We start from the raw sequence: 129,258 nt of genomic DNA, 5'->3' as shown, positions 1-129,258 counted from the left end.
GTAACGCGATCGTCTTCTACGTATACGGACGTGATATATACCAAAATATACCATGGTTTGGGTCCCGTTATGTGGATCATGGTGGCCCCATTCGTTTTCGGCGGCCGTCCCAAAAATTTCTCGAGCGGGGGTCATCTGGTCCGCTGTATTCCTAGAGGTTATGTGTTGTAGTTTGGTAACTGTATTTTTCGAACGCGGCGAAAATGGATTCCTTTTCGTTGGGCCTGAAAGAGAAGGTTTCGAAGAGAGGAAAGTAATTTTCGGATGACGAGCTTTCGTTTGAATTAATTTTGATTTATCTATGTTCAATACTAGTGCCAAATTCACAGATTGTCGCATCAGTTGCTACTGTCATAATATTATCGAAATATATAATTTCTATGGTTTTAACGTAACATGTAAGTGAAAGTGGAGATGTGACTAAGATGTCTAAAACTCTGGTGTATTCACTGATTCGATTTTGTTTTTAATTTCGTGGGGATATCGGATCAGTTTCGTTTTTCCCACTGTAGGTAGCGCTGTTTAGAATTTGACAGAGCATTGTCAATTGATATTTGAAAATAATTTGAATACTTTCCTACGACTTACGAATATGTTGTATTCATAAGCGATTATTGGTGTGTGAAAATGTATCAGTTTCGAGAAAGGGGTTTAGAACATTCATTTATTCAACATGTCGTTCAGTAAGTTCAGTTTTCTGTATGGACAATCAAGAACTACAGCTAATAATTCGGTGTTGTTGGAATTTGAGGCAGAAAAAATCAGATGAACGAACATTCGGGAAGGATATAGCTGAGTTTTATGGCAACTTCATCAATAATTCAAAGAAACTGTATTGGAAATACGTAATGTGAATTGTGAGCATGTATTGAGAATCAGAAATTGATAAATCTCTTCGAGTTTGTTCTTCAAATATTCTTCCTGAATAGATGTAGTGAAAATTACCTTTCTATCAACTGAATATATTGGATATTTGACCAATCAATTGTGTTTTATTAAAATCATATTGAATTACCCCCCTCACGAATTCAAGTTGCCAAACGGAAATTATCTTGAAGAAGAACAGTAAATACTCCTTTGAACCCTTATTCTGTAGTGTTGAAATGTTGACAAATTTGTTTTCACAACGAAAATCACAAATATTCCTTAAAAGCTGACAAAATGGGCCAGTTCATATTTTGCACTCGTTGATCGATATTCGGTATCAATGCAAAACAAAATAAAACGAGAGAGTAACTTGGACTTCCTTTGATAGAACAAGGATAAAACGAAGCAAATGACATGGTGGCGCCGCCACGAAACTTATCCCATATCCCCGATTTTCTGAAATGTTGATGCTTGCAAAAAGTGACAAGTGCAGACACCAGTGTTTTAGACATCTTAGATGTGACCGATAAAGTCATAGAAATTATAGGTTTATTTTGATAATACTGTGAGAATTGCAAATGCGACAATTTTGTTAATTTATAGCTTCAATATTGGAGGCCTTTAATCGAAATTAATTCATATGGTCTACTATATATCCCCAGAAGTAATTTGTTTGCTTGTTTTCGTTTGACCTGAGGAGGTTTCACAAAGAGAAAAGTATCTATTTTTCTGATGATGAACCGAACGGTTGTGCCAAGATGGGTGAACTTCTCAGATTTGTTACTAGAAGAGTTGATCTTTCAGAATAAGTATCACATTTAGATTTACGATGATTATCCTGGAAGAAAAACTACTCGCATGTTGACCTTCAAAAAATTCCCAAAAAGTTGGGTTCAGCTAAAACTTCCTCAAGATCGAACGGTTGCGCCGAGGTGGATGAAATGTAGAGATTTATCACTAGAAAGGTTGCTTTTTCAGAGTATCTGATTCAAATCTACCATAATTTTTTTGCTAGATACAACCTAATTCGAAAGTTGAATAATGGAAAAATTAAAAATTTGATTTTCTGGTAAACAGTGTTAGATATACGAAAGTTTGGTAAGCAAATGTAGGTTTTCGAATATGCTAAATCTATTGCGAGCAAATTGGAAAGCCTATCTCCCTCCGTTTAGATTTTCATCTTGGAAATGGCATTTTTCAAAAATTGAAATTTTCAATCTGCGATATCTCCTGTTATATTCGTCTGATCGAATTGGGATTTCCGGTTATAAAATCAGCGTTGCCCAGGCTTCCACCCTAGCACAAAAACTCGATTTCGAAAATATAGATTTTTTGGGTCCAGAATGAGCAAGGGGTTAGACCTCCCTATTAGACCTATTTGCTACTCTGTCGATGTTCTATAACTGTCCTAGGATATGGAGTGCATTGAAGATGTTTTGAAGATTCTAGAAAACCAAACAGTTGATGATTCAATAGAGAATTGCACTCCAGAGAGCTCTTCCTAGTCAACTCGAAAATGAAAAGTGGAAAAACAAAAAAAAAATTATTTCTCCTAAACAGGGCCAGATATTTGAACTTTCAGTTAGAAAAAATCAGTTGAATCTAAGGTGGTACCAACGCTACCTCTATTTTTGTTCAAATTGATCGCGATGTCCAACAAATCCTCATTCCTTGGTAAATTAAGTTGCACTTTGCACTTCGAATACAATGAACCATAAGGAAATTGGATAATAAACATATACAGAAACGAATGGAGCGGTTTATACAGTTATCATAGTTTTAAAAAAGTGCACGATTGAGATAACTTCGAGGAGGTAAAAATCAGATGTCAACTACCTCTCCCAAGATCCAATATGGGCATTAGGCTCGAAATTAAGTAACGTTATTCCAGTTCCGATGTGGAATGTACAACATCAGACCATGATAGAGAGCCCAAAAGGTTAACTCAGGGCTGTAGTAGCGTAAGGAGGCAATGACAAAACATCCTGCAGAATTAAATTTTCGTCTTTCATTTATGATTCATCTCGATCTACACGTTAGTCGTTTGAATGTTATTATTTTTTAATATTCTTTTTGTTTTATCCTAGTTTTACAGTTTTTTTATTTCGGTTTTAAAATCCATGTATCTGAAGACGTGAACTTTGAATTTCCAAGGTGGCTTCAAATTCTTTTTTGTTAATTTTTTATGGTATCTGAAATAAGGAACCAAAAGAAAGTGAAAGTATTGATTCAATTCGTACTCGTAACTGCTGAGTGTGAAAATTTGGTGTCTCTAGTGGATGGAGCTAGAACTAGAGCTCTAGCAGTTTTGGATGATCGCTTTTTAATTTTATGAAAAGATCTAGAAGTGTTTTGAAACGTTGGCATCAGTTATTCCCTGTATCTTTCGATCGACCTATATCGGTTTCTTCATATTGGGGTCAAGCTCTCCTCTCACTTTCTCCTACCTCTTTCTGCTAACTCCTCTAACTGACAATAAAAATGGGCATAGCCCGAGTAGCTTCTGCAAGACGCCAGTGCAGTAAATCATAACTAGACATTCTTCATCGGCTCCTGGGTTGGCATTACTGTAAACCAAGAAAAGTCATAGAGTTGAACAGTCTCCAATTCAGTTAACCGTCTACGAACCGTTAGATGAAGAAAGTAAACTTGAATAGCGGCATGACGTAGACGAATCCGTAGGCACGTGAACATCCATGGATTTACATAAAATAATTGTATCATTCGACGCTTTGAATAACTGTTAACGACAGGGATATGGAGCAGTTTCGTGAACTGCCTTGAACCCTGAGGAAACTGTCGGCGAAAACTGATGTAATAGGACGTTTACCCTAAACTCTCTGAAGGCGTCGTTAACCGTTAGCATTAGTGAATAGTCGAAGGTTCTGTTCTTAAATACTCTGTTGATTTGCTGGGATTCATTGTTTTATTACCTACTCAATTAGGAAAAAAGATTCGGTCAAGACCTAGCATGATCCTTGTCCATGCAATTCATTTCCTTCCAAACATTCCAAAAATTTAGCTATTATTGTGCAGGGAATCCCAGATAAAATTCAATGGTAGGTATATCCATCGTCAAAAAAGAAAATGAAACTGGTAGAAATGCATCTAGGCAAAAGAGCCTTGTCTTGGTTGTTGTCATTTTATAATAACATTCTAAACTCTGGCTAGTCATAGGGATTTCAAAACGTAGGAAGGATTCTTCTGATCTTAGTAGTTATGGACCTTTCGAAATTTCAGTGAGGCTATTTTTTTTTTACTGAATAGACTTTAGAAGACGCTTTCTAAAATTGTCAAGGTTTCAGGAAAAATGGAAATTGTGATCAGGTTCTGAGCTTCATTACTTTCATTGAAGCAGGTTATAATGATAAACTAAACACAAGAACAGCATTTGTGGATTTATCTGCAGCATATGACTTAGTATGGAAGGATGGTTTGATTTTCAAACTTTATATACATCTGAAGTGTGGAAAGATGGTTTGCTTACTCCAAAACATGCTGTCATATAGAAGGTTTCGTGTTTTCGTTGATGGTAATAGTAGATTCTCGAAACTTTGAATAACAGTCTTTCACAACAATTAGTTTTAGCACTTTTTCTTTTCAATTTATCTCTCTTTGATATCCCTACTACTTCTTCTGAGAAATTTATATACCTTAACCCAAATAAAACCGAGGTTTCGTGTTTCCATTTGAATAAACATAAAAAATTTAGCGTAGTTTTCGGGAATCCTTTTTTGGGACATAACTTCAATCCAAAATATCTAGGAGTTAAGCTGGATTCTTCGCTGAATTTCGAAGCCCATTACCCAATACCTGTGAACATTCGTAAGGCTCGCTGTTTCTCGAAAAATTAATTTTGGGAAAATGTAGGCAAACAACTCCATTTACGAGTTTTCACTATTTACACACGCACTTCTTGGTAATTCGGCTAGTGGAACGAAAGAGGCGACGATGAATTAGAACATTCGAAAAATATTACATAAATAAACTACGAACCACGAGTATAACCTCCTTTTTGAGAGGTCGGTTATTAACGGTATCTTACGCATTTCGATGGTTTCCCTTTCATACGACTCGCACGCGTTTATGTCATTATTCAGTGAATTAATTCACTCAACTAACACTCGCTACGACCTAAAGGATTTACAAGCGCAAACATGATAGCCTTCTTCCGAAATCAAGGCTGTTAAAATATAATTTTCATAATATATGGTTTATAAAATCACTGAATCATCCATACTTTCATTTCTTGGAACATAGATATCTATGTTCTAAGTCTCATTTATATGACAACGTCGCAATTTTTCCTCAAAAAGATTCGGTAATTCAATGCAGCGAGTGGGGAAAAAATGACTCAAAATTAGGGATGTGGTGAGTATTCTTTTGGGAAAATGTTTCTAATTTATTTTTCCGTGTTCGAAATATACAGGATGTAAATGAGTAGTTGGGAAAATAGTGTGGGTCTTTCATATTATGATTTTTTTTCAGATGCCTCTTCTTAGATGCAGCTCCTTGGCACCAGAAAGTTGACAGAAATTAAAATGAGCAGACATTTTGTCATAGCGAGAAGGCAATGAAAGAAATTTTGGTGCTGTCTTCCAAGGGGAGGAACAGGCACAAATTGGTAAGCCAATTAATTACTACTGATGAACATGGGAGAATCATAGATTCATAGAAAATTTTATTTAATTTTTTTCACTATAAAGAGATTCATAACTCTTACTCTCATCATAACCTTGTGGATGAAACTGAAGATGTTTCAAGTTATCTATTTGGGAGAGTAAGTTGGGGCAAATCTTTTGACTCAATAATTTCAGTTTAATGTTGAACCAAGATAGATATAAACTTGCCAGATATCAGTAGACAAATCTTTTTGAGGCCCTGTTGAGACCTGAGAAGGAAATACTATAATAGAATAAAAATTATTTAGTACTTTTTGAACAATAAACGTCCAACAATAATTGAAAATACCAAACCGTTAATGGAAAACGACCCATGAAAGTAGGTTTAGATACTCGGAAATTGATTGTTTTCCTTTGTGTTATACCTCATGATATGAAGAGTGATTGGTTTTACTAACCACTAGGCCATCGCGGTCAATGACCAACCTTCTTGATGATGACTGTCCAGCTCAGACAAACTCCACTTCTTCCTCCTCTTCTTTGACCCCGATGTTGCTTAGACGTACGTCGTCTTCTTAACGATCGTGTCCACTGGACGCTGATTGGTCAACATTTGAACGCTTGGAAATATCGGATAAAGTGGTATGGTCAGTAAGAGATGGTCCTTAGGTTCGGAGATTAACGGTAAAATTTGGTATGCGTCTTTTATCTCTTGATTATGAGCCTGGTCGTGGTGGCACTATCTCGAAACAGTCTGAAGGTCGCTGACGAACTTTTTGTTTCATTTGTCGTCTATTTAGAGCGGCCAAGGGCATTTGATGCCCTTTCTTGTGGGGCTAACTGGTTTTGTGTTATTTCTTTCTCTGGGTCTGATACGCGACTACCGTTCGGGTAGAAAAAGAGAGACACTGAGAGAGGGTCAAGATGATGTACGTAAAGCAATTAGAACTGACCTTTTCGTATCAGGTGTTCTCGAGCTCGTTATTGTAGTAATCTTCGAAATATGTTGAGCGAAGGAATTTTAATATACCGAATGAGAAACGATATTTTCGGGAATTGTACCTGTAATCTATATTTGTTTTACTAGGTATTGAAATAGAATTATCTGATGGGTGAAGGTGAGAGTATTCTACAAGATTTCGTTGTGTTTCAATTCTTCTTTATGGTCTTAATCATCGACTTTTGAGGTTGGATGTCATGTGAGAAGGCACTCTGCAAATGTGCCACGGGATTTTCCTATAGATAGCCTCATTGGCCTGTTCAGATTCGATACCAACTGTAAGGATAGCTTGGTGGATTTTCCAAGAGTTTGCGAGTTTTTTCTCTATTCGATAATAGTAGCATAGATAGCCCTGCGACCTTAAGATCTATGAAAACACTCTATAGAAAGCATAGACATAGAGACATGTCTCAATTTTCAATAAACTGTATCAGAGTGCTACGAAAGCGCTGGCGGGCCACACAAAAAAATCCAAATGTATAATTCCGACTTGCTGAGTCAGAATTCTGAGTAACAAGTCGGAATTCTGAGATACAAGTCGGAATTCTGAGATGCAAGTCGGAATTCTGAGATACAAGTCGGAATTTCGACTTGCTAAGTCAGAATTCTGAGTAACAAGTCGGAATTCTGAGATACAAGTCGGAATTCTGAGATACAAGTCGGAATTCTGAGATACAAGTCGGAATTTCGACTTGCTAAGTCAGAATTCTGAGTTACAAGTCGAAATTCTGAGGTACAAGTCGGAATTCCGACTTGCTAAGTCAGAATTCTGAGTAACAAGTCAGAATTCTGTGATACAAGTCAGAATTCTGAGATACAAGTCAGAATTCTGAGATACAAGTCGGAATTCTGAGATACAAGTCGGAATTCCGACTTGCTAAGTCAGAATTCTGAGTTACAAGTCGAAATTCTGAGATACAAGTCAGAATTCTGAGATGCAAGACAGTACTGGGGCTAGAATTGGTCGAATGACATTTGCTTTGTTGCATTCGATTGTTGCCGAATCATATGTGCAAAATGCCCTCTGTAGAGCAGATTGGTCTCATTTAAGGCACATTTGGACCCTTAACCTACGCCTACCCTATCTCTTTTCTTTCAAAAGTTTTAACGGACGTTATTGATTCTGACAAGCTCACAGACCTTCTGAGGGGTTCGTCGTTACCTACGGGCATAGACATAGATACATGAACTGAGCAATGTCAGCATGAAATTGGCTTTTTTTATAGAAAGAGAGAAATGATCGTCGGGAATTTACCTGTCTCTTTTTTGTTCACATAGAGGTGAGTGTAGACCAATCAAAGTTCTAGAAAGAGACAACTGCATTCCCGACGTGCGTTTTTCTCTGTAACTTTTTTTGACCGTATTTCATGCATAGATAGAAAGGGAAGGCACAGTCCATGTCTATATGTCTATGCCTACGGGGAATCAGGATTATATGATAATATATAATATATCTGTGGTATCCATATATGCTCGTAGGGTGACAATAAGTCGATCGCTTTTTCTTCTCGAAGGCCTCTCGCGAGCACTTTATAGGAATTACTATAAAGACTAACGGCCAAATTCATAGAGAGACATGTCTCTATGTCTATGATAGAAGGTCGTCGTTATTGTTGACATTTTTTATTATAAGAACAGTGTTGCTAGAAGGCATAGACATATAGTCTCTATGTCTATGATAGAAGGTGAAACTGCGCGTGTAGACACAGAGTATCTTCCAAATCCCTACTTTCATATTCCATAATGATATCTCAAAAATATTTCTATGGTTCGTCCAAACTCCTCGTGATTTTATGAACCGACCCCCATATCGACCACCTACAGTGGAACAACACAAATTTTCTTATCTTTCTGTCGGATAGGGGTAGTATCGTATCGCAAAGAACGTGGCTCGATCCGCGATTGAATGAAAGTTTGTAACGGAACATAGCCTTCACTTATGCAATGCATTACAGTTATCTCTGCCAAGTTCATAGACCTTCGCGTCGGTCGCGTTTCTCTGTTTCGGCCACAGAACACAGATGTGTGGGTCTCGCTTTTGAGCCGATTCGCGTAAGTCGCGAATGTGGACCAACGTTCTTGGTTGACCCGAGGAAAGGATACCAAGGTAGATGGGGCGTACGCGTGCGCTGCGATATGTAGGTGCCATCGCAGAAGCTCCTCGAGCCATAGGAATCGACTATTTGGCCCGATTAATTGGGTTGCCCGAAAACTTTCGGTTTTACCAAGTGTTTGTTATTCGTGTACTGCGTACTGTCGGATTGTGGGTTATAGAGTGCGTTACGCGTATAGTAACACGATAAAAAAGAGCGTTAAAAGAATGGTCCTCCATTTTCCAGTAGGCTATGAAAATTTGACGTTTTGCGAAATGTCAATGTCAGAATTTTAACTTTGGTGGGCTCTATGAACGCCCTGGAACGAACTATAGCCCCTTTATTCGTTGCCAGTAGTAGGTATGGTGAAGTAATGCACCCTAGCGCCATCTGATAGGAAACGACGACCGTCTCAATTCGCTTTTCTGACACTCAGAGCGAATATGGCAGCGTTTGCTCAAACTCTCAGATTTCAGGAATCGTATACTTATTATAATAATCAATTAGGTAGATAGGAGAGTTAAATACTACAAATTTAAACTTTATTCGATGTACTCTGTGTACTACGAAAGCGCTGAAGTGCCACACAAAAAAATTTCCAAATGTACAATTATTCCGACTTGCAAGTCGGAATTCTGAGATACATATGTCAGAATTCTGACTTGCAAGTCGGAATTCTGAGATAAAAGTCGGAATTCTGAGATACAAGTCGGAATTCTGAGATACAAGTCGGAATTCTGAGATACAAGTCGGAATTCTGAGATACAAGTCGGAATTCTGAGATACAAGTCGGAATTCTGAGGTACAAGTCGGAATTCTGAGATGCAAGTCGGAATTCTGAGATATAAGTCGGAATGCTGAGGTACAAGTCGGAATTCCGACTTGTAAGTCGGAATTTTGAGATGCAAGGCAGGAAATAGTTCTAATGACTTTTGTTTTTTTGCATTCGATCCGTGAATGTGTTTTTGGCTTCTTGGAGGAATTTTGGAAGAATGAAATGATATTCATCTATTTTTCTCTTCGGTTGCACCATAGCTGAGCTGTCCCAAAGCTTCGTGCTCAGTGCTTGTGAGTACTTTTGTACTCCCGAGAATTATGCTCCTGGGAACTTTTCAAAACCTTTCTTAGTTCTTAGTGATTCGAGCACTTTATCGAAATTGCTACATGAAGTTTCATAATCAAGTTCAAAGTCACTTTAAGTTTCGTTTAGTGTCAGTTTCGGTTGGGTTAAAGAAAATCTTTAAAATTGAAGGGGCTTTAAGTTTGATTATGAATTTGGCCGTTAGTCCTTATAGTAATCCCTATTAACTGCTCGCGAGAGGCCTTCGGAAATCATGTTAAAACACGAAGAAGCGATCGACCTATTGTCACCCTACGAGCATATATGGATACTACAGATATATTATATATTATCATATAATCCTGATACCCCGTAGGTAACGACGAACCCCTCAGAAGCTCTGTGAGCTTGTCAGAATCAATAACGTCCGTTAAAACTTTTGAAAGAAAAGAGATAGGGTAGGCGTAGGTTAAGGGTCCAAATGTGCCTATGTATGCCTTAAATCAGACAAATCTGCTCTACAGAGGGCATTTTGCTCATATGATTCGGCAACAATCGAAGGCTACAAAGCAAATGTCATTCGACCAATTCTAGCCCCAGTACTGTCTTGCATCTCAGAATTCTGACTTGTATCTCAGAATTCTGACTTGTATCTCAGAATTTCGACTTGTAACTCAGAATTCTGACTTAGCAAGTCGGAATTCCGACTTGTAACTCAGAATTCCGACTTGTATCTCAGAATTCCGACTTGTATCTCAGAATTCCGACTTGTATCTCAGAATTCCGACTTGTATCTCAGAATTCCGACTTGTATCTCAGAATTCCGACTTGTATCTCAGAATTCCGACTTGTTACTCAGAATTTTGACTCAGCAAGTCGGAATTATACATTTGGATTTTTTTTGTGGCCCGCCAGCGCTTTCGTAGTGCTCTGATACAGTTTATTGAAAATGCCGACAAACACTCCTCTTATATTATTACAAAAATTGACAGTATAAAGAAACCCAACCGGTGGCATCTGAGAAAAATATCTCGAGATTATATCTCAAGGTGTACCGTGTTGTCCGAGTATAAGAAAACAGGGAAAAGACATTAATTTCGCTTCTTCAATCCCCTGCTAAATATTCATTAAGTGTCATCTTCTGTGTATGGGCAGAGTATCGTCGTCGATGCTCCTTCATCATCGGCATACGATGTTTATCGCGTCCATGCAATTTTGGAATTTTGAATATTTCGTGTTTTTTTCAGCTGCCACTCAGCAGCTAGGCCGTATTTTGCCCGTGCTACCCCGACCTTATTAATTACATATTTTTTAAGACCAACAGCTGCCTGTGGAGCGCGTGTCCCTAAGCCGATTGAACTTTCCACGGAAATTCTTGAGATTATTGCTACTTGTTGCATCTTAGTATCTTAATCTGAGTCATATCTGATCAGGGGAGCGAAGAGAATATCAATTTTGGATGACTATGCTGGCTGACTAGCGAAAGTGCGTATAAATTATGTTTCTTTCAGTAAATATCTTTCTTTTGTACTTTTGCAATTGAATGGGAAAACATTGTACCCCATTTCCTCGAAGTTCACGTTCAAGGTTCCCTTTTGACACGCGTATCTCCCAGAAAAATCATCCTAGATCAAAATGTGATACATATTCTGAAAGAGCTCTTGAAGGTTAATACATTTTCGAACGAATATTTCTCAAAATGCTATTATTTTCGCTTTGATTTATTCACCAAAGTGGACCTTCTCACATCTTTGAGATAAAAAATTACGACCAAATTTTTTACCATGTGGAATACCCGCTCATTTGCGATTTGAGTTCAATCCGAAAATTCCCAGTTGAAGCAGCAATCTTTTGAATGATTTTTGTGGTACAAGCTAAGCAAATAGAACCACATTGCTGTTCCATAGCCCTCCTAAAGACATTTTTTTGAATGCGCGTAATCTGACACTTCCTGTAGAAACGTTAAATATATTCAGAATAGCTTAAGCTGTTTTTGGTTGGTATCTCGTTTAAGATAAACGAACAAAATATTCCTCAGTGTCTCAGTTTTTAGCCACTTCTTTCTTTTTTGAAAGCAACTGTCAAAATTGTTCATAGAGCTATATCATTTCAAGTAACAGAAATCTTTCAAGAAATAATTTGACAAGCAGGTGTATGAATTTCGAAAGTCTGTGAACATAGCATTTTGTGGTTTTTTAGTGACTTTTCACCTTAGAACATAGATAGGTTCTAAGCTTTTCACTCTTTTGAGAGCAGAGGCATTCAAAGATGATCTTAACTAAAGTAAGGCGACAAGTAAGCTTGACTTGTCATCAAGCTCTCTAATTTTCGAATTTCTATCTGAAAATGGTTCGAAGGTGCGTAAAAGCTTGCAGAATTAATCGAAATAGATATGGCTGACAATGACAGTTCCTCAAATTCATACGGTATCCCGGTCAGAACATGTGGTGATTCCTTAGTTGGGATCTTTTTTTGCCATTTTCTGTCCGGCTCGTGATACCTGCAGAACTTCTTTCAGCCTAACAATCTTGTGCGTTTAAAACGATTAGCGAATTGTGTGTCGTGTGGGTTAGTATGTTATTGTCCTCTGTTGACCCTTTCACATTGCGAACTCTACACGGATTACGTCTGCAATTGGCATCACTGTAGTAATCTTTCCGCGGAGATAGTCTTGAACCTTGGTAATGGCCTTCACAGGCGTTCATTTCTAGTTTCCGCGATCTCTAACTTCCTATTGGAAGATGAAGGACAATATTTTGAGTTAACAAATTCACATGGCCTGTCACCTGTCAGTCGCTGATAAATGAAACCTTGAAAATCACCATTTTGATGAGAATTTCAAAATTTCAAACAAGGAAACTCTTGAGTTAAGCCCAATAGATATTTTAGACATAGATAGCGATAGGTGCTACGTTTTAATTAGTGATAAACTTTCCTTGAGGAACTATGTAATTCCTCTTAATATTTGCGATAATTTCTAACATAGTAGAATAAGTCACTACGAAAACTTAAGGAAAAAATGATCAATAAATGATTAGGTATTTCGAAATAATTTCTTTCCTTCAGTTCCCTTCTAAGAGTAAAAAAATCATTCGCCATGATGGGTTCTCAACAAACCATACCCATTTCCGTCATTACATAGTTTTGACTTTGGCAAACCTTGCAAAAAAAGGTATATCCACCCTCACTAAACGAATAAAGAAATAAAACCATCATGGAACGAATGAGTGAGGTGAATTGTACCCATAAACAACCCATCAATAACGCTGAAGTGAATTATTGTGGACAGCAAAAAAAATCCTCACAAAAAACCCTCATCGACGAAAGTAACTGTAAAATATATCGATTTTACCTGCGCATCCTCGCTTTCAAGGTCCGCTCGCCAAATTTGAAAAGCGAATTTTGAATGTTGCAAATTCTTTGTTGTCTTCGGAGCTGTCAGTTCTGTGCGAGATCGATTTTCTTAGAAAGTACGCCATTGTACGATGTTAAACCACAACCTACCTGGAGTGTAAAAGAATTTTAGGTTGAACTTCAAAGGCTTGAATATTTTCTAATAGAAATGGAAATTTACCACGTGTTATATTCATAAAAATGGCACATGAAAAGCAATTTAAAATTTCTTAATTCAACTTCGAGGATAGCTCAAGCCTTTACGTACCACGTATAAAATGAATAAGAGGAAACAAGATTCTTGCGAAACAAATTTTAAAGGAGGCTTTTGCTACTCCTTGAAATCGTAGAAGAACACTACCAACAATTTTTTTATTGCTCTCTCAGTCCCTTAGAAGATACGATATAATTTCTTCATTTTTCGAGAATAAAACAGTATTAGATAGCGTGTCCAATTCAATTTCAAGAGTTGAATTCTTGGTATTTTTATGGTACGTAATGGTCATAATGAGTACCTACACTGGAAGACGTGGGTGATATCTTGTGTTCGAAAAAATTAATCAAATGAATTGAAAAATTGTATTTCGGAATTCATTTCATTCGATAAAACATTTTTTATGGTTTTTCAACAGCCTGTATCTTTCAGACCGAGCCGATTTGGTGAAAATGGTAAAGGAAAAAAGTGTTTCTTGTACGTCAAGAATGTACTGTTGAAATATTTGTGCGAGTGAAAGACTCACCTTGTATATAACAAGGACTTTAGGGGTAACCCCAAATGATGAAAAATCATTTCAATTTTTACTCGTAAATTTTCATTGCCAGGATATAATAATGACAAGGTCAACAACCAAGAATAATACTGCATTTTAACAATGCCAATGACCGCTTCACCTTGGTTTGGACCATTACATTTGGCAACTATTTGCGAATTACACGACTCGTCCTGTGTAATAATGCCGAAAGCGTTTTAGCAATGGTTCTTTATTCTCTAAAGCTTTCTAACCTTCTTTATGAGCTTGTCCATAAATCACACGATTCCGCAATATAACCCATCTATCTTACGAGCTCATCTAAATGGTTTGCGTATTTTGTTGTGTTTGCAGGATCATCTCGACTTAGGGGCGTGAAGGAGTTGGGTAGAATTGATTGTATGAAAAATTTGCGAAAAGGTTATTCTGACAACTGGAAGAGTTAAAAAATATGACGTTGTAAAGTTTTACTGTCATTCTTCCGGCTATTAAGGAATATTATGTATTTAAAGTGGAGGAGCCTTAACACTAGTCGATTTTGTGAGACATAGTTTGAAATCATGATTTTTAGCCATCAAATCAACCTATATTGACACCTATGTTTGACTTTGGAAGCCTTCAAGCACCTTTAGAATGTTTGCTTAGTTTAATGTCTATCAGTTTTTGGTTTCCAAGAAAAAAAATGTTGTTTCTAGCGAGGTCTGTCCAAAGGATTTTTTTAAAGGATTAAGGAACACCCCTTAAATGTTTTGGAAACTATTTATCCGCACCCTCTGTATATCCACGCCTGTTATGGAGGGATGAATTTCGTCAAGGTTTTATTTTCGATCGAGAGATGTCTTTGTAAGGGAAAATGAGAAAGGTATATGTAATCCGGAAGAATTAGGAGCCTTACTTAAGTTTTGGATTTTTTTCGCAAATGTAAAGGCCCACTCTGAATATTCAGAAACCTCCACATTGTTCGGACTGAAAGATGTTATTAAAGTACCATTTCCTGTTTTTCCACATACCTCTATATACGAATGACATTGACATTGGACGAACATCAAGTTACATATAAAAAACTTTTTGATTTCAATAGAATTCCATTTCGAATGAGATCCTACCTAATTCGAACACAAAAAATTAAAATCAGATAAGAATTTACGAAATCTAGAATTCGATATGCACATAACAGCATCTGAACCTGCTTTATGATCTTCGTTTGGCAGGTATCAGGTAATCCTAGATCTTTTATCCACTTCTGTATCTGCATAAAACGTAAAATCCTCCAATTTCGAATCAGATAAGAAACAGCGATAGTAAAAAAACTGAACCTATAAACGGTGCAAGGATCAGAGACCGAAGATCAAGCTTCCGCTTCATCTGCCTCCATTCTGTAGCACCCTCGTCCAGAAACCACTCGAATCAGAGAGGCAAGGTGTTTTCACCTTTGTTCTTCTGTCCGCCTAGCCAGATGTTAGATTATGATACGATTCCTGAATGACCCAGATTTGACGTAACGGGGATTTTGGGTTAAAGGACCAACCCTTCCATCCTTATAAAAATCCAGATATATACACGCGGTACTCATTAGTGGCGATGGTAAAAAAAGGGAGACAGGTGCACAACGTCATCTCTGAAATATGAAGGTGCCTCTTGAAAATGAGGTTAAATGGAACGGACCGAAAAGGTTTAACATTCGGGATACACCCTCCGCAGGGTGTTCAAAAGGCATGCAAGGGTTGTACCGTTATCTTTAACGAGAGTTGCGGTCAGATTCGTTCAAATATCGACGGATTTTTAGGTAGTCCTGAAGCACAAAGGGGGCAAGCTTCGAAACCACAAGCTATTGTATTAATTTTTCCTGTTTAGCCTTCTGGGACTGGTATGAATGGTGTCAACGTTTCAAGAAATGATCAATCAATAAGTTCAGGAAGTATACCACAGATTTTTCTCTTTCATCTAGGTCCTAATTTTCTGTTTATTCCCAATTCACAATATTCCTTGTAACTCTGTTTCAACAACTGAAAGGGCTGAAAAATAAATCAGCAAATAAGCAGTAAGTCGTAGATATTAATGTATCCCTTGTGAAGCTCAAATTAAATAGACAACTGTGAATTATTATATGTATTTTTGTATTCTGGTTGTCGCTTTCCTCCTTCCCTTTTCAAGGTTGTTTCACATTGTTTTTATAACTTACACGACATATGTATTATGTAATATATGCCATAAGATGAATAACTAAATACCCAAATAGCGATACCTTTATATCAATACAGTGTGATTTGTATTCAAATATCTCACAGAAATGGTGCAATGAAATTGCAGTGTTAGTTTCATAGGTGCCTTCATTTTAATATACTGCGCAAAAAAATTAACGCACATTCTGAGAATCTCAATTTTAATGAAAGTTAACTCTACATTGACTTTATAACTTATTTTTTATGTTCTCTCGGGACGGTTTTGAACGAAACAAGACACATTAAATGGAAGAAAAATTCAGGATTTCACCGAATCTTATGTGAAAGAAGAGAAATGAACAATTTTCAAAATACTGAAATGCTGATAAGTGATTAAATACTTGGTATTTCCACCCCTTGCGTTAATTAAAGCTCGGCAATGAAGGTTCATACTCAAAATGAGTGATCTTAAAATGTTCTGTTCTAATCCTTCCCAGATTTTTCCGAGTTGGATTCCTAAGTCATTAAGAGTAGCTGGATGATTTTCTGAACTTCTCAGCCTTCTATTGAGGTTGTCCCAAACCTGCTCAATCGGATTGAGATCTGGACTTTTTGCTGGCCATTCCATTCGAGAGACCTCTTCAAGGTACTCCTGAACGATGCGCGCACGATGGGTTCTGGCATTATCGTCCATAAAAATGAAATTTTCACCAATGTATGGGGCAAATGGCACTACATGCTCTTCACGAATGTTCCTTATATACTTATCAGCATTCATAGCTCCATTATCAACGACCACTAGGTCTGTGCGAGCAGTCAAAGATATTCCACTCCATACCATAATCGATCCTCCCCCGAAACCAGTAGTATTCAGGAAATTTCACTGAGCATATCTTTCATGAGGACGTCTGTATACAATTGAACGTCGATCACAATGGTAGAGGCAGAATCTAGTCTCATCTGTGAAGAGAACTCTTTCCCAATCGGCCTCTTCCCAATGGATATGCTCTCTCGCAAAATCCAAACGCGCCCTTCGATTGGCTGGGTTAAGAGCTGGGCCTCTTGCCGCGACACGAGGCCTTAAATCATATTCTCTGGGGCGATTTCTTATTGTCTGAGTGCTAATTTGCACCTCATGAGTTTGCTCAAGCTGAATTTGAAGGAGTCGAGCGGTTGCAAACCGTTGTCTCGACGAAGAAACTCTCAAAATAACGTTCTTGAATGGCAGTTGTTACCCGTGGTCTACCCTGTCCTCATCTTTTTTATTCCTACTGGGAAAAAACATCTGTATTGAAGAAAACCGTTGAAAGTGGATAACATATGCATGCATAATTCTGATAAAAATAATTATCATTGAGAACACCTTTATTTGTAGAATAAATTTGAGATTTCCATAATGTGCGTTAATTTTTTTGCGCAGTGTATATCTCCTACTTCATTCTGTCAACATGACTTTTCCTTCAAATTAATGAAATTGTTATTACTAATTATTAGAAGTTATTGATATCTGATATAGATCAGATAGTAATATTTCAACAACAATAAACAGTCTAAAATCACAAATTTTCAACATAATATACAGAGTCTTAGCGAACTATATGTAATTCCAAATGTTCATTGAACGGAGAAGAATTATTTCATATTTTTAACCACTTTTATGAACTATTTTCCTATCTCCGGTGTAGCTTTTGTGAAATGTTCGTTTGCCATCTTACTTTGATCATAGCCATTTATTCTTCCAATCTTCCAATCAGAGACCACAGGATTTACCACCACCATGTTATTGAAAATGAGAGTATGCAGTTTGTTAGTTCTCAAAATACCGATTTGCAATTAAATCAGATCAGAATCACAAAATCTGTCCTCCATCTTGGAGTCACCATTTTGAGCTAATGAATTTTCATGAAAATCGCCTTCAATTTTCACCCTATAACACCCAAACTGAAGTACATATGGCTTCAGTGAAAGGGCGCTGTAGCCACATAGCCAAAGCCACAATGGGCATTCTGCATGAACCATTTGAGAGTCAGATTGTCTTTCGTATAGGTAACGTGCAATGGCCTCAAAAATCTTATGACTTAAGGTAGACAGACTTCTCTTGCAGGGTTGTCAGCAGTCAGGTCCAAGCCTGTAAGCTGCAATCGAACGATGACCTCAAAGTTTACACAACTCAGACCATTACTCAAATTTAGCCAGAAGATCTCACATCTAGCCTACTTCATTCTATTCACTTTATTCGAAAACACTAGCTGAGGGGTTTGCGTTTAAGCCAGGAAAGTACCAAAAAATTCACTCTAGTCGATGTATCCAAGCGAATTTCCTGGCAAAACAAAAATGGCGGGCTCTTGGGGGTCTCGTTTTCAAGAAAGGAGAAACGTCCAAGTTCATCGACCGAAGGAGTCAAATGTAGGTAACATCTCTGTGACGTCACCGTCGTCACCTCTATGTTCTAGTGGTCTAGTTACACTACGGTGAGTCTACGCTTCCCCATCTATGATTATCGCAGACTTGACTCTCGTTGTGCGTAAGTTTGCAACCGGAGTTCGTTCACCCACCGCGTGTCCTCGATGGACAGAGGAAGAAATGAGTCCATCATCATCGTTACCTAGACAAGTGCGAATTTCTTTTTTCGCGATTCTTCTACCTTGCGGAGTCAGTGGCCTTCCACAAAAGAAACTGCCGATCTAGTTCGGTAAACTGTTTCACTCGCATTCTTTGCCTGTTTGGTTCTCGGAAAGAACTCGGCGTTTTTTCTGCGATGCGCTCGTGGTGCACCAAGATCCTGGAGACATATTGCGATATTGTCTCTCGGTACTGATTCTGCAGACAAGCGTCCTGGAAAAGAATCGAGATTTTCAGACCATATAGCTACGTTTGAGTGAAACTTGGGACTTGGGAATAGAAGAAATAAAGGTTCATCTTCACCACGAGACCAATTGGACAACAATTTAGTTCTTCAACACGTGTTTCTTTCAAATATGAGACACTGAAGATGTTTTGGCAAATTTTGGCCAATACTTTACCAAGTGGCTGTCCTCAGGATGAAATTTACTTGGGATCTTTAGAATGCGTAGTTTATCATGATCTACAAAAGAATAAGGTTCAGAATCTCCTCAGCAAGTGGTATCAATAGAGGAAGAGGAGAGGAGCTGATAATCTTGTATTGAAATGAACAAAATGACGTTTCAACATTGATACAACTCTTTGTCTTGAGAGCATTTTGTTGAACTTGGTTCAAGAGTCGCATACTCTAGTATAGGTTCAAAGTCTTCAATTATAAAATTTTCTGATGTCCTCTTCATTTCATTTTACTCAACTTAACTTTATCCCAGTGCACTTTAAAGTTTACTCCACCATTATCTGCTGTACTTTACTACTTTGTCTGTAATCTAAAGCGTCCTCTTTCAAACAGTCACAGTTTTTTGGCTTCCCTAGTTGAGGATGAAGGAATGATTTTGTACCATAGGCCCATTTCTTCTTCTCATTGTTGTGCAAATGATCTTTCTCTGAAGATTTTATATTTCTCCTCGAGATTCTTCTAACACAGGCATATATCTATTGCTTAGAATATTGTTAAACTGCATCCCTATGGAATTTTAAAAAGCCTCACAATATATAGCTCCTGAAACGCTGACTGTTTAAGACCCATCCTTCTGCTTATCTGCATGGCAAAGTTTTTTTTTTTGATCGTTCACTTATGTCTAGGTGCATTACGAACAGAGTGAATCAAAAAGTTGCATTCATTCTGCACGCCCTGTGTTTCAACTTGGTATACGTGAGGGTGAGGGACTGGGAGTAGCAATTCCAGGAGCAAGAATGCTTTCGTCTCCAAGCTCCATCGAGCGAGATCTACTCTCAGTGCTGTTCCTCGCCGGGTTATCGTTTCAGGGAAAAGCATCAGAAGAATCGAAAGCTTAATCAGCGAATAGAAAGATCATTGATCTATCGCCATCCGAGGTGCTAATAGGAAGCGTGGCGTAGAGGAGTTTAATGAACTTCTCACTATCTGGAACGGTCTAAACTCCTCAATTTGATTTTTGTTTCGTTCGCATCCGAGTAGCGTAACTGTTTATTGGACAATAAGATTCATATATACGGGAAGGGGACCATCACTTTTAATTTTAATCCGTGGGTGTATCAGAAATGAGGAAAACTAAAAGGGAAAATGGAGGCTCCTTTGGAGCAATGCAGCTATAATTTCTTCTCCTCATACATTTTGATGAAACGTCAATCTATATGGAAAATTTATGTGTGATCCTGTGGCTTGCCCATCGGAGACTCCAAGCTATGGAGAGTAGAAAGAAGGAGAACGATCGCTGTTTTGAGACCACAGATTACTTGTCCCCTAAAATATGTACAAATAGGTAGTTCATGTTTTTGCCAATAGCAGCGCTGGCGATAGCGGGATGGCGAAATTTTGATTTAAACTACTTGAAGTAGGCTGAGTGAACTGTCTTCCTGGTGACAGATGGTTAGAATATTATTATTTTCGATTTTTGATAAGAGAACAACTTATGACCATTTTGAAATGTTGTAGCGTGCGTTATAGTGTAAGAGTATTTTGGCATCGGGAAGAAATAGAGAATAGACATTTCAGAGTGCATTTTGAGAGAAAATTGAAAAAAAACCTCATCTCAAGAATCGACTTGGAATCAATTTGTGTGTCAAGAGCACTTTTACGATGAAGATATCAAAAAAGATGATGGATTCATCATAAACGAAATCGAAATTGTCATCCCTCGTGAGAAGTGGACTCTTCTGAACAAGAATATCTAACCAATAAAACTACATGGTTCAGAAGTGAATATTTTTGAAGAATTTCGTTGGCCTAACATAATATATGTGGTTTATAATGGTTCTTAGCTGAGTATTGGTAACAGAATCTACTCTAATAAGTGATAAATCTGAGATTGCTATCTTTTGTTGTCTTGATATGTTCTAATCCTCACTGCGAATGTACAGGGTGGGCAAAATTCGTTGTCTACCTAGAGGATCTCTAGAACTATAGCAGCTCGATGAAAACGGATGACACATTTCCGAGCTCTTTTTCGTAGAAACAAAGAATGGTGAAAACCGCAGCCTCCTACGATACTTCGTTTTTGAGTTTGACAATTTCGTAAAGTTCCCATAACTTATTTGTCTTTGAAGTTACAAATCTGAAACTTGAACCTTCTACAGACACTTTTTTACGTAGAATCCACTGATGAGCCAAAATATTTTTTCATTTCGAATCATTAGGTGAACTTTCATTTTTTTAAATGGCAAACTTTTATTGAATTTGTTATTTTTGAATTGGAAGAAATCTTTTGCCAGTAGATTCTACTTATAAAAGTGCCTAAGAAGGTTCAAGTGTCAGATCTGTAACTTCAAAGACAAAAAGTTATGAGAACTTTTCGGAATCGTCAAAATCTCGATTTTTGTTTATAACTCGAAACCTAAAAATGATAGGCCGGTTCTGTTTTCAGATTTGGATTAGTCATGAAAAATGAACTCGAGAATATGCCTACCGTTTTCTTCTAGCTGCTATAGTTCTCGAGATCCTCTCAGTAGACAACGAATTTTGCCCACCCTGTATATAATTTTGAAGATTACATTAAACCAACTAACAAATCCTGTTTTCAATGAACAATGATAAACATATGTAGGTTTCATTGATCAGTGATTTCTTTTGAATTTCATTGATGTAGTCATTCATTATGATTGAATAAAGCTGATTACTTAGTCCCCTTTATAATGTGACTTGTATTTTATTTCATATAATTCAGAGAACTCATATTTGATATAGATTTGAAGAAATGTATTTGAAAAATCATCAGAAAAACTACGAAGACACATGACACAACCTGAAATAAAATGAAGTTGAAATCACAATTTTAAAATGGAGGCATCGTGACACAGTACAGGGTGTCCCAAATTCGATATTCACTGAAAGCATCTCGAGAACTCTAATAATTAGAGAAAAAATCTCCAGGAAACGCACAGGATAATGAAAATTTCTGGAAATTAAGGATCTTTTTGTGAAATCTACAATTTTTTCGAAGATTTGAAGTTAGGTTACCTACAAACGGAAAGGTTTAGGTATATCAGTATCGTTTTTTTCGTCCAGCATGGTTTCCGTCCATGAAAAAGTCCGCGAGTCGTTCAAATGTACCCTGCAATTATCCGCCATTAATCATTGTCTTCATCTCGATCTACAACCTTGTGCGAATTCATCATCCAGCGTTTCAAGCTCAAGAACATCGCCCGTGAAAAGTTCGCGAAGAACGGTCAACAACCTCTGCCTCGTAATGTGTTACGCGCGCTCATCGCTCAGCGAGCTCTGCGACGTACGTCCCCGTCTCGACGCCCGAGCAGGACAGCGACGACCGACGCTGGTGGGTCTTAGACCGACGCGAACTTCAGTAGGTGTAAAAATGTTGTAAAACGAGGGCGAAAGGTAAACCGTAAGGTGTGTTTGTGTGTGTACGAAGCCGGCAAAATAAGAACGGTACGAGGGAATTACAAAATGCTGGGGAATTTTGACTCACGATTTCGGAATCGATGTATACAGGTTGTCCGGCCTTACTTTTGAGCATGCTGGTTCAATACAGGATGTTCACAAAGGAAAATATAAGTATTTTCAGACAGGGAATCTTCTTCTGCGTTTTTTCGTATCTTCAGCGAAGCGTCTGTGTACGACTCACTATAGATAGTGTCCAAACTAAAACCTCAGTCATCTACTGAACCGTTTTCTCGTCTGCTGTGCAAAATTCATCTAACCATCAACTTTTTCCTTCGGATTACGACAAAATAATCTCACAGAATGTGTCCAATAGTAGGAATGTAGAATTTATCTGGTCTTTGGTCTAGAGAAAAACCAGATTTTCAAAAACCTCTTTTTTGTTAATATACTGAGCTTCAGGCGAACAATTTTGCCTTCTTCAGGGTCCTAAAATGATACAAAGATAACAAAACTAAACTAATCAACATAACATTATGAACTTGCTACAACTATGTGGTTGTATAATTATGATTCTTAGTTTCAAGATTACAAGGAATAGAATGGAAGTGAATCACAATTCTTACCATGCATAAGGTTCGAAAAACTTGATTATAACACCTGCCAATCCTACCATTAGCTCTCAATTTGTCAAAAAAACTATGGATGGCCAAAAATGTGACAATTGATTTTGAGACTTTTAGACTTCTTTTTCTTGTTTTTCTGGTCTTTAAACAATTTGACTAAAATTATTGATGCATTGTTATGACTATGAACTTCAAGGGCCTCCAGGAAGAGGTGTTTGAACATCTGATTGATCTCTAGACCGAAAACTCGATAAGTTCCACATTCAAAAATAGTTTAACCTCATCTCTCCAAAATGAATTGAAGAAAAGTTAGCCCATTGCCGTCCGATTTCAGTGAAAGTGAATACACTCAAATTCTAGTGGGTATCTACAGTGATAACGGAATATTATCTTCTAATAGCTAAGAAATATACAGTTTCGTATATCTTTAGAACGCGTAAGTGAGAATGAAATGAATTGAGAGAACAGTTCCCGAATTTTCGAAGCCTATCACTTTCCATTAACAGTTTCACTGTAATCAATTCAGAGGTGGAGCAACATTTGTTAATTTTTTTCACTTTTTTTCAAACCAAAGAAATATTTGACATTTAATTTTGGTCCAATTTTTATGGAAGATATTTCGATCTATTATTGAACCTTAAACTGATGTCCATCATATAACAACGAATGGACAATAATATAGAGAGTGTCTCAAAATCAATGCAAAAAATGTCTCGTTTCTAAAGTACGCGTAAAAAATAAAACCATATTTCTCCTTCCCTTCTCATCAAGAAATTGAACCATAAAATATTCTGCGAACCGTCCTTGCCTTAAATGGAAAGAAGTCAGTCAGTCAATCGCAAACAATTCGAACAGTTGACCAAAAAAACACATTTTCTGTTCCACTATATAAGGGAGAAAGCAGTAAAGTCCAACCTCAACTAATGAAATTGGGAAATGGTTTATCGAAAAACAGCCATTTCTTCTTATACGGTAGTTGTAGGGCAACGGTAAATCTGTCACACAAAAGTTTGTAGCGGTCTGAAACAGTATAGATAGCTGTAAGTCGTAAACCACAACAAATGGAGGGCCCAGAAGGGATTTTTCATGGTTATAAAGAGCAGAGTTGACCTCAGGGGGTGGACAGTGGTCGATCAATCTTGCGGTTCCAACTTTCTTCACAGACGGCGCGCACATTTCGAAAGTTATTCAAAAAGCAGCACATTTTCGACAAATTTCATTATCTACTGTTCAAAACGTTCCCACGGAAAAGATGATTGAATAATGAGGTTACTGGGGGAATATGACAAGGGATTCTTTGAATTTTTGAGCATCTTTACGGACTTTCTCTCCTCAATTGACATTATCAGGTTGAGATGTTGTGATTTCATTCTACTAATTTATTCGGAAACACCTCACTAGGTTCATTATTCAAAAGGGTCTGAAATTTGAAAAAGAAAGTGATACATGTTGGTGTAACTCAGACTCTGACTCTTCCTTTTCTCATGACTCAACCAAATAATTAACTCCCATTGTCATATATATTGACCATAATGTCCTATGATGCAGTCATCAGATTAGAATCCCCTCAGGGTCTACATCATTTAAACCTATTATATTTACCAGCAAAATTGAAAAACGCTACAAATTTCGCCTCATTTTGAAGTTTTCAGAATATTTCATTATTCCAAACCAAAATTGGTAATGATAATAACAAAGGGTTCTTGAAGATCTCGCGTTTTGAGATAGATGTTGTACTTCTGGATTACTGGCATTAGATAACGTGCATATAAACCAAAAAAAGGCAGATATATACGAGAACTACAGGGACAATCTAATTTTGTTCATTTCTAGGTATAGATAATATATTTTGATATAAATAATCCACATTTTGAGCATTTTCATCCATAATCCACCCTTCTCATGTCGAATTCAATCCTATTTCTCATAATCACCAGATTCCAATTCATACTGAAGATTAATGATATTTTTTTTTTGAAATATTTGTCAATGAATTTCCAGAAACTGTTTTTGAACTAAAAAAATCCACTTTTCGATAATTAAAAAATGAAACTCAGCTGTCAGAGGTATGCTACGATAAGATCTTAATGCATTCCACGAAAAATTCCCAACAAAATAGCTCAATTCTTCGAGAAAAACGCCTAAAACGCCGCCGCTATCGGAGACTTCGATGAGCGATCAAGCGAGTAACTTGATCCCTCGCGCAAGTGACACTTCTGCCCGTATTCGCGGAGTGTGACTCAATGAAATCTCCGGATTACGCCGAAAAGTGAGATTATACGATGTATTTTTCGTCAGCCGTAATGATTCATAATGCGTTCATTACACTTCGCCGAAACAGCGGCTGGAAACAAAAACGCGGGTACGGAATTGGCAATCCCGAGCTGATGCAGAGTGGTTCGGAGAGGCAAAAGAGAAAGGCATTTCACTGGGTTTACTCGCCTTCTTTTCGTACGGTATTTCGATCTTTTAAAACAAACGAATGTTGGCGTTACCTTGGTCCTTGGATGTCAAAGACCTCTATGGGAGCTTTGTACAAAGTCAACGACTTCTTTTTTGGCAATGCGATAGAAAATAACAGTTTTTCCTCACACGCACATATATTGCATGCATCAAATGTAGACTGTAGATATTTTCGGAAAAAAATCAGCTTTTCGCTCACTGTTTTTTTTTTAATTGAGGTATTTGCCTATTTTATCATGTGGAGAAGAGAAAATTGAAATATTTACCTGCATTTTGGGAATAATGATATATGATATAAAAAATAGCAATTTAGGAGAATGTAGTTAGTTCAATTTGGACACTCATTTCTGGCTAGAGTTCAACTTTATCAGTTAATGTTAGATAATGATATAATTATTCAAATGTTTCAATCGAAACATTCGCGAAGATTTCATCAAAAAAGTGGTTTTCAGTTAAAATATGCATCACTGCAAAATTGTCGGAACTCAATGAGAATTCAGGAGGTTTAAAAATGAAATGTTGAGAGTTATTTGTTCAGATATCATTGTTTTTCACACAAAAGTTGAAGGAAAATAGAGTAACATCTTGTTAAGCGAAAATTAGCAAGGCCATTTATTATAGTTTCTCGTTTTGTCAGAAACAACGTTTATTTACCATTGCAAAAATGCCTTATCTACCTGAATCTTTTGTTTGACAAGAATTGATAAACAAATCTCTGGAGAAATTCCATTTTTGAACCACCTAAATTGTTCTATTATTATTTCCAATCAGATTTCTTCATTTTCGAATTAGTTGATGTTTGTTGAATATCTTTTTAACGACGAGGAATAAGAATCAGATATTTGGCAGGCGTGTTTTATTGGTAAAATAGTCATAAGAAAATTAATTGCCCTCGAAAAAAAGGGGTGATGTCATATCTCAAATTTTGGACACGCTGTTTGACATTTTCTCACATCAAAATATTTGTCTTTGATTTGCCCTCTTTCTCTTCATTGAGGTGCAGTTTATCTTCTCCAATTTCATCAATCTCAAATATCCTTCCTTTATATTAACAATTTCTCTTTATGACTTTTTCTGCACCCTATACATATAAAAAATTGCAATTTTTGGATTTTTCTCTGTCAATTTTCCAGTTATAAGTAAGGAAAACATGATGGTTCTATAGATATAGAGTATCAGAGGCGATTAATAAAATTTTAATCTCTCAAAAAATTAAATTGGATGAAGTGGGATGATAATATTCTGGAATTAATTAAATTCTTGAATTCACTTTTTCGAGATATTCGAAAAAATCATACCCTTTGCCACTCTTTTTCGTGGCAAGACTCTAAATCAAAGAATTATTGCTTTATACTGCTTGTACGTCTCTTTTCAGTTGCTAAAAATTTCAAAAACAAGGTTAACATCAAACCTGGTCTCGACTCATTCTAGAAGGAATTCCTTTTCTATAAAATGCTGGAAATACAATTAGTTGTATCATTTTGGAATCTCAATGAAAGAGGCATGAATATTTTTTTACTATTTTTTTACAGGTAACCATAGTTTTTCACACCAAGTTAGGTTAGAGCCAGGAAAAAATTATCAAAACAGGAAATTTGAGTTATATTTTTATTGAAAAAAAAACTATAGGTACATGCGCCTCAAAAAACATAAAAATATATTCGATACCGCGACTATCTAGGAATACTTTTCAAAAAACAGATTGGAAAACTGCCCTCATGAGGAGTTTTACCACGAAAAAGAATGGTAAAGGGTTTAATTTTTTTGAATTTTTGAAAATCTCGAATATCTTACAAAACGAGAGACTTTGACTACACATAAAGAATATTTTTCACATAAAACTTAAAACCTATCTATCCCAATTCGGCTTCCTCAACCTCTGAAGTGCATATCGCATATCGATTCGGATGAAAATGAAGGTCTTCCACCTAACTCGCGAGCAGTTGCATAAACAGATTCAGGAGGACAGGTAGGAACCATACCTCCTCGGTAATAATCTGCCGAGATGGAACAGAGAATTCGATAATTCGGAGGTTGTTGACCGGCTATACCTAACGGTACCGAAGAAGTACCTCGTACTACCGCTCCTGCGCCGCGTTACCATCGTCATGGTCAAGTTTACCATCCCATCATCGTCAGTATCGTCAAGACATTCAAGGAGGTTGAACTACAGTCGATATGTCTGACATCTCCGAAGACACGCGCTAACTAAACACCCCGTGTCGCACCCCCACCCCAGTTCGACAAGTGAACCCCGAACTTTTTGAGCGAAATTGTGATACTCTGGCTAACCCGTTTTGTGACAGTTGGATTAACGTCGTGTTGTGATTTTATTTAGGTGTAGTACCAAAAACTGTCAAAATTTTTTGGATACCTTGGATTTTATATTCCCCTCCGAAGGACTGTCACGAAGGTAAGATAACAAGAAGACGCAGTGTGCAGGAAGGAGCAAAACAGGAGATTCCTTCTTGAAAATTATTCATCGAATCCAAAAAGATACAGATAATAACAAACAATGTTTTGAATCTTGTTATCAAGTTAGCACTCAACTCATATGTGGAATATTCAATACAAAACAATATTTCTAACGATTTATTCTTTGACATCAATTCGTTTGACAATAATTAACAGAAACACTTTATTCTTCAATATATTACATATCTAGAAAACGAAGTAGATTGCTTGAATCTCACTCAAAATTGACTCTCCATGACCTATCCTTCTTAACACTGTGTTGACAATAATAGACATGACCTCCTTTTATAGCAGTTAAGTTCCCTAATTGAAAGAACTGTCATAAAAAACCCACCAGTTGAATTTGATTTACAAAATTGCATTATTCACATAAAACTCCGAAAACGAAATCCAAAATGGTCCTCTGGCGGGTCCTTGATCCTTCATTTATCCCAATAAGTTTGATTATCGAAGCAACGACCAAAAAAATTAACGAATCCAACAGGGTAACAATATGATTCGTACGTTATTGAAACCTCCAAGGTCCCCGACTATCATTATCCTTTTTCGATCGTCTATTTGGATGTTCCGCATGATGTAATCAACTGCGAGTTCAACACCTCCTCAATAGTATTGAGAAGGTTGGACTCGACAGACTCGATTGTGATCTCATAAATCAATTTTTGCCGATCGTACATACAACGGCTATGAGGTAATCGAGATTGTCATGTTCGATGATTCTACAAGAGTTTTGACCTTCGGGATATGAATCCTGTAAATTTTTTCCGTAGATGATTTCACTGGGTATCGCTCTCATGAGACAATAAAGAGTTGAATGGAAGCAAAGAAAATATACCTGAGGCTATTGAATACATTTTATTTTTATCAAATACATAACTGATTTTTTGAGAAATCAAAAACTAAAATAACATTATAATCACAGTTTCACAAAATTCTCAGTAGATGATATATAGAGTTGACAATAATTGGAAATGCTAGATTACCCTATTGAAGTTTTGATCTTGGTCATGTGCATGCGGCTATGTTGTTAACGCGCAGAATCACTGATGTTCTGCTGTATTCAAACCTGCGCACTGAAGCATCTTTGCTAGTCTTGTTATCTCCCACCAATAACCCTCAAAAACAGATCGATTGGTTAATAGTTTCAGGAGATTTCAGGTTCGCCAACATTTTCTCAGTTTCCTCTTCCAATGGATGACATTTCTTCCTGAAATGAATAATATATAAGGGCAACTTTTTTGTTATGATAAGTAGGACTGGTTACAAGACAGAGACGACTATATTATAATTATGTCTTTTATAGAAATACTCGTATACATTTGAGCTTTTAAAACATACACAAAGTGTGTATCTTCCATAATTTTCGTGGAACTGTCGTTTGAACTGTGTTTGTCTTGCTTTTGAAAATGCAGATTTGAATTGACAAAAAAATAGCGGTAAGTACTCCAGATCCCTGAAAACCAAGGGTTTGACGAAGGGTAAATAATACATCCACTCTTGTCTGCTACTCCACCAGTCACGCATAGATTTACCGTTAGCTAACCTGTCCATTGAAGTAGGTACTAAGATTGCCACATCATCATTTTCAGTCGCCTATAACAGATTTTTTTCTAGTTCCATAATAACAGATTCGTGTAAAGAATCTGCAAAGATGTACCATCTGTGAAACGTAAGATTTAAAAAATCCCAATTTATAAAAAAATTGGACAGGAAATCTTGTTGAAATTTATAACTCAAATCGAATACGTGGCATGAAAGTATATGCAAATATTACCTTATGAACTCTAGAGGTTTTTAACAAATAGAATAATTGAAAAACAACCATTTCCATAGGTTCTTTGAATCATTGATATTGGCAGATTTATTGGGAACTGATTTGTGTCCTATCGTTTACCTTCCTCCACAAATTTGAAGCCTTAGATTACAGTTATGTGTTGTTTTGCTCATAATATTCTTTCTGAATATCTGTCATCATTTCTAATGGCTTCAATTTCACGAAGAACCGTTGATAAGGGTGAAGACTGAGTCTTTCTTATTTTAGTTGAGAAATATGACCCCCACTTGCACAAATATCGCAAAAATCGGCATCTTGCAACCTCAAAGTTCATTTGCTGGACTTGATGTGTTTGCGGAAAGGATATATATCAGCGAGTGCTCATTCTTGCGACTTCCTCAGCTGCCAATTGTTTGTTTGGGGCACTGGTAAACCACCTGAGTATTGTCAGGAGTATTTCAAATCCTAAGGGATAAGACAGGGTTTAACTTCGGGGATGTTTGAGAAGCATTCGAGCATATGTTGAGATGTCAATGTTGGTGGCATTTCATTGCCGATTATTGGAGTGCAAACAGTGGAAGACGGACGGTGCAAATTCCAACCCTTCAGCAGGCTAGATTTGATGTCACTAAGTAGTCCATCATCGAATCTTTAACAGTGGACTCTCCATCAAGGAAAAGCTTTCAGAGTATGAATATTTAAAGCTTTTTTATTGGTTCATACGGTTAGGTACTATATGATTGTTTGAAATTAAGCGACTGGATTTTGACGAGCTGAATTCAATAAAACTTTAGCCACATTGAAATTCCAAAGTTAAGTCTGGAGGCTAGATTTTGTGTTCAGGGTGGGTTCTATCTCAAATAATTTGACGAGCTGCGAGTTCATTTGAAGTGGTTTGAATTTCTGAAATCCATTGGTTTGGAAATGACGCCACTTTGATGTTTCAATTTTCAAGTTTATCTGGATAATGTTAATTGTTTATTATGCCCTAATTTTATTATGATTAGGTTAGGTTATGGTTCTGTTGAGTTAGGTTTATAGCAAAACATACGAGGGTGTTGATGAATAGAATAGATAATTACTTGTCGAAAAATAGTGTGAGTCTTTCATATATACTTTTTGGAGAAACTTCTGATTACATACAGCACCCTAGGAATGGGATTGTTGATTTTTTAGGAACAACTTAAAAAGTTTCAAATTACTTTTCAGATGCCATCTTTGTGGAGCTGTATCTAAGCAGGGAGTGCTCAAAAGAATTATTTGAAAGACCTACATTATACTTTGACAAGTACCAAAGCTAAGTCAGGTGCTGTTTTTACTTTATGTGAGAGTCTGGAAAACCTATCAAGGATGAAGGGCTGATATTCGTATCGAACTGAAAAGGTGTAAGGCTCTGATGCCATTAAACGTGTAGTCTTTCGAGCCCCCAATTTTCCGGCATCCAAAATTTCTCCGGAATGTTGGCTGTAGGTCAGTTCAGCGACGTCACAAAGACGAAAATTTCCAATTCGTAAGGTGTAACTGTATGGAATTCGCGAATCCACCAAGTCGATGACTGATGGCTCGGCCGAATACGTAATGCGTTTGCAGTTTTTCTATGTGTTACTTCTCGCCAATTTGTAGGGCACTGGGGCAGGTCAGTGAACTTCCAGCGTCGGTCGGCGGAGATAGCTTTGTTCTTGTGGCTCAGAATGATCAACCTGTCGGTATGGATTCAGCCGATTCGCGAAATCCGTAATTTTTCTCAAAAACCGCGAATTTGAGCGGAAATTTCAGGAGACCTTGTTTGTTACGAACGAATCAAGCTATACAAACTTAATTGTTTTTTGTGAAATATGAATATGAAGAAAACTTTCTTGCGAATGAATATTTAGGGGTGGCTTTTAATTTTTATATGAATATATTCTCCCAACTCCAATTAGATCTTCTCCTAATGAGCTTTTATCAATTCGAGGTCGTAGATTAAGAATATGCAATTATTTTTTTTCCAAGATCAGTATTTTGCGGAATAAATCACTTTTTGTGGAAAATTTTCAAAAATTTGGTCAACTTTGAGGTGCTGTAGCAGCCAGAAAAATATAACTGAACATATGATGATTTTTTCTGTGATAGATTGGTTCTTTACAAATAGAAAAACCAACTCTCTTTCATCTATCGCGAACAGTTCAGATTTTATGATTTTTTCCGCGAAGATCCAAAATCGCGAATTTTCCATCGACTATAAATTGAAAAATAATCGTTGTAGCAAAAATCTGTTTGCATATTCTTAATCTACGCCCTCGAATGAGTGCATAGAATAAATTTGGTTTTGATCAGAGCACAAAAATTTTTTTCGAAAAAATCGCAATTTTTCCATGCATATGTATGGAAAATTTGGCAAAAAATCTCATCTCTCCGATTTCCACCAAAAATGAACCACCGACCAAATCGAGGGCGTAGATTACGAATATGCAAACAGAATTCTGCTGAAAGGATTAGTTTTCAAGTTATGGTCGATGGAAAATCGGAAATTTGGGACCTTCGCGGAAAAAAACATAAAATCTAAACTGTTCGCGGTTTCCTTTGCAAATGGAAAGAGGCACTTTATATATGATGATTTTTTGGTCATAGATTGATCCTTCGCGAATAGAAAAAACCATTTTTCATTCATCTATCACGAACTGTTTAGATTTTATGATTTTTTTCGCGTAGGTCCAAAATTTCCAATTTTTCATCGACCATAACTTGAAAAATAGATTCTTTTAAAAATATCTGTTTGCATATTCGTTATCTACGACCTCGAAATAGCCGACAGTAAAAATTTGGTTTCGATCGGAGACCAAAATTTTTTTTCTGAAAATTGCAATTTTTCCATACATATGTATGGAAAATTAAAAAAAAAAAAATTTTTCTCCGATTTCCACCAAAATTGAAGTATTCACTGAATCGAAGGCGTAGATTACGAATATGCAAACAGAATTTTGATGAAAGGATTAGTTTTCATGTTATGGTCTATGGAAAATTCGAAATTTTGGACCTTCGCCGAAAAATCATAAAATCTGAACTGTTAGTGGTAGGTGAATGAATGTTGAATATTTCTATTAGCGAAGGATTAACCTATCAGCAAAAAAATCAGCATATGTCCAGTGCTATTTTTCTGGGAGCTACAACTCTTCAAAGTCGACCAAATTTCTTGAAATTTTCAACGAAAAATGATTTATTTCCCAAAATCCTGATCTTGGAGAAAAACTGATTACATATTCGGAATCTACGACCTCAAATCCATATGAAAAAAGACCCGAGTCGATAGAACTTGAAAAAAAACTTCCATCACATGAATAATTTCATGAGGCATGTGGTGGTTATCGAAAAAAAAATTAACATCGACCTATTTTCACCTTGGTCATTTTTCTGATTATTTCGAGGTCGTAGATCACGAATGCACAGGGGAAGGAAGTGCCCGGATTATTAATTTTCGAGAAAAATACCGACTTGCAGATAGACGTATCATACGTAAATCTGTATGATCCAAAACTTCGTTCATTTAATAAGATCGATCAGGAAAAACTGCGTAACTCGATAGACAGCAGGAGTCATGAACTCTATTATTGCGTATCACCATCCCAGCTTGTACAAACAAATTTACCTTGATCTTCGTCATTCACCGAGGCCGTTGATGGAGCCATCGAACTCAAAAGCCATATGTTCCGGTTGCAGAATTCAGCGAGCTGTGGCAGCTTTCGTAACTCCAGACAGGTCTGGGGAACGGTGGGAGAAGGCGGAGAGTATGTCGGTTATTGAACTTTTGGTCTCAATGTTGACATCCGAGCTAGGCCGGCACATTCACTAAGCATTTCCTCATTCTTGATAGTGCGGAGTTAGTCCCTAAGTAAGGCCTGAATTGAATTGATTTTTTTTTGAGTTTTGGAGTCGCAAATAAGCCAATTTATCGATTCGAAGCCCAACTATAACTCCTCATATCACAGAAATGGGTGGAGATTTCGAGATTTATGGTGGTATTTTGCTTTAATCTGTGAGCCAATCTGTAACTTTTCATAAGCTCACAGGAAAATTGCAATTCTGGACGGTTTTTAGTGGTCTGTAGCTTACAGGAATCCGTAACTATTTACGATAAGTAGTTCAAAGTGACGCTGTCAATGAGATAGTTACAGAAACAGATTCATAACTCAGAACGATCACCCATCCAGCTGCTGAACTCTCCCAACGATGCTCGAATAGCAGACAAAATATTTTCCAATTCCCCATATCTAAAATATACATTCGATCCAGGAGAAAATTGGTGGTCTGTTTTAATATATAGGCTTGAAGGTTCTTGGGTTCTTGGATAATTTTAGCGTCATATGCCAAAGAGTTTCTGAGATATTTAATTTCATTTTCATTTGAAAGTTTAGACAAGATTTCGTGTTGGTATTTTACAACTTTTCACTGAGGTTTTATTAATTGTATCAGTTTTATCTCAAATATTAAATTTTTTTTGTTGGGGTCTATAACTCCGAGACCATTGAGCGGATTAGGCCAATTGAAGAACTGAACTGGCACATTTCTACCCTTATATCATCCTAAAAATTTCAAGTACCAAGCTCTTTCATTCATCATTTGAATAGCAAATGCTTCTTACTTTTTCCAAATGGAAATCCTTCCCATTGTCGTCGTTGCCACCCCAAAATAAGTGATCGATAATAATCGATGATTCAAATCAAACACAAAACGAACCCCTCGCAACAATTCTGACTAGATAATAACATCGTACATCCAACATAACGGTCCACATACACTGGACACGTCTAGGCGTCCATATATCGCGTTCTAACCTTCAACGTTTCGGTCCACAAATAGCGTATCCAGGTCAAGCTTCCAACTTCCAACGCCTTCGTCGACTCGACGGTTGGCGGCGCCACCTTCGCCACTACTCAACGTAGCTCCCACCCTTCCGCTAAGCCGCTTCCTGAATGGAGAGAGTGATTAGACAGTGCGCATCTCTGGCTTTGGCCTCGAAAGATAGCCGGTGACCTACACACCTTGACTAGGCTCTCGAAATTGGATCAGTGTCAATGCTGACTGTCCGGGGATGTGGACGGTTCGGATTTTGGATAATTTGGAAACAGGAAGGCCAATTTGTATATGTCTTAGTCCACTTATTTCCCTTTCTTGAGTTCTGTGAGATGCTGCCACATACTTACCCTGGAATTGAAGTCGACAATTAAGAATTTGCTTGAGATGAAAGCCAATAATGGAGTTTCCGTAAATCTTATTGTTATCTTCCGATAGAGCCGTTCTCGTGAACTGTTAATCGATATCGGATCCAAGAGCTCGTCGACTTGCGTGCCGGTTACCATGGAAAGTGTTAGGCCAGGTCACTGGGGGTCAAACCCGGACCTTTCCCATTCATCCGGATAGTCGGCGAGGTTAGTCACCCCCAAATTCTGTTTTGTTTGTCAACAATATCACATGGAGACGGCAGGAGAGCTTCTGCACGCGCCACTAAAACTCTGGGAATTACGACAGAAGTAAACTTTTTCATTTGAGATAAGCACACAAAGATTTGAAGAAGAGTTGAGTCATTTATCTGTCTGAAAGGACGCTTAAAAATTTCTTGCACCTTGTTGATGCGTTGAATAGCTTCGAAAAGCTTTCAAAAATATCATTTGTAGGTTCAGAGTAGCCTAAGGGTTTCAATACATTTCCCAAGAATCTCTACATACTTCAAAACGAAAACTCTGATGATCTAAAGAAGGTTATAAATTTTTTCCTGCCTGGTTTCAGAGATTCTCCATAAAAAATAAACCGTCTCCTCAAATTTCCAAAAATATGAAATAAAAAGGGTTTTTTTCGATAACTTACAGAGTAAATTTGGAATTGAAGTAAACATGTCCGAGTACGTATTTTTTTCTCAATTTTCCTCCTGCTGAGCAATCTTATCAGTCCCCCCACCTCAAAAAATGTATCTTTACCCTGAAAATAGATCTTGTTCACGAGGGATCCACCCAAAATCCGAATGAAACAAAATAAAAGTGAAACTGCATGGCAAAATCGATAGCAGTTCAACGGCCTCTTGCAACGTTTATCCAGGAACAGGAACATCGCAGTTCTAGATCTAGAACGGGAGGGCTAGAGCTGTTCCTTGTTCCACTTTTGGCTTTACGACCCACCATCGGTTCAGGTTAACGGCCTCAGGCTAATCATAACATATCGTAACAATCAGGAGAAACCTAATTTTCGTTTTCAAGGGTTTTTAAGCTCGAGAAAACACTCTGTTTACTCGATATGGACTCGAATTGTTCTAAATATTAGCTCATATTTCAATATCTTCGAATTTCAATCAATTACCAAGATTGAAATTGATATTATCCGATAAATCCAGCAGGGTTGCAGAATGGTGCATGCGCAATTCTCGATAATGACATAATTCATCGATTTGATCGATCTAATCGATCATTTTCATGATTCTGTCTCAAATTTGAACCAATATCATCTCGGAGGAAGTTCGACAGAATTCAATTGTTCAATAATTAAATTGCTCCAAATAAAAATTTATCGAGGTTGCAAATTGCCGAATGCGACGGTGTCAAATTTTCAAATTGTCATCGATTTTCGAATACTACGACTTAATCGATACATTTTAATCGTCACTGAAGAACGGGCCCTTAATTTTAACAATTTCAGTTGAATTTGTTGTGGGACACGACCTGGGTTCAGCTGAAATAAATTTGGCGTTTCCAGTTTCCCGGAGTTGAGCTAGGGAGGGCGTTGAACCCTCATCGATCTGACATGAAGAGTTTCACTTTTGTTTTGTTTGAAGCTGACGATGCCCTGACATCGACAGATAAATTGGAATTTCGATAATTGATATCTGAAAGAGGATACATGGAGGAATAGTTCGTGCATGACCAGTTTTGATTAAAACACATTGGACACAATTTTATTGAACAATTATTATTATTAAACTCAATATTCACGATATGAAAGAAGCCTCTTTTAGTGAGTAAAAAATCGAAAAATCAGACAATTTGTCACTTTCCTCAGTATACGTCATAAAATATTCTGAAAAAATTAACTGATAAATTACTCTCCCTCAAATTAATTCGAGATTTTAACCGAAATTTTAAAGAAATATGGAAAGTATTTCAGAGGCATATTGACAACAACATCGTAGACACACAGGGTTAAACAAAAACGAATATTTATCCATGAATAATCAAAGATGATCCTTACCTGCAGAAATCATTCAAAAATTGGTTCCTTCAATAGATTTTACGATGATTTCTGATTTTTTCCACTAAACTACATGACCAATTATAATCTCACTGCTCTCCACTACACACATCATGATCTGAACCAGATATCACTATCATAACTCTATTTATATCGAATTTTTCTACGTAGTAGCAACTATTATTGGGATAATTGTGTGAAAAATTGAGTGTCGGAAATATTTTACGTAACAATTGGAATAAATGGTGGATGCGCAATTTTCTCATTTATTTGGGTACATCTCAGAACCAGGATGAAATTATGAACATTCAGGTACAATCTATAATCTAATCTAGGTATAAAAATAATAGGAAAATATTGACAGATAGGAAAAAAATTATGTTAAACAACTCTGATGTGATTGCATTCAGATAAATTTCCTATTTTTCTGTTACCTTCAGATGAGAAAGTTGAAATTGAAAAACCATTATGGTCCTTTGAAATATTTCTCAAACCTGAACCACAAAAATATTTCCAACCAATATAAGATTGGATAAGTTTTGATTGAGTTCTTCACTTGTATCCAGAGCTTTTTTTAAAGATGTTGTATCATATTTATAAAAATCCTTGAATAAATTATGTACATTCGATTATATACAATTACGGTACACAATTACTGCTGCAATATTGAAAACGACAACAAATCCTTACCTGGTTGCAGTTCAAACAAACAATAATACTGTTTTGAATTTTTGCTCATAACAGGAAATAAGGACTTACTTCATTGGAATAGTTACTGCGTATTTCAATTGACGTTCTGTTTATCTAGTAGATTCGTGCTATTTTTAGCTGAAAAAAATGCGGATTTCAAGGCCAAAATAGAACACTTCTTGCAGATATTCATGGTGACTTAAAAAAGTAGGACCAAAAGAAGTCAGATTGTCGAAAGGTGAATATTTTTACTTTTTCTTCTGGAAAGGGTTGAAATTGTATTGAATTTATTCAATAAATCAAAACTTCAGTTCTTAATAAATTGAAAAAAAAAATTAGTATTTCAATATGATGATTTTTAATTCATTACATTGAACACACGTTAGGGGTGTTGGTAGAATTTTTTTTTTCATTTTTTTTACCCAAAAATAATGAAAATTCGAATGTACGTTCATCGAAAGCTCTGCAACTATCGAAAGAGTAAGCATTTTGAGCGATCTGCTTCAAGGTGGCCCTGATATCCAAGTGGCTACTTCAAATTAAATGGAGATTAAAATTTTATTATTGCGTCTAATCGTGATGTTTTGACAAAATGCAACTACGAAAATGGATAGGTCAGCGCACATGGCAACATTACTTGGAAACGTCGTACAACGTGCAACGTTGCATTTCCCACAACAGAATGTGTTGTGCTAGGTCGGAGTCCAGACGTTCCAAACTGTGTCTGTGTTCGGTGCATTTCCACGGATTTTCCGACTTTCTCCGGCTAGTGAAGGTGCGTAGAGCGTGACTTGATTTCAGACACACGCACGTGTGGGAATCCCCTCAGAATTCCTGGAAATGCGGAAAGGAGAATTAATCTTTTCACGCCGAGAAGTCCGAATTTTTTTGGCAAAAAAATTTCTGGAATTGCGCATAAATTTGAACAGTTTTTTTTTCGATGAAAAGCCAAAACAAAACAACAATTTCAAAACCGATTTCAACATGTTTCGTTTGAGAGTAACAGAAAAAAATGATGAACAAAATTTTTTCGTCCAATACTGAATTTTTCTTCTGATTCAATTCAAATCATTCACTGATTTCAAGAAATATGAGATTATATTAATGTATATTCAAGAATTACCCTCAAAAATTTAGTATTTAAATGATATATGGGGTTAGTCAAATTCAAATTAAATGATATAGAATAGATAAAATTTCGATTTAAATTGTTAAAGGCTCAGTGTAACTATCAAAACATCAACACGAGTAGGTACTTGAAAGAGTCTTTCAAACAGCTCTGAAATTCGAAATGAACATAATTTCAGCAAAATTCATACATATATCATAGATGTATCTTTACTTGAAGCGAAAATTATTATATTAATAATCAATGAAAACCACAAATTTTCAACCTTTTTTCAAATGAGATTGGCATGCATAAATCTCAACAATATTTGTTGTCCTTTCAATCTTCAATCCATACCGAATATGATGTTCAATACCTGAATTTTCAATTTACAGTTGAAACATTTGTTGATTCCTCCCCTAAGAAGATTCGAATCAGGTCAAAGAATTACATAACCTTATTTGAAATTTGATGAAAGCTTACACCCTATATTGTGAAATGGAAATACCTGTGCTTTGCCAACATCCATTTCAGTGAGATCTTTATCATATTTTCCAATTGTTTTTCTTCTCATTCTTGATGAAGTACTTGTGATTTTCCGATACTTCCACACAAGCTCTTCTTGCCTCCATGCTTTCAGCAGTCTAGACAAACACAAAAATGAAAATGAAAGGTGGTAGTGAAAATTTTATTGATTGATCTATTTTTAGAATTGAAATTGCACCATTACAGTTTGTCGCATTATTTCGATTCCTGTGAGTTTCAAAATTCATTGTGAGGCAGAGAAAAAACAGTTTTTCACTTTTAGCTAGAAAATTTTCGCAATATGTCACTTGGAAATGGTTCGATATCATCAAAAGTGAAATCCAAGATGGCGCCTACTGCGTTTCCGTTTCAGACCCCGCTGAACAGCACGCCCAACAAAGAGTCTATTTTGAAATCGCTTTGACTTTCCCAAGGTAATTTGAGATGTTTGTTGATTCTAGTTTTGGACTCATTGTAGATTACATAGTTTTTATTTATTCTTAATCTGTCTGCTGATTCACTCTCCTACTTGAGGCCTCAACTTTGACCTTTGCAATATTTTCGGATCATTTCTGATCATCAATTGGCTAATATGACTTTGTTTACCGCCTAGAGAATCATGTACTATTTTTCCTAGCGATGCATGTTAAAATTTTCCATGGTGCATGTTGGAGCGCATATTTATAGAAAAGTGAATTTCAAGTTCGTCTCAAGGTTATGGAATTTTTATTTCCACAACATTATCATTGTTTTTCACCAATAATTTCTGAATACTTTATTATTGTGATACTGTAAACAATCGATTTTATTATCCATGTTATGGCTATTTACTGCTTGACCTTGACTTTTCGATATCGAAATCAGGGTGGCTTTTCGTGGGGATATTTTTGAAAATATCTATCCAATGATCAGACCATGACTTTTTCGCATAATATAAAGTTAAGATTGAAATAACCGTAATCTTCTTTTATTTTAGGAAAAAGATCGGTTTCTTTCTCAAAGTCAGATACTTAGAAGATTCAAAATCATTCTCGATTGGATCAAAATATTATATAATGATATTCATTCGGTTCAGAGGTTATCATATAATTTTTTTCTATGAGTAGGAGTCGCTTACTTCCTCGTTTATTTCGATTTTTCATGATCAGGATAATGCTGGTTGTGTAAGCAAATTTAGAAAAATAATATCTGATAACCCAATAAAAACATAGCAAGAGATCTTTCCAGGAAAAATCAACTGAAACTTTGATCGAGTCCTTTATGTAATCCTGTGTTATTCTGATCTAGGATTCGAATTCTCATAATTTTTTTCCACTTCTAGAGCCTAGAAAAATTCGTCATGTCAAAGGTTTTATTAATACAATTTTCGAAATATTAGCCTTGTGGAATATGGCACAAGAAATCCAGCCTGGAATGCTTCAACTAATAAATATTGCATAATAGAGATTGAAATTGTTGTCACTGATTGAACTAAATTCATGCACTAGGGGAGTAACTCCGAGAAACAGAAAAAGTAAGGTTGGTTGCAAGGACTTTAGTCAGATTGCATTGGATTCTTGTACCAAATCTCATCGATTTATCTGTAGTTGCTTGCATTCGATTGGTTTTTATTTTTGGAAATGATGGACCAAGATAGAAGGGATTAGTAAAGAGGGAAATTTGGAAGTGGTATATTTTTGAAAAGGAGTAGGATGAAATATCACATGTACTTTACCTTTGGAAGTGGAAAACGTTTGATAAATGAAATTTCAGATGGAGAACACTGGGTATCTTTATGTTATGAAAGGATCCTAGTCTCTAAGCTGAGTTGAGCAAGATTAGACGCAACAAATATCAGTCTGTCGATGAATCTGATGCATCGCTCGTGCTAACGCATCAGTTGCACTTCTCGGAATAATCGCAGTACAACTATCGCATTATGAACTTGCATTTTCTAATAGTTTTAACATTGAAAGATCAGTCGTGGCAGCAAACGTTGCCAAGGTCTAAAGGCGACGAAGATAGGATATGCACCGCAAAAACATAACGCACTTGCGAGTGAGAACGAACACTGCGTCATACTAATGTAATGCAATGCAACCTTGCACTAATATTAGTGCTGAATTAAATAACTTCAAACCGACGGAAATCACCAAACTTTTCGAGATGTTTTATTCTCACGTGAAAATGAAACAGTGGTGACAGTTAACTGAGGGGGAAGGGGAAGATTCCCTGATTTTCGATAGGAATTATGAAGGTCAGTTACGGAACCTTCTCGGCTCAAAATCGACGAAAAACTGATGTGTATTAATAAGCTCGAAATTTGCGATTAACGATTCAGCCCATTCAAATTCTTGATGTATCGAATCTAATTGTATCTTTTTTTCTTGCAGGACTTAAATGCCTTGAAGAAAAACTGCAATCTGTACAGGCTACAAAAATGCGAGAGGTAAATATGTGTTCATCATTTCGACGTTGTGCTATGCAAATCATTTTCAAGCAATTTCGGAATTAAATCTTTTCACTGCAAGTTTGAAAATCAAAGAGGATAACCATTTGGAATCAGCTATCTAAAATGGCTATATTCAAGTATATTAGGATTTATCTCCTTGAGAACGAGATTTGATGCTCTTAATGTATTTCTGATTGAGTCTTCCATAAACTACCCGATCATTTGAGCTTATTTTAAATCCACCACTGTGAGAAGGATCTTTTGCATATATTTTCCAATTTTTTTCAATTATGTGGTTGCTCTAACAACTGAGCAATAATTATCTTGAGAGATCAAGACTTTTAATAATTCTCCATCATTTTGAATTATCTCGTATACTTGGATCTTATCAGTAGCCAGCATTGTGGTTTTCTTTATCTTTTCATTTTCATCACATTTTCACTGCTCAGTTTTGATTGAACTCAAGTCAACAATTTTTCCAGGCGTATATTTGCAATTTTTTTTTAATAAATTACCGTAGTCTCAGCCGAATTTGATCTAATATTGAAGCATGTTTGAACCATTGTCTATAAAAGAGAATTTTGTCCTTAAATGACTACTAGATTTCTATACGTAATCAGGGAAAACATAAAATGATCTACTCGAATAAATCAGATAGTAAAGGTCAAATGTCAGAGGTAAAAACTTCGACCTTTAAGGGGCTAAAGTACATTTTATGAACATTACTATCCAGCATGCACATTCATGTAATTCTACTTCTATAAAGCTAAACGAAGATATCTTCAATGGACTCACAATAAAATATTCGAGCAATTAGCAAAAATTTAAACAAATACTAATGATCTAACAACGAAAATGATCTAGCAAAATCCTACACTGACTTCATTAGTCTTGTCCTTTGGGACACTTTTTCTGAGACATTCAGAGCACATCTAGCTGCTTTCGAAATTAAGAAAAATGAGATAAAATTCAGAAATCTTCAAGAATTAAGTTAGAATGTGTCATTTTATTTTTGACAGTAGAAACTTAGAAATTGTCAGTTCAAATACTTAACGTCTAGAATATGGGCTGAAAGCCAAAAATAATTCTTCCATGTTTTAGTGATAATTTTGAATGTGGTTTCATGGTAAGTTTCCTTTTCACAAGGCCAACCGAGAGATTTGATATTTTGAACTTAGAATTGTTGGTTTTTCAATAAATAAAACCTCATTCATCAAATCGATTTATTGGTGAAGAACAGATCAGAATTCGAACCGCACCAAATGCTAATAAAAAATGTTTCAGGACGCAATGGAAGGCAGCAGAATTCATTGTTCTGATGACCTGAACATCGACAATATTAATGAAGAAGATTTCGAGAAATATGTGACTTTCATAGTCCCTGATGTTGACGTTGATCCAAATGCCTCTGATAGAGCTGTCGCATCTCTGCCTAGGAATTTGGTATTGAAGCCTTCTCAAGCAGTAGATGTGAGTATAACCTGCTACTTTGTGGTAAATTGAATTTTGTGAAAAAATTCACTCGAAACTGGTTCAAATTGAATTTGAACATGGGCGATTTTCTTTTGATTAATGAAACGTTGATTACAGGCCTGTAATGGAGTGTGGAGCACAGGATACATTCCTCGTGGAACAAGATTTGGTCCTCTGAAAGGACAAAGTATTGCCAAAGATGAGATACCCTTTTCTGTGAATAGGAAATATATTTGGAGGGTAAGTATGAAACTATCATGCTTGATAATTTTCATATCGAAAAGCTTATCCCATTTTTATTTGCCTTTTCATTCAATTCAACTTAGTGTTCTCTGTAGTTTTGAATGTTAATATTTGTATAAAAGTTGTATATTTGATATTGTAGATGCAATTAAAATAAAATACCCTGCTTTCCTGCAATCAGTATTAATGCTGCATGATGTTAAATTAGCTTTTTTCGCTTCTCGATAATGTTATTCACACTTGAATTATAGACAAAAAATTATGTATTGAACAGCGATCAGGTAATAATAATACTATTGAAAATGAATTATACGAAATCACAAACTTGAATTTATCTTATGAAAATTGATATTTATTTTATTTTTCGTTCTTCAAAAAATTATTTGTTCACTGAGTATGCAGTTTCATGAAGATAGTTCGTTTTTCATCACAATTTTTTTTATTAATCATTTTCATTTCTTAATTTCCAACATTTGAACTTTACGTTGAACATCTTCGGAAACGGTATTCAGGTTCAAAATGACCCTAAAAAAATTGTTATTCTGTTCTAACAAAATTATTGATTTTCGTTCAGGTTCAACAAGGCGGTTTTTACAGATGCTACACTGGTGAAAAGGTACCTTTTTTCTTCTTCCTTGTAGATATTTTCGCGAGCAGCCATGTAAAAATGCTGTTAGTCGTTGCCTTATGATCATATTATGCCAGTTTTAGTGTTTAGGTTGCTTCATTTTGCTAACACGGCACTTTTAACATTTGTTGTATTGAAGCTTGAAAAACCCCCAGCTTTTCTCCTCGTTTTCATGTCGGAAGTGGATCTAATTGTTGACTAAGTCATATATTTTCGCGATATACAGGGTGTCTCAAAGAAAAGGAAGCGATTGAACTATCGGCATTCGACAAAGATCCTTAAACAACAGGATTTCAGTCGTTGATGATCTAGCTTGTAAATAAGCTATAATTTACTCTCCATTCTCTATCTACATTTTGAAGGAGTGTCCTTTATTTCAACAGAGTGATTTGCTTGGTGCGTTTTTGGATTTTTGCACGATGTAACTGGTTAAGTCTAGATCTGTATCTTTCACATTGGGACACTATAATTTTCGCGCAGTGCTGTTTTTCGTGAACGTTCTTGGAGCTAGTCGACCGTTAGAAGAGTGCTATTTTTTGGTCGAAGATTTTGTTCATCGATTTGAATATTTGTTAACTATACGTTTTATTCATTTCAATGTCGAATTTTTCTACGAACAATTCCCATCCGCTTCCAAACAATAGTATAGTAATTAAATTATAGATCGTATTTTTTTTGAACATCAACATAATCAGATTCTTCGATAGGTATATCACACCAGAGATGAGTACTATTACATCGATTGTTCCGACGTTTTGACGGCCAACTGGATGAGGTATGTCAGTCCGGCCACATCCAGAGAATCTCAAAATCTGATCGCTTGTCAACACAAGATGCATATATATTTCTACGCTATCAAACCGATCCTACCCAATCAAGAGCTCCTAGTTTGGTACTGTAGAGAATATGCCGATAGACTGAACTATCCAATCACTGGAGATCAGATGATTGTGAGACTACGTGAGTATGGTATGCTTTCAAAATCGACTGTAACCATATTTCTTTCCCTAACACTTCTATTTGGTTATTACAGAAAAACAAGCCCAAATTAACCAAAACCAATCGGACCATCAGGTTGTGATTCAACACCAGTCACTGATCGTACACTCTATCCAGCACCCCTTACAAACAATAAGCATACATCACCATACTTCAGAAATAATCACCCAAAGAAACGGCATGGACTCGCACCATGAAGACGACGAGAGTGGCCATCATCATCTCAGAGAATCCATGAGGGCCGATGACGAGCCACCAACAACACCTTGCGACCTGAGTCTGCCCTTCACAGATTCAATGATGGGGGACCAACATCTGGTCTCCAAGCATCACCTTCCCGAAGTAATGACGATGAGGCAGCACCACACAGAGATGGACACAGCCGAAACAGTCGTCGAGGATTTATCCGTCAATGCTCCGGTCATCGAGGATTTATCGATGAATCATCATCAGACCGAGGATTCCCCTGTGCAACGCTCTGGAGCCGTCATTGTCGAAACGGCAGATGCTGTTAACGAAGATGACGCAGCCTACGAGATGACGCCGTCCGAGCTACCTGAGGGAACGGACGAGGGTTATCACAGCAACATGTACCAGGAGGAGCCACGAACTCCTCCTCCTGAGGATTCCAGCGACTCGGAGAGCGAGAACAACTACGTGCTCGACTTCAGCAGGAAGACGTCCGGCGCAGAAACGGCGGTGATACAGCCTGTTTCCCCCGAGGAGTCGAAGAACGAGTACAGAAAAGTGAAAATCAAGATTTCCAAGGCGTACAATTGCAAGCCTTGCAAGAGGACGTTGGACGACGAACCGACCAGCAACCATCAAGATGAATCTACGATAGTACCTGAAGCCAATAACACGCAATTGACCACGAGAATTGTGAGTCCTCCTAACACCGTTATCGTGTACGATTCACCTCCATTAGAAGTTCCTATTTCCAAGTACTACGAAGCTGATTCGAAACAACCTAGGTTGCTTTCTCCCAGGTACTCCCCGCCCAGTTCCAGCATCTTGGAGAATATCCTTTCGAGGAATAGAACGGACTCCAACAATAACGAGAACGTCGAGAAGTCACCTTCGCCTACTTCACCTACTGAGATGGCGTACTCGTACAAGAAGAGCCAGAGGTATAGTGCTGTGAGTCCTGACTCCAGTACGAACATAGTCACGGTTAGAGCTCCAGCAAGACCTTCAAGTCCTTTGTTGATGAAAGTGACTTCAAGCTCTTCGCCGGAGCATCAACTACCCGGGTATCAAGAATACAACAATCCGTCACCGCCCAATTTTTATACGCTCTACAATTCGCCTCCTTTGGTGCACAGTTCTACGTCGCCGACTGGTTCTAATTCGTACTCTCCGCCATCTTCCACCAACGGTTTCATACCCGGACCACACCACAACACCGGAGGTTTAGTAATACCGGCTCAACATATTATGAACGGTAATATAACGCACCATCTCTTAACCCCCCTGACTCCTCTTCAATCCCACAACGATAGAACATCCCCAACTTCGTCGAAGGGTTCGGAGGAGTCCTTGAGTCCAACTGGTCAGTCCAGGGGATACAAGAGCCTCGGATACCCACTGAGGAAGAAAGACGGCAAGATGCATTACGAATGTAACGTCTGCAGCAAAACCTTCGGTCAACTCTCGAATCTGAAGGTCCATCTGAGAACGCACAGCGGAGAGAGGCCGTTCAAGTGCAACGTATGCACGAAATCCTTCACCCAATTGGCCCATCTCCAGAAGCACCATCTGGTGCACACCGGCGAGAGACCGCACGAATGCAACATCTGCAAGAAGAGGTTCTCGTCCACCTCCAACCTGAAGACACACATGAGACTGCACAGCGGGACTAAGCCCTACCACTGCGAACACTGCCCGGCGAAATTCACGCAGTTTGTACATCTGAAACTTCACAAGCGCCTCCATACGAACGAGAGGCCGTACATTTGCGCCACCTGTAACAAGAACTACATCAGCGCTTCTGGGTTGAGGACGCACTGGAAATCCACCAACTGCATGCCTCAACACAGGGAGAACGAGATGGAGGTCGACTCTTTCCACAAGAACCATTCGGAGAATTCGGAAAGACATACAGGTAATGTCGTTTAGGTCTGTTTCGGAGCGTTGGTGTTATAAATTATGTTTTTTTTTTCAAGGATTAACCGTTGGGGTCAACGATGAATTGGCAGAGAATCGTAGGGAATCGTTTGAGGTTTCCAGCAATCAGCCGACGCAAATGGTCAGCCGGGTGATGAATCCTGGAGTTTCTAGGGTTCAGGCTGTCAGCCCACACTCCACAGGTATGTATTTTATTTGACTGGGTGACTCGGGTTTGACAATGAGCACTTCTAAGTTCCAATGAACTCCAGTATCTGGGATGGCTTTAATTTTCTGCGTTGGCTAGCAATGGCTGGAGTTTCATCCTTCTTCTCACATAATGTGCACTCTAATTTCTGCCAGACGTATTTTTACTAGATGCTTCCTAAGGCTACAATGAAATCCAATAAGGCAGTGTAGCATAGGATGCTTTCTGATATCCAGAAGCTTCTCAGATCTCGCAGTGTTAAAGTTCATTCTTGGAGTTTTCCAGCCTTGGAAGATTCCTCCAGAGTATTTCACTTCTGGTTTTTCCTTCTCCTGAAACTCTTTCTTATAGTTTTACTTCTTCCCTGGCGCTCTTCTTTTACTCCTGGTGACTGGAAGCCCAGGCTGAGCAGACCAAATTATTTTTGCCTACTTCTTTGAGTTTCCTTCGGTACTTCCATATCATCTTAGAATTAATTTCTGAAAAAATCTCTGTAAAGATCTGTTGTTCTCTACAGTTCGCAGTCCAGTTCCAGAGTTCTAATGTACTCCAGTGTTTGGGATGGCTAGAAGGACATTAGTATTTTCTGCGTTGGCTAGCAATGGCTGGAGTTTCATCCTTCTTTCCACATAATGTGCACTCTAATCTCTGCCAGACCTATTTTTACTAGATGCTTCCTAAGGCTACAATGAAATCCAGTAACGAAGTGTAGCATAGGTATGCTTTCTAACATCCAGAAGCTTCTCAGATCTCGCAGTGTTAAAGTTCATTCTTGGAGTTTTCCAGCCTTGGAAGATTCCTCCAGAGTATTTCACTTCTGGTTTTTCCTTCTCCTGAAACTCTTTCTTGTAGTTTCACTCCCTCCCTGGCAAATGTATTGTCCTCTTCATTTACTCCTGGTGACTGGAAGCCCAGGCTGAACAGACCACGTTATTCTAGCCTACTTCGTTGAGTTTCCTTCGGTACTTCCATATCATCTTAGAATTTCTGAAAAAATCTCTGTAGAGATCTGTTGTTCTCTACAGTTCACAGTCCAGTTCCAGAGTTCTAATGTACTCCAGTGTTTGGGATGGCTAGAAGAACATTAGTATTTTATTCTGCGTTGGCTAGCAATGGCTAGGTATGCTTTCTAACATCCAGAAGCTTCTCAGATCTCACAGTGTTAAAGTTCATTCTTGGAGTTTTCCAGCCTTATTGGGAGATTCCTCCAGAGTATTTCACTTCTGGTTTTTCCTTCTCCTAAAACTCTTTCTTTTAGTTACTCCTTCCCTGGCAAATGTATTGTCCTCTTCATTTACTCCTGGTGACTGGAAGCCCAGGCTGAACAGACCACGTTATTCTAGTCTACTTTGTTGAGTTTCCTTCGGTACTTCCATATCATCTTAGAATCAATGATGTGCGAGCTCAGTGTTTTGATCACAGCCTAACTGTCAGAATGTATCGCTCTGTCACATTTCTTTTTAGCTTTATTTCCACACGTCTTTCGATTGCAAGTATTTCTCCCTAAAAGAGGCTTGGTCAGCGGTCTAGCGAAAGTGAGCATCTTGGGTCAAACCCTCTCGTGGTTTTCGAACCACCCAGAGGATATTTTCAGATACTAGTTTGCCCATTAGTTACTCAAACTTTCGGTGATTTCGAGCCTCAAATCCACATTTTTGCAGATTCCTCGGACTTGAAAGAAGCCGATCACAAACAGGCCGAAACTGTGGACTACTACAAATCGCCACCAAGCCACATCGTTGAGTTTGGGGAGTCGAAGAAAGACCACCACACTGAGATGGAGTTTCACCCTCCCAAGGTGCATTTCATGGAATCCGCGGAATTCGAGAGGGAACAAGAGAAGGAGAGGAGAACCATCGAATACCACAAATCGCAACAGTTCCACTTCCTCGAGTCTATGAACTCGAAGAGGGACTACAGGAACGAAATAAAAGCCATGGATTTCCACAAGTCCCAGCAGATTCAGTTGGGGCATACAGTGCTGCACAGTGGTTTTTCGAGGTCCCTCTCTATGCCTCAGAGTCACCACCACCACCAGTATCACCGTGGTGGTAAGGAGACGAGACCAAGCGTGATATCAAGTTCCCCGCTACATATTATCGAGTGTACCTAGGAGAATCCTGCTCAGTTGTAGTTTTAGTTCTTGTTGAGTTTTTAATAATTTATTTATTATAGTTATTTAGAACTGATGTTTCGTCTGTACGGATTATACGTTCAAATTTCTGAAGATACTCATGTTTATTAGACTTATTTATTTATTATTTTTTGTTTATTCTGATATAAATGAGGCTGTGTTGCAGTTGAGGTGACCTCTAAACTGATAGATGGGTTGTTTCAATATTTTCAAATACTGATTAAGATAAAATAAGGGGCGTGTCTTCTTTTATTTTGATTTTTAACGAAATGGTGTCGAAATTGTTTTTTGGTTAAGGTTATGTTCACACTTACGTAATCTTGACTGGAAAGGTTTGTCATAGTTGGTCGAGTTGTTGACTTTTTTAGACTGATTTTACAATGAAGCAATATATGAAATTATTAAAATTAATACAGATAGAATGTTGAATTTACAAGTTTTTATATACGTGCTCATGTTTATTGCTGCTATTTTATTCCAGTATCCATAATGAGTGATCGAACAAGTTTATTGGAAATCTCAACAGTGAATGATATACGATATACAAATATTTGTAATATCGATATATCTTATTTCCCAATGAAAAGTTTTATCTCTACAGGGTGGTCCAGATCGTAACCAAGAAATTTTAACCACGTATTCTACATCAAAAATAAGCCCTAGTTTGTCATATGAACATATGTCGAGAAATGTTTCCTCCCCGAGATACGGGGTGTTGAAATTATAGAAAAAAAAATGTTTTTTATTAATAACTTTCACACTGCTTGAAATATTCTTATGAAATTTGAGACATATGTTTTGAGCGTCAAGGAGCACTTTTTGCATAATATCATTTCTTTTTTATTCTACCAGTGGCGTCCGTACTGCAGCGAGACTGAATATTTCGAGATAAAAAAATGATACGCCACTGGTTTTTCCGACGATAAAAATTACTATTTAAATCCTTATTTGATTTGGAGCAAATTCGGTCTCTTGACTTTTTGCTGTACGAGGCACCGTTTCCGGTTAAAAAAATCAGACACATTCTCATGCATGAAGAAATCGTTCACAAAAATAGTCTTATTATTATTACGGTGCCTCGTACAGCAAAAAGTCAAGAGACTGAATTTGCTCCAAATCAAATAAGGGTTTAAATAATGATTTTTATTGTCGGAAAAACCAGTGGCGTATCATTTTTTTATCTGAAAATATTCAGTCTCGCTGCAGTACGGACGCCACTGGTAGAATGAAAAATTAATGATATTATGCAAAAAGTGCTCCTTGACGCTCAAAACCTATTTCTCAAATTTCATAAAAATATTTCAAGCAGTGTGAGAGTTATTAATAAAAAACATTTTTTTTTCTATAATTTTAACACCCCGTATCTCAGAGAGGAAATATTTCTCGACATATGTTCATATGACAAACTAGGGCTTATTTTTGATGTAGAATACGTGGTTAAAATTTCTTTGTTACGATCTGGACCATCCTGTGTATCGTTGAATTTCCAATACTCTTTCCAAAGTTTTTTTTATTATATATTTTCCATGAAAATCAGTGAAAACGTGCAAGATAGCAATAAAGTGACGAATCAGATGATCGTCTAGAAATTTTTTCCAAAGATTTAGTTTCGAAGAAAATTCCACTGGTCCAGTGACTCATTTAATTTAGTTTGTACGAAATTTATTGTCTGTGATCTTATTTTTAAAATTATTATTTAGGTATGGTTCACTGGCGACCGCGTTTTCACCTTATTGGTACTTGCAGATCTCCCATTTATGGTTCCTGGATTGAAATAATTTTGATTTGATGAAAACTCGTCTCGTTACAGCAAATAGAAAAATATAATGTGCGATATTTTTTGTCTGGCTCAGTGTAAAACAGTGAATTTATATAATAAAAGATATTTATATATGTATATGGTGCTTGTAAATCTAAATGTGTAAGAATTTTACTCGAAATTGAAATTTATGACACTTCGAACTTGCTTAACAGTGGAGATAGTTCGTCTGCTTGCAGAATCAGTATTATTGAATGAGTTCAAATCGTACATTTTTCTTTTTTCCATTTGTAAAAATTTCATCTGGTCCTTATTCTTATTTTGTAAACTTTTTTTGTACAGTTAGGTACCTACAGATGTTTTATTGATGTATTGTATAAATCTTGATCATCTTGATATTTTCTTGCCTTTGTACATAAATTTATTTTGAGCATTATTCTTGAGAGAATGTTTCTCAATTCGAGATCAAATGGATATTGGTTCAAAGTGTTTTTATTCGATATATCATTGAAGGGTTAAAGTAATGTGAGGTGCTCTATAAAGAAAGATATTTTTATAAGGCAAAATAGATACGGCGCATTTCACTAATGGTTCAGTTCAATAAGTCAGATACATGAACATTATTTATCTCCCTCAGATTGTAGCAGTGCTCCCATACTATAATAGTTAACTGTTTATTATTTGATCCTTTTCGTTTTTATTCTCGCATATTCATGAATTGGGTGGGTACCTCGAATCAAGAAAACTGTTACCTGGTTTTGTCTTCTTTCTGTTTCGTGTTTTAGCGTTAGACGTTCTTTATCGTACTTTTCTTTCATTCACTTCAACCATTTAAATGTTTTGAAAATACTTTGATAAGATATGCATGTAAAAATGTTCATATTGACTATTAAAACTGTCAGGAGTTCTACTTTGTTTGTCTTTATACCCTGGAAAACGAAAAATCCTCAAAACATATCCACATTTCTTGGATATTCTGTCCATATGATAATCAATTGTTGGGGTATCCCAGAATATAAGAAGCGAAGGATTAGATAAATAGAGAGTTCGGTAGATAGAAGCAGGGCCGTTCCTGGAACTTTTTCTTGAATTTTTCAAATTTCGAACTTTATCGACCTGGGTGTTGTTTTTTTACTAACTCGAGGTCGTCGATTACGAACATGCAATTAGATTTCTCCTAAGATCAGTATTTTAGGAAATAAATCACTTTTAGTGCAACATTTCGAAGAAATTGGTCAACTTTGAAGAGCTGTAGCAGCCAGAAAAAATTCACTGGACATATGCTGATTTTTTTGGTGATAGATTGATCCTTTGCTAATAGAAATATTCAACATTCATTCATCTACCGCTAACAGTTTAGATTTTATGATTTTTTCGCGAAGGTCCAAAATTTCGAATTTTCCATCGACCATAACTTGAAAAGTAATCCTTTCATCAAAATTCTGTTTGCATATTCGTAATCTACGCCTTCGATTTAGTAAGAACTTCTATTTTGGTGGAAATCGGAGAGATAAAATTTTTTTCAAATTTTCCATGCATATGTATGGAAAAATTTCAATTTTCAGAAAAAAATTTTTGGTCTCCGATCGGAACCAAATTTTTTTTGTCGGCTAATTCGAGGGCGTAGATAACGAATATGCAAACAAATATTTTTTTAAAAATTTATTTTTCAAGTTATGGTCGATGAAAAATTGGAAATTTTGGACCTTCGCGGCAAAAATCATAAAATCTGAACTGTTCGTGGTAGATGAATGAAAAATGGTTTTTTCTATTCGTGAAAGATCAATCTATATCCAAAAAAAATCAGCATATGTAAAGTTCCTTTTTTCTGTCAGCTAAAGCTCCTCAAAATTGACCAATTTTTTCGAAATTTTCCACTAAAAGTGATTTATTTCCTAAAATACTCATCCTACAAAAAATCTAATTGCATATTCGTGATTTACGACTTCGAGTTAGTTGGTAAAATGACCCGGGTCGATATGGCTGAATGAATAATTTTTTGTTCGGTGGTTGAGCGCGGGTAAACACTAGTGTGGCAGACAAAATTATTCGAAATTTTTTTATTTTTCGAACTATATCGACCCAGGTCATTTTTTTGACTAACTCGAGGTCGTAGATTACGAATATGCAATTAGATTTTTCCTAAGATCAGTATTTCAGGAAATACATCATTTTTAGAGAAAAATTTCGAAAAAATTTATAAACTTTGAGAAGCTCTAACAGCCAGAAAAGGGACACTGAATATATGCTGATTTTTTTTTATGATATATTGATCCTTTGCGAATGAAAAAATCCAATTTTCATTCACCTACCGCGAACAGTTGAGATTTTATGATTTTTTCCGCGAAGGTTCAAAATTTCCCATTTTCCATCGACCATAGCATGAAACCTAATTCTTTCATCAAAATTCTGTTTACATATTTGTAATCTACGCCTTCGATTTAGTGAATACTTCAATTTTGGTGGAAATCGGAGAGATAAAATTTTTTTCGAATTTTCCATGCATATGTATGGAAAAATTTCAATTTTCAGAAAAAAATTTTTGGTCCCCGATCAAAACCAATTTTTTTCTGTCGGCTAATTCAAGGGCGTAGATAACGAAAATGCAAACAGATATTTTTTTAAAAATTTATTTTTCAAGTTATGGTCGATGAAAAATTGGAAATTTTGGACCTTTGCGGAAAAAATCATAAAATTTAAACTGTTCGTGGTAGATGAATGAAAAATGGTTTTTTCTATTCGCGAAGGATCAATCTATGACGAAAAAATCAGCATATGTAAAGTGCCCCTTTTCTGGCAGCTACAGCTCCTCAAAGTTTACCAATTTTTTCGAAATTTTCCACTAAAAGTGATTTATTTCCCGAAATAATAATCCTAGAAAAAATCTTATTACATATTTGTAATCTACGATCTCGAATTAGTCAATGAAATGACCCGTGTCGGTATATTTTGTATTATTTAACGAAACGCTGCCGCCCCTTTTGACATACTCCCCCGCTAGGAACGGTCCTAGAAATTTGACTATAATGAGAACATGATAAAGGCACCTATGGATGTGCTATCTGAAAAATCCTCCTGCCTATTCCTATTTTACTCTCCTCATTCGATCATAAGAACAGCTTTGTCATAACAGATTCGTAAAAAAAAATTTATTTATTCATCATGAAATGGAGTTATGAAGAGATTTCTTGAATGAACAGCAACAAAGATTACGAATATGTTTATAGAAAATGGATTCTTCCGGTCATTCCGGAGTTTCTTAATGTTTGAATATTCTACGACTAGATGGCGCTCTACTTTCCGTTTCAATGCTTCGGTTTCCCAGAATAGAAAGAAAACTAGATTCAAACTAGGGTCGATCATCCCCATCGAAAGTTTCGCTTTGAGTGTATTTGAAAAATAGAATTCTTCACATGGGCCCATACGAAAAAATCACATGGTGTAATCCAAGATTTCTACAGCTGTGTGTGTTCTGGTTCCATCTTATTGAAAATAGCCATTTGACCATTCATCAAAATTTAATTCAGCTAATGATTTCTTCTTTATAACGTTCTTCTTTCGAAGTTCCATCAAAGAAACAGGTCCAAGATTCAATACCTAACACAATGGGTGTCTCAATGAAATAATTTTCTGGTTTTTGGATGCTCCACATTCCCATATTTTGACAGTTGATATATCCAGTGAATGAAACCAGGTTTCATAAGAAAAAAACGGTTCAGGTTATCAATGAATTGGTCAGAAGCCCCTTCTCTGGTAGCGAGTCAATCTATAAGGAAACAAATTGATGTGTGCAAGTTTAGATGAAACCCAAAAAAGCAGAGGTTCGTGGAGATTCTCTGTCGTTACATATCGCCAAATAGTCGCTGAAGCATTTATCCACTCGCCTTCTATTTTCTCCCCATTTCTGAAATAGGATTCAATTATAAAAGCTTGAAAACCATCCATTTGCTGATAATTTTAAAACAAAAATAATCCAGAACGCTAACTTGACGGTTTACATGAAAAATTTTACATCAGAAGTTAAGAATCACGTTAAAATACAGAAAAACGTCCCTCAAAATTCTACAACCTACTTGACGACCAATTTTTTTGGACGATGTCACCTAGAAGAGCTATAACTCATAAATACCAATGTAAATTTCATTCTGCTTTTGACGGCGAATGTACAACAGGGGTGTCGTAACAAACGAGTCACTTATTGGCCGACTAAAACATCTAAAAAACAAGGGATGCTTTTTCCCCCCTCTGCGTCGAACCAATGGAGCCGTTCAGGAGGGTGCTGAAATAACCAATAGTCTTCCATTTCAATGCAAACACCGACAAATTGAAACTATGAGTCAGACATTATTTATTGATTATAGGGGGTGCATAATCGAAGATGGAAATTCGATGATGAGCTGACATCGTTGCAGATGATCAAAATGGTCTCAAGTCGTTCTTCAATTATTCAGATCGTTTATTAATTTATTCGGGTTGTCTGTTCACGATTGACTTACACTACTTTGATAATATCCTAGTACAATAAGTTTCTTGATACATGAAAAATTCATCGAGAAGAATGCCATTTCCTGGATAAAGATTTTAGCCATGTGAATATACGAGGATGTATTGATATCTAGTTAGCCTAGACCAGTTCCATGCATAAAAAATATAATGCGTTCCCAAAGCAACGAAAAATAATTCATTAGAAGTGTCAGCGTGACGTTTGAGGTCAGAAAAGTAAATCAGAGCTACGCAATAAATCAAAAGGAAGTTGTCCACCGAAATTGTGAAAATCGAAAAAGTAACTCTATTTAACAGGGCTAAGAGATAAGCAGATTTACGAAGATATGCTTAATACCCTTGGTGATCAATGTTCTTCGTATGCGACCGTGAAAAATTGGACTGCAAGCTTCAAAGAGGTAAATTTTCCATTGAAGATGATGACCGATCGGGAAGGCCAGTTTCTGTGTCAGTCGAATTGGCCTAAAACGGATATCTGATACAGTGAATATTTCATATGAACGCGTTCATCATATATGTAGTTCACGAGAAAAGTTGCTGCAAAATTTATCCCCAAATGTTGTAATGTTGACCAAAAGCTTGCAAGGGTAGAAGCATCGAGTTCGATCTGTGCTCGATTTGAAAACGATGCAGACTTCTTAAACTGAATTGTTATTATGGATGAGACTTGGGGGGTACATTTCTACGATCCAGAAACAAAGCAACAACAGATGGAATGGTGACACCCTGGGTTCTCCAAGACCTAAGAAGTTTTGTCTCCAAAAATCTGCTGGAAAAATTCTTGCTTCAGTTTTTTGGGATTGCCATAGAGTAATCATGATTGGTTTTTCAGATAAGGGTAGAACAATAACCGGGGATTACTATTTGACATTACTGATCACTCTACGGGAAAAAATTAAAGAAAAAAGACGCGGAAAACTATCCAAAAGTGTTTTGTTTTTGCAGAACAACGCCCCTACACACAAATCTCATGTTGCCATTCAAAAAATTCGTGATTTAGGGTTTGAATTACTAGAACACCCCCTTTATTCACAAGATTTGGCTCCATCCGAGTATCATCTCGTTCCTCAACTGAAAAAAAGTTTAAAAGGTCGTTAATTTTCTTCCAACGAGGACGTAAAAAAAAGCTGTGGAGGTCCGGCTTGCAGAGCAAAAAGAAAAAATTTTTTTGAGAAATCTAGAGACGTTGCTGGTTCGCTGTAATAAATGTATCCAATTAAGAGGAGAATATGTTGAGTATAAAATATTTTGACATTGAAATTTTGTTTGGTTCTATAGTAGGCTAAGAATTTTTCCATATATCCTCGTAGAGTGGTCTATTCCAGTAAAAATGCAAAGATTTGCAGCATTTTTTGGAATACACAAGTTAATTTTTGAGTTATTTGCAGTTTATGAACAGTTCTCTGACGAGTGAATCATCTTTCACGTTCTTCGGAATAGTAATGATGCCCTATTACTTTTTTTGAAAAATTCAGTAGGCTTACTGACAAACGTCCCATATTTCACAGGACCTATGAAATAACAAAATTCCGGATTGAAAGCAGATAAATATCTTCTATCGAAAACCAATTTCATACAGTCGGATTAGGGCAATCATAATACCAACCCCTGATGCATAATTTTTTATAGTTTCGCTAAAGAAAAACTCGCTTGTTACATTCTGCTGTGGATACTGGCAATGACATGAACCATTGTATGCAAAAGTGTACTAATTGTTTGCGAAATGTCAAAAGCTCTCAGTCCCGCTAGAATAGGCATCGACAAAGCTGTCAATCAAACCTGAAATCCCCAGCACGAGGGCGTGCAGCAGTTCAGTTAGGGCCAACGGTCAGTGTGTACCCTCGTTATTCGATATATATGTACAAAATCTGGCGAGAAACACAACATGCCTTCTAGTTTGACCAACAGAGATGATTCCGTCGAAATATATTTCGAATCCAGGAAGCTTGCGATCACTTGAATTATTCATCCATTCGGCATGATGGCCTTCTGTCGCACACGAGCTGAATCTCATTGAAAAAAAAAACCGTTTGTGAGAAAGAAATAAAAATAATTTTTTTATGGTTTTTCAACAGCATATATCCCTTAAACTGAGCTGATTCAGAAAATATAGTAAAGAAAAAAAAAATTTCTTTTGACGTCAAGAATCTGCTGTTGAAATATTTGTAAAGGTCAAAGACTCACCCTGAAGATTTTTAAAAAATAATTAGATGGTTCTATACATTATGCCATTTGAATTGATTTCCATGGAATTTTCTCTTCATTTCAAGAAATGGACAATGAAAGTTGTTTCCATGTACAGTGTGATATTTTGGTACGTAAAAAATTGATGATCCTGTTTTTTCTTGATTTTCGTTTTTGGATTCTTTCCAGTTTCTCCAGAAGAATAATAGTCGTTATCGTCGACCAGTGCATGGATTCTTGTAGAATAGTTATTGGAAACTTTCTTTTTTCTCCATATTCTGTTGGTAGGTATCTCTCGTTCAACCCCCATGGCCAACTCGCAGATTCATTGTATCGCAAACCATTGGATGGTGGCTGATTTCAACACCACAATGACAGCAGATGTGCTTTGACCAGGTGACCATTCAGAGTTATTTGCATGGAAATGGATGATCTGAAATGGTCATGGACCGAAAAGACACAAATGGTCACATGCCGCCTTAAGAAGGGTAGGTATAGGTACACAGTAGGGCGCAGATATTTGCAAAAGGTAATAGCCTATGCAACAACTTGAGTCGTTGCTACTGAAATTGTGGTAGATTAACCAAAATCTCAAAACGAAAAAGATCCAACTTGGATAACCTTATCTGCATCAAGTGTATTTTACCTTTTTTAAATTTTCTATATCAAAAAATCCATCATTAAATTAACTGCTCTCAACGTCAAGCGTTAGCACTTGAAATTTGAAAGGGTACCAATGAGATTTTTCAATAAACAAAAAACTTATTCCCGAAAAATATTTCTGCTGTTTTTCGAATCTTCTTTTAAATTCTTCAGGGACATACAATAGCTTGAATAATGTTGATTATTTTACATGATAAATTAGAAGAACCTATCATTTCTAAAGTTGAAATATATGTATATTGAATGTTATGTTTTTTCTTCAATACTTATATCTAATATTTTTTTTTTTTGATGAAAATTGTCACTCCCTTTCTATCTGCATTAGATCAACTCATTCCTTAATTTTGGCATAATATGTGGCTCCTTCCCATTCACAAACATCCCCAATTCGCGAATTGCTACCCTGGGGACCTGCCAATACGTCAAAGAACTAACATTTATATCATCCGAAGATCCATCAAACATCATTATGGCACCCTCTTTGAGCACGTGCCGGCCCCCTGTTTCTGGATCTGCAAAAAACTGGATAAAAAATTACGCAAAGGGCAACGGTCAAATCGATGTGTAAAAAATACAAAGGGGCATGTGTAGCCCCGATTAGCCCGAGGATCAAAATAGTTTTTGTCGAGAAATGCAAATACCGATCTTTTTTGCGTTAGAAAACCAATTTTACGGGATTTGGTACGTGTCCTCACGCTGATGGTATGATGGAGATTCATTGTGTTCGATTCTTTGATATAAAGGGACGCAATAAATTAGGGTATAAGACGATAATAACTGTTTGTTGCTGTTATCACCATTCAAACTTGAGAATTGGGTGGATTATAAATTGTAAAATAAATAAATTGGATTGATAGAAACATTAGTAGATCCAAAAAGATCGAATCAATGAAATAATCGTCAAGATAGAGAATTGCACTCCAGAGAGCTCTTCGAAGTCAATTCGAAAATGAAAAGTGGAACAACAAAAAAAGTTATTTTCTCCTAAATTGGGCCAGATATTTGAAATTTTGGTATGGAAATATAGGTTTTCGAACACGCTGAATCCATTGCGAGTAATTTCGAAAGCCTATCTCCCTTCGTTTAGATTTGCATCTTGGAAATGGCATTTTTCAAAAATTGCAATTTTCAGTATGCGATATCTCCTGTTATATTCGTCTGATCCAATCTGGATTTCCGGTTATATAATCAGCGTTGCCTAGGCTTCCACCCAAGAACGAAAACTCGATTTCGAAAATCTCGATTTTTTTTAGGTCAAAAATGAGCAAGGGGTTGGACCCCCCTAAAATGACCTATTCGCTACTCTGTCTGAAAATCAGGATGTTCTATTACTATCCTAGGTTATGGAGTGCATGGAATTTGTTCCGAAGATTCTAAAAACAAAACAGTTGATGCTTCAATAGAGAATTGCACTCTAGAGAGCTCTTCGAAGTCAACTAGAAAATGAAAAGTGGAAAAAAAAATTATTTTCTCCTAAACAGTGCCGGATATTCAGAATTTTGGTATGAAAATATAGGTTTTCGAACACGTTGAATCTATTGCGAGTAATTTCGAAAGCCTATCTCTGTTCGTTTAGATTTTCATCTTCGAAATGGCATTTTTCAAAAATTGCGTCTAAAAATTAGGATGTTCTATTACTATCTTAGGATATAGAGTGCATAGAATTTGATCAGAACATTCTAGAAAACCAAACAGTTGATGCTTCAATAGAGAATTGCACTTTAGAGAGCTTTTCGAAGTCAACTCGAAAATGAAAAGTGGAAAAACAAAAAAAATTATTTTCTCCTAAACAGGGCTAGATATTTGAAATTTGTGTATGAAAATATAGGTTTTCGAACACGCTGAATCTATTGCGAGCAATTTTGAAAGCCTATCTCCCTTCGTTTAAATTTTCATCTCAGAAATGGCATTTTTCAAAAATTGCGAATTTCACTTGAGAATTCGTCAAGACCGAACGGTTGCGCCGAGATGGGTGAACTTCTCAGATCTGTTACTAGAACTACTAGAAGAGTTGGTCTTTCAGAATATGTATTACATTTAGATCTACGATAATTTTCCTGGAAGATAAATTACTCTAAAGATGAACTCCAAAAATTTCCTAAAAAGTTGGGTTCAGTTAAAACTTCCTCAAGACCGAACGGTTACGCCGAGATGGGTGAACTTCTTAGATCGAGTACTAGAAGAGTTGCTCTTTCAGAATATGTATCACATTTAGATCTACGATAATTTTCCTAGAAGATGAATTACTCTAAAGATGAACTCCAAAAATTTCCCAAAAAGTTGGGTTCAGTTAAAACTTTCTCAAGACCGAACGGTTGCGCCGAGATGGATGAACTTCTCAGATTAGTTACTAGAAGAGTTGCCCTTTCAGAATATATATCACATTTAGTTCTTTGATATTTCGAATTTTTCTAGGAATGAAATATTCTGTGAACTGGTGAATCTGTCTATATTCATAAAAACCATTTCCCCTGATAAATTTCAAGAGGAATGAACTGATAGTCAATTTATGTCTTTTTTTTTCATTCTGCGTATTCCTATTGGAAGAAATGGAATTTCTGGGTTACATTTAATAAATTATCCTCTGATAATGCAGTATATTGTCATGCTGGTATGTTAAAACGGTTCATTTTGCTATCTCAGTGCGATTTTTCAAACGAGCTCAACTTGTGAGTATTCCCATCACTCAATTCATGAATCGTTCGCCATTTCCCCACTACTAGCACGCGTACGCCCAGCCGCCAGCCAGTGCAAAGAGTTCTCTCCGTGATATGGAGCTCCCCATTGCGAATTTTGTCGCGCAAAAAACGGATAAAACACATATGACCGCGCCATCTTGTCGGCCAAGCTATCCGGTCCATTTCCCACGAGATCCCTCAATTTCGAACCTTCCCAATGAATTTTATCGTTTATGACGATAATTTAGCCATAGGAGCATCGGAAAATTGGTCAAAAATGGGAATGTCGATACGCCATTGGTTTAGGAAATTTTCCGATACAGACAGAGATCAAAAGAACAAGAAAAATATAAACAACAATACAAAACTAGGCACCTATATGTTGAATAATAAATTCAAAAAAATAAGGTGCATTCACAATTCTCCGAAAAGAGGTTTAAACCCTTCACAGCCCATATAAATGGGCTTAAGCCAAATTTTCAATATTTTTCTTACTTATCGTTTCATGACCAACCAGTTTTTTTCACTTCTTTCAGCTATTTCAATGATTCCAGCTTTCCACATAGAGAATTACCCTCACAAGTATGAAATCAAGTCCATGAAAATGTTTAATTCATTCCCTAATTTCACTGCCCACTGCGTCATAGGCCTAAATAGTTGTACAGGCTATTTAACCACCCAAATTATTTCTCCATACGCTTTTATCTACTACGTATTATTTCTAGAGGTAACCTATAATTATTCTTTCATTAGTTAACCCTATCGTACATTCTCTGAATCCAGGGGGAAGTCATGAAGTTCTTAATAGTTGAGAAAGCATCCGGAAAAGAAAGGAGCTTTATGATTGATTGAAAAGATCATGTTGTACTTCGAGTAGGTACCTATACAACTTCGTTTCTAAATACCTATGTGGTTATATACATACCGTCGAATATCAAACAAAATATTTTCAAGGGTGTGGGGTGAAAATTCAGAATTAATGTCTCTACATACCTGTAACGAGTTTGGAACCATGAAAATAGGTAGGTATATAGAAGGTAAATAACTAAATTTTATTTTTATTCAATCTGCAATTCTGCAGTCACACAGTTGAAAATAGAAACGAAAACAAAATTTATTTAGTTTTTTTCGAATAGATATAATAAAATTACAGTCTGCACCTATACCTAGATACTGTTATATATCTACTGAATATATGCTGAGATTGAGTGGAAAAGAAATGAAACTGCTTGGAAAAGTTTGATAAGATTCTGAATTAGGATTTCAAATCGTTTTTTAGGTTACTTATTGTGGGAAATAGACGTAGAAAGGTACCTTTTGAGAAAAATTTTGTTTTCTGACCTTCGAGAAATTCTCAGAAAGTTTGGTTCAGTTAAAACTTCCTCAAGACCGAACAATTGTGCCGAAATGAATGAAATTCTCAGATTTATTACTAGAAGAGTTCCTCTTTCAGAATATGTTTCTCTGTAAGATCTACGACAATTTTCCTGAAAGATAAATTACTCTAAAGATGACCTTCAAAAAATTCCCAAAACGTTTGGTTCAGTTGAAACTTCCTCAAGACCGAACAGCTGCATCGAGCTCCATGAAATTTGAATTTTTTTAGGTAACTTATTGTAGGAAATAGATGTAGAAAGATACTTTTTGAACCAAATCTTTTTTTGCATTCTAATAGGCATCTCTAAGTAAACATTCTTCGCTGATTCTTAAGTACCCTGCAACCTTCAAATATTTTGTATTCATCGACCTATAGGGCATTCATGAAAATAAATCACTCAATTCAATAATAACATGTAGAGACCTTATTCACATAGCCATCATGATCAATCTTTTTTTTCATGACCATAACAGGATCAGTCAAAATGAACATGAGAAGCCCCCCATTTAAATAATAAAGGCAATGAATTTGATGTATATAGTATACGGTGTGGTCAAAATTCCCCATGCAATGATCAATCGCAGGACAAATGATGATGGATCTATTATTTGTCAAATGGATGATATTTCATCTTCAGAAAATGAGAATAGAAGAAATAGATCTTTCATTAGGTACACTGTTTCGGCTAAATTTAGGAATATCCCTCTCGATGAAGGGCAAAAATTAATTCCTAATCGTACATACATAAAGTTGGGAATAACTCTATGTTAAAAAATATTTAATTGCAATGAAATTTATTAACACTTTATTATTTCTGACAAAACCAGAAACCATCATGTTTGACGTTTCGAAAGATGAAGAAGTCTTTTCTCGTATAGTCCTGTGAAAAATTCGATGGAATTTGGTACAAAAATCGTGAACCAAATCAATGGGTAGGTACATATTTCTTTCGAGGTTCAAAAATTAAGGAATAAAACGTTATTTTCAAAGTATTTAAGCAAGAAATGTGAAACTCGACAGGTAGATTGTCTCAATAATAGGAACCTAAGGAAATAGGGGTCAAGTATGGGGTGATAATAAGACAAGTTGAGACTTGTTCTAGGTTGAGGTCCAAATAACACAATGAAGACTGAAATGAGGGGTAAAGATATATTTTGTTCTTAAAATATAGTAGGTATGTTTATCCCTCGGATCTTGAAATAGTTATTTGTGCAACTTAAGCCCGTTTGTAATAGCCGAGAAATCTTTGAAGAATTCTCTACCGAATTTTGCTAAGAAAACGGCAGAGATTTTTTTTTTATGCAACTGAACAGTGAATTCTACCGAAAGTGTGTATGTAACTGTAAATAATTCACCAGTAGGTAAATTCTCTAGAGAATTCTCGGCTGTTTCAAAAGGGCTTTTGTTGATAAAAGTATTGTTTTTCGTAATCGTATTTCGCAAAAAAACGAGAAATATGAAAAATAGTTGTTCCCAACGTGTTTCACACAATATTTGTTCTTATTTTGCATAGGATGTTTCTATGAATTCAAATTAAAAGTACCAAAAACGTCTTTGAAAGCTTCTCTAAGAGATTCCTTTAAAATCATCTAGTGACAGAAATTATTCAATTTTTCACTCCGTTACTATGAAAGAAAGTATTTTTACATCATCAGTTGCGAAATATTTTACTTTGCGTAACTGCGTGATGGCATGATTGCGAAAAGTAAAACGTTTCAAAACGTCAATGAGTTTCAAAAAGTGTCACTTTATATGTCAAAATTAGAAAAATTTATGGAAAGATTGAATTTTAAAGTTTTGGAGTTATATTACGGATGTTCTATGCTAAATGATGTGCTTGAATGTGAATGTTTAGGGTTAAAAATATTGAATTTACGAATTTTTATATTCATCCTAATGACGGCAGATTCCAAAGACTCAACATTGGAAATCGAAGGACCAAAATGGCTGATATATCATAACGAACCCCTTCGCAACTTTTTTTCCGACTGTCCCTGGAATCGGAATGAATAAGGGACAATCGGAGGACGCCAAACTCAAGAACGTTTTAAGGGGAAACTGCTGTTGTAGGTTTGGGATAAATCGACGAATTTCAAGGGTGAGAGAGGGAGTTAGGCTGAGGGGGTGGAAGGGCGAGTAGAGACACATGGACCGCGTGTGCCAGAATAATATCTACCACCCTTGGCAAAAAGAAACAACCCGCCTCTAGCCAACTAATCTGTATAGCTTTTACCTGCTTCAGGCACAGTTTTCAGCTAGAAGCTTTCCAGCATTCAACAGTTGCAGCACGAGCTCAAGAAGTGGCGATAGTTCCTGTGGTGATTTCCCTGAAAAAAGGTGAATTATTATTAATTTTATTGATAATTTGTCACTTTGTCACCCTCATATTCAATTCAGTAATTCTTAATATATTGGAAGTATCGATATTCTAAAAATGGCGCTTGTTTTCTCTAAGCGTCCCTTCTATGAAATTCTCAATTTAGATTAGAGTCCCAATTTTGATCAAATTTCGTATATTTTTCACCTATTATTCTTTGAGCTTCTATTTTATTCGTCATTGAATACCTATGTCACAAGAATCTTTGAAATTTCTAAAATTTTCTCATGAACTAATCAATCAATATCTTCGTTTTCTATTGCTTAATTTTCATCTATAATTCGTTAGAATCATACATATATTTATCCGATTAAATTCAAGCTGAATGACTTATGATTTCCAACACAAAGACTTCAACCAAACATAGGTTTATAAATACCTACACCGCTATAAGTTCAACCTAAATTTTCCATTATAGTTCCTTCATAAATTTCAATTTTGATATAGAATAAGTGTAATTACCAGTCATAAGTAAGTATAAGTTTTAATAGAATCGTAGAAACCTCTTTGTGATTTATACTTAAGAATTGCCATTTTCTTAACAGCTCCATTCAAACCACGTGGTCAAGCGCTGTGACGTCATGCACACATGGAATAATCCGCCATTTATGGAATTCTTTTGAAGAGTTTCGGGCGTCATTTCATGAATATCTGCTACATATCTGCTTATCCACTTTCTAATAAGAGATAAAACGCGATCAAATTAAATCTGAAGTGAAATACTGAATAATTTTTCACAAACTATCATCAACTAACCTAACACTTCGAAATTTTCGTATTCTTTGGACAATATATCCTTTAAACTTGTTGAAATCAATGGCTTGGTCGAAAAATTCTTTTCCTGGGGATAAATAGCATTACCAAGCATTTCCGGTTCCTATGAAGGAAATGGATACCGATAAATGGGCGTCTTTATCATTGAAACAATTATAAATGCACCTCGAAATATTTCTTCTCTTTTTTAATTGAAATCTATTACATCATGATGACGCCGCTTTCTTAATAACGAATTTTTTGATGATTTTTGATGCAATTCTACTGTTTCAATTAATTGAATTATTTGATATTTCATGTTCGAAGCTAGAAAATACCCAATTTTTTTTTAGATTTTCTTTTCTGATCGATTCCATGATGTATCAGTTTTGTTTCATTTATTTTAGGTCTAAGATTTTCTCAGTTTGAGCATCATGATTTTTTTCGATATAGTTTCAGAGTATACGAATGATCTTGTTCTGTTTTAACAAATAATTTTGTTTTCAGTAAAAATGACCATTGTAGCAGTCGAAGAATTGAAGAATCAAGCTCCCCAAGATGGTAAGTAGCAATTTTACTGTGTGCCAAGATTTTTTTGTTCAAATAAATTTTTTATTTTTGTCGACATCCATATATATATATACCCCTTACAACAAAAGGGTTTCGTTAAAACAATATCATCTTCAGGTAGCTAAAAATGAATTTCATCAATTGTCATCTTCAAGCCAATCATTTTTCCCGGTAGAAAAGATGGCATTCACGAAAATATTCGACTTCCAATTTTTCCATTCAGCTAGAGCCGAAAACTCAGATTGCAGTGTACAATATTGATAACAACCAAGATAAATACGTTTTCGATAAAAATTTCAATAATGGGTGGCAGGCAGCTTTGAAAGTGTAAATATTATGAAACAGAATATAAGTTATGGTTATTGTATATACAGCACAGATAGCAGTTATCGGAAGATTTCGATAATTTTCGGTCAAGGAAATGCAGACAAAGAAATATGGAAAGATATGCATAACAACCAATGTCACCAAAAACATCGAAATTATTCCGGGAATAAGATCATGCTGATTTTTTTCATCGTTTAATTTTTCTCATTTATTCTGAATGGATTGTAACAATTCATATTCAAGTTAAAGAATGAGTTTTTTTTATTATCATATAAATCATAATCAATAAAGGGACTGCAAGGTCTTCGTCATCAAATTGATACTTGAAACTCCATTAGTATGTTCATTTTGGCTGTCTGACAGACGGTCTGATTCCATGACAAATTTTCTGATGATACTTAGACGAGTCTAGACGAATATATAACCCCCAAATGAATCTGACCCCTTGTTAATTTGATACACCTGATGGATCTCGCCAAAATAGGCGTAGCTAAAATCGAACATTTTTGGTAAGCACCTGCCTATGTATTCATAGGAAATGAGATATATTAAACAAAATTGGTCATTTTTTTGTGGGTAGGTATAGATTGACTCCCAAAACTCGATTTTAAATGTTAACAACTGAGTTTCTGATTTGGGTTCATGGGCGATAAAAATTACCCTGAAATTTTCACATTCTACTTGATTTTATTTGAACACGCAGAACCTGAAAAACTAATTCTACACCGAAGTTCATTATTTCCAACCTTAAAAATTTCAAATTCTAATCGTAACAACAAGATGGAAACCTTATACCGAGTGTTCCATATGGAGTTAGATCAATTTTTTATATTCCGGATGTTTGAAACGAAAAAACTTGTTTTTCATATGTGGGTACAAATTGAAACCATTTTTTGACGATAAACCACGATGTAACATCTCACATGAACGAAATCTTTCAAACCAATAGATAAATACAGATTATTTTGAAATTGGAAGTGAAAAATCTGATAAATGCACATTGAGGATTTCATTATAGCTTGATGTGATTGCTAAAGGCCAACACAGAAGTGCGGGCCTATGCAAGAAGGGCCCCCTATGGGCTAACCTCACTTTCAACAGATATAGGAACATTGTTATTTCCGCACAGAGGAAAAAACCTTTTTCTGTTAGTTTTATCTCCTTTCTCCAAGGGAATAGGAGCGAGATATTCCTTCAGTATGTCGAGAATTATCACTAGTCGATGACGTGTAATCTCAACATTGACAGGAACCATTTCCTCCGCATATTTTCGAAGGGAAGGGGGAGGTTGGACGAAATGAATTTAGCATCACATCCTGGCGATTATCGGAGGGTTGGGGGGTGAGACTCTAAATAAAATCGAGGGCGTATCTAGGCAACGGCCAATCATATTCGGCCAACATTATGACGCTGGTAATTTGATATTATTTTTCAGGGGACAATCAATATTTTGCGATAGTGCAGAATTCCGAATTATTCCCCATAAACAGGCCGCGGCGTCAGGATATGACATATGCCTGTATACATCAAAGTTACATTAATGCTTCAAGCATAGTCGTAAAGCACGCAAATGGGGGTAGACTTCTAAAAGGAAATGAAAGATACTCACGTGAAGATATGATTTGAGTTCGATAATAATCGTTAGTGAGCACGCCCAAAAAATTGTCTAGAATTCAGAACGCCGACTAAAGTTGCAGGCTTCATCAAAACATATTTCCTTGATTGAACTTAAATTAGGTAGAATTAATCCAAAACTGCATTGCTTTGCATAATAAAATTTATTGCCTTATTATTATCATTACTTTACTGAAGAGAATAATTTTGATTGCATTGCTTCAGCTTTTTCGATAACCTGATAAAATCTTGAACTTTTCATCGAGAAAAAACTATTTTATTCGAAAACATGGTGAGTAAGCTTCAGCTGGTTGGTAGACAGCGTCACAGCCATACTTCTTTTTCGATTTTGAGTCTGATATGTCATACTTGCAGTCTTATTTGAGCCTTATATGAGAAAAAATTGCTTATGTTCTTGCTTCAATCTATCTGTCATCAACTCTAATATAGAATCGGTCAATTTCCATTGAGGACAAGGAGGAAAAGTTATATTTCTCATTGTTGATGGAAAAAACTACTAGTTGGGTAGTTTTTGAATGGCCAACGATCAGTTATAATAGGTTCGTCACATAAATAAAACACCATGATTCGTTTTCAGAAAATCCTATACATAAGGTCCTTTGGTTGGCATAAAAAGTGTAGCACTTTTCTACACTCGATTTGATTTACACCAGTGTAGAGGAACTGTAGTTTATCTACACATGGTCAAAAGGGGATGCAGATAAACTACACCTCCTCTACACTGGTGTAAATGCAATCAGCAAACGAATACTAAAATCGAGTGCTCTACTTTTTATGCAAACGAAAGGACCTCTACTGTCATAGGTGGTGTAAAATCTTCTGAATGACATATATGGTCACAGAATTAGATCAGTTTTTGTGAGGTGTTCTTCTGAAAGTTTTTCCTTCTTCTTTCTATTCAATTTTCAATTCATCTTAAGAAATATAAGCTTTTCAAAACCTTCACACTCTCGCTGAAATTAAACCAAAGCCTGAGATGATTCTGTGACTTACATGGCAGATAGCGATTGAATTTTTGATCTTCTGTTGACAAAAATTTATGAATGAGTGATGTAGGCAGAACTTTCTCCGACCAAAGTTTCCATAGAAAATCGACCACGTATTTCGTGAAATTGTGGTGACATCCCGCCCTACCTTCAGAATTTCAGGCTAAGCCATCATCCTTATTCGAAAACAAGTCGGCATATGTTGAGAATACAAACAGAATTATCATATATATGTACACGCTTGGTCATTTATTAGTACTCCGTTGAGGAATTTTATGAATGGTACATAACTCACTCACTATCTTGTAGTAAAGTATGTTGAAAAAACGCGCACCCCCTATCGCACGTCATTTTGGTCCTTATGTGCGGGACCGTAAGATCGTTGCTCGTAAGCTCGCCGAGCAATTTCCTATTGGCCCGGAATTTTTTAAAGGTTTCATAGCTTCTTAGCACGCCGTAGTAAAGCTAGAGAGAGTGGGGATCCTTGTGCGCCACAGAAGAACATGAACAAATAGAGTGAAGCGCTTCTACGCAATGTAACAGGAAATAGTGCCGAAAGTGTTGTCCGTGTGTTTAGATTTTTTTTTTGGTTTTGTTTTTTTTTCTCGCGATTCTCGATGGAAGGTGGACTGGAAAACGGAAAAGGTGAGGGAATATTGATATTGTTTCATCAAAATTAATAATAGGGTTATACATATATATAAAAATGCCTACCTAATGTTCGAACGCTTGTACGCACTATTTGAAAACATCGAAAAATGCGTGAGATTTCACTCAGAATTTCTGTTAGGTCCATAGAATCCAATTTCCTCATATCAAGTAGAAGGTAAATAAAAAAAAAACAATAAGCAAGTAATAGAACGAATAGAAGCAATTGAATTATTTTCAATATTGGTTTTTTAGATGAATTTTCGAGAATATACACGTTCTGTATGCATAGAAAGTTCTATGTGTCGCTTCTTTCTCATATGATAGTGGAAAAATTCGAGTTCAAACTAGGTAGGCACACGAGTTTCAAATTCCTTCCTCTACCAGTTCGATTCCCTCGATATTGCAGTGTCGTACCGTTAAAGCGATTGGAATTTTTCATACAGGTTTTGATTTCAGGCTGAATTTCCGCATTTTTAAGATTGCTGAACAATAAAATGAAAAGTTTAGTGTTACTATTAATCAGCTCACCCATGAATGGATCAAGCATACTGTTGATCAATCAGCACGTGCTTGAAAGTGACGAATTTTCTTCAATTATCATCCTGGAGTACAAATTTCAAGAAATTCCAATTCTTAAGTCAGGATAATAATTTCCTATTTATATTTCATGATGTTGAAGTTCTCATAGATCGAGTTTTATAATGTTAACCATCCATATTATTACTTACAATACAACTGAATGAGATTTTCGGCTATATGGGGGAAAAATTTGAAAATTTCTGGTATTATACAAAAAATTTTGGACAGAGCTTTAGTATCAATTTATTCCATTTTTATGATATCTGAATTTGTGCAGAAAAATTCATTTATTTCCTATAGGTGTACAAAAAGCCATTATTACTCATATTTTCACCCAAAAATACATTATCGTTCAGTTATAAAACTTATCAAGTACCTACTGATGAAATAAAAAGAATAATTTAAATGAAAAACTTGGATTGATACAAGAAAATAAATCATACTATCAAGAATATTCCAGATACTGCTTGAAGGCACACTAAAATCCTTCAAATTGTCGAATTTTTAGTGACGTTAATTAAAGAAATGATATAGGTTAGTAATTGTGTCCCTCAACTAAATATTTCTCTCAAAGTACAGGTCGTATAAAAGAAATGAATGGATATTTTCGGAGTTTTATCGAGAAAAGACTCACAATTTATTATTTTCTTCAGTTCTCTAGACTTTTAACATCAAATCTATTCTGGATTTCTTATAGATAGTGATAATCGTGTCTTCAAATATCAGAATTTGTTTGTGTACTTTCTGTGCGATTAGCATGTCACCCATATGGGAAAAATTTACTTCTCTCTAATCAAATCATTCCTTCCAAACAATGTTTCATATCAAAGAGTCAGTCTATGGATTTTGTTACAAAGTGTTCGAGGAAACCATCGCCAAAAAAAATTTAACCAAATGTTCCGTTTGATATTAAGATTGTAAGTAGATATTCAAACTTACAAATTGAAAAATCTGTTCGAATCTTCCAGAATATAGAAGGCATTCATTTTGACATTTGACTAATGAAAAATTTTGGTGTCTGAAATTTAAGAATATGTTGAAAAATAACTGTCACTAGGAGGACAACTTATGTTTCCATATTTTCGAAGCTAAATTAAAGATTCTTGGAGCATTTCGACTTGTATAGTTCATTATGATGTTGAAAATTAACATTTTTTGGGTCAAAAACCGAGTCTTTAGTTGTATTGGCGAGCATAATGTTGCTGGAATAGTTGTATTCAAAGAAAACTCTACTATAGAGGAAAGAAAATTCATTATGCATATATGTATTCCCACAGTGCAAACTCTAAATTATAGAATTATTGTCCTGAAATAGGTACATTGATCGACCAAGATCGATAATTCTATTTGATGTCTCATGTTGCTCCATTCATAAAAGTATTGATCAATTTTTTGTAGTATCTATATAAAAAAAAACCAAAAAGGATTCAAATAAGGGTTTTTTGAGTCAGTTGAAAGGATTGAGGATATTAAAAGATGATTTTTTTGTTGTTTGCCCTTTACTCGAAAGAAATCTTCGGTTCACAAGTTTTCAAGAAATGAATCGTGAGAAATTTATATTCACACCCAAATTTAACATCTCAGGGCCTGAAAACTTTCAATACGTATAATCATGATGAAAATCTCTTCCTAATATATCGCTATAATAGAGTTCACGAAAGAATTGACTGAAGGAATAACTTGCCCCAAATCTAAATCTAGGAATTACAGTGGATTTTACGATTCGAAATCTATAATGACTAATGAACCAGTCGAATATTTCCAAGTAATTACCACGATTCACCTATCGCTCACATGTGAGTCACCTGTTCTTGGCAAGCCAATTGATTTGAATATGATCAAACTCCGAAAAGTTCGACTCAGTTTCCCGAAAATTCTCCGAAAACTAAAACAACCACCTGCCGGAAGCGATGCTCAAGTAACAGTGTTCTAATCATTAAGTTTAATTTGTAAAAGATCATTTAGAATCGAGGAAATTGTCTAGCCTAATCTAGTCGAACATCTATAAGAATTAAAATTCAATTTATAAGGTTGGCTATATAGAGTGGATTTCTCGGCTCTTGGAATTATAGTCATTGATAAATAATAATCATCAAAGTTTCTGGACTTGTGAATCTGATCGATTTTCGACGAAGTTTCAAATTGAGGGGCAGGCTCGAGTGGTGACCATCGGGATCTGTATCCTGCCAATTTTAAACTGTTGTGTTCACCAACTGACTGTCCATCACATGTGCTAACAGCCGATTGTTACAGCTGCAGATATACGCGAATTATAGGTCAAGACTAGACAGCCAGGGTGGATCCTACCTATCTTTCCCAAACAATTGATTGATTCCGAAGGATATATATCGCTTTATTGAAAGTTGGCCACCTTTATCACTCAGCTAATGGTAGTTGGTGGTGATCTGAATATATATCCAAGTTGTCTCTACCCAATTTAGGTCCAAAACGTTGTGAACTCTATCTTCAGTCTGCACAAACTTTGATGTAACAGTTCAACAAATTTTTCACAGAATTATTTCTCGAATATTATTCTATTAAGTACTTGTTGAGCTGAATATATGCAGTAAAGTGAAATATATCGAGTATAAGTATACCTATTATAGTAGAAATTCACTTCTGAGTCCATTATCAACCATTTCGAATTATGATTTCTTCAGATTTCCCATTTTTTAATACCTCAATACGGATCTGTCGAAGCTTAAGCATGATACTTGTTGATTTCTTGTCAAAAAATAGTGCAGGTCTTTCATATAAGCCCCCAGCTCCATAAAGATGGTACCTGATAAGCGATTCTTGAGTTTTTTCCCATAAAACTAACAGAAATGATATTGAGCATATATTTTATGGCATAATTTGGTGGTGTTTCACTATAATTGTAAGGGGTAGAAGAAGTGACCCCTAAAATTTGTTTCGCAAGAAGCTTTATTGTTCCTCATTCGTATTAACCCAATGAAAAATCAATTTTTGAATTTTCCACTAAGTATACCACGAATTTCAAACTTCCAAATGGTTTTCATGTCAATTTTTCGCTTCATTTTCATGCAGTTCCAACATTCCTTGGAAAATGCGCGTATGTAGAGACTGAGAAAAGGTCCATAAATGGGTGACGCCTCTTAGGTGAGTTCCGGTATATGTTTGTGAGCCATAAACATTATACAGACCGAGATATTCGAAGAATGTTCCAAGACAATCTACACCTATACAGCTCGACTGCTACCTAACCAAAAGAGGAACCGACATGGGTATAGAACAGAATGCAGCTGACAGGGTTGCCAGGTCATCGGGCTCAAAGTACCAAATGAAAACTTCGAATTTCCATATAGGAGACACATTTGTCGAAGAAAAAAATTGAATTTATAAGTTTTATTCGTTTGGTTGATGAAGTTTTCCTTTCAGATACTGAAAATTGAAGCCAATTTTCATTATTTCTTCGCATTATTCTTGTTCACCATTAAATTAAAGACATTTTGTTACTTAGGGCGGCTTCCAGCACGTACTAGATGGATCAATATAGCTCCATTTCGAAAATTGAAAAAAAAAAAACCGTTTTCATTTTCGAATTAGTTGTAGTTGGACTCTGAAACGTTCCTTTCATTGCGCGACTTTAGCGAAACGAAATTATCCATCAACCACAAGAGAAATAATTTCAACCGACTAAAAAAAATTCCCGCATTGGCAACCCTGGAATATTTAAGGGCCTAGTGTGCATCCTGTTCCAAGTCAATGGTTTAGACTAGTAGAGGAAGGGACTAGCTACCCTGCTAGGAACCGTACGATTAGATCTTTTTCCCATGATATATTTTACGTCACATCCTAGACCTGTCGGCCTAGTTAAGGATATTATTTATAGCGAGCGGCTGTCGAAGATTAGAAGACATCAGAATTCATTATGAATCAGCTATAGCATTAATGTATGCCAATGTTTCTTTGATAATTAAATTATAACACCATGTTGCAACCCTCCCATTTTAATTGATTGAGTAGTTGGTAATTTATTGGAGTTTGCGGAATTTCTAAGAGTCAAAAACATCTTTCCACTATGCCCAAATACACTCTCTTGACCATAATTACCCAAGGGCTCAAACCTTATGTCAGTTCATAACTCAAAACAGCAACTATTTGAAATATCCTTACTGATTTCTTACGGTTGGTTTATAACTCGAAAACGGAGTATGAATCATGCTTGTAAACGAAATGTGCCAATTTCTTGATGGATCTATGAAAATATCTCGGATTTTCAATTCAAATTTGAAATAAAAATGGTAACTTCATATGATATTCTACATTTATTTATATTCCCTTATCGATAGAGTAATTCACATAATCCTGATAAGAATCGTGACATATGAAAAGATAGTTTTGGTGGTTTTCCTCATTCCACGGTTTTTTATGAGTTTTCCAAATTTCACAACTCAAATCTACAATTGGAAATATGTAAATTCCATGCAACAAGAACTTCGTGATGGATACAAGACAATGTTCTAAGTTTCCTCACAAAATTTTGCCCCACATTCATTTTTCCATATAGTTTTGTAAATTTTACTATTTAATGTTTCGGAAATTGAAGTCAGTTATTTCGAAATGATTTTATTTCATCATAATTGATTGTTCCCCACCTTTTTTACTAGGAGAAACATAGGAATTATAAGACAACCGACATGAAACTCCAAGCATTATATTTGTGCCTTGATACATAAACGAATTCATATATGCTGATCCTTGCATAGCGATCTAAGGCACGCCACTGGCATAGTTACCCAACCGGCAGGTATTATAGCAAAAAATACCAAAACTACCCTCGCAAGGCGCAACCCTTACTTCGTATTCTCAAACGGGCCATTGTCACCGATGAAAACGTATAACCGCTCTTCTATTTTATATAGAGGTTTTCTTACCTGGCCTTGTTAACTTGGGCTAGATTCACGAAGAACACACGTATAGGCCAGTAACGTTAGAATCTAAAATAGACCAATTATGAAAAAATTGCAACCGAAGGGGCCAAAATGTTTTCGTGGTTTTCCTATCAACTCTCTGGGGACTGAAAATTTCAAAAAAACGTTTGATATCAAGGTTTCAGAGCATTTAATTTTGCGTTTTATGAGACTAGGTTTTCGTTAAACAAGACCTCAAAGTTTGACCAATATTGAAATTAGCTGCTTTAGACACTGGCAAAACATTTATTCAATAAATCAAGATCAAACTTCTCTTCTAGGTTCGGAAGGAGGAAGTGCTAGCCAAGGTGGATCGGAGGCTAGTTTTGGCAGGAGAAGAGGAAAATGCAAATGGTTCAACGTGGCGAAAGGATGGGGTTTTATAACGCCTGACGACGGGGGCCAGGACGTGTTTGTGCATCAGGTAAAAAAAGTGAAACTTACATATACTTCATTCAAATTTATTTTAGCAGTCGGTTGGCCATGAAATAATTTTCTCAAGTTTTTGTAACTAGAACGAAGTTAGGTTGGCACTCATGAAGTGTCGTTAATGTCATAACGCCGTTGCCACAACTAATATCAATTTTTATTACGAAAATGCCGAAAATGATTGAAAAAAGAGACAGAGTTTCAGGAAGTGCTATTTAGAATTCAGGTCCGCTCATTCAAATAGTTATACCCTGATATTCTAAAATCCACAATACGTCAGACGGTAGCGAACATATTCAATGTAAGAGAATTTATCCCTCTAATACCCAAGTCCGCCTTGAGACTGGTTGCATATAAGTGGATACAAAATTATTCTGCCCATGTCCGCCTTCAGTATAGGTTCATTTTGTGAGAACAGGTGTTAATGTAAATCAGTTAACTATTTGCGAAAAAAAGATGTAGATAACTTAAGCTAATTTGAAACTATACGGAAATAATTATAAAAAAGGAAAAAAAACTTGGGCATTAGAGGGTTAAATAATGTTTCATCTGAATCCAAACGACTTATATTTCAGCTGGATATTTCCAGAATCAGAAAGATTGTGGATGAAGATGATGACAAAGAATTTCCCTCTATTGGGAGACCCAAAAAAATGGTGGCATTTGAGAATTTTATGTTTGAGTGAATTAATGCGAAAAGTTTACTGCAGGATTTTCGATAAATGTCATCGGAAAAGAAGTTCCCTAAAATGGATTTTTCTATTTTTCATTTGACTTGTCCTATACAATGTAAATTTCTTAAGGTACTAATAAATACCTTATTATTATTATTACATCAATGTATTAAGATGAATAGCCACAAATACGCGCAAGTTGCCCTGTTAAGCCCGTTTGCAACAGCCGAGAATTCTCTGGAGAATTCTCTACAAAATTCTCGCAAGAAAAGGGCGGAGTCTATTTAGTACGCAACTGAACAGAGAATTCTACCGAAAGTGCGTATGTAACGGTACATAATTCACGGCGCATGAAATCTCGAGTAAATTTTCTAGAGAATTCTCGGCTGTTGCAAACGGGCTTTACTTGTTTATTCATGTGAAATTTTTGTTCAAAGGTGAAATTCATCTTAACTTGAAATTTCCTTCAATTCCTTTCACTTATATCGATGCAAGATGGTTTTTGTTGAAGAATTTAACATTCTTTTAATTATCTGTTCATTCCTTCGGGAGATACCCATTCCCAACTACTGCATCATATGCATTTCATCTTTGGGTTAATATTTTTGAAATCTACAAATGATGTAAGCCAAAGAAGATAACGAACATTAACTCTCCTCAAGCTAGTGCATATTATGATATTATACTGATCTCTTGTATTTTCCATGCAAATAACTGGATTTGGTATGCCTTCAATCAGTTTGTATAAACTTCAATTATGTTCGTCACATATTTTCCGAAGAGATTCGACATTGTGATAAAATACGTAATAAAAGAAACTTTTACGTAGAACGGGCAACATAGCGTTGATTTAAAACCCAAAAATGTTTTGACAAGCTTCATAACCCCACATTTTTGTACTATACAGAGTGAAATGTGTCAAATTTCCATGGCCAACCGACTGCTAAAATAAAAGTGAATGAAGTATACACATATCTATACACAATTAATGCACAATATGCTTCAACTTCTAACATAATAATTCATCATTTCACGATTTTCTATGACCGAAAAAAGTTTTGGATTTGACATCAAGAAGAAAAAGGTTTTTCGTCCTTGAAATAGAATCCTCAGTGTGCTTCTGCCATGACCACGAGTACTCTGAGCAAGTATTTGAAAGACATCTCCTTGTATAAAGGGTGTGTGTGACCTACCCTTCGTTTTTTCACATCGAGATCAGGTACACATATTCCACTCGAAAGTTATGTTAATCGTCGTTTATTGTTATACAGATTGGATTTTTTTTATTCTTTATTCAGTTCGTGATTATTTATTGTTGTTTAGACGCGAATATATCGTTTTCATAGTTCACGTCAAGTACGATTTCAAAGCAGATTTGCATGTGCAATAACACAATCGGAAATATTAATTTTATATTCATACTTTACAGAGGGGCATGTATTGCTTATAATTGCACAAAAATAGGACTTCAACGAATAATAGAATATCGAAATCTATGGTCTGCCATAATTTTTTTGTTCTCTTTATTATAGGAAGTAAAATCGCAAATGACAATAACAGTTTTTCATGTAGCAAAAGAAACGAAATATGCGATATTCAGCACACGAATTTAGATTTGAGATTCTTTTAGTCCATGAAATCGATGATAGTGGTAGGCTGCGATAGAATAATGATAGATTAAGAGCTTTTGGGAAGAAACTTAGTTATATGAAAATTGGAATTATCCTGGTGGTAAATTTGGGATTCCTGTGAGATCCTTGATAGTAAAAACATCTCGTTTTCATTGAAAATTTTTCAGAGCGTGATAAAGATGTCTGGATTCCGATCTTTGGGCGATGAGGAAGAAGTGGAGTTTGAGTGCGTTGAGTCGGTTAAGGGCCTTGAAGCAACTAATGTTACAGGACCTCAATCGAACGATTGCAGGGGTTCTAACAGAAGACCTACTGGAAAGAAACGGTTCAGGAAACTGAGGTAGGTTGAGCAATTTGTATCTGGATGTTAATATTCAGGGAAATCAGTTTTTGGAAAAATCGTAAAGTATCGCTGTTCGGACTAAATCTACATTTCTTGAATTTGAATAGCGGTTTATGAAAAAACATGCCTGGATATTTTTTATTCGAAAATTTAGAGATCTTCAGTCCATAGACTCTGGATCGAAAAGGAAAATTTCAGGCTGAATAGATTGTTTAATAACTATTTACCAGATATCAGTCAACTAAATGAGAATAAGATAACAGAATACTCTGTCTCGTAAAGATATGATTCGAAGAATGGATCCACAATTTGAGGAGTATAGGTATCATTTAACTGCGAGTATAATAGGTAATTTTAAATCTCATATCAGTATGTTTGGGTTATAACAGGTTGACAAAGGAATCATATTGTTTCTTTTACAATTAGTAACAATTACAGATAATTTTGTCAGATTCATAATGATTAAATTTCGATAATCTGTGATTCAATGTATATCGATTCATTCCACCAGAAAATTGTTTATTTTCATAGTGTTATCTCTCTGATTGTTCGACTTCACAATAGTTCTGTTCTGAGTTTTGAATAAGGCCGAGAAATTTCTCCCTGGGCATAAACAATTTTTCACCAATCTCGCCATACTTATTAAATTATATATCTATCCTTTGAAATCTAGTACAACCCAAGTGAATTTCTGAGGCATGTTTTTCTCAAAACCGAACAAAAATGCTCTTAAAATCACATATCAGTTTTGCAATCTCCGATACACCCTTTTTTCAGACTTCAAAATGGGCGGTTTGTAATTAAGAGCTCGTATAGGATTTTTGTCTTTCACTCAAATAATCAACCTTCAAAATGCCAAATTGTAGTTGGCGAATCTTTTAGAATGCCCGATACATTTTTTTTTAATATGGAATTGAAAAAGTAAAATTTTTAAAAGGAAGTTCTGAAGGAGATTTTGAAAATACTGAATGAACGTGAAAAATACTAGCGTTTTCTTCCTTTGAGTTCAAATCATGAATAATTTCTTCATCGACGTGTGAATAAATGAAAACAAATTTTTAAGGTGTTACAACTGTGGAGAATTTGCGAATCACATTGCGGCAAAATGTTCTCTTGGGCCTCAGCCCAAGAGATGTCATAATTGCCGAAGTGAGGATCACCTCATTGCCGATTGCCCCTCAAAATCTGAACCACCAAAGACTGACTCAAACGATTCCACCAAGAACTCCGAAGATACTCCTAAAAAGGAGGAGGGAACTGCTCCAGAAAAAACGGAGGATTAGGTTCCTAATCTCCGTTCAGAAGATGTATTAATTTAATGCCTGATATATTGAGTGGGTGCCTTCTGGTTGTATACAGCCAAGGATTGATGAACTACCGTAATGTGTTCACTAAATTTAAGATATTCGTCTTTTTGTTCAGATATTCTGTCTGTATATTCATTTTTCAACAGGGACCACACTCTGGTTATCTTTGAAAGAAGTATTTTGCGTTTTGGAAGAACTGATACAGGGTACTACTGCGAAAAAATTTAAGGGGTGATTCAGGAAAAAAAAAACTTATCAACACATACGTAGATGAGTTGTATAGGCTGGAATTATCTTTTAACTTAAATAAACCTAGTGAGCTATCCGCTTAATAGGTTTTCCTATTATGCTGGCATAATAGGAAAACACTTTGAGTATTGAGTATTTTATATTGTATGGGAAAACACTTCCAAAAAATTTTTGTTTGCTTTCTCGTTCACAGAATATCTGATCAATTTTATATCTTTCAGTTTTTTTCAATTTAAAAATTGTTTTTCATTTGCCATCTTCAAAGGGCTGTGTCGAAGCAGAAACAGCTCAAAGAAAAAAAAATATATGAAAGACCCACACTATTTTTTACAAGAAATCACCCCTTAAATTATTTCGCGACTATTCATGTACACCCTGTATATAACAGGTTGATTCATGATCGAAAATATAAATTTAAGTGTTTTATACGAAACTCATTTACTGAAGGAGATTTATTCCCCAAGTTCAGTCGACATTACACTTCGTATTCGATGAGAAAATGTCATGAAGAGATTTCTTCAGAAAACTCTTCAGATCTTTCTAACTCGAATACGCCTTATGCCAAATTGACTAAACAATAAAAAAAGTTCGAATTCCTGAATGAAGGTTATATCGAAAAATAATGAAATGATGCAACCGTAAGATACCTACAAACTACAATTCTGAAATATTGCCTTTGAAAACGCATTAGAGGAGAATCAAGCTTATCGTATTCAATTTTATGAGCAGTTCATCATCTATTTCAATTTTGAATTTCTGTGATATTGAAAAGTGCGGAAAATATTGAAGACAATAGGTACGATTTTTTAATATTTTCACGTTGTTGAGAATTTTTCCTCGAGTTCGTTTTCCAAGAGGCATCAGAGAATTACAGTACTAGGTAATGGTAGATAGCATCGTTCATTAGCATAAGCAAACTAGTGATGCGATTCGATTGTAATATTGTTGGAAACTATCCGAATTGTGTAAATGAGTTTTAGATCGAAATTAGTGGTGACTTTATTCCAATATTATAATTTTAGTTTTTTTATGTTTAAAGATTTTTTTGATTCGAAATTTTATAGAGATATATGAAAATGATAATAAATTTAAATAGTTATAGGTTGTATATTTTTCGAAAAATACAGTGATTACCTCTCATCTTGTATATATGTAGTACTTAGTTCTTTAAGTATAAAATAAGAACAAGTTACCCTCCTTCAATGTACCTGAATGCTATAAATTATTTACTACATATCAAATCAATGTAGAAATGAGCAAAATGATGTATTTCATTAACGTTCTCATACGAAAGAACCGACTGATTCTATAGTTAGGCCCACGGAGAAGGAACTGTCAATTGGTGAATTTTCATATTAAAAATGTTATTCCAAATGAGTTTGTCATTCGTTTTTCCTTCATTCTGTTATTTTTGGATCTCAATTGAAGGTGAATTCAATGGGTAAGTAATTTGAAAAACTCAAGAATTCCGCATACTTATCTTGGAAATGACCCAAACGAATGAGGTCGATAGAAGAGTAGGTAACTATCAACGCATAAAATAAAATACTCTATTTTATAGAGGGAAATCCGAAATGTCAATGTTTCTTGTGGAATAAGTAAGAGAGGATTTTTTCTTCCCACATAAGCTTGTGGACTAGTTCCCGAAGCATAAAATTATAATTTGATAATGGTCATTGCATGGTCTTGTAAAATTAAAGGACATTCTCGTTTTTGAAAGAATAATTTTGCACTGTACATAAAGTGAGTAATAAAAAACCTGTAACTTCACATTAATAAAGCATCTATGTTCTAAATTATGAAGTAAATTATGATGAGATAATAAAGAAAACTAGATTTGAAGGAAACTGTAAAAGTACGTCGCCATCTATAGGCTTTTTCACATATTAGAAATTTTTAGTACAGGTTTCTATTTTTAGTTGCACTACTGAACAACAGATGAGGTTTTTTAGCGGTCGCTGTAAAAAAATAGGTACCTACTTCTTGTACTTACTAACTTCACCCATAGATGGGGAATTCACATTTTGAAATTATATTCAATTTGACGATTATGATACATGTAATCGAAAGCTATTACACAGCCTTGCACAGACTCGTTTCAATAAGTAAATGCCATATGAATCTCTGAGCTTTTTCTATGGGAATAGCAATCTTCTTTGACATGTAATTATAATTCACAACTAGCACATCCGCCATATTGTAACCCATTGTTGTGATTCTAATAATATTTGAATGGATTTATTCATTCAGGTATTGGATGTGTATAAATGATATGGAATGGATACTAGAGTACTTAAGAAGTTGGCATTCTAATGGTATGGAAACGAATCACAATTGGCGGAAGAACTCATTTCGGTTTTCCAGAAGGTCTTCTTAAAGCTCAAAAAAATTTGAATGAGATTCTTCAACTCATACTCATTCGTGCTTTTGTAGGAGCTGTCGATAAAATCTTCATGTTTTTTTCATGAATTATTCCGCATTTCATTTCATTACAATCCACTTTAACTTCCGGAGTCGATACCCCAACAAGTTGTGGGGTGCAGTACGAATTCCATGATACCCTCTAGGCGATGGGCCAGACCAATCGAAGTCAAATAGAAACTTGACAGGAAACGCTCTTCCACTGTTCAAATTTCCAATAGCTCCACTCGATACTGGAATATTGATAAGCCCAAACATCGAATAGCTAGGCATCTTAGGGAAACTAATTAAATCTGAACCTATTCATGCTGAAAGATATTCGCAATCGAGATAGACCATCCATTGGCGAATTTTGGCGTGTACCTCACACAAAGTGAACTATTCATCGTGTGCCTAGCACACGAGTTCGATTATGAATCGACGCCGTTTAAATGAGGAGCCCATCGGATGAGAATATCTTGAATTTAGTATGATGAAGGATGGGGGTAGCGATACACTCAAAACCTTTTGTGGTAAAGTGAACCTTGGTTCATACATTTCTTGAGATTTTTTCATGAAAATTTCAATGTTTCAAGAACTAGGCTTTTGAACTGCATCCTATTCGCTACACTAATTCAAGAATTGGAAAAAAAATGACCAAGAATCCTCGAAACAACCGATAGTCTCGAATTCTAGCTTTCCTCTAGTTTCTCTGTAACTTATATGATTATCTCCTGCATATTCGATTGATTCTCCAAGACTGTAATCCTATCCGAATTCCTCAGGGGTTGAATTTTCGGCGAGAAAATAGAATCTTGAGCTCCGCGAATGAAATCCAAAACCACTAAACCGGATGACATACTTATTCAGCGCGGAATGTATATGTACGGCTGTGATAAGTTTCCAAAGTTTCTATAAACTTCCTACCGAATGCATTAACATCGTGCCAGTCCATGCCAAATGGGGGTTGTATGCAAATTAGAAATACCACACACGTTAAACAAGAGGAAATGTGTGTAGATAGCTGTCCCGGATAAATTAGAGCAGTCAAAATTTATTCTGCATCTCGGTGTATCCCCTGGACATATAACTTGACAAATGGGGATGATAACGTTGCTCAAACAGGGATGGAGCTGATCTGCCCGATGGATACTGTTTTTTTCGCTCGAATTTCACGCAAATAATTTCGAGGCATACAAATCCACCGAATGAGTCATTTAATTCACAAAATCGGTGATCATAATGTTCTGAGTCGTATTCCAGTTGCATCTATTCACGTTTGGTCGTCTGCAAACTAGGTATATAGCCTTAGGATTATCGCCATGTAGATAACTGTAGCCATAAAACATCGTGAAGATAGGGCTCCGAAAGAAATCCGTATATTCCGCCATTATATCCCGAGATGTCTTCCCCGCACCGGAAATGAATTTATTGTTATTGGCTCCCATTGTATCCTAAGAAACCTGGCTGGAAATCACAATAAGCGATTTCGACCCGGATGAAATATGAATATTCAAATATCGAACCGTTTACATCGCTAGTTTGACAACGGCTTATTGGCGAAATTCGAATATGAGATGGCTCTCCTGAAATTTGCTCCGCGATCACGTATTCTGTCTTTTCCAGGGATTAAACGGTCGATTAAGTATGGGTCTTAAGGATGTCTTTCGCTGGAGTTCCATAGGGCTATTATACCAAGACTTAGTTGTATTGGGCATCCCAATTAAAGAACTTCATCCTGCTAAATTAGTCATTCCTGGAAACATGTTTATCTTTGTCATTTAATGGAAAATAAGAATTATCTCAGAGGACTATGAAACATGAGAGTGAATCTATTCTTGTTTTCGGCCTTGCCCTACTGAAAAAGCTTTGATTTATAGTTTACTTCTTCTTCTTCTGTTGGATAAACTTCCACTTGCACCCTGCTCATATCCAGATTGGAATGTTAAATCTCGCAAAACTCCACCGATCCTATCGATCTCACATCTATTGTACGAATTCAATCCCAGAAACTTCCAGATTAATCCTTCTTGAATTATAAGCGAACTCTTTCAATTCCGTCCGATCAGGGAGAGTTTCATTCGGTTGCAAACTTCCCCGCCGATCCGCTAGAGTGGTCTACTCCGGCAATCCCAGCGATGAAATGACGCAAAAAGCGGAAAAGTGAGACAAAACTTTTCAATTGCGACACAGATCGATCCGATAAATATTCATTTCTTTGTTTAGTTCGAATTGTCGTGATCTTTATTGACTAGAAATTAATTAAAAGTTTCGGAATCGCTACTGTCCGTTCACGCGAGATTGACTTTTTGTTGAAATGGCATTTTTCAAAAATTGCAAATTTCAATCTGCGATATCTCCTGTTATATTCATCCGATCCGATTGAGATCTCCGGTTATATAATGAGCGTTGGCAAGGCTTCCACCCTAACACAAAAACGCGATTTCGAAAATCAAAATTTTTTGGGTCAAAAATGAGCAAGGGGTTAGACCCCCCTAAAATGACATATTTGCACCTCTGTCTGAAAATCAGGTTGTCCTACGACTATCCTATGATATGGAGTTCATAGAAGTGGTTCTGTAGATTCGAGAAAGTTAAACAGTTGATGATTAAATAGAGAATTGCACTTCAGAGAGCCCTTCAAAGTGAACTCAGAAATGAAAAATGGAAAAACAAAAAAAATTATTTTCTCCTGAACTGAGCCAGATATTTGAAATTTTAGTATGAAAATATGGGTTTTCGAACACGCTGAATCTATTGCGAGCAATTTTGAAAGCCTGTCTCCCTTCGTTTAGATTTTCATCCTGGAAATGGCATTTTTCGAAAATTGCAATTTTCAGTCTGCGATATCTCCTGTTATATTCCTCTGATCCAATTGGGATTTCCGGTTCTATAATCAGCGTTGCCTATTCTTCCATCTTAGCACAAAAACTCAATTTCGAAAATCTCGATTTTTTCGGGTCAAAAATGAGCCAAGGGGTTAGACCCCCCCTGAAATGACTTATTTGCTACTCTGTCTGAAAATCAGTATGTTCTATTACTGTCCTAGGATATGGAATGCATTGAAGTCATTCCGAAGATTCTAGAAAACCAAACAGTTGATGATTCAATAAAGAATGGCACTCCAGAGAGCTCTTCGAATTCAACTCGAAAATGAAAAGTGGAAAAACAAAAAAAATTATTTTCTTAAAAACAGGGCCAGAAATTCGAAATTTTGGTACGAAAATATAGGTTTTCGAACACACTGAATCTCTTGCGAGCAATTTCGAATGCCTATCTCCATTCGTTTAGATTTTCATCTTGAAAATGGCATTTTTCAAAAATTGCAATTTTCAATCTGCGATATCTCCCGTTATATCTGTTCTGATTCAATTGGGATTTCCGGTTATATAATCAGCGTTGCCTAGGCTTCCACCCTAGCACAAAAACTCGATTTAGAAAATCTCGATTTTTTGGGTCAAAAATGAGCAAGGGGTTAGACCCCCCTAAAATGACCTATTTGCTACTCTGTCTGAAAATTAGGATGTTCTTTTACTGTCTTAGGATATGGAATGCATTGGAGTTGTTTTGAAGATTCTAGAAAACCAAACAGTTGATGCTTCAATAGAGAATTGCACTCCAGAGAGCTCTTCGAAGTCAACTCGAAAATGAAAAGTGGAAAAACAAAAAAAACTTATTTCCTTCTAAACAGTGCCAGATATTTGAAATTTTGGTATAAAAATATAGGTTCTCGAACACGCTAAATCTATTGCGAGGAATTCCGAAAGCTTATCTCCTTTCGTTTAGATTTTCATCGTTGAAACACCAAATTGGTGTAGGTACCAAAATATTCATATGATACGGATATTAAATGCTTCCACTTTTGAAACCAATGGATCACCGGGAATGAATAAGTATTTGCGCATTTTCATCTCAGAGTTAAAAACAGTCCCTTCCATAATTGATGTCGGGTATGATATAAACGAAAGCCGATTTTCCCTAATTTAATTTTCTCTTTTTCTAGATTAACAGAACAGGAGCAGACGGGACCGTGTTTATTTATACAGGAAGATTTATGCATTCTATTTCGACTCCGTTTCACGTTCCTCGGCAACATGCAGCATTCACGCAATTCCACTGATAAGCCAGCAATTTTACATGAAGGGTTCTGTACACTTCTTTGCATAATTGATCATCGTAACGGGGATGGTTTGCTCTAACGCCCCTAATCAAAGGACGGAGAGATTTAATATTTTTACCGGGGTATCTGTACAATCCCCTTTACTGAATCCAAAAAAGGGATTTTTCGTTTCGTTCTCATCAACTGAGCCGAACTAAATAATTAGACATTTTCTGTCGTTTCCACTCGTGCAAGAAAGCGTTGAATTGGAATAGGAAATACCCGAATAGACCGGGATAATAGAGTGTTCGTCCATTTCCCCGCCCCCGCATTCGAAAACGTAACAGAAAACAAAAAACACCCCCAAAAAAGTGTCTCCGTCCGCCAAGATTAGATTGAACCCATTCCGGCATTCTTCATACCCCGAATTCCATCAGTTACAATGAATTCCTTCAGGTCCGAATAAGTGACGCGGAAAATCGGGGACAAATAAATGGAAAACTGGGCTATCGAGAACCACCTCCCTAGCACGGTGTCCTAGGATCCTGGGGGTCATTTTAATTCATCGCGGAATATTAATGACCACTCCGAAAAGGACTCCATTAATTTCAGGTATTACCTAACCCTTAGAAGAGCGAAAGAATAAATTTCGGGGATCAGATGTGCACTTAAGCAACCCGTTGGGGTCGTTAGAGCGACCCCCTACATTATCACGTCTGGAGGGAGGGGGATGTTGAACCGAGCGTGTTTTAACATGCCTTAAGAAACTTGTCCGTGATCTGGAGTTTAGTCCTTGTTGTCTTCAACGTCTTAAATGAAAGATCAGTGAGCCTTCGACTCGTACTAATATTTTAACAGCAGATTCTTGAGGTCGAGAGAATCACTTTTTTCCTATACCGTTTTTTCCGATTCGGCTCTGATAAAAAGATATATGTAGCAAGTTTTCATAATGAGCTATGCCATCCTTGGAAAAACAATATTCACTTCAGAATAACAAGCTAAAACTGTGACAATACACATCTATAGATCTTTTAAACAGAGTTGTATTCAGCCAAAGTACCCAATTTCTCACATTTCACAGATAGTTTTTTATTTTTGAACATCAAATTACTCAAAAACGGCGCATTTTACGAGAAAATATGTATAAAGAAAACTTTTATTTCACTAAACGTTCAAATATTCATTACAGAGCGTCCAACTTAGTATCCAGAGTTGGGTTCTTTGAATTTTTGGTATTTCTATGGTACGTAGAGTCATTCGGGGTAACTGTGCGCAGAGGGTAAGTGTGCGCAGTGCGTATATCCCGACTATGCAATATATGAAAGAGGGGTTCATTTGGGTGAATCGCCAAATTAGTTTTTCATAGGAGTGCGCCGTGTGACGTTTTATCAACTTTTTATTTGCAATCAATCAAATTCACTAGTTTTATTTTTAATTTTCAGCATCTCTGCAAATTCTGCCAGGTCCTAGTTCCGAGTCCGACAGTGTTAAACAATATTTTATTCGATCATGCGCATATTAATCTAAATATATATTAAAAAATTTTAGGTTCTCTTAGCTGCTCAACTCTATAAGAACGTCAATTCAAATTTTGGCTTATTGGGGAAAGTGTGCGCGGGTAAGTGTGCGCATATATTTATTATATGGGCATTAGTTCAGTTAGGAATAAATTATGACATTGTTGATTTTCTTGGTTAAGTCTCGATCATTATTGTCCTATTTGTTCAGAAAAATATCAAAAGCCACCAACAGGGAAATGTATCAAGTGTTGTGTTCACCAGGAATGGTGGCACGAACAATAATGTAGTGCTTGTAAAAAGGCGCTTCTGTATTGACAATAAACAGCATTTTTCTAATATTGTAACATTTTGCTGACATTATTTTGTAATTTGTTTCAATTGTGTGTTTCACTAAGCACTGCGTTCACTTACCCCGTGAGGGTGCGCACACTTACCCGCAATACGGGGCATGTGAACGCACTGCGACTTTGACTAGTAAATTTTTTTTTGCGAAAAAAAAACGCTTTTGTTTGTTTGCTTTTTGATGTTTTTTTATAGATTAGAAAATTGTCTATCTTATGAATTTTAATTTAATTTCCCTAGCTTCAACATTTGAAATATGGTATGGCTTAAAAGGCAAAAGTGCGCACAGATGCCCCGAATGACTCTAATGGTCATAATGAGAAAACTGATAGAGGTGCATGATATCCTGTGTTCAAGAAAGATTCATCAAATAAATGAAAAACTATATTCCGATATTCATTTCATTCGATAAAACCCTTTGTGAGAGAGAACTGAAAATACCATTTTATATGGTTTTTCAACAGCCTGTATCTTTTAAACCGAGCCAATTCAGAAAAAATACTGAAGGAAAAAAGTGTTTCTCTTGACCTCAAGCATCTACTGTTTGAATATTTGTACGAGTCAAAGACTCACCCTGTATATTTGGGTTGGAGAAGAACTGAAAATAACTCGAGAACCATGGAGTGGATTATGCTGGGAGCAAGCTTAAGAGACAGCATTCTGAACACCAAAATACGAAAATAAACCAGAGTAACCGACATTATTGAGAGAATTGCGATGAAAGACGAAGAAGAGTAATAAGAGTCCACAACACAAATTTGATATGCTTGTTCTATATCAATTGAGCAGTGAACCTTATATAGCCTCGACAAAATCCGGAATCAAAGAAAAAGCCCTTTCCCCCAAATCCCCACTATCAAGCCTGACATGGATATATTTCCGAATAACGCTTGAAAAAAAAAACCCAGAATAGTATCGGGCGTAAAGTAAACCCCGGGTTGTCGTTTCCGGCAAGACGTTTCCAGACGAGCTAAATTCAATAGATGAAAAATGTTCGAACGAGACCTAAGGTTCATGAAATTCCACGAGATCCTGTTCGAATGCACCACCAGCCAGCGTCCAGCTTCCCTCTGAAAGAGTTCCCGTGATTAAGAATCCTCGCAAAAGCTCGGGCTCGGATCCCGATGATGTTAATCGCTCTTCCTTTGCCGTCCCAACCGACGCGGCTAATTTGTGATCTGGCCGAAGAATATTCGATATCTGAAAATGAGTTTCGCAGTCGGAAATTGGATTGGTCCTCGTCGTTTTGCCTGAAAAATACAAGGATTTTTCTCGAGGAGTTCAGACTTCGTTCACCTATCAACCTGGCATTTATGCTCTTCCAGTTTCGTGATCTATGAACTTCAGTATTCCTCCATCAGTAAAAACCTTTCCCTGACTCATAATCATCGAAATTTTGACCCACTACATGAAGGACATTGGCTGCCAAGTCACGCAATCGAAAATTCCTGAAAAGTGACGCAGGTCTTCTTCTTGAATTGGGTGTATGTTCCCCTTATCGATTCCCTCCAAGACTTATTATAGAGTAGTGCCAGTTCCAGACATACATCATCCGTGAGGGTATATTATCTTTCCTTCGGTCCCTGCCTCGCAGGATGCAAAAAAGACAGCGCCTCCAGGTTTTTTCGGTTGATTTTCATCAGACCACATTTCAGCTCAATAACCAGGAACAGGGGTTTTCGATTGTTGATTTTAGACGTGTATTTCCGGAGAGGGAATTCACATTTCGTTGTTTCTTAGAATCTTTATTCATATATATGTGTAGGAACAGTAGTTGTTCCATACAACTAATAAAGTTGAACAACCACAAGAGTGCTATTAGTGGCTAAAAGCATTATCACATCAACAGGAAGTGTTCCATTCTGTAACGTATACATTCTGAAGCTACATTAAATTTATTAGATTGAAGTTTTGGGCTTTCGCTGTAACATACACATATTTTACGTCATGAAAATCAGCCTCCAACTCGGTTAGAGATTCTATTAAGGGATATCGCGTTACTCCCTAAATATAGGACATGAGAATCGGAAACGATGCGCAGTTAGATCAAGCCATTGTACATTGTAACTCGTTTACGAAGTTTATTATGGAGTGGTGACGGCCTACAATTTCACCAACGGTAAATTTCAGTGCGAAACTGCCAAATGGATATTGAAATAACGTCGACTGAAGTAAAATCAAGGTGCCGAGTTCATTCATAAGGGAATGGATTTATTTAACCCCTCCCTAGAAAGAATGAAAGATGGAGTTCTTACAGAAACAAGATAATACACTGCACAAAAAAATTAACGCACATTCTGTAAATCTCAATTTTAGTTAGTTTTTTAGTTAACTCTACATTGACTTTATAACTTATTTTTTATGTTCTCTCGGGAAGGTTTTGAACGAAACAAGACACATTAAATGGAAGAAAAATTCAGGATTTCACCGAATCTTATATGAAAGAAGAGAAATGAACAATTTTCAAAATACTGAAATGCTGATAAGTGATTTAATATTTAGTATTTCCACCCCTTGCGTTAATTACAGCTCGGCAACGACGGTTCATACTCAAAATGAGTGATCTTAAAATGTTCTGATCTAATCCTTCCCAGATTTCTCCGAGTTCATTGGTGCATTACTTTACTCACAGTGGCATCACAACAATCTTATAGGTGACTGTTATAACCTTTTTATGGCTCTTCAACAGCCTGTATCTTTTAAACCGAGCCGATTCGAAAGAAACGGTTTAGGAAAAAACTCTTTCTTTTGACCTCAAGAATCTTCTGTTAAAATATTTGTACGATTCAAAGACTCACCTTGTACAGATGCCTTGTTCACTCATGTGTAGCAGTTTTCTGATGAAATCCTGTGAAATACAAGAATAAAAAATAAAAGAGGGCTGCATAGAAACTGATTCTCGATAAGAAGTACCTGCACTATTTGTCAGAAGTGTTTGATGATAGAATCTAATGGTTGTATTCTGCTTTTCATCTGTAAGCTACAAATCTGTAGCGTACGATCGATCTGTCAGTGTCCGATTCATAAATAATGCAATTCTGGAAATGTTCCTGTAATTATCTTTTTTACAGTGATACTTTTGAACTACTTATCGTAGGCTTATGAAAAGACACAGATTGTCTTACAGTTGAAAGCAGAATACCACCATAAATCACTCAATATTGTACAAGTCTGATGTTATTCCCTGTATTATGCAGTGCGAAATTCACGCGAGAAAGCTGTCCGTTAATTCAATGATAACGAAAACCAGATGGGCCAAAACGTTAAATTTCATCGAGGCTCTGTTAACCGCTAAGCTTCGGCCACATAACTAGCTGGAAAATTATTTAACGAGTCAACTTCATTAGGCCCGCTATAGGGTTCACATACCATAAGCCCCAAAATCCGGCTGATTGAGGGCCAAAAGTTCTTGTATCGACGTATTTCACGAACAATACCGAAGATGATTTACGGTCGGCAAGTATTGGCGTATTGGCCTGTATTATTCATTACGGAGAACGATTTATACAACGGCATAATACCCGTGTCACGAAATTTATTTATTTTCGTACCATCGGAAAATGTATTCCGAATGGCCGTGACAAAAGAATGAAATAGTGTTTCCGGAATGACAGGAATTCATTGTGGAAGTTATTTAACGATCCTTTTTAGAAGAATTCCGACATAGAATTTCAGTGGCCGTATAATATATGTGGGGCTCTGCTGAACACGAGTCTGCACTCCGGCAAACGCCATTACTCTTCACTAACTAGATGACAAAGGATGTGCACTGCTCCTATATAACACATTACACATATTATAGGTCCCTGAACAAGAACGCACGCTTGAAATTTTATTTAAGGCTCGATCTGCGGTCTGAATTTTCGTGAAAATTAAATATCTCCCAAATTTAGGATGCTGCCCCTCGGTCTCTAGACAGACTTCGAATTGAACAGACTGGCTAGCTGGACCAGCCCCGGAAAAACTCCCCCATTCATTCCCTTAACGAGGAAACGGAGAAAATCCAGATCTCCACGGTGGCTAAACAACATAAGCACTATCTCCTCGGGCAAGAAAGAACCCCCGAGAAGATTTGAAACATTCCGATCGTGGCGATAAGTCCGGACCTCATACATCTGTCGGGAAATGGGAAAAATCCGGCTTATCACCCAGCGATTACCGTTTATTCGGTCCATAAATGGGTACTTCGAGGGTGGACGCGGAGCAGCTAATGCGCAATTGGCAATGGACACGGCCGACTATTTTTCATCAGGATCAGATTTATAAACTTCCCAAGCCTCTCGAGAGAAAAACCTATTTGAAATAGAGCACGTGGAGGAGCTGGGAAAGATGATTTTTTTGGATTTTGAGAAATGGGACGATTTCACCCAAGAATCTCATCACATTTTCGGTATTTAGGTTAATCTTTCGATGCAGGGCTATATAGCCCTGAATAACACTCGAAATAGGATCAATTATTATGATATTATCTATTATTCTGCACTTACAGTGTGAGTTTCTTGGTGTAGGATCAAGTTTGCGCCACAACTATCTGCCATTTATGTTCTTGGAAAGCGCTTGGTTATTTTTAGTTCTCACAAACGGTTTTATCGAAGGAAATGAATTTCGGGATATAGTTTTTCATTTATTTGATGAATCTGTTTCTTTTACAAGATATCATCCACCACAGTTTTCTCATTATGACCATTACGTACCACAAAATACCGGAAATTCAAAGAACCCAACTCTTGAAACTAAGTTGGACACTATCTGAAGAATATTTGAACGTTTTGTAAAATGAAGGTACTCTTCCTATTTTCTCGTATAATACGCCGTTTTCGAGTATTTGATGTTCAAGAACAGAAAATATCTGTGAAATTACGAAAATTGAGTACTTTGGCTGAATGCAACCCTTCTTGAAAGATCCACAGATGTGTAGTGTCACAGATTTAGCTACATAGTTATTCTGAAGGTTATTTCGTTTATCCAGGGATGGCATGGATCATTAGGAAAAATTAAAATGACTGTATCTTTTTATCAGAGCCAAATCGGAAAAAATGGTGTAGAGAAAAAGAGTTTTTTTTTCAATTTCAAGAATCACCCAGTATAGCCTCGTCTAGTTGATAAATGAAATCTGCACCTGATGGAACCACGATGAAGCACTTCGTCCAACTAAAAATAATAGTTTTTATCCACAAAACGAATCCACCTCTTCATCACAAAAGTCGCGACGTCCCCATCAATTCATTCAGCAATTTCGCCCAATTTTCAGCAATTTCACCGATGGAAAAACCGCCATTACCTCGCGGGTTTCCTCGAAGTCCAACCCATAAAAATAGTCGGCTCGTCGGATTAGCATAAAGAATAGTTTCACCCCAATTATTCCAACATTTCCCCGGAGATAATACCGAATTTTTCTTCTTTCAATTTCGCCGAGAGAAGGCTGGAGAGAGTTAGATCAGGTCGCCGTGAGTCGAAACGTCCGCGCCGCACATTTATTATGCATAATCAGCGGCGTAGTCAAACTTTGGCCGACAGAAAAAAAGGACGTAATTCGGATTTATATTCCGAACGTAAGATATGCGCCCGGGGTCTCATCTTACATTATTTATTCGTCGGCGACGATTTGGCGATAAGTCAAAAATTTAAGGATTCCCTTTTATGAATAAAGGATTGCGGCGGATGCGCGACAATTTATTTAACCCTCTGTGAATATGAAATTCGTGGTATTTTTGATATCAGTTAGCTCGTATTTTCTACGACTGTCTCAGAATCCCAAAGACCTACTGGATTCCCAGCTGACAAGAAGGCATTTGAATGTCATACCACAAGAACTATGGAATACCAGAAGCATTATGGAAGAAATCTGCGAAAAATCCAAAGTAGATGGATTGAGAAATTAAACATAAAGAGAATAAGACACAGGCTTGATTTGGACACAAATAATTTCTTAATTTCCAGGTTATAATAAGCCACTTCCAAAGGACACAGCTCCATCCTCATGGGAAGAAGCATCTTAGAATTAGATAGAGAACATAACAGATCTTCCACTGTATTATTTTTTACAGGAGGGCCATTGTTCATCCAACAACCTACACATTGTTTGTTGATGAGGAAGAAATAACCCTTTATGTGATTTTTGAACGCTTTGCCGTATCTCTCTTGAGACAGGATAACCTCAAATCAGCAGAACTTCAGTAGTCCACAAAATCCACGTGAATCTGGCAATATACAGTGTGGAATTTCAGAGGGATTTTCCCCTGAACGCCACTGTGAGGCGGCTTAGCTCCACAAAGGCAGAACCAGATGTTATTCAAAAATATCCAGGATCCAAATCGAATATTATGCTCATTCCTGAATGTGAAAAAAAGGAAGAGGCGCAATCACCATTAATCTGCCGAATCCGGACGTAAAATCGATTCTTGAGGTGACACCATTGAAAATTTCCACCATGCCCAGGTGAGCGGGGAGATAACAGACTGCATCTCGCCTCAGCAAAAAGCCCGACGCTTCTTCCTTCCCAAATTCGGCGGATCAAAGGATACTTTTACGCCGATTCGAATGAAAAACCAACTTCAGTCGAGCGACGAACAAACGAAGGGTGGGGGAAGGCTGGACGAAAACCTCTACAACAAGAGTAATTTTTTAGAATGCTCCATGTAAATATTCGCCACGTTTTGCTTGTTGTGTTGTGCAAATACAGGAGGTCTTTCATTAGTGCCTTCGGTTGTATTATCTGCAGATCACAAAGAAAATTCGAATCCGACCTATGCTATTCGATTTACCATTAATGCATTCGGAAAAGAAATAGCAGAGGTTTTTACGGCACCGTTTGAGCAAAGAGTATCAACCAAAAGGGTTGAATTCTGTATAAAACAATGAAAAAACAGAAATTAAATGAGAGAAACGACATAGAATTGCCGTTTCAACAATGCCAACTACTTATGCACAAGCGTAGGAAACGTCAAGAAGTTGTAAACACCTAAACACGACTGTAGATGTGTGTCGGTATCATTGTCCCTCATCAGTACAGTGTAGTAATAGAAATAGGTTGTCTATGATAAGAAATTTTTTATTTTTCTTATGTAGCAGGGGGAAAATCTGCAGGACAGACGAACACACCCTCTCCTGAGGGGGATCAGTGTGGGGATTCTCACTTTCTTGAGCTCGAGACCCACTAAAAACCCTTAACAGCATCTTCATAGGTTCCGGGCATTTTGCCTATTAACCAGTTGACTCTTATGGTTTCTGGACTCTCACACGATCATAGTCGTGTTGATAGTTGTATGCTGCCTATATCTTTTATAGGTTAAGCTCTTCTTTGGTTACATTTAAATCCTTTACTGATCTCTCGGTCTTCGGTGGTAGGTGCTTGACCTTCTAGCTTCTTCTGTTGGATCGTAGTCGACTAATCTTCGTAGTTCCTCATTTGGATGTTGTTTGGCTTTGTCGAAATCCTTTCCGCCTTTCTCTTCATAAATTCTGTAACTGGTTCCCATTCCAAGTCCTTGTAGATTTCGTCAACTTGATGTTCTTATTCATATGACTTCTTCTGCCTATGAGTGGATAAAGTCTACTCATTGCGGCTTTTGTTTTATCAACTGCACATTTGATGTGGTTTTTCCATGTTAGTCCTCTGTCAAGCTTCACTTCTAGGTATGTTGCTTCATTTTTCCATTCAACCTCTTCTCCATCAACGTCAAGGTTTTCTTCCATCCTCAATCTTCTCTTTTGCAGTAATATTGCTTGAGTCTTTTTTCCATCGATTTGGATTTCCCATTTGATGCACCATTTGAGTAATTTAATTTATGTTTTCTCGCAGTCTCTGGTGTATGATCTCTGGGCGTCGATGTCTGAACGCTATTCCTGTATCATCTGCGTACAGGGTGAGCATATTTCTAGCATTCTTCGGGATATCATGAACGTATATTACGTAAAGCAGAGGTCCAAGTACCGATCTTTGAGGCACTCCCGCTTCCAATTGTCTGGTTTGAGAGGTTGCTCCATCTATCTTCACATAATAGTTTCTATTCCTTATAATCTTGCAAAGCTTGGTCGAATATCTTGCTCTTTTCATCTTGTAGATTAGGCCTTCGTGCCATACTCTATCAAAAGGTTTCTCGATATCCATCAGAACTAATCCTGTGGCCTGTTTGGTCTGCATTCCTTCAGTGACGTATTCTATGAGCCGTAGAAAATGGAGTTCAGTGGAATGTTTTAGTCGAAATCCAAGTGGTACGGCTGAAGGTGAAATTATCTTCAATTTTTCCGTTTCCTCATTCAGACTTTTAGCTATAAATCTATCGACGATATTTCCTAGTGCTGATAGTAGACTGATTGGTCTATAATTTTGAGGAATATTCCGTTCCTTCCCAGGCTTATTGATAACATCATTCCTGCAGTTTTCCATCTCATTGGAATTAGAGATCTCAACCGAAGGATGGGTCCTTAAGCGAAACCGGTGGGTCGCTGTGAGAAATATATTAAAATCTCATCAACAATGCGCCACCTGTCCTGTAAAGACTTAACTAAACCTCACTTACTATGCAGACTCCTACACCCATTCATGGCTCCCAGATTTAAGCGCTACCGGCAGTCAACGAATGTACAACAGCTCTCATTCTACGGAAGACGAAAGGTGTCCCAACAGTCAGACTCTGGCCCGAAGAATTTGCATGCCGACTGGAAGATATCCCTGCCGATGCCCTGATCCTGACGTCCCATTCCGGGTCCTCGCGAGGCAGATATCAGGGCGAATGGAAAGAGATAATTCCGAAGTTGGGGAAATTTACGCCAACTCCATCCGTATACGGGTAATATATTGAACGTTCGAGATTTCCGAGGGCTATTTTAATCGCGGAGGATCCCGAAAATATTTCCTTTACGGCCGGGGAAAAAGTGATGCCGTTGTGGCAATTCGAAATGGCTATTGGTTGTTTTCCTATCGCTCCCGGTTGTGCAATTTGGCCCTGAATGCATCGACGGCGAAGAAAGAACAGATTTTGTCGAAGGGGAGTAATCTGCCACTTGGCTTCGAGAATGGCCCCTCGGATTGATGGAGACAGGTGGTCTTTATCCTTGTGAATAACCGGTTTTTTTCCCTGTTACGTCCGATAGCTCGATATTATTCGGGAGAAATAGGAGATGTAGTTCTGTCTGTTTCAATCTTGAGGTTTCACGAGCTTTTCATCTCATAGAACAAGGATTATCATGCAGGTACGCAGGGTTTCGAGATTTAGGTTAGGTTAGGTTACAGGGTTTCAAGGGTTAGCTGAAGGGCATCCCAGTCCCTGTAGGAAGGTGCTAGAAAGTTTGGCACTGGTGCATCATTAGGAGACTCTATCTGATAAGAAGCTGCTCAAAAATAAAAATTATATGAAAAGCCCACAGTATTTTTTGATAAGCAGTCACCTCTGAAATTTTTAGCTCTATTCAATCACGCTATACATAGAATAGAAGGGAAAAACAAAATAACTCATGCAGACCAATGAAACAGTCCTTATTCCATAAGAAACAGTCCAGACATAAGTTAGAGTCATTCGGGGTAACTGAGCGCAGAGGGTAAGTGTGCGCAGTGCGTATATCTCGACTATGCATTGTATGAAAGAGAAAGAGGGTTTCATTTGGGTGAAGCAATGGGGCAGAATCCCCAAATTAGTTTTTTATAGGAGTGCACCGTGCGACGTTTCGTTAACCTTTTATTTGCAATCAATCAAATTCACTAGTTTTCTTGTTAATTTTCAGCATCTCTGCAAATTCTGCCAGGTCCAAGTTCCGACTCCGACAGTGTTAAACAATATTTTATTCGATCATGCGCATATTAATCTAAATATATAATAAAAAATTTCAGGTTCTCTTAGCTGCTCAACTCTATAAGAACGTCAATTCAAATTTTGGCTTACTGGGGAAAGTGTGCGCGGGTAATTGTGCGCATAGATTCATTATATGGGCATTAGTTCAGTGAGGAATAAATTATGACATTGTTGATTTTCTTGGTTAAGACTCGATCAATATTGTCCTATTTGTTCAGAAAAATATGAAGAGCCACCAACAGGGGAATGTATCAAGTGTTGTGTTCATCAGGAATGGTGGCACGAACAATAATGCAGTGCTTGTAAAAAGGGCTTCTGTATTGACAATAAACAGCATTTCTCTAATATTGTAACATTTTGATGACATTATTTTGTAATTTACCCCGTGAGGGTGCGCACACTTACCTACCCGCAATACGGGGCATGTGAACGCACTCCGACTTTCACTATTAAATTTTTTTTGCGCAAAGTAAACGTTTTTGTTTGTTTGCTTCTTGATGTTTTCTTATAGCTTAGAAAATTCTCTATCTTATGAATATGTTTTAATTTTCCTAGCTTCAACATTTGAAACAGGGTATGGCTTGAAAGGCAAAAGTGCGCACAGTTGCCCCGAATGACTCTATAAATGGTGTAACTAATAAAAAGGTTAGTATATATATTGAGATAGTGAGATATTTAGATTAGAAGCTCTATCCCCAAAAACCGGCTTGTTCTTGCGACTGGAGTGTGAAATTTTGTTCCATTCAGACACACTATTTTTCGTTCAGGTAATCCCACGAAATTTAAGGGGGTTTTTCCCTCGAATAAACTGACGCTTTGGTAATTTCTTCGCGTAATTGAAATACCTTCCTGAACTTTTCGGCAATCTCGAATGAAATCTCTAATATAACGGTTCATCAACCGCTAAAATCCTTACCTGGCTCAAAGGGATTCAATTTTCATCATGGTGTACACGTTGGAACGTGATTCTATGGCAGTAGATTATTATTCATGGTAGAATGTTCCGATACGATTACGTATCTTGTGGGTAAAGGGCTGAAAAAAATGAGAAGCACTATCATATTTTGGGCTAAACGCTTCTCTGATATAATTCTTGAACTAATGAAAAATTCCTTTCAGACTATCCAATTTTTTTCTTAGGTAGTTTATTGGAATTTTGCATCGAAATCGAGAAAATTATGACAATGATCCATCCAGCTTTAGGCTGCATTCATATCTTGAATTTGTTAAAAGTGGATTCATGAAACTACAGAAATGCATTTCTTTCATAAATCAAGAAGGTACATCTAATCTACTGACCCTGCTGTATCGAAATTTCGCCATCCCTATATGATTCATAAACCAAATGTAGGCTAAATCTACCGCTGTTTCATCAGAACTATGGTTAGCTAATTAATTATGACGTGATATATAGGTAAGTTCATGAAGTTAACCCTAAGTGATTGAAGAACTTCAGGAGTTGAGCTGCCATATCCCTGGAAGTACCTACCGGGAAAGTTCACCTTCATCAGAACAGATTTCATCTCGTAGTTTGGACGTTGAATTCATTTAATTATGTACTCGAAGATGAATTCATTTGATTAAAATCGAGGAAGCTTAAATAATCTTATTTTTCCACAAGGAAAATTTGTATGTTTGTGAAATTGCGTTTCAGTGAGTGTGCAAGACCTGTCGTAATGACACATTACCACAATCAACTAACCCAATGACTGTTTTATCTTTAATTATTGCATATTCTTCAGGAAAGATTTTTTGCATGCTGAAAAAAGCGAAACCAATCTGCAAATCCTGTTGTTACTGAAGAATCCCAATATTTCCTCTCCTAAAAATTCATAATCGAGTGTAACAACCTCACTGAAATAACAATCAATTATTCATCAGATCCATTAGCCTGAGAGACCCGTCTTTTTACCGTTTTTCTCATTTCGACCTCACTTCAGTGATCAGTGGACGTTTCGTCAATTTGCTTACTGAAGATCTCCTCCGCTGAAACAAATTCCTCAACGATTCCGAACTTCAAACAGGAAACGCAGACATGATCCGACTCTTTAATTATTAATCTGGGAGCCTGATTCTGATGAATTCGCGAAATTGTCTTTCAGTTTCATGAAATTTCAGCGATTTTCGCTACCGTAGGTGCTCTCCGTTGATGAAAATTAGTTCATCGACGAATCGCCCTTTTTGAACATTGATTTCCTCCCATGCTTTGTCAATTAAGGGATACGAACAAAAAATTCGATATTTCCATGTGCTATTGAGCATATATTCAGTACAGGCTGTTCTTTACTGAAGAAAGTTGATTTACTGGCGCCTGCACCATTTTGCAACACAACGAAAAGGGTCCACAAATAGTTTGGCCGTAGCTCTCTAACTTCTGAAGGAAAACAGTTGAGGTTTTCAAAGTTCCAATCCATAGTTTCGGAGTTATGAGCATCAGAAATGTTTTCCTCCATCCCAAAAAAAATTTACCATTTTCCAAATGGCATTCGAATTTTTTTCATGTTCAATTCCAGAGTTTTCATGTAGGAAATGGCAAATCGCAAATTCCATTTCATTGCTGAACACTCAGTTTCCAATAAACTCCAAAATAGTATCGGAGCTCACTGGTGAATACAGGTAAAAAAAATTGCAAGGGGCAATATGCAGAATTCTATTTTTCGACAGTTTGGCGAATCAATTCAAATATTCGGCTCTTTGTGAAATATTTCAGGTGGAAAAGTGTCCGCAAAAATACCCGAAATTTCCACTATATTAGATGGGTACGTATGAGAACGATATGATTTTCGATTTGGGGGAATCTAGCTATAATTCTGGTTGAGCTGCCTACTCGAAATCCGTTCAGTGCGGGATTTTTCATGTGAATTATTCGCTGATTTAGACGTTTATAGACCGTGAAATAGAGGACATTCTGCATACTTTTCGTTGAGGTTAAACTTGTGGTTTTTTGCTGCTATTCCGACGACAATGGGAGAGGTCAGATGTTGGAGATATGAAAATATGCTACAATTCAGAGACAATTGTTCCATTACAGAAAGTATCTGCAATGATAGCTAGGCATTTTCGTGTAAGTCTAGATTTTTTACTTTAGATCTAGAGAGCTAGGCGTATACTTGACTGATCCAGTAGTGATCTAACTTCGAGTCAACTCTTTATTCCGTTTGAAGCATGACTTCCCATTTAGCATATTGATAGAATCATTCCATAACAATGATTACGATTTTGTGGTACTCAGCATTCGGATACCACTTCCATAATTGAATCTCAGTACCCTGAAAGTACCAACAACAGTTAATTCGACGAGTTACTTCATCGAGGCATCCAATCTCTCACCTCCATATGTGCTCTGCTCGTTGTCTGATATCGAAGGTCCGGATGAATGTCAAGCAATGTAATTAATTTAGGAATACGTAGCTCTATCCGCAATCGGATCATCAATCCTGGCTTCCAGCTTGTCACAAACATGAAATCAATCAATGTGACACCTATCGAATATCTTCCATTCTCACAGAGGCTGCAGATAACAAAGCTTGTGTCCTACCCTCTCAATTGTTGTTTGTGGATTCGTTTATAAAGATATTTGCATCAAATAATTTTTAATTGAATCAAAAACATAAACTTTCTTTCCTGTACACTAAAGGAAATGATTAATCAATCTTTTGGGTGCTTATTTCTCCTGTTATTGGTACATAATCTAAGTAAACATGAAAGGAGAATTGAATCAGTCGATGAAAGGAGAACGAATTATATTTACGTTGTTCTTTCAACATCTTCCTCTTCCTGATTCTCAACAACGTGTAATACTAACGTCAACATCAATCGAGAAAACTGGCCATTGAATACAGACGATTCAAATGATTTAGTTATAAAAAAGTTTTCCCTTGATCAGTACACACTAATAATCCTCGTGAAAATGCGAGCGGTTGTTTCAATTTTTGTCCTCTTGTTCACATTAACAACTGCTCCAATGGTGCCAGATAAGTGTAAAGTCAGTAAGTTGGAAATATCGTAGTTTACTCATGGAATTCATTCATGATTTTGAAAAATTTCCAGAATATCACTACTGGAGACCATATATTGGGGAATTCAGCCAAGACGACTTCGTAGGAGCCACAGATACTTTGGGAAAACATACCTATATAGCGAAAATTATACCTACTACCAATAGTAGATCATGGGTGAGTTATCCATTCTTTCTGTACAAGGTGTTTCACGAGTGGTGAATGCAGGTTATCAAAGCCTTTCAGAAAAGTTGCTCCTTTTGTAACTTGAGGCTATTCGATACAGGGTGATTCACGGATTTCCGCCCTAAAATTTCGATATCCATAACTAGAGAATGAGTTGTACGATTTCGATGGAAGTTTGTGGGCTCATTTACTTCCAATAATCCTCTGGGGGATGACACTTGAAATTCCAAGATTAACAGGACAGTATTTAGAAATGACATTCATCCTACTAATCTAATTTTTCTCGATCAGTTGAAAAATGTTTGTGTTCTGAATTGAAAATTGATTACTTTTTCTCTTTCCTCAGACTGTATCAACTCAACTCAACTACGATTATGTAGAGTATGCGTGGGAAGATGCAGAAATTCGTAGAATTTACCGTTTCATGGAGGTAAGAATAATCATGGAAAACAACTGCTATTAAACATCAGTCCAAATTGAACTCATTGATTACACGAGTAGGAATCTGGAACTGAAGAACATATAATAAGAAAAAATTCCTCCTGTTTTAACATTGAACCATCATCATTTCCTATAAAGCAGTTTCGTTTTTTTTCAGATTATGGTTGTTCTACCACAGTATCTCTACAGATTTTTCTGGACGCCGATTCGTTCCCCAAAAGATTTAAAACATGTGTTACAGAATAAATGTGCAGTTCAAGGTGGAGTTCTCAAATTCCAGAATAAAATTATATATTCTTACATTGGCAGAGTGTACGTCAATGGTAGTTTTCACATTGGAACCGTATGGGAGGATAGTTGGGCTATGAGCTGTGGTTTGCATTATTTGAACGGATGGAAAAAGTTTCATCGTTCAAAAAAATACCAAATATTAGTTCACGAATGTTAAATTCTTCAAATCCATAATTATTATTATGAATGATCAAAGTTCAAAAATCATTCGTTCTTATCTTAGCTTTGAATTTGGTTACTGGACTCAAATAAATATTTTTCGAGATTTTGGTTATTATATAATACTTCTCTGAATCTTTAACCCCCCCCTTATTTCGAATAAATAGATATCATTCATCCTAGAATAAACGATACTTGAATGATTTGATATCTGAACTCAAAAACATACAGATAAATGAATTTTTAACAGAGGTTAGTTGAAGGTTGAATTGAAACAAAACTTGCATACATATTGTAGAACACGGAGCAATTTTTGTCGAAAATTGTGGCTATTTCGAGGGACATATGAATGGTTGTCAGTCTTATGGTTCATAAAAACTGCAAACCTAAACTTTTCCTGTTAAAAATCAGGGAGGAACTTTCTCCGGTATAACATATCCCAGTTTTTCCCAGGAGAACCAGTAACGAAAGACCTCCCAAGCTGAATTGAATAAGTCCGTTCAAGTTGTTACGGATCTGATAATGAAAAACGTCCAATCTTCTGAACTACCGCGAAACTTTATGCGCCCACCGGTATTTACACACCAACAGCATCGGAGTTTGGGTTTTATCAGTTATTCCCTATGTTTCGTTTTTCCCCCAAGCGGTTTTCCTTGTTTTTCCCGCCCTTTTCTGCTTTCGACCTGTTTTTCCGCTCGGTTGTCAAACTGTGACGTGCAATGTTCGATATCTGGCCTTCTAGACAAACTCCCGCCAAAGTTCATCGGAAGTTTATCATCGTCATATTGTTGAGGGGGTGGAAATCCGGCATATTTTCATATACGAAGTTTGGGTTTTGGCGAACAGTATAGCGAGATTATAAAGTTCCGCTTCTGAGTTTCTCTTCTACGGAGATGTAAGCCGATTAGGATATGTATCCTGCTGGGTATTCCTACTCAGAATTCCTCAGGAAAGAACGCGGGAGATGTGGCGGGAGTATACTGATATTACGGGGAAAATCATATTGCTTTTCGGTGATTTATAATACGGACTAGGGCACGAAGGATGGCTTGAAAGACCAGGGTGTCATATGAATGGAATGGTTCCAATTTCACATATCACATATGGTTATGGAATACCCCATGAAAGATCAAACCCACCATACACCATGCACTAAGTATTCTTAAGGACGACAGAATATGCATATCTTCAATTTCATTCCCAAAAATCTCAACCAAATTCGACGTAAAATTCGAAAAGTAATGAATTCCAGACCAGACTAATTTGAATAATATCTCAACGTTTACGTAAATGGCTCATTTGAATTTATAATTCATGTACCGCGAGATAATCTTGCTAACTTCCTCCTAATGTCTCGAGACCCATTATACGGCCATTTTACTCACCACCCACAAACAAAATTTCAACACGATGGTCTCAAGCTTAAATGAAAGAAAGGATGGAAGAGACGCCTTTATAATAATTCTTCTACTAACGTAAGTAACAACAAGAATTTTTAAAGTCATCAGAGGGGTTGTACTTCACAGGATGTGCAAGTTATATCTGGCTAAATTTCAAATAATGCAACAGCTTTCATTGTGAACTAATTCAAGATTCTAATGTTCCATAATTTTTCATCGTGAACAAGGCATATCTTGAAAGGTATAATCATAATCGGAAATATTTTCTGTTGTGATGATGATCAAAATGATAGCCTTCCAGATATTCTTGTAAAACGTTACATTTTGATTGTAAATTGCTTCTACTGACTGATGCACTGAGGAAACTGTTGAACATATTTTCTCACTTGTAGAAACTTTACAGAGTTAAGGAAACTACTTCTATAAAACAAAACAATGCGTGTGAAGTTGGATCAGCACTTTTCGATTTTTGGAACAAAAAATTTGTGCTGAATTGTGCTAAATTTGTCCGTTGAAATATCTTTCAATTCCATACGGTTCTCAAGATACTCCACATAATGTATGGAATGGGCCAGTCTAGTACTTTCAGGAAAAAGAAAAGAGATTCTTCCAATTTTCTACTTCCACCCAATAAATATTTCATTGCTCCGCTACAGAAAACTATTGAACATTTATTGACTTACCTCTTTATAACTGAAATGGTTGAAACAAACCAACCCAACAGCCACTGTGTGTTCCTATTTCACCAATCATTGACTCCCAACCACCTGATCTGGATTTTTGAACGCTGTATGGCCTCTGTTTCCATTAATGAGCATTTCCATTTCTCGTTATACCATCCGAAACTGCGGAAACAAAAACGAACATATCAAATTTCCGCATAACCCATTCCCGTTTGTTAAACTCCACAATTACACCGGGAGAGGCAAAACAAAATAATGCGTGTGAAGTTGGACCAGCATTTTCGATTTTTGGAACAAAAAATTTGTGCTGAATTGTGCTAAATTTGTGCCATTTTGTGCCGTTGAAATATTTTCCAATTCCATACGGTTCTCCAGATATTCCACAAAATATATGGAATGGGCCAGTCCAGTACTTTCAAGAAAAAGATAAGAGATGGTTCTTCCAAATGTCTACTTCAACCCAATAAACATTTCATTGTTTCGCGACTGAAAACTATTGAACATTCATTGACTGACCGCTTTATAACTGAAATGGTTGAAACATTCCAACCCAACTGCCACTATGTGTTCCTATTTCACCAATAATTGACTCCCAACCATCTGATTCGGATATTTGAACGCCATATGGCCTCTATTTCCATTAATAAGCATTTCCATTTCCCGTTATACCATCCGAAACTGCAGAAACATATCACATTTCCGCATAACCCATCCCCGTTCATTAAACTCCACAATTACACTGGGAGAGGCAAAACAAAAGAATGCGTGTGAAGTTGGACCAGCATTTTTCAATTTTTGGAACGAAAAATTTGTGCTGAATTGTGCTAAATTTGTGCCACTTTGTGCCGTTGAATTTTTTTCAATTCCATACGGTTCGGACCAGTCCAGTACTTTCAAGAAAAATAAAAGAGATGGTTCTTCCAGATGTCTACTTCAACCCAATAAATATTTCATTGCTTCGCTACTGAAAACTATTGAACATTCATTGACTGACCCCTTTAATTGAAATGGTTGAAACATTCCAACCCAACAGCCACTATGTGTTCCTATTTCACCAATCATTGACTCTTAACCATCTGATCTGGATATTTGAACGCTGTATGACTCTGTTTCCATTAATGAGCATTTCCATTTCCCGTTATACCATCCGAAACTGCAGGAACATATTACATTTCCGCATAACCCATTCCCGTTTATAAAACTCCACAATTACACCGGGAGAGGCAAAACAAAAAATGCGTGTGAAGTTGGACCAGGATTTTTCGATTTTTGGAACAAATAATTTGTGCTGAATTGTGCTAAATTTGTGCCACTTTGTGCCGTTGAAATATTTTTCAATTCCATACGGTTCTCAAGATATTCCACAAAATGTATGGAATGGGCCAGTCCAGAACTTTCAAGAAAAAGAAAAGAGATGGTTCTTCCAGATGTCTACTTCAACCCAATGAATATTTCATTTCTTCGCTACGGAAAACTATTGAACATTCATTGACTGACCCCCTTATAATTGAAATGGTTGAAACATTCCAACCCAACAGCCACTATGTGTTCCTATTTCACCAATCATTGACTCTTAACCATCTGATCTGGATATTTGAACGCTGTATGACTCTGTTTCCATTAATGAGCATTTCCATTTCCCGTTATACCATCCGAAACTGCAGGAACATATCACATTTCCGCATAACCCATTCCCGTTTATTAAACTCCACAATTACACCGGGAGAGGCAAAACAAAACAATGCGTGTGAAGTTGGACCAGCATTTTTCGATTTTTCGAACAAAAATTTGTGCTGAATTGTGCTAAATTTGTGCCACTTTGTGCCGTTGAAATATTTTCCAATTCCATACGGTTCTCAAGATATTGCACGAAATGTATAGAATGGGCCAGTCCAGTACTTTCAGGAAAAAGAAAAGAGATGGTTCTTCCAAATGTCTACTTCAACTCAATGAATATTTCATTGCTTCGCTACAGAAAACTATTGAACATTCATTGACTGACCGCTTTATAACTGAAATGGTTGAAACATTCCAACCCAACAGCCACTATGTGTTCCTATTTCACCAATCATTGACTCCCAACCATCTGATTCGGATATTTGAACGCCATATGGTCTCTATTTCCATTAATAAGCGTTTCCATTTCCCGTTATACCATCCGAAACTGCAGAAACATATCACATTTCCGCATAACCCATCCCCGTTCATTAAACTCCACAATTACACTGGGAGAGGCAAAACAAAAGAATGCGTGTGAAGTTGGACCAGCATTTTTCGATTTTTGGAACAAAAAATTTGTGCTGAATTGTGCTAAATTTGTGCCACTTTGTGCCGTTGAAATTTTTTCAATTCCATACGGTTCGGACCAGTCCAGTACTTTCAAGAAAAATAAAAGAGATGGTTCTTCCAGATGTCTACTTCAACCCAATAAATATTTCATTGCTTCGCTACGGAAAACTATTGAACATTCATTGACTGACCCCTTTATAATTGAAATGGTTGAAACATTCGAACCCAACAGCCACTGCGTGTTCCTATTTCACTAATAATTGACTCCAAACCATCTGATCTGGATATTTGAACGCTGTATGGCCTCTGTTTCCATTAATAAGCATTTCCATTCCCCGTTATGCCATCCGAAACTGCAGAAACATATCACATTTCCGCATAACCCATTCCCGTTTTTCAAACTCCACAATTACACCGGGAGAGGCAAGTTAATCCGGTTTTGAGAGCCGTCTGAATTGCGGTCCACTTATTTTCTTCGATTCCGTTGTTTCTAGCGTCTCTAGGTCCCCCTTCATCCTTTTGCAAGTCGAGGCTCTATATACAGTTCGGGGAGGGTTGATCGTTTTATTTCCGAATTTATTTAAGCGGTAGATCTCAGGGGAAATTTATGCATGTTGCGGTTTTGTCATCTTCCACTCCGGGGCGTATAAGAAATTCAGACGATTCGAAATATGGAAATGCCGAATAGAAGTCGAACGTGTTGTTACAGGCTTCCGGAGCGTTCTCATTTATTGATGTCTTGCTTTTAGGTTTAATGAGAATGGGCGGTTGCTTGCCTCTGTTCACTTGGATGGATATTATGTGTTATTCATATTCGAAGTCGTTTTCTGACCGATCTCACGTGTTCGACGTTTAGTCGTTTACACTTTCAGACTAGTCTAGGTCCTAGGAGTACCTTCTTTTTACTACAACTATAGAGTGATTGAAAATTAGCCTGAAAAAGGAAATTTTTGGAAATTTTTTGAAGGTCAACTTTCGAGTCGTGTATCTTCTAGAAAGATTATCGTAGATCTCAATGTGACACATATTCTGAAAGAGCAACGCTTCTAGTAATGAATCTAAGAATTTCATCCATTTCGGCACAACCATTCGGTTTTTAGGGTGTTTTAGCTGACCCCAACTTTCTGGGAAAATTATCAAGGATCTGAATGTGATACGAGGATGTATTGATATCTAGTTAGCCTAGATTAGTTCCATGCATAAAAAATTATTGCGTTACCAAAGCAACAAACAATAACTTAGATTAGAAGTGTCAGTGTGAAGTTTGAGGTCAATAAAGTAAACCAGAGTTACGCAATAAATCAAAAGAAAGAAGATGTCCACCGAAATTGTGAAAATCGAAAAATTGGAGTATCGAGCCATCATCAAGTACCTGTATTTAAAAGAGTTAAGAGGTAAGCAGATTTACGAAGATATGCTTAATACCCTTGGTGATCAATGTCCTTCGTACGCGACCATGAAAAATTGGACTGCAAGCTTCAAAAGAGGTAAATTTTCCATTGAAGATGATGACCGATCGGAAAGGCCAGTTTCTGTGTCAGTCCCCGAAAATATCGATGCAGTTCATGACATGATTTTATCAGACCGTCTAATTGGGCTAAAACCGATATCTGAAGCACTGAATATTTCATACGAACGCGTTCATCATATAGTTCACGTCAATTTGGACATGAGAGAAATTGCTGCAAAATGGATCCCCAAATGTTTGAATGTTGACCAAAAGCGTGCAAAACGATGTAGACTTCTTAAGCCGAATTGTTACTATGGATGAGTAAAACAGAAACAGAGCAACAAACGATGGAATGGCGACACTCTGGTTCTCCAAGACCCAAGAAGTTTCGTGTCAAAAAATCTGCTGGAAAAGCTCTTGCTTCAGTTTTTTGGGATTGCCATGGAGTAATCATGATTGATTTTTTGGATAAGGGTAGAAAAATAACCGGAGATTACTATTCGACATTCCTGACCACTCTACGGAAAGAAATTAAAGAGAAAAGACGCGGAAAGCTATCCAAAAGTGTTTTGTTTTTGCAGGACAACGCCCCTGCACACAATTCTCATGTTGCCATGCAAAAAATTCGTGATTTAAGGTTTAAATTGCTAGAAAACCCCTCTTATTCACCAGATTTGGCTCCATCCGACTATCATCTCTCTCCTCAACTGAAAAAAGTTTAAAAGGAAGTAAATTTTCTTCCAACGAGGAGGTTATAAAAGCTGTGGAGGTCTGGTTTGCAGAGCATGAAGAAACTTTTTTTTTTGGATGGTCTAGAGACGTTGCAGGTTCGCTGTAATAAATGTATCCAATTAAGAGGAGAATATGTTGAGTAATGAAATATTTTGACAGTGAAATTTTATTTGGTTCTATAGTAGGCTAAGAATTTTTCAATATATCCTCGTACATATTCTGAAAGAGCAACTCTTCTAGTAATAAATCGGAGATTGCCATCCATCCCGGCACAACCGTTCGGAAGTTTTAACTGACCCCATCATTTTGGGAATTTTTCGAATGTCATTTTTCTACACGTGTATCTCCCACAAAAATCATCTTAGAGCTTGATGTGACACATATTCTGAAAGAGGACTCACACTTCTTGCTGACAAGCAATCACCCTTACCAATTATTGATTCGCACCTTGCATAGTTAATTTACAATTCCTCATATGCAGTCGGTAAATATAGGCAGAGAGAAGACCACGTTAATCCGCATCCAAATTCTGTCAGGGAAAAAATTCGACAAATCGAACAACGACGACGGTCGGAGCAACGTAACGAATATAAAATGAATAATGCCCCTCCATCAAGTTAGCAAATGGATGCATAATTGAATGGAGGTTTTCAAGCGGGAGGCCACGATACAATTTCTGAGATAATGAGTTAGAAAGTATATTAGTCGGTAAAGAGGAGAACCGAAGAAGCACTTAAACTCGTGTACCAACCGCTCGCCCTACATATTAGATTAGCGTGCGTTTACGTCGAAACGGATGATGCGCAAAAGGACCCCATGAAAACTTCGGAAATAATAGAGCAGCATCGTTCGAATTCGAGTCTCGTGATGAGAAAAGGAAACAGGGAAAAATCAACAGGGGCAGTGTCGACTTAATCTCCCCTCTGTGTTTCAATTCCACCTGAAAAATGTTGGGCCATTTTCTTCGGGTTTCCGTGTCGTATTGGGGATCTTCTTCTACGTGCGGTGCCTCCACCAGGCCTAACTGAGGCCTTGGAGTCCGCTTGTAGAAACGCCGATGAAAATCCCACAAGTCGACAGAGAGGAGTCCCTCTAACCATAAGAATGATGGGTTTCCTAGGTGTGTAACTCTGTGAGGTTACTGCAGATGAACAAAATATTGAAAAATAAAAACCTGTGAGTCCCATTTTCTGTAAATGATTACTCAGACTCAGCTGTTTCCTCTCAATGGTCAAGAATTTTTTGACTCAGGCTTGAAGGGAGGTCTTTCAATGAGAAGCCTCGACTGTCTAGCAATCTATCAAAGAAGAACGCTGGTTCTGGACCACCAAAAGCTGCACAGGCTCCCTGCTTATCCAGTACGTGTACCTTCTCGTATCCCAACCTGGAAAACTCTGCATTTACTTACTTCAATAGCAGAATGGGTAAGGATTTTAATGCTAATTTTCTGCGAAATTTAAGTACACTGATCATTAGGTGCTCGGGATGCTAATCTGATATTTATGCATCCAAAAATCCCCCACTTAACCCTCCATTTCCTCCCCTTTGTCCTGTAAGAGCCGCATAAATATGTAAAACGAAAAAGAGCAACGAGTGAGTCCATCATCTTTCGCCATACGGATACAGCTCGGATAAACCGACGAAATAACCTCCTGAAAGCATAATTTGTCATATCGTCTTATCGAAAGCGAGTTATTTCAGTCGCAGTATCCCGCTCGAGGTCCTTCTTCACTCTGCGACAATTAAACTTAATAAGAATCTTATCTGAGTCGGAATGGCCCACGTAAACCAGGGAGTTATGATTCTGATGTTGTTATCTGTTTCCGTTCCCCATATTTTCAGTACGGATCTCGGCCAAAGTTACGTTGAGACTGCAGAATTTTATTGTCTTGGGGAGATAGCAAAGTGGCGTGGCACTGGCGTTTTTGGAGTGCACTGTTTGGGTGACCAATTGAATTGCTATTTATTCGAATTTATTTGTACCCCCGATATAAAACGCCCTGTACCAAGCTGAAAGCATAAAAAGAGAGACACTTCCATCATTCATCTTCTTCCCTGGCTTCCATTTCCCAAATTTTCGGACGAAAATCTCTCTTAAACTTCGAGATTCTATTGTCTAATCCGGAACAGCGTTTATATTCTGTTAAGATCCGAAGTGCTTCTGCTTTTGTGAGTTAATATCAATTGCTATTATTTTCTCAACTAATTAGGCAACAAATTATGAAATTTGAAAGCCATAATGCAGTCGAAGTGGATTTGAAGTTACAATATACACAAAACTCTCGCTCGAACACAAACATTGAGCGGAATTCTAACAAGTTTATGTTCCATCAACATCGGGACCATTGTTTCACCAGTTTCGTTGTTGAAATTGATAGAGAAGTATAGAGCTGTTATATGTTTTGATTATATCGTTGGCTGTTTCCTATTTCGATAATCACACACACAATACATTACGCAATAAGTTATTGAATTGAAAGTAGCTGTGTTCTTCTTTCAATCACGTTTGTAGCTTCAAAAAACATCTCACCTAATTTATTCCAAAACTGAGTTCAGACATCAAAAAATCATCTAGCCGGAGCACCGAGTATTGGCGGATAAATCTGAGAATTTTCAGGCCGGATGAATAACGAAATGAATCATTTTTGTACAGAGTAGATGCGAATGCTTTCTCCTTCGGAGCAGAAGTAAATTAATTTTGGATATGGAGGATGATAAATTATACAGATGCTGTTTTCAACTTTTTGCTGCTGTGAGACGGTGGCTTGGAAGGATGCAAGCGTTTCTGCTCTGGTAATTGTAGCCGTTTCCAACATCTTCAGGTATTTTGATTGTTTCACTCAGTTGATTGTTGGGATTCAATCAACTTTTCATCTCGAATGCAAAGGGGATTAGGAATCGGACAGCTCAATGTAGATCAAGTTACAGAGGTCGTTGAAGGAAAAGAAATGAACACTATCAATCAATTCCAAATGAAAATAGATGAGCATCCAGGAATACTAGATTTCAATGAGACGAGGTTCAAAACATAATAACCCAAGATTGAGTGAAATACGACTTCATTATGTTCTGTGAGGTTCTGTTTCTAAACACAGTCTGTTTGAAGTAAATTCTGAAATTGATGTGGAAAACTGGAAAAGACGTATAGGCCTCTATAGGATGAAATCAAGCAATTGACTCATGTAAAGTCAGCAGCAGGTTATACCAGTTGATAGAATCTGTATTCAGCAGATAAATCCATTCTATGAATTATTCACAATTTAGAAATAAAAGTCTTCAGATTCGGACAAATTTTAGATGACGGTTTAAGGAAATTATGTTATGTGACTTTGTTTCTTTCCACTATATTGTGGATTGCAGATCATACGACAACTATTGAATATCCAATTATGACCAGCGCATTCACCAATTTGCAACCAGTAATGTAAGCACCAAATTTCTATAAAGATTATCCTAATTCCGCCAATTATTCCAAAAGTTTTGTTTCTTTCGTTCTTTTCTGAACAACTGTCTGTTAACTAGATACAGACCATTCTTTCGTGGCGCTATTTTTCCCTCTTATCTAATTGGATAATAAGCAGAGTGAGGTGAGGCTTATTTGCCCGAGTATTATTCCCGTCCGAATTAATTAAAACTCATCAAGTTAAGGAGTCCCTCCGGTTTCCGAATTCATAATGAAGATTCCGAAATGAGGCAGAAATAATTCATAAACAATTATCTGGTGGGAAGTTCTGGCCGTGTTTTCGAACTGCTTCTCCTGATATTGATGGATGAACACTTTTTACTTTGCACGGCTAATTAGCCGAGATTGAAGTTTTCTTCGATGGATTAACGACATAATAAGATACAAGGTGGGTCATATCGTCAGCTTCGGGGCAGGCTGTAACGGATTGTTCGTTTCATCGTCGATTCATCGGATCTGAATTATTTTCCTCGAGAGGCGTTAGGAGAAAGAATTGGATTTGTTTTATAGGGTAAGCGAGAGTGCTGACTCTTTTGCTGAGTATCGATCAAGCGATAAAGATGAAACTCTAAGAATTTAGAACATCTGTCACGTTAGAAGGTAGAAAACAAAGTGCTATCATAGAAAACTGATAAATTTTGAAGGTAGAATGCAAATCTTAGCTTCTTCTGTACCATTTTCAAACTGTCAAGTTAGCGTTCTGGATTTTTTTTTGTATTAGAGCAAAATAGTCGATAGAAAAGCTCTTGTAAGTTGGAATATCGTCCATCCACACCCACAAAACTTAGATTAAACTTGATTAGACAGTTTATTCAGAAAAAATCCAATCGACTCCCTGTCAAATAACATTTTGAACCAATATACAAAAAAATTAACGCACATTCTGAAAATCTCAATTTTAATGAAAGATAAATCTACATTGACTTTATAACTTATTTTTTATGTTCTCTCGGGAAGGTTTTGAACGAAACAAGACACATTAAATGGAACAAAAATTCAGGATTTCACCGAATCTTATGTGAAAGAAGAGAATTGAACGATTTTCAAAATACTGAAATGCTGATAAGTGATTTAATACTTGGTATTTCCACCCCTTGCGTTAATTACAGCTCGGCAAGGACGGTTCATATTCAAAATGAGTGATCTTAAAATGTTCTGATCTAATCCTTGCCAGATTTTGCCGAGTTGGATTCCTAAGTCATTAAGAGTAGCTGGATGATTTTCTGAACTTCTCAGCCTTCTATTGAGGTTGTTCCAAACCTGATCAATCGGATTGAGATCTGGACTTCTTGCTGGCCATTCCATTCGAGAGACTTCAACCTCTTCAAAGTACTCCTGAATTATGCGCGCACGATGGGGTTTGGCATTATCGTCATAAAAATGAAATTTTCACCAATGTATGGGGCAAATGGCACTACATGCTCTTCAAGAATGTTCCTTATAAACTTATCAGCATTCATAGCTCCATTATCAACGACCACTAGGTCTGTGCGAGCAGTCAAAGATATTCCACCCCATACCATAATCGATCCTCCCCCGAAACCAGTAGTATTCAGGAAATTGCACTGAGCATATCCTTCATGTGGACGTCTGTATACAAGGGAACGTCGATCACAATGGTAGAGGCAGAATCTAGACTCATCTGTGAAGAGAACTGTTTCCCAATCGGCCTCTTCCCAATGGATATGCTCTCTCGCAAAATCCAGACGCGCCCTTCGATGGGCTGGTGTAAGAGCTGGGCCTCTTGCCATGACACGAGGCCTTAAATCATATTTTCTGAGGCGATTTCTTATTGTCTTAGTGCTAATTTGCACCTCATGAGTTTGCTCAAGCTGAATTTGAAGGTGGCGAGCAGTTGCAAACCGTTGTCTCAACGAAGAAACTCTCAAGTAACGTTCTTGAATGGCAGTTGTTACCCGTGGTCTACCCTGTCCTGGTCTTCGGACATTCATACCTGTCTCCCTGAATCGCTGCAACATTCTGGACACACTTGTATGGGAAACTCCAAACCTTTCTGCAATTTTTGTGTATGTCCACCCTTTCTCTCGCAAAACTACCGCTTGGGCACATACCTCTTGGGTCAAATTGCGTTTTTCGCGTTGCATAGCGATCGAGTGTAGAAAATCAAACGAAAGAAAAACCATTGATCACTAGAATTGATCGAGAACAACTGATTTTAGAATGGAGCCAATACATTCAAAATCTTTTTTTATTCCTGCTGGGAAAAAACATCTGTATTGAAGAAAAACGTTGAAAGTGGATAACATATGCATGCATAATTCTGATAAAAATATGTAATTATCATTGAGAACACCTTCAGTTGTAGAATAAATTTGAGATTTCCATAATGTGCGTTAATTTTTTTGCGCAGTGTACATAAATAGTTAAAATACGTTTAATAACTGCTATATGCGGTTCTGATTTTACGGAGAAGCAGCATGAGAATCAAAATTCAACACGATACATCTCCCTTAGACCTTTAGAGTTCACAGAGTGGTCCCCTCATTTAGCATGTATAACAAGGAACGCAGGGCGTCATGCGGACGATTACAAAAAGGAACAGGAAATAATTATCCTACCTGAGCGATATGGGAAGTGTCGACAAGGAACTTTTAAACGAGTCCATCCGCAAAAAAGGACGGAGAATCTGATGTAATTCGGTCTTTAGCGGCGGTCCAATAATGATGATCCGGCAATTTCTGTAAAGTGTTATATCTATTCGACGTCGAAACTGACGATTCGGAGGGAAAAACGCCCAGTCCAATAGGCCCTTTTCATTTTTATCTCCGGGCCGAACTGGGTTCGGAACTACGTACGTGAAGAGAGTCGTGATTTGGCCGGTTTAATCGTTGAGGTTAATGAAGAGATGGGATTTGTTTGATATTAGTTGGGAACTCGTGAGATGAAGTATGAAAAAGGAGAATTATTGAGGTTTAAAATTGATCTTCCCATCAAGCACCACTTATACAGGTTGAGGCGTAGAAACTTTGTTTTTGGTGCCAATCAGAGATAAATGGTCGATTGATTGTGAGGAGTGTTCCATTCAGTAGAAGAGGGCCGTTTCTTTCAAGACAACTCAACGAAAAAGGCACCCCACTGGCTTTCTTATAGGATATTGTCGCCTCAGAAAGCATAATATGATAAGAATATGTTCATCCGAAACTGACAAGTTTATATTCCATGGGGGATGAGGTTTTTCTAATCGCAAAGAACCAATCTATCATCAAAAAAATTAGCCTATGTCCAGTGACTTCTTTCTGGCTGCTACAGCTCCTCAAAGTTGACCAATTTTTTCGAAACTTTCCACTAAAAGTGATTTATTTTTCAATATACTAATCCTACAAAAAATCTGATTACATATTCGTGAGCTACAACCTCGAATTAGTAGGTAGAATGACCCGGGTTGATATAGCTAAATTCATCTACCGCGAACAGTTTGGATTTTATGATTTTTTCCGCGAATGTTCAAAATTTCCGTTTTTTCATCGACCATAACTTGAAAACTAATCCTTTCAGCAAAATTCTGTTTGCATATTCGTAATCTACGCCCTTGATTCAATGTATACTCCAATTTTGGTGGAAATCGAAGAGATCGAAAATTTTTCGAATTTTCCATACATATGCATGGAAAAATTGCGATTTTTTGAAAAAAATTTTTAGTCTGCGATCGAAACCAAATTTATACTGTACACTAATTCGAGGGCGTAGAACAAGAATATGCAAACAGATATTTTTGAAAAAATTTATTTTTCAAGTTATGGTCAATAGAAAATCGGAAATTTTGGAACTTCGCGGAAAAAATCATAAAATCTGAAATTTCCGCAGTAGATGGATGAAATTAGATTTTTTCCATTCGCAAAGAACCATTCTATCGCCGAAAAAATGAACTTATGTCCATTGCCTTTTTTCTGGATGCTACAGCTCTCCAAACTTGACCAATATTTTAGAAATTTTCCACTAAAAGTGATATACTTCCCAAAATAAAAAGCCTACAAAAAATCAAATAACATATTCATGATCTACGACCTGTAATTAGTGGGTAGAATGACTCGGGTCGATATAGCTTAATGAATGAATTTTTTCGTTATTGAAGCGCGGGTAAACATCAGTAAAAGACGAAATTATTCTAAATTCGAAAAAAAATTTTTTTTTCAGCTCTATCGACCCGGGTCATTTCACTAACTAATTCGAGGTCGTAGATGACGAATAATCAATTAGATTTTTTGTATGATCAGTACTTTGGGAAAAAAATCACTTTCAGTGGAAAATTTCGGAAAAATAGGTCAATTTTAAGGGGCTGCAGCAGCCACAAAAAAGGCACTGGACTTATGCTGATTTTTTGGTGATAGATTGGTTCTTTGCAATAAAAAAAACCAACTTCCATTCATCTCTCGAGATCAGTTTAGACTTTATGATTTTTTCCCCGAAGGTCCAAAATTTCCGTTTTTTCATCGATCATAACTCGAAAACTAATCCTCTCAGCAAAATTCCGTTTGCATATTCGTAATCTACGCCCTTGGTTTGATATATACTCCAATTTTGATGAAAATCGGAGAGATCGAATTTTGTTCAAATTTTCCATGCATATGTATGGAAAAATGGCGATTTTTTGAAAAAAATTTTTGGTCTCCGATCGAAGCCAAATTTATACTGTACACTAATTCGAGGGCGTGGAACAAGAATATGCAAACAGATATTTTTTAAAAAAAATATTTTTCAAATTATGGTCGATAGAAAATCGGAAATTTTGGACCTTCGCTATCTGCGAATCAGAACCTTCTGTTCACCTGATCACAGAAGGCCTCTCCATTGCAAGAGAACGACAAGAATGCCTTGGACCAGAAAATCTCGTCCTTTGAATCTACCAGTTTTACCTAGGATTATTGAAATATCCGGTTTATTCAAGCGTTTATAGAACACTTCTGTCAATGTTTGTCTTCCTCAATAAATTTACAGGTCGCCATTTGAAGTGCAAAGTCTTGAAGTACATATACCTTTCTTAAGTGAATATAGGAGAATCAGATTCTCTCCGCCTATTCTTCACTTATTTCCAATATCCATTCATTAGCAAATCAGTTCTCACAGCTTCCCCACGCGGTTCAAATCAAGTTGCCAATTTCACCTTCAATTTACGTTAATCTGGGTGTCACATTGATTGAAAAGCGAAGTAGATGGGGTCGGCAAGAAGAATCTAATTCACACAAAAAGATTCCGAATACAAATTGGCTATCCGTGTGAGTCACCGGATGAAACTGGGAATGAAATGTCTTTGGATTGGACAGACTTGTTCAAGGTGAACGGAAACACATGGTTGGCTTCTATTTTGTCACCCTTTGCGAAGATTAAAGTTTGTTTTATTCAACCCTAATTTTCTTTTACCCTTTCAAGATTTTGATTAATTAATGAAATTGTAAATGATTATAACAAAATGTCATCTTCATTTCTAGAGAAAACATGCTAATCCCTTCCATGCCCTTCTAAACTTCATCCCAATCGATTGCTGTAGATCTTTCTACATCCATTTTCCGTTTTTCTTACAGGAGGAAGGAGCCATAATAAATCATAGCAGCTGGTCAGAAACCTATTAGAAAATTTTCATTTTACATGAGCTACCTAACCAGGATCAATTTCCTGCGGAGAGTAAACTGCTGCGATGCATGATGTAACGCTAGGTTCATAGAGAATTCACGCAATATGCCATTATCTAAATGGATAGAGGCTTTTTTTGACATGTATAGAAGCCCGGATGAAAGTTGTCAGACATGAACCTTCGGTGAAAGGGTTAACAGACCGCATTCAACTAAACTAATTACATTAACTATTCTATACGCTAGGGGTTAGATCTAGGCCCCTGAAGTCCTTAGGATGCCCACCGGTGAATATTGTAAATCTACCCCAAGATGAACATACGAAAATTCACCTATACCGCAAGTTAGGGATGATATGAGGATGAAGCATTTATTTGTATTATGATAAAGAAAAGAGAATACCCTCTCGAAATAGGAATGAATGTTTACCAAACGAGACAGATGCTTCTCAGTTGTAGTTTAGTTTATTCATCTCTTTCACCGACTGTTGAATGTTCTTCTGAAGGTAGATAGTTAGATTGTTATGTCAAATTACTTCTGTTTCCATCACAATCAGTCATCACTCATAATTTTGCTCCCAATCTGGCTCAAAATGGATGTTGCCAATTGCTTGTGCCCTTGTACATAAGTTCACGTGTTGGATGCAGCCAGTTTAGTCGTAATTTGCAGCATATACAACCTATATCTTAGGTGAGTACCTACTCCAAACGATATACGCTGTCTGCCCTGAATTCGCCAAGTAAATGGTTCACATACTTCTCATGTATGGGTGCATGTTAATTGTATCTTCACCTATCTGTTCAATTACGTACATGTTAATTATACGAACTTCGTAAATTATTATCAGGATTATAACTTGAGGATAACACATGATATATCTGCCATAAAACAACGATGAGGGGGAACAATAACCACTAATTAAATTTTCCGTAGCTGAAACTCCCGAACACCTGAAGCGAATCAGGGCTTTTATTAAATTTCGAACGCCAGATAACTCGTACACATGCCCTCTGTTCGGCTGATGAATTGACACAGCAGCGTGGAAGCTGGGCTAGATGGGAAATGATGATTTTGAGAACCATTGGATGTATCAACATAAGGCTGCAGTAAGAGACAATGAGCAGGGGGTTCATTCGTACTGGCAGGCATGAATAAAGGAGTGACTGCAGCTACGTATGCTTTGTTGAGACGTACACAAACCATTCTGATTGTGATTAAGATGCGATAAACGTCAGGCTCATGACCCATTTCATGCTACGTCGGTAGTATTTGCTCGAGTGAAAGAAACTAAAAATACACCGAATTCTCGTTATACAATCATACACTGCGCAAAAAAATTAACGCACATTAGGGTAGACCACGGGTAACAACTGCCATTCAAGAACGTTACTTGACAGTTTCTTCATTCAGACAACGGTTTGCAACCGCACGCGTCCTTCAAATTCAGCTTGAACAAACTCATGAGGTGCAAATAAGCACTCAGACAATAAGAAATCGCCTCAGAGAATATAATTTAAGGTCTCGTGTCGCGGCAAGAGGCCCAGCTCTTACCCCAGCCTATCGAAGGGCGCGTTTGGATTTTGCGAGGGAGTATATCCATTGGGAAGAGGCCGATTGGGAAAGAGTTCTCTTCTCAGATGAGTCTAGATTCTGCCTCTACCATTGTGATCGACGTTCCCTTGTATACAGACGTCCACATGAAAGATTTTCTCAGTGCAATTTCCTGAATACTACTGGTTTCGGAGGAGGATCGATTATGGTATGGGGTGGAATATCTTTGACTGCTCGCACAGACCTAGTGGTCGTTGATAATGGAGCTATGAATGCTGATAAGGATATAAGGAACATTCTTGAAGAGCATGTAGTGCCATTTGCCCCATACATTGGGTAAAATTTCATCTTTATGGACGATAATGCCAGACCCCATCGTGCGCGCATCGTTCAGGAGTACCTTGACGAGGTTGAAGTCTCTCGAATGGAATGGCCAGCAAGAAGTCCAGATTTCAATCCGATTGGGCAGGTTTGGGATAACCTCAATAGAGGCTGAGAAGTTCAGAAAATCATCCAGCTACTGTTAATGACTTAGGAATCCAACTCGGAGAAATCTGGGAAGGATTAGATCAGAACATTTTAAGATCACTCATTTTGGGTATTAACCGTCGTTGCCGAGCTGTAATTAACGCAAGGGGTGGAAATACCAAGTATTAAATCACTTGTCTGCATTTCAGTATTTTGAAAATTGTTCATTTCTCTTCTTTCACATAAGATTCGGTGAAATTCTGAATTTTTCTTCCATTTTTGTGTCTTGAAGTCAATGTAGAGTTAACTTTCATTAAAATTGAGATTTTCAGAATGTGCGTTAAGTGTATATTCTGCTTACCATGTATGGTACAGATAAAACTGAAAAAGAATTGAGCTCAGTGGATGATTTTCTTCCAGTTATTCTTTCATATTTCGCAGCAGTAGTAATTCAGCTCTACTTACATGAAGATCTCTTGCTGTATTGAATCTCCAGGATGCTAGATCTGAATAATCTTCCTCTCAATTAACGTGTCGATTACCAAATTGAGACTGTATCGCCCTCGAGCTATTTTAACTGCTATTCAGGAATCCTCAGTTAATGGCTGGAACTTTTAATCCCAATTGCCTTGCCCAAATTCAAGGGTAGAATGTTCATTAGTCTGTTAGGCCCTAATTACACTCAAAGAGTGCCACGCATTCAAATTAAATCCTTCCTTAATTTAATGTACTCCACTCAGCCTGCTCATGTGAGATGAAGAGAAATTTGAGTTTGAGCCAATGTTCTGGAGAAATTACTCTTGATGATATTTCAAATTCGATCTGTGTAATTTATCAACGAAATGTGCACTCCAAGAGAGTCCAAAAAGCAGCCATTAGACGACTCTTGTTGCTACAGCTTTTATCAAACTCACTGTTCACTCGAGTGAATGACGTGAACTCTACTAGGGAATATTAATATGAACGGGAATGAGCAGGACATTAACGCAGAACATTAAACAACTTCACACATCCTTGGGTGAGGCTAAGTTACTTAATGTCCCTCCTGATAAACAGCGTATGCATGGAAACTTAATTAACTACCAAGAGATCCTTCGTCTCCAGATTCCTGATGATAATGGAAAGAAAATGAGCCAGGGTTACCAGGGACTCTCTATGGAGTATAATCGGTCTCATAGGTGATTCGACAATGTCTAGCTAGAGAGATGAGAGGATGATTCAGCAGGTGGATAATGAATGAAGGTTGGGGGAAATAAACGGTACGAAAGATGATTAATTTTTTGTCTACTAGATGGAAATAATGCACATTGTTCAATCGAGTATTGTGAGGAGACAGACAAACTTAATATTTTCCAGATTTACAACATGAGTGGCTGGATTCACGGTCTTAATGGGATATTTATGAGTCGAGTAGGATGCGGCAGCTGTCCCCACATGTAAGGTGGGAAATCTATGGGTTTTCATGCTGAAATATGGCTCAGTTCCAATTAGAACTGTAGGTAACATCTCGAAAAGCGAAGTTACGAAGTTTAATATAACCGGGCAATGCATCTTCGTTCTGTTGGACTACTTATAATCGGTGTCCTATTCATGAACGTTTTAGTATGTCGATGGAACCCCAACACTAAATGAACGGACGGTCAGTGGTCATTTCTGTCCTGCGGTTCATAACTTATTACACGGAATATTAGCCCAACTGTTTCAGGTTTCAGGGACTGGACCTTATCGATTTTCTGCTTTATTTAACCTATTAAGTGATCTGGTAGAATCAAGAGTAAATGGGGAACTTTGGGGGATTTTTATAGCTTCCTTATCACATTCAAATTTTGCACGAACCTTCAAACCGTCATTCTAGAGTCATATATCAATAATCAACACTTCAAAATCGTTTTTTTTTTAAATTAAGGCATTTGTTTCCTCGCGTATTCGAGCAGTGTGAGAGTGTTGATTACCGCTTGAAGCACTCAAAATCTTTTAAGCATTCTTGAGATAGTTCTTCTCTTCATCTGCCTAGTTGTTGGAAAACCATAATTCGAATATCTGGCCTAGAGAGATAGTCACTTCTAGAAGGGTATGTAAATATCCGCGATGAGAATATCGCAAGTGATCCATCGGAAAACTGAGGTAACCCTCCACGTCGAAAATTTTCCCCAAATAGGCCAGATGGCACTGTTGGGGGAGTTGAAACTCGCCGAGCTGGTTATCGGGAAGAAAGAGGGATGCCAGTGTTTCGCTAGACAAACCGCAGTTGTGTTCTTTGGGACCCCTAATGATTTCCCACTTCGCGAAAAGTGGCTATTAATTTCGCTTCTGTTTGTATTTCATGGAAAGAGGAAGCTTTGTAGCGATGGAACAAGAGCAACGTTTAATATTCCATTACCCACGGCTTGGCGACTCTGAATACGTGTCTTCGGAATGTCTTTTCTTTTCAGATATTACTGCAAGAATATAAGGTGTCGAAATACAAAAAAGAAAATTTGTTCCTGCAAGGCTCCTATTTTATTCTTCTCAGATAACTTTACCATTAGATTTCCACTCTAATATTGATATTCCCTCAAAAGTGTATAGAGTCTTGTTCATCCTAGATATTGTTAAAAAGCAAATAGCGTCGTTTCTACTATCTCCTTCCCTTATTTCTACAACAAAAGATTTAGAGAAAAACAAATATTGGTGAATTATTCCGAGTCTAGAATTCCTTCAACATTCTTTTCATTTCGCCGACTACTCTGAAAACAAGAAATGAAACAATGGTTTACTTTGGACTCGACATCTCAATTAGCTTGCGAGCAACAGCAGACTAATTAGTCTGTGTTGGACAAAGACAATGTGAAAAATTCGAATAAAGATAAACCTATAATGCGTAGTTCTGATAACCACTACCTCTACTAATATAAGTTGGCAGTCATGAATTCTTTATAGGATAGATAAGAAGTTAAATCACTCTAAAGAGATGAGAATAATCCTCACGCGCTTTGACTTTGCTCTTATGGAATTTACTTCCATCTACTGACTTTTCTAACTTGTGAAAGTGTCTGTATTCATTGGATAAACAACGTTTTTCCATATAAGAGGATATATTAAAAATTCTAAGCCTACCATAGAACCAAACAAAATTTTAATGTCAAAATATTTTATTACTCAACATATTCTCCTCCTAATTGGATACATTTGTTACAGAGAACCTGCAACATCTCTAAACCTTTAAAAAAAAATGTTTTTTTCTTGCTCTGCAAACCAGACCTCCACAGCTTTTATTATCTCCCCGTTGAAAGAAAATTTACAACCTTTTAAACATTTTTTCAGTTGAGGAAAGAGATGATAGTCAGATGGAGACAAATCTGGTGAATAAGGTGGGTGTTCTAGTAATTCAAACCTCAAATCACGAATTTTTTGCATGGCAACATGAGATTTGTGTGCAGGGGCGTTGTCCTGCGAAAACAAACCACCTTGGATAGCTTTCCGCGTCTTTTCTCTTCAATTTTTTCCCGTAGAGTGGTCGGTAATGTCCAATAGTGATCTCCGGTTATTGTTCTACCCTTATCCAAAAAATCACTCATGATTACTCCATGACAATCCCAAAAAACTAAAGCAAGAACTTTTACAGCAGATTTTTGGACACGAAACTTCTTAGGTCTTGGAGAACCACAGTTTCTCCATTCCATCGATCGTTGCTTTGTTTTTTGTTTCTGGATCGTAGAAATGTACCCAAGTCTCATCCATAGTAACAATTCGGTTTAAAAAGTCTACATCGTTTTCAAGTCGAGCACAGATCGAACGCTTATGCTTCTACCCTTGCACGCATTTGGTCAACATTCAAACATTTGGGTATCCATTTTGCAGCAATTTTTCTCATGTCCAAATTGACGTGAACAATATAATGAACGCGTTTGTATGAAATATTCAGTGCTTCAGATATCCGTTTTAGCCCAATTTGACGGTCTGATAAGATCATGTCATGAACTGCATCGATATTTTTGGGGACTGACACAGAAACTGGCCTTCCCGATCGGTCATCATCTTCAATGGAAAATTTACCTCTTTCGAAGCTTGCAGTCTAATTTTTCACTGTCGCATACGAAGGACATTGAACACCAAAGGTTTCGTAAATCTGCTTACCTCTTAACACTTTTAAGTACAGGTACTTGATGATGGCTCGATACTCCAATTTTTCGATTTTCACAATTTCGGTGAACCTCTTCTGTAATTCTAGTTTACTTTTTTGACCTCAAACTTCGCACTGACACTTCTAATGAGTTGTTGTTCGTTGCTATGGTAACGCAATATTCTTTTTATGCATGGAACTGCTCTAGGTTAACCAGATATCAATACATCGTCGTAAGTTGAAGGGAATTTGAATTATCCTCTTGCTTACTGTACCCATCGTCTATGCAACGAACCGCGTTCTGTCAGTTAGCTTGACATTTCCACCTTTTACGTCATCACCCTTCCAATCGGTCTTGAACTGATTTTCATCTCCTTTTCTGCACTTCTTTAGTGTCGTCTTAGCATCAATTCACATTCAAATGTTTTTGGTGGGTTACTCTCACAAGTTAAATAAAAAACTATAGTTATGTTACGAAAAATACGAGTAGGACACAAATAAGAACCAATTAATCATTCGTATTCTTACGACATGGAAATAATTTTCCGTCCCCGGTAATTAATATTCCAGATTCCGGAAACAATGCAGAACAGGGGGGATTCCGTCGGTCCGGAGAGCGTGATGAATCAAAATTTTCTGAACTGTTCCCCCCCGCATCAGATAAGAGGACGTCATCAATTATCAGTAACCAGGTGTTCTCCTTTTCACTCTGCCAAAAATCGAGATAGCCGTTTTTCACCCTCAGATCCTCCCGGAAACTGTACTGCACCGGAGTCTACCTCTTCTCTTGGGGTGGGACACGCCCACCTTGAGCGTTCCCGAGCGTCGGTTCAGTCAACGTTCGGACGCGGTTCAAGCGTCGTGGCGGCTCTCCTCGCTCTAAAATTCGAGCCGATGTTCAGGCCTCTATTTGAACAGTGTGTCGAATCGTTCAGCTCGTGAAAAACTCGAAAATTGTGGTACATCGCCGGAGATAAATTGTTGGCAGGGAGACGCTTTTTTCGGTATACTTTTTTGATATACAGGGTGATCGAGAATTATGGTGTAACTTTCGGAACTCAATTTATGTATGGGTTTATTTGGGATTCTTGACGTGTTTCCATAACCGGGATCTTCAAAATTGAAGTTCGAGTTCTCTGAACTTTCGACCTTCCTTGTGAGGATGCGTAGTTTGGGCACTTGAAATAATTTTTTCTTCGACGTCATCCACCTTATTCACCACTCGAAATATCAACCCTAGAAGTGTACATTTATCTATATTAACATGAGCATTTTAGAAAAATTATTTAGTGTTCAATTATTCGAAAAACTTTCTTGAAATTCGTTCAACAAGAAAAATCTTCGAATTTTTATTAAACCTTATTTATTCTTCAGATACAAAATTTCTCCACTCCTTTGGTTCTCTTTTGAAAAAGTTAGCATACATTCAGTTTGAATCTAGAAAAAACTGAACATGAGATTCAATGATTTGAATTTTCCCATTAAAATGGGTTCATTCGATTCTTCTCAGTTGATACAGAAACGTACCAATCTAGCGATCACACTCTACATCTTCAACGACATTATTCAATGTTCGAGTAGATGCCAACTTACAAAATGGGGGCGTGGCTTACGAAATCTTTCTTAATTCTCAACCTATTTGCTTTTCTGAATTCGAAGTCCTAGGTAATTCTTCAAGATCTCTGATAAATCATATTTTCATGATTTTACCGCTGTTGAAACTGTCAAATTTTATAGATTCAACAATGATGAAAGCTTCTCGGAGAATTCCAATCAATTTATTCTTCCATATCATTTCCTAATTATCAATTAACAGAATCAATGAAGTCCTGAAGTCCTCCAACATTGTGAACGTTACGAATAAATGGCTTGTATTAAATTTTTTCAAGCTGGAGTAACAATCTTCCATCCCCTGAACATTAATACTGGATTTTGTGAAACAAATCATCCCTTTTCAGTTAAAGTCTGCATGAACACGACGTTTAACAAGGGACTAATTAAATTCGAGAATCTCGTCAACAGTGCATATCCTGCCGGAGGACATTATTGCCTGTAGGCACGTTTACTCACCAGATATTTGTGTAGTTTTTGTTTCAGGATTTTAGTCCAGTTTTTCGTGGTTTTCTCAACCTCTTTGAGCCTACCCTTCTATTTTCAAATGTGAAATAATAAACTAAGTCAGTTTAACACAGATTTTTCTAATTTATGATTTTCAACCATTTCATTCGAAAGTCTGTCCTCTCATTAAAATTTTGTATGTAGTTGAAATTTATACGTTTGTGTGTAGGGCGTGGTCTTTTGAACTGAAAAACCATATGTTCGAAATTGAATTAAAAAGTACCTGGATAGATTTGACAAGCTTCGGAATTTTTGCAAAATAATTCACCGAAAATAATACACTCCTTCTGAAATATTTTGAGAAGAAAGGTACGAATGTTTTTTGCTTTTGATTGAAAAGTTTAAATTGCTGGTCAGAGAGTTGAAATAAGTATTGTAAAATGCAAGATTGTTGAAACCTAATTTTCACCCCAATAATGGAGCATGTACCTACCATTTGAATCTGTTTTTTTCGTATGGTGCCTTCAAAATATCATCCATGATCCTATTTGTTCTGTTGGAATCCGAATTCCCGAAAAATTCAATTTCCCGCATTAAACCCATTCACTGAGCGAGGTAGGAATCGTCGAAATTCATAAGATGAAAGATGCCCCGTCTCGATTTTCTCTCGAGAGCAAGAATGTTGCTATATGAGTTTTCCCAAACGAGCCCCCGAGGCATAGAATGGATCCATCCGTAAAAACTTCTTTTGAATGGATTGACGATATCCAACCTCAAATGGGCACATACGTTGTTGGAATCCCAGCGGAAAAGATTGTAGATGCACATCTTTTGGATGCTGTATTTCGTATTTTTATATATGTCGTACAAGCAATCAGTTATTCCGATTAGTCTTTAACAGTAACTAATACATAGTTTGAATATAACGTATCGTTCTCTACAATATACAGGGTGGAGATGAATAATTGCTAAAAATTCAAGGAGTAAATCCTTGTCAGAATATAGTGCCATCTTTAGGAGGCTGTTACTAAGGAAGGGTTGCTCAAAAACAATAAAATTTATATGAAGACCCTCACAATTTTTCGACAAGGAATCATCCCTCAAATATTTTCGAAACTAGGCATTTAAGCCCTGCGTGGAGAGGATAAAGTATATCAGCTTTCATAAGAATTGTTTACTTTTTTCCTTGAGCTCTTGAACTATTGAACTAGGGAGGATGGAGACCATAAGTCGAGAGCGTTCACTTATAGTATATTTTTCTTCCATAAGAATTCCAAATGTCATTCACCCCTTTTCTGATGAATCTGAAAAATTATCTCTTCTTTATACTGGATGTTCTTACAAAGAAGACAAGCATATTTATTTATATTGAAGACACCTTTTCTTGAAATGAAGGGAGAAGGAAAACGTGCTCGAAGTAGATTTTGTGAGTTGAAATATAACACTTGGATTCCTCTGAAGATTCTCACACTAGTTCTCACATAATACATGAGAGAAGGTGGAACAAAGACAGAAATTTCTAATGTTTATACACTCAGTCATTTTGGTGACAGAAAATCAAGTTGCTTCTTCATTGTGGAACTAACTTGTGTCACTCAGTATAATTCAGAGCCTGCTCGTGAGCTCAACAACCCTCAGACGAGAGTCAGCATCCAGTAATCACATGACAATTTCCGTACTCCAACCTGTAAAAATTCTATTTGCGGTCATAAACGGTCGCTTCATGAAAACCAGTGCAGGCTTGTGCGCGTATCAATTTGGAACATCAAAATCTGATTTCTGGTCACTGCTGGAAACCGCCATTATTGAAACATCCTTCAATCAATACGCCATAGCCATCGGCCCATATTTTCCGGACAATAAAGTAATCCGATTAATCACTTCTGTACCGTTCGAGATGTACGAATGACCGTGATGGAAATCCTCGTTATTGGTTGTAAATATCTCAATAACCAGAACAAAATGAAGGGGTGATTAATCTCGTTGTCGAATATCGTTGGATGAACGGCTTCCTTCCGGTCTGGAACAATCATTCAGAGGCCGCAAATTAAGTTGAAGAAATGATGACTTCTGGTCAATGCAGACAGGAATTATGCGAGATGTGTTCTATGTACAGGGTAAAGATTCTAGAAAACCAAACAGTGGATGATTCGATAG

At 36.8% G+C, this 129,258-nt stretch overlaps 3 protein-coding genes and 1 long non-coding RNA gene across 16 annotated transcripts; 3 read left to right on the top strand and 1 right to left on the bottom strand.

Moving 5' to 3' along the window:
* Positions 1-27,604: 27,604 nt before the first annotated feature.
* Positions 27,605-49,607, top strand: LOC123310682. Of its 7 annotated transcripts, XM_044894280.1 has the most exons (10): positions 38,312-38,400; positions 39,542-39,692; positions 41,631-41,686; positions 42,974-43,159; positions 43,280-43,402; positions 43,980-44,021; positions 44,741-45,002; positions 45,067-47,136; positions 47,198-47,341; positions 49,008-49,607. In XM_044894280.1, the coding sequence occupies exons 3-10, from the start codon at positions 41,678-41,680 to the stop codon at positions 49,457-49,459; spliced, it is 3,288 nt and encodes a 1,095-aa protein (XP_044750215.1). In that variant the 5' UTR covers positions 38,312-38,400; positions 39,542-39,692; positions 41,631-41,677; the 3' UTR covers positions 49,460-49,607. The 7 variants fall into 7 exon arrangements, with proteins under 7 accessions (XP_044750217.1, XP_044750211.1, XP_044750218.1 ...); XM_044894282.1 differs by lacking the exons at positions 38,312-38,400; positions 39,542-39,692 and adding an exon at positions 27,605-27,887 and having other exon boundaries at positions 44,741-44,993; XM_044894276.1 differs by lacking the exons at positions 38,312-38,400; positions 39,542-39,692 and adding an exon at positions 27,605-27,887.
* On the bottom strand, positions 28,790-41,112 carry LOC123310683. 7 transcript variants are annotated; one of them, XR_006537395.1, is made up of 7 exons: positions 40,973-41,112; positions 39,242-39,377; positions 37,626-38,459; positions 34,742-35,204; positions 34,535-34,668; positions 33,349-33,587; positions 28,790-29,156 (listed from the first exon to the last, which is right to left on the bottom strand). It is a non-coding gene; the product is annotated as an uncharacterized LOC123310683 (long non-coding RNA). The 7 variants fall into 7 exon arrangements; XR_006537397.1 differs by having other exon boundaries at positions 34,904-35,204; XR_006537394.1 differs by having other exon boundaries at positions 34,535-35,204.
* Positions 49,608-69,519: 19,912 nt separating the features above from the next.
* On the top strand, positions 69,520-81,230 carry LOC123312245 (protein lin-28 homolog). Its single transcript, XM_044896574.1, has 4 exons — positions 69,520-69,938; positions 75,739-75,881; positions 78,359-78,531; positions 79,598-81,230. The coding sequence occupies exons 1-4, from the start codon at positions 69,911-69,913 to the stop codon at positions 79,815-79,817; spliced, it is 564 nt and encodes a 187-aa protein (XP_044752509.1). The 5' UTR covers positions 69,520-69,910; the 3' UTR covers positions 79,818-81,230.
* A 20,844-nt stretch (positions 81,231-102,074) lies between these two features.
* LOC123312152 lies at positions 102,075-103,423 on the top strand. The gene is made up of 4 exons (XM_044896404.1): positions 102,075-102,231; positions 102,293-102,417; positions 102,773-102,856; positions 103,025-103,423. Exons 1-4 carry the CDS (start codon positions 102,153-102,155, stop codon positions 103,313-103,315), a joined length of 579 nt encoding a protein of 192 aa, XP_044752339.1. The 5' UTR covers positions 102,075-102,152; the 3' UTR covers positions 103,316-103,423.
* The last annotated feature ends 25,835 nt before the right edge of the window (positions 103,424-129,258 follow it).

This window comes from Coccinella septempunctata, chromosome 4 (genome assembly GCF_907165205.1).
Source record: "Coccinella septempunctata chromosome 4, icCocSept1.1, whole genome shotgun sequence".
NCBI lineage: Eukaryota > Metazoa > Arthropoda > Insecta > Coleoptera > Coccinellidae > Coccinella > Coccinella septempunctata.
Note: the sequence above shows the minus strand (reverse complement) of the source record. Positions and strands in the feature narration are given on the sequence as shown.

What these genes read in the sequence shown, in the direction of transcription:
- LOC123310682 (XM_044894276.1), top strand. An exon ending in GAATTCGGAAAGACATACAG is followed by an intron (nt 47,137 to 47,197) that starts GTAATGTCGTTT and finishes TTTTTTTTCAAG; the next exon opens with GATTAACCGTTGGGGTCAAC. An exon ending in TGTCAGCCCACACTCCACAG is followed by an intron (nt 47,342 to 49,007) that starts GTATGTATTTTA and finishes ACATTTTTGCAG; the next exon opens with ATTCCTCGGACTTGAAAGAA.
- LOC123312245 (XM_044896574.1), top strand. Translation starts at nt 69,911, where the DNA reads ATGGAAGGTGGACTGGAAAACGGAAAAG. An exon ending in AGGACGTGTTTGTGCATCAG is followed by an intron (nt 75,882 to 78,358) that starts GTAAAAAAAGTG and finishes AAAATTTTTCAG; the next exon opens with AGCGTGATAAAGATGTCTGG. An exon ending in AAACGGTTCAGGAAACTGAG is followed by an intron (nt 78,532 to 79,597) that starts GTAGGTTGAGCA and finishes CAAATTTTTAAG; the next exon opens with GTGTTACAACTGTGGAGAAT.
- LOC123312152 (XM_044896404.1), top strand. Translation starts at nt 102,153, where the DNA reads ATGCGAGCGGTTGTTTCAATTTTTGTCCTCTTGTTCACATTAACAACT. An exon ending in GCCAGATAAGTGTAAAGTCA is followed by an intron (nt 102,232 to 102,292) that starts GTAAGTTGGAAA and finishes AAAAATTTCCAG; the next exon opens with AATATCACTACTGGAGACCA. An exon ending in GAATTTACCGTTTCATGGAG is followed by an intron (nt 102,857 to 103,024) that starts GTAAGAATAATC and finishes GTTTTTTTTCAG; the next exon opens with ATTATGGTTGTTCTACCACA.